Source organism: Ailuropoda melanoleuca, chromosome 14, assembly GCF_002007445.2.
Source record: "Ailuropoda melanoleuca isolate Jingjing chromosome 14, ASM200744v2, whole genome shotgun sequence".
Lineage (NCBI taxonomy): Eukaryota > Metazoa > Chordata > Mammalia > Carnivora > Ursidae > Ailuropoda > Ailuropoda melanoleuca.
In genome coordinates, this window is record NC_048231.1 from 76,084,804 (window position 1) to 76,208,966 (window position 124,163).

General features: G+C 39.2%; 1 long non-coding RNA gene and 1 other non-coding gene across 2 annotated transcripts; both read right to left on the minus strand.

Moving 5' to 3' along the window:
• Window positions 1–45,919: 45,919 nt before the first annotated feature.
• On the minus strand, window positions 45,920–46,022 carry LOC117796261. The gene has a single exon (XR_004620622.1). It is a non-coding gene; the product is annotated as a U6 spliceosomal RNA (small nuclear RNA).
• Window positions 46,023–65,969: 19,947 nt separating this feature from the next.
• Window positions 65,970–120,673, minus strand: LOC117796065. The gene is made up of 3 exons (XR_004620409.1): window positions 120,360–120,673; window positions 75,221–75,961; window positions 65,970–66,136 (listed from the first exon to the last, which is right to left on the minus strand). It is a non-coding gene; the product is annotated as an uncharacterized LOC117796065 (long non-coding RNA).
• Between the last annotated feature and the right edge of the window lie 3,490 nt (window positions 120,674–124,163).

Genomic DNA, 124,163 nt, shown 5'->3' on the forward strand with positions numbered 1-124,163 from the left:
GAAGGGTTTCTGTTTGATTTGCATAAATTTTAGGGCTTTTGGGGTAAACTGAAGAATAATCAGGTTTGAATCCAGATTTTGAAGAAAGAGGATATAGTGTTCTGGGGAGGATCCCTTCACCCACTCCAAGTGCACAGGGTAGGGAGACCTCTCTGAGGTGCTGATGGGACAGCAGGCACCGTGTTGGTAAGGGATTACCAAGGAAACCTGTCACATCTCTGTTCTGCAAATATCTGAGATTTGGATTTCAAAGCACTAGTTAAGGTTTTTATTTTATTTTTATTTTCAGTTTTCTTAATGTGGACAATTCCTGCCCTCCCCCGGCGTCGCCCCCCCCTCCCCCCGAGTACCTAGGTCTAGTAGCATGAGGCAGAAGGAGACTTTAGAAGGTTATTTCTGTTCCTTTCACCTGGAGCATGGCAACAGACATCGCCGGGTGGAAGTGGTGGCAGGTCGCAGGTAATCCTGATCGCTGGGTTGATGGACAGGGTCGCCCCGCTCCATTTTCACTTTATAGATGATATAACAGGCAGATCCAGTCAAGCTCTTTGGGACTCACAAGGAGAGAAATTCTCTTGTGGAGTCTCACCCATGAGTGGCTGGAAACTTCGTATCTCTTGACCTGGGAGTTGACTGCTCTGTCAAGTGATAGCCAGCGGTTTGCATGATCCCTCCCCGCTGTCAAACCCTGACCAGGGGTCTTTCCTTCTACATCTGTCTGTGCAGTCTACTGCTCATCCTTTTTGGTGCTCTGAGTTCCTTGGCTTGAAAGGTGGTTTATATTTGATACCACAGATAATTTTGTTTTGGGGTGTGATCTTAGCTTAACATTCTGTCATTTTGGTAGTTTATGGAGGTGAACTTTGATGCCCTTAAGTACTTACATGTAATAAATAGGTTCTGACTATTCTACACGTATTACTTCATACTCAGGTGATTTCTTCGGCACCCTTGACGCAGAAGTGGCATCCCTAACATGTGTCATGGTTGGAAGAAAAAAAAAAATGGAAGCCTGCACAACTTGAGGGTTTTTCCACAAAGCCCTCTAAAACACAGCAAAAAAGGAAGTTTAGAAAGTAATTCATGTTTTGGTGTACTACTTTGTGGTTTATGCAGTGCTTTATATTGACTATTTTTCACGGGAACTCAGTGCGGGAGGCAGGATGCGTTTACTCATAATTAATAATGGAATTGAGTTTCAGAAAAATAGCTGGTCTAAGGTCATATTGTTGGAAATTGCCCAGTTTACCCAACTTCTTATTTCACAGTCCAGCCTCTCAGTCTGTTGCATTTTCACTCCCTTCTTATGCATATGTACTGTCAACACGTGGATTAAATCAGTGTGGGGACGTAATGGAAAGGGCAGGAAGGAGCCATATGGCCTCAGTTTTCATCCTTATCGAAGGGTTGTTTCTGTGTCTTTGCCCTCTTCCAACTTCCCTGAAGGAAAAACAGAAAAAGAAGGAATCTTACTCATCAGACTTGAGATACAGAAAGAACTCAATTTCAATGCATGAATGATAGCAAATATATGAGTTACACATTAGATTTCACAGAAGAGGTGATGAAAGAGTGGACAGACCAGGGTAACTACTATGCCAGGAAGAGATCCGTGTTGGCCCCATCTGTTCTTTCCTGACACCCAATTTTTTCTCTGTAGGTAACATCCAGCTCAGTACACACTCAGTACAAACCTCCTAAGGAGGGAAAAAAACTGTTACGAGCACACTCCCGTTGTTTGAGTTCGTAACACAGTTGCCCCCAGAAGCTCTAATATCAAACCTTATGTGACCTGCAGTTCCTGGGAAAACTAAATTGTTTGACATGGGGATCTAAAAAATGCTTTACATATTCTAAGTGAAATAAGTCAGAGAAAGACAAATGCTGCCAGATTTCACTTATATGTGGAATCTACCAAAGCCAAACTCCCAGAAACCATAGACAGGTGGTTGCCAGGGGCCTGGGTTGTAGGGGAAATTAGACATGTTGGTCAAAGGGCACAAACTTAGTTATGAGATGAACAAGTTCTGGGGATCTAAAATGTAGCATGGTGACTGTAGTTAGCAATACTGTATTATGTGCCTGAAATTTGTTAAGAGTATAGATCTTAAATTTTCTCAACACACAGACACACACACATGTACACCCAAACACTAATGCACAGATATGATGGATGTATTAACCAACCTTTAACCTTTATGTGACTATTTTACAACGTGTCCGTATATCGAATCATCACATCGTGTACCTTGAACTTATACAATGTGATTTGTCAGTGCATCTCCATAAAGCTGGAAAGGCAACTAAAAAGCCCTTTACAAATTGTAGAACCATGGAATATACGTTGGATTTAAATCCAGAGTTTTTGGATTCTAGCGGTTTCTTTTTTACATTAAATGGTTTAAAAATGAAGTTAATATATGAATACATACTCATTATTAAAAGTTTCAAGATACAGATAAGTATATAGAATTAAAAAGTTAAAATCTTTTTAAAAAGAAATGGCTGTGTAATATTCCATAGTACGGATGGACCATGATCCAACCCTTGAATTGGGTATGATTTTTTCCAAGGTGACAAACCATGTGGTAATAGACACTTCCACATATGTCTTTGTGTAATGGACATGTATGTTGGATAGATTTCTAGAGGCAGAATTTCAGCATCAAATAATAAATTTGTAAGTAATTTTGATAAGTATTGCCTCCTAAAAAGTTGTATCCATTTATAATATCACTCATTTCTCCTATCCCTGCGATTACTGGATTTTGCCAGTCTTTAGAATTTCTGCCAGGGTAACACAGTTTGTTACAGCAGCTTTTCCTAAGACCTAGAGCGGTGTTTTTTGTTTAATCCTGTCAGCAGAATCTACAAAATGGGTTCATCAGTCCTACTTCAGGCAAGTTGGGAAGCTCAAAGAGGGAACAAACGCTGTGTGATTATTATACATTATTATGGCAACCCAGAGTAGGATTACATTCACAAACATTGTTTTCAACTCCTTAGAGATGAAATTCTTCTTCATCTGAGTATGTTCGCAGGGTATGGATTATAAAGCCTTCAGAAGCATGGAGACCTGACGTGCCCCCGTCTCCTTCCATATTCACTCAGTGATGGACACAGCTTCACAGAGCAGTTGCCAAGGTGGGACTGCAACACCTGTCTCACTGTGCTCCCATTGCTCTGTGTCCTGCAAATGAGCCCCCATTTTCCATATGGAGCTTGCTAAGCACCCCGCACTCAGAATTCTGAATGAGACCATCCAGTCCTCTTTAAGAAACGCTAGAATAGGCTAAAAATGCTGATGTTAGAATATGTGCCGCTTATCTGCGCGTGGTGGCATTAAGCAACCATAGTCACGAGGGCACCATAGCTTGCTCTGCAGTTCCCTGTAGAAGGCTCTGGGCTGCACAGGATCCTGGTGTTCCGACTCCTCAGAGGAGGAAGCGGGCTGGTGGTTGCTGGAGTGCAGTTGGAGGCTGCATGTGCCAGTGTCCGGGAGCTTTCGTGGAGGAAACTTTCCAGCTGTGACCCTTGGTAGCTCAGATGAGGCTGAGGCTCTAGCCCATTCTCTGCCTGGAGTGGACCCTAGCAGTGCCCTCTGTTGTTACCCCCTGAAGAGGCTATGCTGGAGACAGGAAGTTTTCATGTTAGCCCATCAGCAGTTGTTCATGGAGCATCTGACTTGGGACCAATCCTATGCTAGATGTGGGAGTTGAAGGAAAAAAGCAAACACTCCCTGCCCCAGGTTATTTAGCATGAAAGGAATGGCCAAGAATTTAGCGTTTTGCTAGAATTGGTCAGAGTTGTTTTAATCTCTCTCTGGCCTTTGGGTGGCTCCCACTCTAGTTGAAGTACTGATTTTCTTAAGTTCCTAAACTCAGTTTGCAATTTCCTTTTACTCTAAAATATGCACACTGCCCACAGCATTAGGCTCTAGCTAACTTCTGCTCAGAAGCCTTCAGAGTCCACCCAGTTATGCATGGTGTAAAATCCAGATTGTCAACATTTCTAATTCAGGGGTCAGCGTTCTCTTCTCACCGCTCTCTAGCCTTGAGCTTTTGTTGCTTTTTTACTGACATTTGTTCCTCTTCCCACATTAGATTACTTGCAGCTCTGCCAACACCTTCCATTTACTTTTTTTCCAGGAGAATCCTCACCTCAGGGCTCATTAAAAACATTGCCACCTCCATGAAGCCTTTCCTGATTACTTTCAATAGCAATTTGACCCCGTTTCTAAATTCCTACAAACATTGGTTTGCAAGTCTCATGATACCTAACATCATGTTGCCTTATGTACAAGCACTGGTAGAGGGTAAACTATCCGGAGCACAAAGGTGAAGTGGTGGTCTTCCTGGGATCTTCCCAGTGGTAGTGACTGGTTCATTCTAAAGGGAAATGTTAAATAAATCAATGGTCTTTAAAATGAAGGAATTCAGAGAAGGAGGCTATCAATATAAGCTGAGGTATTTAGGAGAGATATAAACATGAGACTGGGTTTTTCAGGGTTCCCCATGTGGTTAGCCACTCAGTGTGCGTGTTTGTTGGGTTGTGTCTGGAGGCATTTGAAGTCTTTCCTAAGTGTGCTTCAAAACAAGTGTAGCCAAAATCCTTGTCTTCTAAACTTGACATTTAATATCATAGGATCCTGGATGGGATGTGTTTGTGATTTGAGGCCACAGCACAGCTGCATAACATTTTATGGGCCCATTTTATACAGTGGGGTTTCTCATTTTCAAAGAGACTCATTAAAAATCTTATTAAGCTATTAAGTATCCTCAAGGTGATTGTGTGGCTTAATTACAAAAGCTCTCTTCATGGCAGACTTCTAGGGAGAGGACCATTCCCACCTTCACAAAGCAGGTTTTGATTTTATCTTTTCCTCTCAAATATAACAACCTAAGTTTCAACTTTGCCTTTTTCAGAAGAAAAAAAAAATTCTCATAATGTTTACTGTTTGTGAAGAGGAGAATTTATTTGTGGGAGAATTACAGCCTCCTATGCATTCCTGAAAGATTTCTCCTTTAGTGTACCAGGTTTGAGAGGGGGCAACTGTGGACTTTGCATATACTCAAGGGTAAGCATTTTCTAGAATGTTCCCAGTGCTGCCCAGAACGTTGCTCAAGTCTGCGTTGATCCAATGGCAGCCGCAGAAGGCAAGTCAGGGAACACAGCAACATCTAGCTGAGCCTCTGGCTGTACCTCCAAGCCAGAGCACTTGGAGACAGATTCCTAGCACACTTCAAGCACACTTGTTCCTCTGGGCCTTTGCATTTCCTGTTCCTTCTCTCTAGGATACTCTTCCTCTAGATGCCTGCATGGTTTACTTTCTCACTGTGTTCTTCATTCTGTGCTGATGTGACATGATCAGCCAGTGCTTTCCTGACTACATAAAAAGAGACATGCGTCCCACTCCTCACTCCGTCCTATTCCTCCAGCCCCACACTTTATCCCATTTACCCTGATTTCACAGTATTCACTGTTTGGCGTAATATGTATTTACTTATTTGTGTGTGTGTGTGTATGTATATGTATATATACATATTTTTTATGATGTTCATCTGTTAGAAGTTAAGTCCCAGAAAAGCAGGTGGCTACTTTTTGTATTCATTTTTTTGTTTTTTTTTAATTGTTGTATTCCTAGGGTTTAGAACAATACCTGGCATACATTAAGCACTTAATATATATTGAATGAAGAGAAATGTCCTCTAAGACACTAGAGAGTAATATATTATTAATGGGCAAGGAGATCTTGGAAACAATTTAGTGTCTCCTTTTCCTTTACAGAGGGGGAAACAGAAGAGCAGGGAGGTGGTGTGGACCCCCAAGGTAGCTTGGTGATCAGTCGTAAAGCTGGGGACCCTGCTGCTTGGACTCGCAGACCATGCCCTGTACCACATGACCAACTCCATATGGGGTGCTTTCTCACATTTTAAACCCTTTGACAAGTAAAGGGGGGGGAAAGCCAGGCTCCGTTTGAGGGAACAAAATCAAGAAGGGGTGTCAGGGGATTTGATGATCTGCGAGGGCAAAGAGCAGGTCCCACATTCCTGAGGACCCACGTTCCTGAGGACCCATGGATAAACATGTATCTCCTCAGTGCATTTAACATAGAGTGTTGTTGTTGTAACCAAAGCAATTGAGCAAACAGGGAACATACTGAGAAATCAATATCTCTTGCCGCTTAATAACGACATATCATTTTGTAAAATGGAATGCCACAGCATGGTGGCAGCTGATGGCATTTGTTCTTGATGGTGACATTCTGTGCAGTGTAACAACGCATCATGCATAGTTAGCAGATGTTTCTGAGTCCCTTCTAACAGGTTGGTCGAAAAGTTTACCAAGAAACATACCATTTTGAATGGCTGAGTGGGATCCACTTGAATACAAGAAGTTGTGACTGTTTCACACCATGGTTTTCAAATGGATCTCATTTTCTTTGCTCTAATGGATCTCAGGCTAAACCCAGCCCCTGCAGTCCTGATGACACCTCTGTGCATCAGGGTGACCAGGGCACTCCCTGCCTCTGCACTCTTTCCTCTGTGTGGTTCGGGGGCCCTTTCTGTGCCTGCAGTCCTCACCTTCCCTCTTCTCACCAGTTCCTGTCTTCTCTGTCTTTCACAGCCCTATTCAAACTGACACTGGACCATTTTCCTCAAACTGACTCATTATTCTTTCACTCTGCTTCTGTATCCCCTATCACACATTCCACAGCTGTTGTGATCCTCTTACTTTCCCCCTCCATGCTTGTTTGTGAATTTTCTTTTGCCTTCATGTCAAAATCTAGCATGCACAGTGGGGTAGGGTGGAAGGAAGGGATGAGACAGTGTCCTTCTTTCCAGGAGTTGCCAAGATTCGTGTGAGCGAAGTCTGTCTTTCGTGAATCCATTAAAAATGGACAATTAATAGTAAATCATGGAGCACTCACAAAATGTTTCCCTAGTATGCATGTGAAGGAAACATGGAATTTGGTGTCAAAATCTGGACTTAAACTTTTTTCCACTATTAGCTGTACTACCTTGGACAGGTGACTTAGAATCTAAGGATTCATCTTGGCTTCATCCCAAAGACCTTCACTGTATTGCACCTCTAGTTAGATCCAGGTTCCCCAAGGGCAGAAGCCCCAGGAAGTCTGCCCAATTCTTGTTAGCATTGGAGATGACAAGGGGTGATGATGAGGAAATAATTGCTGATCATTTGAAGGGCACCAGGAAATGATGCTCCCTACTTAGAAAAGTGTTTTCCAGGTGACTCCTGGAAACACACCGTGTTACTGATTCCTTTGACCTAAGCACTTTTATCTTTTTGAGGATCTTTTTAAAAGTATGTGCATGAGTTCGAGGCTCTTCTATCCATGATACAGATGGCTCTGTCCTGGCTTGAGGACTGTTTCCTACAGAGCACTGGAAGGGAGGGATGGGATTAGGGGGATCCAGAAAAGCAAAGGAAAAAAATCCCTCCTGGTTAAAACAGTTTTTCTTAATTCACAGTTTTGTTCAAAACTGTTCCTACATATAAAACTTGTTTAAAGAGCCACATGCTCTTCTTTGCCCTTATATTGGAATGAACAAGAAAAAAAATGGTTATGTGTATTTGGGGGTTGTGAACTCTTTATTACAGGAATATTTATTTAAAATTTTTCTTAGAAAAGGTTTAGTAGTTTTTTCCGTTACAGAAATGTCAGCCTTGCTCAAATAGAATTCATAATCAGCACATGACAAAATCACTCCCCGAATATTTACTGAGAGTTCGTCTCAGAAAAACAACTGGCTACTCTCAATGCAAGGTGTGCAAATGATCCAAAACAAATTGGGTTTCCTCTCTGTGAAGGTGCGGGTGTAATGCAGCATGAAGGATGATGGGGCTCAACCTAGTGTAAAACCAGCACAGGCAAAAAGGCCTGAGAATTTGTTACCAGGAGAAATCCCATCACTCCAGATGATTACATTAAAATGAGGACCCACGTTGCCACTGTGGGTGAAGTGACCTACCTGCCTGCTCCTATCTTCCTCCAAATGTGCTAGAATGTGGGATGGACTCGGAACCAGGTGTTTGGGAGAACACACACAAATGTGATTTTCTCATAGCATGGACATTTCATTGTGCATCTCACAAGAACAGGGATTGCCCCCACTGGAGCCAGAAGCCTAATTATCATTTCTAGAGAACTGGAAGAGAAGCATTTGTGTCACAGGGCTTTTCCAAACATGCCCTCTCTACGTCACCTTGTGTTTTCTTCTCTCAAAAATTTCCCATCAACATCTAACATGGTTACTGGGGTAGGAGAGTGCTTGGCTGGTTCCACAATGATCTGGAAATTTAAAAAAAAATTAGTTTCATGCTGAAATAATGCTATATGACTTAAATGCTGAATATTCTTCGCTGTACTCTCAAATGTGTTTCTGGCAGTGGCTCTGTGAATTAGCCAGGCTGGAAGGAATTGATAGAATGTGGAAGATAAAGGGGTGAATAGAGATCATCTTTCTTTCCACTCCCCCCCACCCCCCCTTTCCTCTTATTGACACAGAGAAAGGGAAGCAACCTGCCCAGAGTCATACAGACTGACTGACATCAGATCTCCCAACTCTGACTAGGCTGTTACCACCGGAAAACAATAGTAGGCAAGCAGAAAAACAGGTAACATATGTCTGTAAATATGTTTGTTAGTGGTTAATTGGGCAGGGAGAAAGGAGCTTAGTTCAGAAATACTATATGGGGTGCCTAAGTGGCTCAGTCGCTTAAGTGTCTGACTCTTGACATTGGTTCAGGTCATGGTCTCAGCCCTGCATTGGGCTCCATGCTCAGCGGGGAGTCTGTTTGAGATTCTCTCCCTCTCCATCTGCCCCTCCCCCTGCTCACATGCCTGAGCTCACTCTCTCTAAAATAAATAAACCTCTTAAAAACATACTACAGACCGAGGAGCTTAAATAAGAAATGTTTATTTCTTAGTTCCGGAGACTGGGAAGTCCAAGATCAAGGCACTGGCAGATCTTGTCCTGGCAGTGGTGAGGACCTACTTCCTGCCTTGTGGAGGGCTGTGTTCTCATTGTGTCCTCACGTGATGGAAAGCAGAGAGGAAACAAATGCTCCTGTGACTCTTACAAGGGCATTAATCCCATTCAGGGGAATACTGCCATCATGACCTCATCTAATTCGAATTACCTTCCATGGACCTAACCTCTTAATACCATCCATTCAGGGGGTGGCGTGTCAACACTGAATCAAGGTGGAGGGCACAAACATTCAGCCCATCACAGGTGATTTTGGAATCTCAAGAAAGGTGAGGAAAGCTTTTGAAAAAAAAAATCGCTGAGTGATTTTAATCCACATACCCCTCTACCATTGTAGAGAAGTTACCATTTCTTCCATCTGTATTTTAAAATGTCTATCCCAAAATGTGTAAGGAAAAATGAAGAGATGTGTGTGGTGTGGGAGGAGGGCTCACGTCAATGCCCACTGACCAGGCATCCACACAGTTGCTGGGTAATGGAGGCGTTATGTGATGCTATAATGACTCTACTTAAGGTAGGAGGAGGCTTGGCTTTTTGGCTGTCCTATGAGTTTATGGTTTAGGTGAGATAAGGCACAGTCTTTCCGGCATTCTCTTTGATTTCTCCTTTCTGATCACTTTACAGTGTTGCTTCTGGGCTATCCCCCCTGGGAGACAGCACACACCACATAGACAACTGTGAGGTCTGCAGTAACAAGAATTGGATTCTTTTACTGGCCACTTACCAGCAATATAACCCTGGGCCAGTCACTGTCCCATGGCGCCTTACTTTTTTCATCTGGAAGTTTTGGAGGGTAATACCTTCTTCACTGGCTGGCTTTGAAGAATACATATGTTTGGTATGTGTAGTAGGTGCCTATGATACTTGGCATGTTCCTGCTTCCTGGAACTTAACACCTTCACTATGAACGTGTAGTCTTACTGGTCCTTCTTCCCACAGAGGAAGCTAAGAACTCCTATGCCAGTCCTCACGGCAGCAAAAGCATGAGTTCTATCAATTATGTGCATTTGCGGGACTGATTTAGCAAGGAGCAACCGGAGGAAGGAGGTTACAGATAGATTATACTATTTTTGGCAAAGTTAATTACTGAGCCCAGCTTTGCATGTCTTTAGTGATTGTAAAATCAAGTTTCGGGTTTAAAAATGATACTGCTGTTGGTAACATTCATGGTTCCTGTTGGTGGTTTGTATTAGCTTATATACTGGTAACCCAATCTATTCTCTTTTTAAGCCTGGGTGGGGTTAATTTTTCAGTTCCCTTGGTCCCTGAAGTGTATGTAAGTATGTGTGAGTGCGTGTATGTGTTTCCTTCTTGAGACCAGGGTCCAGTCCATTTGGGTTTATATCAAAAAGAGTATGATGTTGGCTGATTACTTTGATTCTACCCGAAAGGAACCTTGAGCAACCTTGACTTAAACCTAATGTATCTGTGGACTTGTCTATTTGTGCTTTCATTTTCCCAATCACGGCAAATTAGATTTTGGTGGTCTTTTCCATTCTGGCTCTCCAGGTGTTAAGGCTTTCCTTCTAGGATGATTAGTGCTTATATTCTAATTTGGATCCATTTCACTAAAATTTCTTTACATATTTTATAGCTCTGGTGCCAAGACAGTTTGATTTTTCTGGTTCCGTCTGCACAGACTTCATTCTTATTGGGGAAAGTCATCTGTTTTTCTTGGAAGCCCCTTGATTGAGGTCTACAACAGTAGACTTCAGAGGAAATGCGCCTTTGGAGACTACTGTGATAGTCAAAACAGTTTAGATCACATTTGCGTGTGAGAGAAGTTCTTCCCCAGTCACCAGCCTGGTGCTGCTCAAGGTGGTGCAGGTAACAGAGTGCTTAATTTTAGCACCTTTTTACAGGCTAGTTGCTGGAATTACAAAACTATGATGCAGAGTTTCTTCCCTCAGAGAGAGACACACAACAAATGTGGCAGTGGTAAGTAGTCAGAGAAGTCCAGCTCCTCCCACTCTGCAAGAGTGGTAAGATGTCAGTAAAGTCTAAACGGAGGTGTAAAAAATAGACATTTGCCGAGGGAAGAAGGATGGCATGGCAAAGGTAGGCCAAGGTGGTACAGTTGGGGAGACCCAGGTGACTCAACAAGGAGGTTGATGGGACATGGTTAGCTAGGCAGCTGCAAGCAGTGCTAAGGGTTCATGCAGAAGGCAGGGAGTGGTCACATGAGTTGACCGGGAAGATGAGACGGTAGAGGAGGGAACAGTTTTCCCTGACCCTCTCAGGGCTTCTGACTGGGTCTCAAAATTAAGCTGACAAAGACAGCTTAACAGGAGAAAAGAAACAAGTTGATTTGCTATAAGGTGTATGTGACCTGATAGTCTTCTTGAGGAAATGAAGACCAAAAAGATGATTAAACCTGAGTGTGTTTCTGTTAGGTTTGATGAAGAGTAGAAACTTGTGGAAAGAGAAACTACCACAAAGAGTATGAGATAAGTGTAATAAACAGGTTGCAGGCGGGGAACTTAGCAAGGCCCATTCATTCAGATTGCTCTCTGTCTTTTTGGGGAAATAAGCATATTCCTTCCCTCTGGGTATAGGGAACAAGAATACCTCTCATGTGAGGGTTTTAGAAACTGCTTCAGCAAAGGTCAGATAGTTCTTCCTGCACATGCCCATTTCTCATATTCCTTAAGCTTGAAATACTCAGTCTGTCCAGGTGTCCTGTTTTGGGGTAGCATGTCCTGAATCCCCTCCCCTCAATACAGAGAGGGTCCTGCTCTTGATGGTGGATGCTGATGCTTTGCTATGACTGCAGCCCTGAGTAACAGGCCAGGTCAGGGTGGACAGGCCTAGGTGAGGGGCAGAGTTAAAGGGGGGCAGACGTAGTTTACTTTTTGCCCCTGAACTGGGGGGTTGGCTTTGATTGGAGTCACTTCTTTTCTGGTCCTCAGGTGCCTCTCTAGACATGCTGACTCAGTATTCCTCTCTTTCCCCAGCAGGTGTGACTTTGGTGGTCTGTACTGTGCGTTTTCTCCTCATTGAGATGAGAAACCCTTAGGAATAGGCTATACCTAAATCTGCAGCCTTTGTGGGGCTTGACCTTTTCTACGCTTGGATATTTACCTCTTGTATTCTTTTACTCAGAGGATACAAATGTTCCTGACCACTTTTGAGGGGCAGGGGCAGTTCTAACATCAGCCACTTTCCCTGTAATCAGTGCTGTGAATCCCCATCCGTGAGAGCATCTCAATGATTTTTTCATGTTCTCTTCTGACTTAAGGGTCTCCTAATAGGTTATCAAGGGATTTCTACACAATTTATGACACATTCTTGACTAGAACATTATGATCTAGGGAACCAGTTTTAATCCTTGGACTTTCAAGTCTACTAGGCTAAAAATTGACTTAGCAATTAGAAGTGTGCTTTGACACTGGAATGCGTTCTCACTGCAGGAATACCTTTGAAAAGAGATCTGGCTCACTGTGATTAATAGACTGGGTGGGGCTTCTTAGCAAGCTGCTTCCTTCAGAAGTTAATGGAAGAACACCTGTGTTCTGGGAATCACTGTTTGCTGATCATTGAAGCAATCAGGTATTGCAAATAGGTGAGCTGTGACCAGATGAACTTGTGAATGACAGCAGGGGACAGCATGTGACCTCAATATTTATACTGAGGAACCATGATCACCAAAGCTCTCTATTTTATTTTAAAGCAGAAGAAACTATCATCAGTGGATAAAACTAGATTTAATAGCAACCCACTACAAGCTCACGGTTTTCTGAATGGAGCATTTTTCTACAGATAACAAGAGGAATAAATACAGCCATATTACTTCTATAGATTTTTTTTTACTCTGATATTTTTTTTGAAAAGCAGACCTTAAAGAATAATCCTAATAAAATGGCTATTGTTACAGGGGAATATACCACTAAAAAATTTCAACTCTCCATCCTTGGTTTAAAATTTGTCAATCTTTTCTGATTGTTTTTCTTATTTGTTCCAGATTCCTCAGGTTTGAGAGCTAGAAAGATTATTCAGTAATGACATTTAAGCGGCATTTTAAATAATGGGTTCATAGTATACGTCAAGATATTATATAATGGTTGTAATTTGGAAACAGGCACAGCAAATATTAGCCCTAACTTACACAGTAGCTGGACCAAGAGAATGCTTGTGTCTAAATAGCCCTTCTTTGAAGGGGGAAGAATGGCATAGTCCCCACCCCTTTCTTTCAGGGACTATAAATGACTTTGTACAAATGTTAATAAGGCACCCAGTAGTTCAACGTTCCCTTACATTCCTTTACAATTATTCATAAATCTAGATTCCCCTTTTTAAAACCATTTTTGCATATCACCAGTAATTATTCTCGCATAGCGAAAGGATATACATAGTGAATGTTTTACAATCATGAACTCAATGAAATAAATACTAATCCCAAACACAATTATCTTTACTAGAGTAATCTCACATATGAAAAAATGGAGGCTCAGGGGTGCTGATAACTTGTGCCAGGTCAGCCATCCAGTATGTGACTGAGCTAAGGTTCACACACAGCTCTTGGACACAAAAGTCTCTGACTGTACAGAGAACACTGCTGCTCTCTACCAGTATGTTAGTCTCTGCTGTGATGAGTTTTATCTTATTTTTCTTAATTTATTTCTTCCAGTAATTACCTTTAAAATCTGCATGTTTAATAACCAGCTCTAGAATTTTGCCAGCGTTGAGCTTAAGCTCCCTGAAAGTAACTGAATATTCTTTCCATGTCTTCAATCCTGGGATTCATTCATTCTTTAATGAGGGTCCTGCACATTCTTGTTAGGACGTTGTTTTTTCTAAAGGAAAAAGCATGCTGAAGAATAGGTGTTGAGTGCTGCCGTTCTGTCTCCTACCCCTGTTCCTGATTTGGCTGCTGACATCTGGGACCCTTGCATTCCCAGGTTCCACCCGGAACAGTACTGGGATTCTCCAGTCATTCCACTAACATGTGACGTGGCCAGTGAATCTGCTCCAGTTCCTGATGAGAATGAGCATCAAGAGTAAACATGGATTTAACACGATAACCTGTATCCGACTAATGTATTTAAAAACAGACACCAAAAGCCTGAATTCCATTCCCTCTTTGAAGGAACCCTTTCTGACAAAGACTGATGCCTTTATTCTCTGAACATATACGCAGTAACATAGGAATGAATGCAATACTCGGTGGAATGCATTTTTTTTCCCCTTCCTGTTTGAAACACAAGTTGAAAAAGGCATTTGTCACAAGAGGACTTTCACTCCCAGGTCCTTGTGTGTGCATTCATCTTAGGAATGTGATGGACTCTGTGAAACCTTACAGTTTGGGGGATAAGGTCCAGTGGGAATCCACAGAGCCATTCATGCAGAAATGCTCTGGAAGACCCATTTAGACCAACCTTGAATACATACTTAGCCCTTTCATCCTTGCCAACTTCTCTTTCATGAAGCCCAGCCTTGCTGTTCTCAAAGAGCTTATTATTAAAATTGAGCGAAGCACAGCCCGGTATTCACCATCTGTTAGGAGCTGGATCACTGCTGGTGTGTTTACAAACTACCTTACACACTCTTTATCACCGGCACATATTTTAGGAATAATGTAGATACATCTTTTCCTGGTTATTTTCATTAGAACATATTGGGTGACAATATGGCATTCTCCTTGGTCAACATTTGGCATAGATGAATCAATAGGAAAAATATTTAAGTTGTGCTGCGTGGCTGATGTGTAGGTATCTTTACAATTTGTAAACAACAGCCAAACTGATTTACTCTTCTTGTACATGTCACAGCATTTCAGCAGTTGTGTCTGGCATGTGGGTTCTAGGACCGTTTGGATCCGTCCATATGATGTGTAGGCATTGAGCTTGATGAAAAGCCTACCCAACAACACTATATGTTTTGTAAATAAAATAAAAATATTATGAATAGTAAAAACTTCCATTTTTCCAGAAATATGTTTAGGAAAAACAGTATTCCAATCAAGTGAATCTTCTGATTAACCAGAAATTTCTATTTTATGTTTATATTACCAATTGCCAAAGAAATGGGGTATGGTGAAATCAGTGTCCCCTAAAATTCTCTCGAATATCATTGACAACATTTGAACAATCTGAGGCCCTCCCCAAGCTTTAGGATCACCATTCTGAACATAAATTTAATTAACCATAATCTTAGAAACAGGGGAGATGTGGATATTGGGTTGTATTTCCTTATTTTAGGATATAGGCTGGAAGTTTTTTTCCCTTTGGTGAATTCCTCAAATCAGGCTTGGGACTTGATTGTGGAAGCTAAATTTCGCAAGAACAAAATCGGTTATTTGAATTGAAAATAGCATGAGAAAAATTAAGCTTCATTTTAAGATACAGGTCATTTGGTCTATGACCAGAGCCCCCACAACAAAATGTGAGGGGCTGTCTTCTTTGATGGTCACAAGTGCTAATGAAGGATAATGAGCACAAAGTTTTCCGACAGACACCAATATGTAAACAATTGTCACTGTTATAATAGGAGATGCTTCTCCAGCTTTCTCCCATTCGACATCATACAAGCCCTTTTAATCAACATTCTCAGGAAACAGAACCCCGTCTGATGATCTGCTCAAATACATGCCTTATAATGTATTTGAAAGACTAATACGTCTTTTGGAGTGTCCATTCTTTGAATTATCATAAGCCTTTTTGTTTCTTGGAATGGTAATACTTTAGAATCCTTTTCCCATCTTTGCTCTCATTTGGTTTTCATAACCAATGTGAGGTGCTGTGAGATAGTTAGCATTCCTATGCAATAATGGAAGAAAGAGAAAAACATCTAAGTTCAAGGCAGGCAGGAAAGAAGTGTTGCAGGATTCACCAGGTGATAAAAAGGCATATTGGTCAGCTAGAGATAAATAATGGCATCATTCTCATTTTCTTAATGACCCATTTGGTCATTAAAATACATCATCCGTGTGCATTTTTAGTTAAGCTGCGTTTTTTGGTTTTCGTTACTTTTTTCAACATTTTAATGAACAGCTATTATGGGCACTATTTTCTTCACTGAAGTGGTCACCTGTGCTGCTCTGTTAGTAGGAGAGCTCTACTCATGCTCATTCCACCTGTGAATGCCAGCATGGGAACTTCTCTCCTCCATTGTGTTGAGGTGCAGGGGTCCCCTTACAAATACATTTTTTTTAAAAAAAGAGGCTTAATTCTCCCTTTTGAATAAAAGAGACTTCTTCCCATCCTTTTTCTTATTTACTTTAAGAAACTTGTAAGTTCTTTCTTTGGCTCCTTGAAATGTATGTAAATCTTTTTAGAAACTAAGAATATCAGCTTTATGACCCAGGAATGTCTGTCTTAAGGACCTGGGAGCCATCTCTTTGAAATGTAAAAATCGAAAAAGATAGTACCCCTACTTCCCAGTTGATGTGGCAGGTGGAAGCCTGACTTCAGGGAGTGTCTGGTCTCCAGGTTATAAAACTACCTCCTATCGAAAAGATGTGGGAAATTTATTTTTCCTTTGCATAAAACCAGTTAACTAACATGGATGGGTCACCCTAGTTACCAGGTAAATTTATGATTAGCTGTATGTAGTAAATGGTGCTGCTGGCTCTTCTTACTTGAGTACTAGTTATTGTTTATCTAGAGAACACATAGGTGGTGGGTTGTATCTGCCTGGCTATATAAAAGGGTAAGATTCTTTTCTGTCTTTGTAATTTCTTAGTGGATTGTCTGTGATGTGCATCACATTCTGCTTTAATGTTTATTCAATAATCAAATATTTTTCTACCACCATTCTGGAGAGGCTTTTGGAGTTGGGAGAAGAATTATTTTTGTCTTCAATAGTCTCCATGCCCAGCGTGGAGTCCAGTGCAGGGCTTGAACTCATGACGCTGAGATCAATACCTAAGCTGAAATCAAGAGTCCGATGATTGACTGAGCCACCCAGGTGCCCAGATTTTGTTTTTAATGGTATATACGCAACAACTTAACATGTAACTTGGGACTCTGCGGGGAGACGTCCTCAGCAGATGATCAAATGTGGTGGCAAGAGGTCATTCAGGTCAGAGCCGGCACTCCTGATCAAAATGCCTCTTGCGGCTGAGTAGGAGGTGAGTGAAAATGGCAGTACAGGGTAAGAAGTTCTCTTCAGCTCAGTCACTTCCCTGGACGTTTAAAAAATGTCGTTCATAATTGCTCTCTACTCCATCTACTTGTCCAGGCATTTCCCAGACTCTCTTCCAGGAAAACTTTCTTGGATTGTTTTCCAGACTTCTGGGCTTTTACATCTAAGACAAGCACCTGCTCCACCCCGTGGCCAAATTAACATTCTGCTTTCAATCCCCAAAACATTGCCGTCTTTTCTTCACAGTTGTTTTCTTTTTTCATAGAAGATGAATAGCCAGTTAAAACCCAGTCAGACTATTAGCAGCACAGGACTTTTTGAGGCTTTGCCTTGCAAAATCCAGTAGGACCGTGAAGGTGGTGAGGTAGTGGGAGTGATGGTACTGGGAACAGATAGGGTGGTTTCTACAAGTACAGATTAAATAATTAACAAAGTTAAACAACATTGAAGTGTTCATGTTTCCAAAAAGTGAGTTTTCTAAAGCTTTTCCAGCGCCCTTAGATAATTGCTTCACGTTTCCTGAATCTGTGTGGGCCTCCTTTGGAGCGAGATTTGTTTGCTTTGTAATCCACAGTCAAGAAACAGTTTTCCCTCTGAAATAGTACGTTTTGAATTCAAAGTGATCCTCAGAAATTTGAGCATCTCCTTGCCTTGATTCCCTATTACTCCTCTTTAAAATTACAGCTAAACACTAAAAGGCTATAAATTATTTAAGCAATATTTATGTCACTTGGGTAAAGTTTCATTTTATTAAAAGTTTCTCAGTGCAACTTTTTATTTCTTTCTTTGGCTCCAATGCCGATAATGCCTAACGGGCAGGAGGCTTTCCCCTGTTGGCGTCCACCTCTAGGCTGGCCTCTTCTGGATTTTGCTTTGGTGTTTTCTCAACCAAAGAATCACACCTTCTTCTTAAGGTCTTTCCATATCAGCATATAGCACTGGAGGGGATGAGTGATGGCCTTCAGTCGTGCTCTGTGGAATATTAACCTTGACTATCAGCTTGTAGGGCTTCTGTTTCTCCATGTGCTGTAACATCCACCAGTTTGCATTAACACTGTTACTATAATTGACCGTTTTCTGAGCCCTTACTATGTATAGAATATTTCATGGGCCTTTTATATACATTATTTAATTTCTAAAACCACATGGGATAGGTACTGTGTATATCTCTATTATCCAGAAAGAAAACTGAGGATTAGTAAGTTAAGGTAAGTTGCCCATGGTCACATGGTAAAGCACCTTGTCTTGACTCCAGAGCTGGGCCTTTAACTGTATTGCTGTACTGCTATGAAGTAGGTAGAGTTTGTATTTGGTTATTAATAGTAAATTGGTTCAAGATAGCAGTTAGGACACAGAAAGCTGGGTCGGTATTGCATGGTAATTAAGGCTATAGCTCCATTGTTTGAATGTCTTGTGTTGGTTATTACGATGGATAACATCGTGCTGTTATTAACAAGTAAGGAAGCTAAAGATACTCCTTAAGTTTGGTAAGGGAACATTTCCAGCCCAGGCTGTGTTTTCTCACACAGCACTCTTGGTCTAGATTATTGTAACGGAAGGGGCCGTTTGGTTCTTTGGAGGCTGTTATCCACAGAACCATCCCAACTCACCAGGTTCATCCATGAACTCAAAAATCAGTAATCAGGGTAACAAAATGAATTCAGCTTATCTTAAAAAGTGACCAAAATAATGAAATATGTTAAAAATAAGTGAAATCCAGACATTCTGTCATTTCAATTAACTCATTTGCCTACTATAAGTTTAGGTCTTCAGAACACATTCCAGAGGTAGTGTGTGGCCCTTTCAAATAATAGCTTCAAATAATATTTAAATTCCCAGATTCAAATAATATTGAGTAATAACCTTTAATGGGTTATTATCAGAATCTGACTGGAGGGATATCAGTCAAAATGAGAAGATGAAAGACAATTTGTACAGTCCATGAAAGCAAGAAATTGACTAACACTCGGGGCTTTTAAACCATCTATTAGCTCTATGAAAAATAACCCCTCTGTCTTGTCGGCCTGATAATGATGACCACCCCTTAGCAAAATGCATGCTGGATTTGAGGTACAAAATCTTTTTAATGCCTTATAGGGCTTTTGCTGCATTTCATTTATAAATTTAAAACAGCAAGCATACTGGCCTGGAGAAAAGTTCATTTTTAGCAAAGCTGCCTTTTAATTCAGGTATAACATAGTGCCCCAAGACTCTTGTAAACTTTTCCTGGTAGATATTTTCAGATCTATTTATCATGGTCACAACATGAAGTAGTTTCTGATTTATGGGGTGAGCTTCAGACTTTTGGTATTTTCTCTGTTGGCCTCAATCCATCAGGAAGCAAGTCTGCATCACATTTAACACCAGTATAGCACTGTCGATAATGTCCCAGTACCCAGCGTGCATAACAAGGAGGGTCCTGGCAGAGATGGAGGGCCCAGAATGTGAGCTGGAAGTCTAAGCAGTCTAAACTGAATGAGTTTTCAAATACATAGGAGTTTGTGTGTGTGTGTGGCGGGGGGTAGATAATGCATGCTACTGAATTAGAGAAGATATGTATAAATGGAGAATTATAGCAAAACTCCATGGATTTGGTACTTGAGCAGAAGGGTTTTGGTAGGTTTTGGTGAGAGAGGTTTCTCAGAGGTCTGGTCAACCAGACCATTGGCCTTAGTGTTATCAGATTCCTATTATCTGGCACAGAGCCTGCACATTAAAGGTGCTAATAATTATAGGTTGGATATCACTCCAAATCAAGTCATGTTAAGTTGCTTTGACTCCTAGATTCCTAACTTGCACCACACCATCATTTCACACCTGTGCTTGACTTGGATGATACCTCAAATTTGTCAGACTACCTTCCTAGTTTCTCGTTTTGGTAGAGGAGCCATTTTATGTCCAAATTCTAGTTGAAATCATCCTGGGTGACGAGAGACATGAAGCAAGTTCCATGTTTGTAACTGGATATAAATCTACTTTCTGAAGCCTAGCCAAATGCTTGTCGTGATATTGCATTGTCTCTCTGCACATGCTAGATACTAGCGATTCAGTGAATTTGCTGACTGGTTTAGATAGATGTAATGAAAAAGCAGGACTGTCACGTAGATGATAGAGAGTTGGTGACATACACTAGCCAAAAAACATTTGTTGATTCAGCAAATATTTACTGAGCACATATTACATGTCAGGCACTGGGCTATATGCTGAAATCCACTCTTGGTGCTGGGAGCTCAGGGTCCATTTTAGTAACACCTACATTAAGAAGTCATCACAGGGGCACCTGGGTGGCACAGCGGTTAAGCATCTGCCTTCGGCTCAGGGCGTGATCCCGGCATTGTGGGATCGAGCCCCACATCAGGTTCCTCTGCTATGAGCCTGCTTCTTCCTCTACCACTCCCCCTGCTTGTGTTCCTTCTCTCGCTGGCTGTCTCTATCTCTATCGAATAAATAAATAAAATCTTAAAAAAAAAAAAGAAGTCATCACAGCCCAGATTAGTGGAAGCTAAAATGTTAGAGAATACACAGCAAGCAAATAGGGTGGGGATTTGGGAAGAGATTCACAAAAGAAAACAAAACAAGACTCAAGGAATTGTTTACTTTTTATTATAAAACTTTGTTGTGGAATACAACATACTTAAAGTTGTGTAAAATAAAGATATACTGTATAATGGTTTATTACAATTTGAACGTTCACATAAAGCAGTGAACTATATGTGCTGAAAGACCCGTTTTTTTCTAACCCACCAGTTTAAGAAAGCAATTGAAATACTAAAAAAGAAAAAGATAAAAATGGATACTTTTGGAAAACCAGTAAAAATGAATTACCAGAAAAATGAAAGAAAAACAAAACAGATAAAACCCTTTATATTGCTATGCCAATTTTTAAGTTGCATTGATTGACAGCAAGGAACTGAGCATTTTCCTTTTGTTTTTTGTTTTTGTTTTTTTGAGGTATAATTGACTTATAACATTAGTTTTGGGCATGCAACAGACAGATTCAAAATGTGTGTATATTGTGAAATGATTACCACAGTAAGTCTGGTTAAGAGTTGTCACCATGCATAGTTCCAAAATTTTTTTTGTGCATGTAATGAGAACTTTTAAGATCTACTTTTAGCAACTTTCAGATAGATAATAGAGTATCAGTTATGGTCACCATGCTGTATACTACATCCCATGACTCAATAAACTGGAAGTTTGTACATTTTGACCCTGTTCAAAAGATCTAAAATTGCTTGGTCAGATAAAGTTTCTGAACGTTTACTCTATTTCTCTACTTAACTCATGTGGACTCATGTATTAACGGTGGCAGTTAGAGATCAATTACTCAAAAAAAAAAAAAAAAAAAAAAAAGAAACCATCTGGAACCCTAAATGGCAATGCTTGGAAATACACAGAGAAAGGATACAGGATCAAAGTAAGGCTGTGGATCACGGCCAAAGGCTAGCTCCCAGCAAGGTGTCCAAAGAGGTTAGGTGGAGGCTGCAATTGTCTTACAGTACACAGGGCCTTCCTGGACCTACTTTCTCTTTTGGACCATCAATGTGTGGATGGAATATTTTGGATCAGGCAGCCTCTTAAACCTGCTAGTCTTATAGGCACATTCATATGTATGAACATGACCATCTCCAATGGGTGGTGTTTCTCTATTACGGAGGAAGTAGGACGTCTTTTATTTATTGACCATTGAGGTAGAAGCTTCATCTATTCACGTTTAATGTCTGTTTTTGTTGATTTCTGTTTTTTTCTTACTGATTTATGGCAGTTATTTTTATATTTTGGATATAACTCTTCAGATATATGTGTTGCAAATATATTCTCCCATTGTGTGGATACTTTTTCACTCATTTAAATGTACTTTTTGGTGAAGATAAATTCTTAATTAAAAAGAATTTTAATTGAAGTATAGTTGACACACAATAGTAAGTTAGTTTTAGGTGTATTTTCTTTCTTTTTTTTTTTTAAGATTTTATTTACTTATTCGATAGAGATAGAGACAGCCAGCGAGAGAGGGAAAACAAGCGGGGGGAGTGGGAGAGGAAGAAGCAGGCTCCTAGCAGAAGAGCCTGACGTGGGGCTTGATCCCGTAACGCCGGGACCATGCCCTGAGCTGAAGGCAGATGCTTAACCGCTGTGCCACCCAGGCGCCCCTAGGTGTATTTTCATAACACAATTATATGTATTATGAAATGTTCACCACAGTAGGTGTATTACAATATTATTGACAATATTCCTTATGCTGAACTTTTCTTAATGTAGTACATTGTGTCGGTACTTCCTTTTATAGTTAATAGATGGTTTTCCCTATTCAAGACATCATTTGCCACCCTGAGATCATGAAGGTATTCTCTTTATAATCTTATAGAAGCCACATTGTTTTACATTTCACATACAGATATGTTGTATGATGTGAGGGTTTGGGTCAAACTTTATGTATTTTTTCATTTGGATAGTTAATTGACCCAGAACCATTTACTGAAAGACATTATTTACCATTTGCCTAGAGTAGCACCTTTGTCATAAATCAATTGTTTATTTAAGTGTGGGTCTCTTTCTGGGCTTTCTATTATACCCATTAATTTTCTACCTTTGTGCGCATATCACACTGTCTCAACTACGGTAGTTTTATGGTAACTCTTGCTAGCTGGCAAAGTCCTTCTGCTCTTGTTCTTCGGTAGTGTCTTGGCTATTCTTAACCCTTCATGTTGCTATGTAACTTTCGGAATTAGCTTGACAAATTTTATGTAAAAACCTTTTCAAAATTATGTCATAGAATATATCTCCATTTATTCAGGTTTTCATTTGTTCTACTTAATTATTTTGTACTTGCATGTACTTGCACACATTAATATATTTATTCCTATATGTGTTTGCTGTTCTGTCTGTTCTAAAATTTCTCTTAGAAACACAACATTTTTTGTATTGATCTTGTATCCATAACCCTGTTAAACTCCATTATTAACAATAATTTATCTGTATATCTTTTGGATTTTTATATCCACAGTCAACAACTAAAGTAATGACAGGTTTATTTACCTTATATATCAAAGTTTAGATCTCCCTATAAGCAGACACTGAGATAAGGATTCATTTTAAATGTTTTATTTGAGAGTTGATCCCAGGAAGCAGTGGTTATGGGAGTAAAAAAGTGAAAGAAGACAGTTGATGAAGAATTCCGTATCAAGCAAGTCACCCTGAAGGCTTAATTACACTGGGGAATGCATGAATCATTTAGAAAACTTGCCTAAGAGTTATCACATCCAAGGGGTAAGCAAAGTAAAGTACTATTTTAAGTCTTGTGCATCTCTGATTGAGGGATCCTCTCAAGAATGAGTTAATTCCTGGGGCAGATCACTTCTACCCTGCCATGAGAGCTGGTGAAGTGATTCCAACAGTGCAAGAAAGTCCTCAGCAAAGGAATGAAAGGTGCCTCATAGTTGGCTAGTGTGTATCAAAGTGGTAAAAGTGAAGTGGTCTCGACGAAGCACCAGTAGTACTCACTACATTTTCTGATCTTCGTAGAATTTTTTTCATTCTCCTGCCTTAGTTTGCTGAGCTCTAACCATATTAAAAAGAAGTGATAGTGGTCATCCTTGCATGGTTCTTGATCTCAAAGAGAAGGCTTTCACTGTTTTATCATTCACTAGGATGTTTGCTATAGAGTTATTATAAAAACCCTTCATCAAATTAAGAAAATTCTATTCATTAATTTGTTTTTAAAATAAAAAATGGATGTTTAATTATATCAAACATTTTTCTGCATCTAATGAGAAGATGGTATGATTTTTCTCATTTATTTTGTTAATGTGGTGACTTAGACTGATTAATTTTTAAATGCTTAACTAACCTCACATTCCTGGAATAAACCCACCTTGTTTGTTTTGGTTATTATTATATTACAGAATTCATTTTGCTAATATTTAGTTTAGGAGTTTTGCATTTATATTACTGTATGAGATCGGCTGGTATTCTTTTTCTTGATTTACTTATCAAAATTTCTTGTGGAGGTTATGCTTTCTTAAATGATTGGAAAACATTCTTTTTCTGTTCTCTTGAAAATTTTATATATAATTGGCATTTTTCTTTCCTTAAATGTTAGGGAGCATTTGTTGATAAAATGTATCTTGCTGGTAAAGAAAGATCCAAACTAAGATGCACAAGTTCACCCTATTTCTGAGAGTGGAGCAGACAAAATCCTATCTGTACTACACCAAAACACATAAGCTATTTCTAAACAAAAGGTCATCGTTTATGTGGTGTGTCAGGATGCCATTCTTATTTTGAGCTATTAATCTATCCTCTGTCTGTAACCTACACATGCTCCAAGACTTAGAGAATATCATGTCCTGCAAAAACAATTCTTTAAAACTCCAGCCCACTCCTATCTGCTTTGAACTTCTGTGCTGTTGATGGACAGTTTACCCAATGACTTTTTTTCTGCCAGTGTGTGGGTTNTGGGTGGGGGGGGGGGGGGGGGTGTGTGTGTGAGAGAGAGAGAGAGAGAAAATACCCCCCTTAGCTATACTATAAATTCTACAAGGGCTAAAACCATGAATTATGAATATATGAATATGTATATCTAAATATTCAAGTATGCATTTTATACGTATGAAATGGCAGTTGTATGTTTGGCTGCTACCACTACAAATTTCTACAAATTAGTTTTGGTGGCACAATTTGGTCAGGGCTAAAGTTTTACCTTAATGTCTGAAATACCCCTCAAAGTATGAAGAACTCTATTCTCTTCTGTGGGGAGGGGCTGGGTCTTAAAAATGCCCATACTAAAGAATGGGAGGTGTTCGGTGTTCACAGCACATGCATTACACCAGGGTAAGGCAGAATCATGCAATGCAGTTAAGAATATTTCAAGTGGCACAAACAACATGCTAATCCATGGCAACCAGGCAGTCTGACCACAAGCTAATGCGAGAGAGGACTCATGCCGACCCAGCTTCTGTGAAACTCCCTCGCTCTGGTGGCTCTTGGTCCAGCATATCTCCATTTCTGTGATGGACTAAATATTTGTGTCCCCTCAAAATTCACATTTTGAAGCACTAAGCCCCAGTGTGGTAGTATTTGGAGGGGGGATGGCTTCTTTGGGAAGTAATTCGGTTTAGATGCAGTCATGAGGGTGGAATTCCCATGAGGGTTTAGTTCCCTTAGAAAAATAGGCGCCAGCAGCTCTCTGCCCCTTTCCAACATGTGAAGACACAGAAGGAAGGCGGTCGGTCATCTACATCCAGGAAAAAAAGTCCTCACCAGGAACTGAATTGACTGGCACTTTGATCTTAGCGTTCCAGGCCTTTAGATTGGGAGAAACCTGCATCTGTGGTTTAATCCATGCAGTCTATGGTATGTTGTCATAGCAGCCCAAGCTAAGAGATTTCTCAGCACCAGTCCTCTGCTAGCCTCTGTCCTCACTTCAGTCTTGGTGTCCTTTTTATCCAGCAAATATGCATGTGAAGCTTTTCCTCTCACAGGAAGCCCAGAAGCTTTTTGAAGTACAGATATTTCTGGCTCTTGTTTATAGTTGATAGTAGTTGACTCATATCTAAGAGTTTGGTCTGGTGTATGAAAGATGACTTCCAGAAAGACCAAAGGAGGGATATGGAAGGCATGGGGAACACTTAGAAATGTTAATCCACCCCACGTATTTATCTGCCATCATACTTAGCGCTTCTTTATTGATGTACTTTGGATGCACTCCTGGGCTCCAGTGGTGAATGAGCATAGGCACAGATGCAAACCAATGAAGAAGTTAACAGCCTGTTTAAGGCCCTTGTCCCCTGCTCCTACTCTACATTGCCTCTAGGAAGTTTTATTTTGTTAATAAAGTTGTAATTGGATCATTTAATTCTATCCAAGAGCTTCTGGGAAAGTTTTCAGGAAAAAAAAAAAAAAGATGACATATTACCCCCCCCCCAAATTAAAATAAATGAGCTTCACTTTTGGCAGTAGTGGATTAGATAACTTCTACCAGTGCTGTTTAAGAGGACAAGTAGAACAGCTAAAGACTTTGAAAATTCGAAAACATCTTTTTGAAGGTATTGAAGAGCTAGCCAGACAGTAAAGAATTATCAAGCCAAAATGCAGAACCTTCTATATGGCACAGCTTTTCCCCTGACAGTGGCTGAAGGTTGAGTAAAGCAAAGCAAAGGCAAACAAAGTAGAAGTAAACAAATAATTAAGATAACCTAATCGATGAACGAGAACAAACTATGAAATAGTGAGGGTCAGTAGGGACAAATACGGTTCTTTGAAAAGACCAATAAATTTGATAAACCCTGGGTGACACTGATGAAGAAAAAAACGTGGGACAGAAAGAGCAAATGTGTGTGTAGAAACAGTTTTTATTAAAAAATATAATAAAAGGTTTTTATGAATTTAAGTCAGTAATTTAAACATTTTAATAAAATGAAAAAAATTTAAAGGACAACTTAACAAAACTGATGTGAGGAGAAATAAAAATATGAGCATTCATATCACTATTAAAGAAATTGAATCTGTAATTTTAAATATTTCCATAGAAAACAATTAAATGTCATAGGCTAAAATGTCCATCAATAGCACAGAAGTTAAAAGCATACAGATGTGGAAATGTTTTTGCAAGACCTCATGAGTGAGTTATACATAGATGGGAGATAGAACATTAATAGAACAAGACAGATCGGCATTTTGATGTGTACCCATTGAACAAGGACCTTTTATTCAGACATAGCTTTTGTCTTTTGGTTTACTACAGATATGACTTACACGGCTTTACTACTAGAAATAGGGTGAACTTGTGCATCCCAATTTAGGTCTTTCACCATATTCTTATTCAGAGTTATTTTGGGTCTAAAGCATGACAGATCTTGAGATTGGAGATTTGGAAAAAGCATGATGCTAGAATCACATACCTTTTGCGTAGAACATTACCAGAATAGACTACAAAGACCAAATACCTGTTGTCAGGTGAGTTGTCTTGTTGATTTCTCAGTGAGTCATTTGTACTATTGGCCACACTTCATAAATGGGGATTTTCATGAATGACTATGGCTTCAGGAGCTTAGACTTTTATCCTGGGTCAGGAAAGGCAAAACAGTGGCAAAATTAAATCCATTCCCTTCTCCCAGCTTAACTAGTCCTCTCTCTCACTCAGACTATAGACTGCCCCAGGGGTCTTTCTCACCCAAGATGATTGAGGCATTCCCTACAAATCCATTAGAGCTATCACACAAGTTTAAAACCTATTAAAAAATCTGTAATTGTGGAGGCTTCAAACAGCTAAAAGAGACTGTGTGATAATAGTAGCAAGAATATACATGTTTAGGCTTTTCACGAGCAGGGAAAACAGGGCATTAAGACCCAGGCGATTAAGTTTTTTCTTCATGAATTTAGCTCAATGCTAATAATTCAGAGTGAGGTTTGTCAAAGATATTAGTATCTAAGAGGAATTGAAAGAAGTAGAGTTTGACAAGGTCTCTCACAACAAAGGCGTCTTGAAGTCGTGGCTTTCTGACTGGCTGATTCAGCAGCTAAACCCCATCAGATCTCTCTTTCCTGTTTTCTTTTCTTTTCTTTTCTTTTCTTTTCTTTTCTTTTCTTTTCTTTTCTTTTCTTTTCTTTTCTTTCTTTTCTTTTCTTTCTTTCCAAGTTCTGTTGGCTTTCACTTCATGGTTCATGTTTGGAGAATGGTTGATCCGAGCATCATCTCTTCCTACAATAATTTTCAATACAGGTGGAAAGGGGGGAGTTAGAGAAGATTCATTTTACTTTGTATTTATCAGGGAGGAATATATTTCCAAGAGATCTTCAACAGAATTCTCTTAGATCTTTATTATTTTTCTTGAGTATAGTTCACACACAATGCTAGATTAGTTTCAAGTGTACAACACAGTGATTCAACTTCTCTATATGTTTTTTTTTAAAGATTTTATTTATTTATTTGACAGAGATAGAGACAGCCAACGAGAGAGGGAACACAAGCAGGGGGAGTGGGAGAGGAAGAAGCAGGCTCATAGCGGAGGCCTGATGTGGGGCTCGATCCCATAACACCGGGATCACGCCCTGAGCCTGAAGGCAGACGCTTAACCGCTGTGCCACCCAGGCGCCCCTCAACTTCTCTATATGTTACACTATGCTCATTACAAGTATAGCTACCATATGTCACCATATAACACCATTACAACAATATTATATTCCTATGCTGTGTCTTTTATTCCCATAACTTATTCTATAACTGGAAGCCTGTATCTCCCACTGCCCTTTACCCATGCTACCCATTACCCATCCCTTCCCTCTAGCAACCATCAGTTTGTTCTCTGTATTTGTAGGTCTGATTCTGCTTTTCGTTGATTTTTTTTTTTTTGGTTCCACGTAAGAATGAAGTCATATGGTATTTGTCTTTCTCAGTCTGACTTATTTCATTTAGAATAATACTGTCTAGGTCTACCCAAGTTGTTGTAAAAGGCACAGTCTCATTCTCTTTTACGGCTGTGTAATATCCTGTGTGTGTGTGTGTGTGTGTGTGTGGGTGTGTGTGTGTGTGTGTATGTATTACATCTCCTTTATCCAACTATAGATAGACACTTGCATTGCTTCTGTATCTTGGCTATTGCAAATACTGCTGCAATAAACATAGGGGTGTGTATATCTAAGAAATTAGTGTTTTCATTTTCTTTGGGTAAATGAAATTCCCAGAATTGGAATTATGGGATCATATGATAATTCTGTTTTTAACTTTTTGAGAAGCTTTCATATTGTTTTACACAGTGGATGTACCAATTTATATTCCTACTAACATGGCACAAAGGTTCCTTTTTCTCCACATCCTTGTCAACACTTGTTATTTCTTAACTCTTTGATTTTAGCTGTCCTGACAGGTGTAAGGTGGTATCTCATCTCATTGTGATTTTTATTTGCATTTCCTTGATGATGAGTGACATTGAGAATCTTTTCATGTGTCCGTTGACTATATGTATGTCATCTTGGGAAAAATGCCTATTCCGGTTCTGACCATTTTTTAAATTGGATTGTTGTGTTTTTGTTCTTGTTTTGGTATTCAGCTGTAAAAGTTATAAATTTTGGTTATTAACCCCTTATCAGACATATCATTTGCAGAGGTCTTCTACCATTCAGTAGATTGCTGTTTTGTTTTGCTGATGGTTTCCTTCATTGTGCAAAAGATTTTTTCTGAGGTAGTCCCAATAGTTTATTTTTTGCTGTTTCCCTTGCCTCAGGATAAATGTCTAGAAAAGTGTTGGTGTGGCTAGTCTCAAGGAAATTACTGCCTATGTTCTTTTCTGAAATTTTGATGGTTTCAGGTCTCACAGTTAGGCCTCGAATCCATTTTGAGTTTATTTTTGTGTATGGTATTATAAAGTGATCCTGTTCCTTTTTTACATGTAGCTGTCCAGTTTTATGAGCACCATTTATAATAAAGATATTTTTTCTATATTCCTGCCTCCTTTATCATAGCATGGATATAAGTGGGAATTTATTTCTTGGCTCTATATTCTACTGATCTGTGTGTCTATTTGGTGCCATTATCCTACTGTTTTGATTACCACAGAGTTATAGTATATCTTGAAATCTGTAATTGTGATACCTCTAGCTTTGTTCTTAAGTTTGGTTTGACTATTTGGGGTCTTTTATAATTCCATACGAATTTTAGTATTTGTTCTAGTTCTGTGAATAATACTGTTAGTATTTTAATAGGGATTGCCTTGACTCTGTAGGTTGCTTTGGGTAATATGGACAATTTAACAATATTCTTCCAATCCATGAGCATGGGATATCTTTCCATTTGTTTTGTGTCATCTTTAATTTCTTTCATCATTGTTTTGTAGTTTTCAGAGTGCTGGTCTTTCACCTCCTTGGTAAAGTTTATTTCTTGGTATTTTATTTTAGGTGCAATTGTCAATGGAATTGTTGTCTTCTCTTTCTGCTACTTTGTTATTAGTGTATATAAATGCTACTGATTTCTGGGTATTTTAACAACTTTAATGCATTCATTTATTAGGTACAATAGTTTTTGGTGGTGTCTTTAGAACTTTCCATGTATAGTATCATGTTATCTGCAAATAGTAACAGTTTAATTCTTTCTTACCAATATGGATGCTGCTTATTTATTTTTCTTGTTTGATTGCTATAGCTGGGATTGCCAGTCCTACGTTGAATGAAAGTGTTGAGAGTGAACATTCTCCTTTTGTTGCTGACCTGAGAGGGAAAGCTCTCAATTTTTTACAATTGAGTATGATGTTAACTGCGGGTTTTTCCATATATGGCTTTTATTATGCTTATTTGTTATGTCTCTAAACTCACTTTGTTGAGATCTTTAATCATGAACAGATGTTGAATTTGTCAATGCTTTTTCTCATCTATTGAGATGATCATATGATTTTTGTCTTTCATTTTGTTGACATGGTATATGATGTTGATTTGTGAATATTGAACCTATCCTTCCATCCCTGGAATAAATCTCACTTGTTTGTGGTGAATGATCCTTTTAATATATTGAATGTGATTTGCTAATATTTTGTTGAGAGTTTTTGCATCTATATTCATCCAAGGGTAGTAGTCTTTTGTTTTTGTGGTGTCTTTGGCTTTGGTACCTGGATAATGTTGGGCTGGTAGAATAGGTAATAACCGTCCTTAAATGTTGGGTGGAATTCACCTGCGAATCTTTCTGGTCCTGGGTTGATTGATTTCTTTTCTTTCTTTCTTTCTTTCTTTTTCTTTTTCTTTTTCTTTTCTTTCTTTCTTTTTTTTTTGTTTCTTTTCTTTCTTTCTTTTCTTTCCTTCCTTCCTTATTGATGCAGTTTTGGTACTAGTAGTTGCTCTGTTTAGATATCCTATTTTTTCCTGATTCAGTTTTGGTAGATTTTATGTTTCTAGGAATTTCTCTTTGTCTTCTAGGTTGTCCAATTAGTTGGTATATAATTTTTCATAGTATTCTCTTACAATCCTTTTTATTTCTGTGATGTTAGTTGTTACTTCTCTTTCATTTCTGATTTTATTTATTTGGGTTCTTTCTCTTTTATTTCTTGATGACTCTGGCTAAACATTTCTCAATTTTGTTTATCTTTTCAAAGAACCAGTTCTTTGCTTTACTGATTTTTTTTTCCTATGGTTTTTATAGTTTGTCCTTTATTTCTGCTCTCTTCTTTCTACTCACTTTGGGTTTTGTTTTTCTTTTTTTAGTTCCTTTAGGTGTAAGTTTAGATTTTTTGAGCTTTTGTAGTTTCTTGAGGTAGGCCTGTTTCACTATAAATTTCCTATTAGAACTACTTTTGTTCTGTCCCAAACACTTTGGACTATTGTATTTTTATTTTCATTGTCTCTATGTGTGTGTGTGTGTGTGTGCGCGCACATTGTGGGTTTTGTTTTGTTTTGTTTTGTTTTTTGATCTTTGATTTGTTCCTTGACCCACTGATTATTTAGTAGCATGTCCTTTAACCTCCACATGTGTGTGTCTTTCTTGGAGTTTTTTTCTTGGGATTGATTTCTAGTTTCATACCATCATGGTCAGAAAAGATGCATGTTATGATTTCAGTCTTAAATTTATTAAAACTTCTTTTCTGCCCTAATAAGTGACCTGTTCTGGAGAATGGTCCATGTGCACTTGAAAAGAATGTGTACTCTGTTGTTTTTGGATAGAATGTTTAGTATATATGTTATGTCCATCTGGTCTAATGGGTCATTCAGAGACACTGTTTCCTTATTGATTTTCTGCTGGGATGATTAATCCATTGGTGTAAATGAAGTATTAAAAGGCCTCTACTATTATTGTACTACCACCAATTTTGCCCTTTATGTCTGTTAATATTTGCTTTATGTGTTTAGATGCTTCAGTGTTGGGTGCATAGATATTTACAATCTTTATATGCTTTTGTTAGATTTATGTACTGTCTTTGTCTCTTGTTATAGTCTTTGTTTTAAAGCCTATTTTAAGTATCTGATAAATGTATTGCTACCCTGGGTTTGTTTGTTTTTTTTTTTCCACTTTCATTTGCATTGTAAATGTTTTTCCAGCCTTCCACTTTTAGTTTGTAAGTGCCTTTACATGAGGTGAGTCTCTTGTAGGCAGTATATAGATGGGATTGTTTTTTTTATTCCTTTCTGCCATCTTATGTCTTTTGGCATTTAGTCCATTACATTCAAAGTAATTACTAAGGTACTTACTTATTGTCATTTTGTTAAGTGTTTTCTGGTTATTTTATTTTTGTAGCTCTTCTCAGTTCCTTCTTCTCTTGCTCTTGTTGTACTTGATGAGTTTCTCTAGTGTTTGGCTTTCATGCTCTCTCTCTCTCTTGCTCTCTTTCTTTCTTTTTTTTTCTTTTTTTTTGTGTGTGTATATCTATTACAGGTTTTGGGCTTGTGGTTACCATGAGGTTCATACATAACATCCTAAGTATATAGCATTCTATATCAAGTTGGTTGTCATTGAAGTTCAAACACATTCTAAAATAATTGTTTTTTTATTCTGTCCTCCACATTTTATGCATTTGCTGTCATATTTTACTTTATTTTAATTTGGAATTTTCTTATGTTTAATTATGGCCTCTTCTTTTCCACTTAAAGTAGTCCTTTTAACATTTCTTATGAAGCTGATTTAGTGATAATGAACTCCTTTAACTATTTTGTATTGGAAACTTTTTCTGTCCTTCAATTTTGAATGATAACCTTGCCAGGTAGCATATTCTCAGTGTTTTTTGTTTTGTTTTGTTTTGTTTTTTTCCTTTCAGCACTTTGAATATATCATGCCACTGCCTTCTGGACAGTAAAGTTTCTGCTGAAAAATCCATTGGTAGCCTTATAGGGTTTTCGTTATATGCAAGTTTTTACTTCTCTCTTGCCTTTAAAATTCTCTGTCTTAACCTTTGATGTTTTAATTATGTGTCATGGTGTGAACCTTTTTGGGTTCATCTTATTTATAACTCTCTGTGCTTTAAACTGGATAACTGGATGTCTGTTTCTTTCCCTAGATCAGGGAAATTTTCAGCTACTATTTCTTCAACTAAGTTTTCTGTCCCTTCCTTCTCCAATCTTACTGGATTACATGCCCTTGCCTGACTGCCAAGCTTGGAGACTGCCTGCCAGTATATTAGTAGGTTAAGGGCATTTCCAACAAGGAAAGAAGTCAAGGGGAATTGCAACCAAAAAGTAACTGCCATATTTACCAAGATGAAGACAATATATTTTAATATTCCTCAGGGTATTATTTTAGAGGTATCCTATCACAGTCATGAAAAAGTAGAGAAAGAAAATAGTTCTAATATTAATGACAATACCAATCATAATTCTAATTGTTCCCAGTTATTAGCACCTACTGAGTATTAGTGACTATACTACTTAATATTCTTTATATGGATTATTTCCTTTAATCCTTACCTCATGAGACAGCAAATATAATTCATCTCAGCTTATACATGAGAGGACTGAGGCTCAGAAAGGTTGGAGTAATTTGTTTTCACATGGAAAGGGAAAAACTCACATTCAAACTCAGGCAGTCAGTTTTCAGATTATGAATGCTTATTGATTTACCATCCTACCTTCCTGGGAAATAATTGCATTCTTCCAAGAAATCAGTGGTTCTCTTTTCTCTGAAAGGATTGGAGCATTCAGAAAGGGTATTGGGCTCAAGAGCTTGAAGAGCTGCTATGTTTCCACAAGCTGTGTCTGAGCTTCTCTATTCCCCAGTGCAAGAAACTAGCAGAGAGATCAGAAATAATCTATGTGCAAATCAACTGCTGAGATGTGAGGATCTTTGAAAAATCTAAGTTCTTCAAGGGTATGAATTGTCTGTCTTGTTCAAAGTAGTATTATCACTGCCTAGCAGATCACCTGTTAGGCTTCTAACAGATATTTATCATTTGTTACCAGTGTTATCACTTCTGCTGACCTCTTATTGCATGCAATGAAAGATGCAAGCGTTTGATTTAAACCTTTCTGCTGTGTATTTAAAAATTGCTAACGATTCTCAAAAATATTGTCAGAAACACAGTAAGCCAGCTGTATTATGAATTAGCAAACCATAAGTGAGTCCTAACTATAGGAAACAAACTGAGGGTTGCTGGAGGGGAGGTGAAGGGATGAGGTAATTGAGTGGTGAGCATTAAGGAGAGCGCTTAATGTAATGAGCACTGGGTGTTATACGAAACTAATGAATCACTAAGTCCTACCCCTGGAACTAATAATATACTACATGTTAACTAAGTTGAATTTAAATTAAAAATCTTTAAAAAATTAGTAAATTTTGTTTTTTAGATAGTTGGGACTTGATGAGGATATTAGGTAAGGTGGTTATGGGTTGGAAGTAGAGAAATGTGAAGGTGTTCATACATTGGGTATTATGCAGCAAGACTGAATGTGGATAGAACCTAAATAGGGTGGCATGGGCACACTGAAGCCTCGGGTTAGGAGGGATAGGTGTCTTCAAGAGAAGAAGGAACAGTTATTGTCATATTATTTCTACCTGAACCATTAAAATACTAAAACTCATTAAGATGTAGTGGGAAGAATTTCAGATAAAAGTAAAAGACCCTTAATTTTAGATGTAATTTCACCAGTGATGTTGTAAGTGACTTTGGTAACTTTTTTACTGAACTGGAATTTAAATCCCTCTTTCAGCTATATAAGAAGCTTTAACTTACAGCTTTAATAGTTCATGATCCTGTGAGAGAATGATCAAGTTTGCTACTTCTCCATAAGCGGAGATGTCCAATGCGTGGCGGATAAACACCACCATTCCCAGCCCTACTTTTATGGAAGACGTTGCTAATCAAGAAGTATACTCCGTCCATTAAATCAGGGTATGGCTTCCGGAATCATCAACACAGCATACCAGCAAACTTTTACTCTTCAATTTAAACTGGCATGTAGGTTATAACACCACTGTTATACCAGTTTCATAGCTGATAAAACATATTTGAATGCCAGTATTAGCATTTAGTATTTTTAGTGCTATTTCCTATTGCTGCTGTAACAAATAGCCACAAGTGTAGTGGCTTATAACAACATGGACATATTACTTTATATTTCTGGAGGTCAGAAGTCCTAAAATCAAGGTACCAGCAGGGTTGTGTTCTTTTTGAAGGGGGGAATGATTTCATCTTCAAGCATCTAGAGGCTACCTGAACTCATTGGTAATGGCCTCTTCCTCCATGTTCAAGGCTAGCAGTATAACATTTTCAAATCCGACTTATTTTATCATCACATCTACTCTTCTGATTCTACCTCCTTATCTTAATGACCCTCATGATTATACTGGGCCCACTGACATAATCCAGGATAATCAGCTCATCTCATGATCCTTGATTGCATTGGCAAAGTCCCCTTTTTTTGTGTGAGGTAGCATAGTCTCAGGTCCTAAAGATTATAATGTGGATCTCTTTGGGACGGCATTATGGTTCCTACCACGGGTGCTTAATGTTTTGCCAAAGCACCTCCTTTATATGTTCTTTATTTCTTACCATATATTCTTTTAAATATCTTCAATAATAGAAATATAGGTCCTGTTACCAGTCAAATGTCTTTTATCAACAGGTTTGATAATCAAGCTAAGCAAAACTATTTTGGGTCAAAAATATGATTTACCTACAAAATAATGAGGCAGATTTTCTTTTGGAGCTACTAATCTGATTCTGAAAGCATTTAATAAGGAGGAGACCCAGAAATGTAGGAAAGAGCAGTGCTGTGATAAGTGTACAGTTTGCCAAACTGAATGTTCTGAGTGGTATATTGATGTAGATGTGTCTGTTACCACTCCAAGGGGGGTAATGCCTGTGTTTGGAGAAGTTGTACTGCTATTCAGTGTAGCACTTAGCATAGGGCCTGACTCATGCACACACACCAAATAATGGTGTAAACACCCAATATATGTAGAAGTGAGTTGACAGATCTAAAATTTTTACAAAAAAGGAAACTATTTTAAGGGGCCTTCCAAAGTCTTAGCGAAGGCCATGATATCAATATAGAAGCATATGAATTCTATCTGAAATACTTCCGAAGTACCTTGTCATCTTAAAAAAAGAAAACAGGGATTGCCTCACTTCTGTTGTCTGTTTTGCTGTTTTAATGAGAGTTAACAGTATGAAAAATAGAGCATCGTTTGAAAGGGGGAATAATGAGTGCCATCCTTGGTGATTTTAATCACTTCTTAGCTGCTTTCCTGAGAGCCCCATCTGCCCTTCTAGTCCATCTGCTAGTTGTTAACACTTAGTCAGTCACTTGACAAATGCAAAATCTGAACTGAGAAGGGGGTGGGGGGTGCGAGATTATGGTTTCTGATGATTAGATGTTGTGATTGACACACACACACACACACACACACACACACACACACACCCTAAGATGCTTCTGTTCAGGCTTAGCTTGAGTAGGACCTAGAGCCAATTTGGTCCAGAAAGATAATGTCAGAGTAGCTAAGGGAAAATGTACTGAGGCAGATGTTCATGGTTTTTCCAAGCATTCATTTCTTCAAGAATCAACTTTGCTTTGTCATAGAAACTGATGATCAAATTACTTAATTCTTCAATCACCAATACAATAAAAAGACAAAATCTCCAATTTCCCATTGGAGGAAAACAAGGCTGTTTATTTGTTCAAAATCTTTATTTGTTCAAAATAAGACTCCATCAACATTCAGAAGAAATTATTTAACAGATGGCTTAAATGTACTTAGAAAAGGAAAGACAGTAGAAGTGACAGACTCTAGAGTCTTGTATTCAAAAGGGGGCGCAGTAACTGTTCACATGGGTGTTTCTTATATTAGAGCCAAGAAAACCAAAATACAGCAAGGTCAATGGATTACTGAGGGGCATTTGTAATGCTTATCAAACACTGTTTACACAGTAGCTTTTGGGCTGGTAGAGAACATCCTTTCAAGTTACCTTCAAACTTTCTTGCAGTCCATGCTTCTGAGCTCTAAGAACTCAACATAGGTCTCCTCTGATACCCCTCTCCACCAGACAGATTTTCACTCCAGTTTGAGAATTTAAGTAATGAGATGCCTACCAACTTCTGTTAGAACAAAATCAGTGACAAGATAGTCTCTTGGTTAGGATGGAGAGGGGGGAGGTGTGGGTGCACAGCACATTTTGCTGGATAGTTTTAATTTTCATAAGTCATTTAGAGTAAACTTTTTAAAAAAAGAATTGGAGAGAGTGTGCATGAGAGCACGAGTAGGGGAAGGGGCAGAGGGAGAAGCAGACTGCCAGCTGAGCAGGGAACCCGATGCAGGACTCTATCCCAGGACTCTGGGGTCATGACCTGAGCTGAAGGCAGAGAGTTAACTGACTGAACCACCCAGGTGCCCTAAACTTTTTTTTTTTTTCATTTAAATCCAAACCAATACTTGTTTTTGTGTTTGTTTTTTTTTTTCAATCTGGAGTTACACAGAATACATTTCATTTCCTTTTTAAGTGGCCATCTTTGAAATATAAGGACAGGTTAAAATTCATTAGAAGAAAATTGCTACTTTCACATCCACATTTTTAACATTTCTCGAATGGGGAAAAATAATTCCAATACAACATCTTCTTCCCCTTTGAGAGTTGACTAGAAAAAGATTAGGAGACCAACAGCAACAAGTCTCCATGCAAGTTCAAGATGCAAACACAGAAGTTAAAAGTTGTTAATGTGGAAAATATTTGTAGATATTTCTTTAATTTGAGCGAAGGTTATGATGTGATGTTAAATAACAGAATTGATTACTTGTGATAAAATGTCAAGGTGAAGCAAATTAGCTGTTCCACTGAAACATGCATTGATGGGATGACATTTAGAGTACTGTGCTCTGATTGGACTGGCCACAATAAGGAGAAAAAAAATGAAAAATAGCTAAGAAGCCAAAAGAATGACTGGGGTATTTAGAAACCATGTTACATGAAGAATAATAGAATTAGAATATTTAACAATACGCCAGTTACAATGGCAAAAATAGACAAGGCAAGAAACAACAATTGTTGGAGAGGATGTGGAGAAAGGGGATCCCTTCCTACATTGTTGGTGGGAATGCAAGTTGGTACAGCCACTCTGGAAAACAGTGTGGAGGTCCCTTAAAAAGTTAAAAATTGAACTACCCTATGACCCAGCCATTGCACTACTGGGTGTTTACCCCAAAGATACAGACGTAGTAAAGAGAAGGGCCATATGCACCCCAATGTTCATAGCTGCATTGTCCACAATAGCCAAATCATGGAAGGAGCCGAGATGCCCTTCAACAGATGACTGGATTAAGAAGCTGTGGTCCATATATACAATGGAATATTACTCAGCTATCAGAAAGAACGAATTCTCAACATTTGCTGCAACATGGACGGCACTGGAGGAGATAATGCTAAGTGAAATAAGTCAAGCAGAGAAAGACAATTATCATATGATTTCTCTCATCTATGGAACATAAGAACTAGGATGATCGGTAGGGGAAGAAAGGGATAAAGAAAAGGGGGGTAATCAGAAGGGGGAATGAAACATGAGAGACTATGGACTATGAGAAACAAACTGAAGACTTCAGAGGGGAGGGGGTGGGGGAATGGGATAGACTGGTGATGGGTAGTAAGGAGGGCACGTATTGCATGGTGCACTGGGTGTTATACGCAACTAATGAAGCATCAAACTTTACATCGGAATCTGGGGATGTACTGTATGGTGATTAACACAATATAATAAAATAAAATTAAAAAAAAAAAGAAAAAGAATATTTAACAAGAAAGAAAAAATTTTCAGGGAGACATGGTAACTTCAAGTAACTGTAGTACTGTCAGAATGAATTGGACTTAGTTTGTGTCACTTCAGAAAACAAATCTAAGTCCCTCAGTTGAAAGGTGCCAGAAAGCAGAATTTGTCTTAGTATAAACAAGAAAGAACTTAAGAAGTAAATCTGCCAACAGTAGAATGTTGAAGGGCTTCTACTAAAGGCTGGAATGCCTGGCATAACAGGGCAGGTGAGAAGATGTCTTTTGAGGAAAGATGTCCTTTAAGTTTCACCTAACTTACATGCTAAAATAAGGAGCTGCCAAGGATCTACTATGTAAAATGCAGATAGATTGCACAGGTTTTCTTTTTTCTCTTTTAAAGATTTTATTTGAGAGAGAGAGAGAGTGAAAGATAAAGAGTACAAGCAGGAGAGAGGCAGAGGGAGAAGGAGAGGCAGTCTCCTGGCTGAGCAGGAAGCCTGACACAGGGCTCGATTCTAGGACCCCAAGATCATGACCTGAGTCAAAGGCAAATGCTTAACCTACTGAGCCACCCAGGCACCCTAGATTGCCTAGGTTTTCTGAAAGGTGTGTACAACAAAGTTTCTTTCCTAAAAATAATTATACCATAGTTCAGAAGTCAAAATATAAAAACACAAACATCTACTGTATTATAAGACTTTTGGAGAATGCCTGATATCCAGTTAGGAGAATGGGATAATCGTGAAGGGGAGGAAGAGTCCAAAAAATAAAAGCTCATGGGAAAGACATGAGGGGGAAAATGAATGGTAAGAGAAATGGGAACTATGAAGGCAGAAAAAGGGTGGAAGTGTGAATACACGTGCTATGATCGGAGATAAGTTTGTCCAGGATATCGTATCGTTCATGACTATAATATTGGAAAGATGATTGTGAATAGACTGCATTATTGCTTGAAAGGCATATTTTGGAGTTTGGTCTTTATTTTTACACAGTTGGGAACCATTTTGTGCCTTTGCTTGACAGAGGAATGGTATGATGAAAATGGTACTGAAAGAAAGCCTGGATGTGCTGGAATAAGGAGAATCTGCAGGTAGTGAGCACAGTGAGACAGACTGTGTACTCCGGGAGAGGAATAGACAGAGTTCTTGGGATGGGGAATATGCTATAGGTCGCTTTGACCACTTCAGGCATCAACAATTGCCTTGACACTCATTTAGCAACTTGTTTATGTCAAATAACGAGAGTTACCACTTTAGAGCCTTTAGCAACCTAGCAACCACAGAACCATAACAATGTTGTTTATCATCTCCTTGTCCAACCTAATGATGCATGTGTCTGTTGTTTCTTAGACTGAATTGGAAAAAAAATCTGCAATACACAGGAATATTAAATATTTTGACACAGACCAGGGTATTAGCCTCCTAAGTCTGAAAACTTGTTTTCATTACTAATTAGTTTTTGGAATTATCAGAGAACCCATGTCTTGTCCCCCTACTATATGTAGGGACTTGGTAAATTTTACAAGGCCAGGAATAATATATATATATATATATATACACACACACACATATACATACATACATATACATACACATACAGACATATATGCGTACATATATATATAATTTCTTTATGCTCATCATAATTTCTAAGCATAGGTAAATAAAAGAGGATTTAATTACATTTACAGTTGCTGTGGAGATACAATGTCAGAAATGGTCAGATGGTTTTCTATCTTGGTCAGATCATAACCTTAACCATAATGTAACTCTTGCTTGCTTGGAAAATGGTTTTTCACTTTTTAATTTCATGTAAAATTTCCTGTATTTTTAACTCCCTCTCATAGATTGGGTGAGGACAAACCTGAAATATGATAAATGGTAATCTTTTATATTCCTGAGCCCTATTTTCCTCTACAGGACCTGCCAGCAATATTAATGCCTGATTAACTACATTCCAGTAAGTATTCTGCATAGTCCAAATTAATTTGGTTGTAATGTTTGTTTAATTACAGCACTTAACTTAAATTTTATAGTTGGTTATTCAAAGTGCAAGCTTGTTTGATTTTAATTTAAAAAGGAGAGAGAATATTGTGCAGTTGACTTCTCTTGTAACCATTATGATTACATAGCAAAGCAACTGGTTGATGCAATTTCCCAGAAGGTCCAGTGGCCTAACCAAAAATTCCCTGCTATGTTGCCTCTTTTTTTTTTTTTTAGAGATTTTATTTATTTATTTGACAGAGACAGCCAGCAAGAGAGGGAACACAAGCAGGGAGAGTGGGAGAGGAAGAAGCAGGCTCCTAGCAGAGAAGCCTGATGTGGGGCTTGCCCAGAACACTGGGATCACGCCCTGAGCTGAAGGCAGACACTTAATGACTGCACCACCCTGGCGCCCCTGCTATGTTTCCTCTTATGACAACTGAAGTGCTGTCATTAATCATTCATGAATTTTTGCTCTTTCCATAGTAATTAAGTATTATTTTGGCCATTGTATGGGCCAAACTCTTTACTAGGAGCAAGCACAGAGGTATGAGGGTAGGAATGGAATACAATATGGATAAGATGGAGATCTTGACACTGAGTAGCTCATGTTAAATGCGACCCATAGAAATGTAAATTTCCAATTACAGTAGAAAACAGGGAGTTGCATAATAGACTTATGTGAAGAGTTAAGTGGTAGTGTAAGGGAAGAATCAGCTCACTTTGCCTGGGGGGAGATTGGAAGACTTCTCAGAAAAGGGAGGAGAGGTTTGAGAGAAGAAAATTCCCTTGCAGGACCTCATCACGTGGCAGAATCAGGTATATTCAATGAATGGCACATGGTTCTTGGTAGAGATGAAAATCAAGGTGGGGGGTGGGGGGTGGAAGCAGGGGAGTTTTGCTAAACAGATTTGATTTCAGCTTGTGGAAGCCTTGAATAACATGCTACCATGAGTTTGCTTTTCTAGCTGAAGGAGGAGAAAGATGCCTCTAGAAAGAAAGGGAGAATCACAAGAGTGGGTTTAATTGAGGAACAAAATGCCTGAAGAAGTATAATCTAGTTCTGGTTATGAAAATGGAGTAGGGGAGACAGCAAGGAAAGAGAAGAGGTAAAGCCGAATAGAGAGAAGGATGAATTTGAGGTTATAATAGGAAGAGATGATTATTTTTTGGTTTTATGTTCTTCAGTAACACTCTAGCAAAAGGCAAATCTCTTTGGATAAAACCAGAAGCTCTTTTCAACTGATGTCTTAGCAGAGATTCAGTTAGCAACAGCAGAAAGCAAGGCCCTTGAAAATGGTGGATGGGACAATTACTGTGGCTGAAAGGGTGATAGTGAACTGGTGCTGGGATAATGCAGGCAGATGAGAGAGGAACCTGGAAGGAAAACTGGGAGGGCGTGAACGATAAAATATATGTCTTAAAAACCTCTTTTTTAAAGAGCTCGTTCTGGTTTATAAGATATGTTTGCCTACCAACCACTCAGGAAATCTGCGTACTTGTGTGCTCATCTTTGTCAGCTTCTCTGAAGTGTGGTTGGTCCATTAAGCTCCACTGGATGGTAGGAAGCCCTTCAAGATGGTCAGGCCCTGAGAGAGTGCTATATGGCCACCTTGCCTTAAATGTGATTTTTATTGATATGGGGCCTTTAAAGGATTGCACTCTGGTTGGGAAGCCATTGCAAAAATATTTGGGGGTTTTGATGCAACTTGCGTTGTACAGAAATGTGAACAAACAGGACGTAAGAAATTCCAAGGGCCCTCTATACCTTAATGTGAGGAACAAGTTAGCATGAATAGGATAAGTATGGTAAATTTTCAAGAGTACTCTACATTAACACAAAGTCTGAAGTGGTATCCTACTTTTGTAATTGAGATCCTTTAAATTTTCTTTTTTTTTTTTTTTTGAAGTAGTTAGAACCAAGTAAGATAATGTATCTGGAAAAAAAGCTTTGTAAACATCAGAGTTGTACATATATGACACATTAGTAGTAGCACCATTTTTGTTTGTGAGACACTTAAATATCACGTGCCATGTCTAACACATAAGTGCTAGAAATTGTTGATCTCAGACTTAAAAACAAACAGAATTCATATTCCATATTTTAAAAAATCAAGTTTATTTTTATTATAAAAATAATGCCTGCTTATTATAGAGAGTTTACTACATAAAAAATAGACCAAAAAAGTCATGTTTCTGTCATTCACAGCCAACACATTCTGATGTGTTTTTCTGCAGAGATTTCCTGTGAAAAAAATGTGTAATTTGTTTGTTTCACATAGTTGTGATCATACTTTATAAAATGTTGAGTTGGACTTTTTCGTTTAACATTGAAACATAAGGATAGTCTCATATTATTTTAACCTTAAAGAGAGATCATTTTTAGCAATTTCATAGAATCCCAACCGTTGGATATGTCTGCTTGAGTCTTATAAAAAATGTCAGGGTCTGTGGTTTCTGCCAATATAACTTACTTTAATGTTAGCATATTTTAATTTGTTCTTATGTTAGGATATATCTGACTTAAAAGCACAAAACTCAGAATGGGGTAGATAATTATGGGAAAGGCATAAAAAATGAGGCTCAGTACAAATACTTTTGTTCTTATCTTGGTAGTATAGAAGAATTATCTAGATCAGGGTTCCACAAATTTTGGACAATGAGTAAACATTTTAGGCTTTGCAGGTCATAAAGCCTCTGTGTCAAAGCAGCCATAAGCTCCTCACAAAAACAAAAGAAAGGATAAAACCATTATGATCCTTTCAATAGGTGCAGAAAAAGCATTTGGCAAAGTCCAACATCTGTTCATGATAAAAAACACTTAAGTAAGTTTAGAGGGAACATACCACAACATAAATACATAAAAATCCACGGCTGACATTATAATCAGTATGAAAAACTGAGAGGTTTTCTCCTGAGGTCAGGGACAAGACAAGGATGTCCACTCTTGCCACTTTTATTCAACATAATACTAGAATTCCTAGACATAGCAATCATACAAGAAAAAGGAAAAAATTCAAATTTGTAAAGAAGTAAATTTGCAGATGACACAATACTATATAGAAAACCTCAAGGACTCCACCAAAAAATACTAGAACTGACAATCAGTAAGGTCACAGAATACAAAATCAATGTAAAGAGGGGCACCTGGGTGGCTCAGTCAGTTAAGCATCTGACTTCAGCTTAGGTTGTGATCTCAGGGTACTGGGATTGAGCACAGGCAGTAATTTCTCTGACATTGGCCATAACATTTTTCTAGATATGTCTCCTGAGGCAAGGGAAACAAAAGCAAAAATAAACTATTGGGACTACATCATAATAAAAAGCTTCTGAACAGCAAAGGAAACAATCAGGAAAACTAAAAGGGAATCTATAGAATGGGAGAAGATATTTGCAAATGACATGTCCTATAAAGGGTTAGTATCATATATATATATATAACTTAATATCCAGAAAACAAATAATCCAATTTAAAAATGGGCAGAAGACATGAACAGGCATTTCTCCAAAGAAGATATTGAGATGGCTAACAGACTGTGAAAAGATGCTCAACATCACTCATCATCAGGGAAATGCAAATCAAAACCACAATGAGATATCACCTCACACCTGTCAGAATGGCTAAAATCCAAAACACGAGAAACAACAAGTATTAATGAGAATGTGGAGAAAATAGAAACCTCATGCACTGTTGGTGGGAATACCAACTAGTGCAGCCACTATAGAAGACCATATGGAGTTTCTTCAAAAACTAAAAATTGAATTACCATGTTATCCAGTAATTCTGGGTATTTACACAAAGCATATAAAAACACTAATTCAAAAGAATATATGTACCCCTATGTTTGTAGCAGCGTTATTTACAATAGCCAAAATATGGAAGCAGCCCAAGTGTCCATTAACTGGTGAATGATAAAGAAGGTATGGTATATACATAAAATGTAATATTACTCAACCATAAAAAAAGGAATGAAATTTGGCCATTTACAACAACATGGGTGGATCTAGAAGGTATAATGTCAGGTGAAACAAGTCAGAGAAAGATGATTTCACTTCTGTGTGGAATTTAAGAAACAAATGAACAAAGAAAAAGACAAATAAAAAAAACAGACTTTGAACTGTAGCGAACAAACAGATGGTTACCAGTGGGGAGGTGGGTAGATGGATGGGTGAGATAGATGAAGGGGACTGAGCACACTTACCATGATGAACCCCAAGTAATGTGTAGAATTTTCAAATCACTATATTGTACACCTTACACTAATATACTTAATGTTAACTACACTGGAATTAAAAGAAAAAAAATTTTCAGCAACCGTAAACAGTATGTAAATAAATAGGCGTGACTGTGTTCCAATAAAATTTTATTTTCAAAAAGAATCAGTGTGCTGAATTTGGTCCCTGTGAAGTAGTCTGTTGGACTCATGCTCCTGATAACAGTTCCAGTTACCTATATGTAGCACGACAGCCTTGTTTGCACTTTCCCTAGATGAGTGCATATTATGGGGGTGTGTGGGGAGGCAGCCTCTCCCATATTATTCCATATAACAAATACTTAAATAGTCCTTTTTATATACCAGGTACAGATTCTAATTTCTTTAAATATATTTATTCAGTGAAACTTTAATAAAACTGTGGGGTTTTTCTAATGTCAGGTTTACTCATCTATTACATTCCTTGAAAATTCTTTCTCCCCTGTTTGAATATTTCAGTGTACTAATTTTCCCCTGGTTTTCTAAAACTAGGCTGTTGTTAAGAAGGGATAAAACAGATCATTTATATCAAATTTAGTGTTAATAATCATCAGAAAATAGTATCCCAAAACATACTTTTCCACTCAGGAGAGATTGGGAACCATCTCTTTGTCCCTAATTCTCATCTCTAAAATGGGGGACTTTGATGGTTTTTACTGCTCACTGTAAATTAGAATCACCATGGGGGCTTTTGAAAATCTCTCTACTTTTTGTATATCTTTAGGGCTGGGCTTTGGATATGTACGCTTACCAAGCTCGGGAGCTTCTCGTGAAGTGGGCCTAGTGGTCCTTAACCTTGTTGCACGCTGCAGTCCCCTGAGAAGCTTTCATAGCTATTGATATTTTCAGTCACACCACTAGAGATTTTTATTTCATTGGTCTGGGATGTGATCTGCGCATCAGTATTCTTTAAGGCTTCTCAGGTGATTCTGCTGTGCAGCCACTGAACTCTACGGTCATCCTTGTGCAGGGGCCACGCTAATCTCTGTATCATTTCGATTTGAGTATATGTGCTGCCAAAGCGAGCACTGCTGAGCTGTGCTCAAGGTAGTCCTCTGACTAGTGTGTGCAGATGGGTTTGGATGGATGTGAAGATCTTTTTTCTTAACTTTGCTAAGAATCCATGATTTCACATTTATTAGACATGCTACAGCAGAATATGGCATTTAGGTTATGGAAAACCACAGTTATCTTAGGTCATGTTCAAGTTGTTACTTCTGGGTCACGGTATTCAAACTTACCTAAATTATTTTGAGAATGCTGCTCAGGGACCTTAAACTACTCTGAAAAACATTTGCAGCCTAATAGAAGTCACGATTTAACTCACAACCTTCTCATAAAAAAAAATCAAAATGTAATTGGAGCATATTAAATAACTCTATTTTTAGACAACTGAAGTAATGCCCTAAAACCGTATTGAAGAGTCGAGTCTGCTGCTGTTTGTTTGAATGGAATTCAGTTAGGAGATTTGGGTTTATGCACTTGAGGCTTTAAGATTCAATGATCAATCTATCACAAAACTAATTTATATCCTACATTGGTGTAAGAAAGACACTGTTCTCTGCTATGGAGGATAGTAAACTGAAGAACATAAAATCCCTCTCTTTCAGTAATTTATAATCTTACTTGATGATAAAACTTAAACATGAAGCATAAGGCAGTCCACCCCAAGCTCCAGCTGCTGTGAATTCAGAATAGCAAGGCTGATCTGTGTACAAGTGGTAATTAAGAGATGGCATAAATAGAACAGAACTGTCCTGTGTGGTGCGAGCCACTTTTATAACACCTGGAATGTGTGTTAAGAATGCAGATTCCTAGGACACATCCAGTCCTACTCAATCAGTCTCTCTGGGCAAGAGCCTGGGATCTGTCCTTTAAACAGAATTTTCAAACCTTTACTATGTACACAAGGCTTGAGTACTGTTGATTCAGTAGATGCAGAGTAAGCTAGGTCTTATAAGATGGGTTGGAGTTAGGCAACAGTAATGAGTAGTTCACATGTATTGAAAGCTAGACACTTTTTTTTTTAAATTTTTTAATTTTTATTTTTTTTAAGATTTTATTTATTTGAGCGAGAGATAGCCCGAGAGGTGCAGAGAGAGAGAGAGAATGTTGAGCAGACTCTACGTTGCGCATGAGTCCCAATGAGGGGCTTGATCTCATGACCCTGAGATCATAACCTGAGCCAAAACCATGTCGAGTGCTTAACCGACTGCCCCACGCAGGTGCCCGGAGACACTGTTTCAAATGGTTTAAGTATATTACCTCCTTTAAACTCCCCCTGAACAAATAAAAATCATGAGTCAAGTTTTGTTAATATCCCCATTTGACATATGAGGAAACTGAGGCATGGGGAACTTGAGCAGCTTGCTTGAAGTCACACAGCTACTCAGTGGCAGAGGCAAGATCTGGGGACAGGCATTCTTAGTCCTGACCCTGTACTTCACATGACTTTTTCTCTAAGCCAGAAGGAAGGAAAAATACATTAATTTTAACAAACTCACAGATTCATATGAACACAGGGATGAATTACATATAAACAGAATTTATAAATGAACTGGAAAGTAGTTATTGAAGTTTGTTAAGAGCAGGTGAGAATTACAGTACAGTCTCAAGCACAAGAAACAGAGTTGAACTGATCCTGGGTTGCCACTGAGGGATGAAGGAAACATTATGAAGAGGTTGTAGTTCAAGGCCCTGATCCCATGTAAGAGTTTCCCAGGAATACAGAGATTAGCAGGATTGCTGCAAAGAATCCTGAGTCTAGGGAATACTTAATAAAACTATCAATTATTGAGAGGCTGCTGCTCCCCATATGACCAGTTTTGATACATTTTACAGTGGAGTCAAGTGGATGAACCCAGACTTTTGCACCAAGCCAGAACAATTTAATTATTAGCCACCCTTCTCTCTCTCATTTGAGGATGGAATCAGGTGAATTTATGGTGCAGAAAGTGACGTTTTCTTCAGAGAATAGAAAATCAGTATTTTGGAGGTATCTTTAACTTGCCCAAATATTCTTGTGGGTATTCTGGGCATCATTGTGGGAAACAGTGAGGGGCTGGTGCAGGCAGAGCAGGCACAGTCTTGATGCTGGTGGCAGAAGTCGTACTGGGGCTTTGACAGTGGGTGAGTCCGGCTCGCTTCCTGGCTGTGCAGCAGCCTGTAACACCAGCCACAAAAGTAATTTCTGAACAGGCAAATGCAAAAGGTGAGACAGAACCAATTAGCCTTGACAGTGTAGCAGACACATTAAAACCTTTAACTCATTGGTTTTCAGGGACCCTTCTTTCTTTGTAAATATTACCATTGACCTCTCAAATAAACCTTTCTCAACATTAAAGGAAAAAAAAGTGTGAGAAAGTCCATATGAAATATGTAGCACATCAAACAGGAATTCGATAGTTAACGTGACAGGTGGCATTGCTGCTTGCTTGAACTTGTCTGCTCCAGACTCATCAACAGGTGGTGTCTTCAGCCATATATTGCTTTAAAATGTAAGGCCTCAGATGATGAGAGGATTGCCTTTGAGAAGACAGTCTGTGACTCACAGTTTGCAAGAGGAGGGGGAACACGGCCAGCCATCCATAGGAGGAGGCCCCAGGATGGGTCAGGTGGCAGAGGGAGCCAGGGGAAGAATGGGCAAGAACCTTCATTCTGGTCTTAGAGGGAAGGAATGGGCGAGGCAAGGTAAACTGGTTTAGGATTGAGTAAATGAATGTTTTAAGCAGGTCGTAGAGCATAGAGCTTGTTCCTAGTTGCCTGATACCTTGTCCTGGGCTGTTTAGGGCAGGGGAATATTGGTTCTGCCCTGTAAGAGCTCCATAGAGGAGGGTGAGGGTGGGCTTTGGGTTGGTTAGTTTGCATATGAAAAGTGTGTTCCTAGCAAGTGTTTACAGTAGGAATTAGCTAGGCCTGGAGGAAGCTATCTCTCCATAATCAGGGCTCCAGACGTCAGAGCATCAGAGGGGGGAAAAGATTAATACTCACATGGTGGATGCTTTATTTTAGGACCTAATACCAAGAGTACAATTATTTGTTGAGAATGACTGAGTCTAATGAACATGACAGTAGAACTTGGCTTTCTGCACGGATTTGAATCAAGTTAGAGAAAAGACAGTTGTGTCCTATGAGTGACAAAGCTTAGCTGACCACCCACCATCCACATTTTTTTTCTTCACATGCAGTAGGATTGGAAGAACCTGGATAAACTCCAGATGTCTAATTTCATCCTACTGTATGCCCCAAGTTGTCACTGCTTGTGTTTCTTGATCATAAACATTTATTTCGAGTCCTAGAGCACTGATGCAGTATGATTTTTGTGCTCAAAATGCATTTTTCTAATTTTAAAGCCCATAGAGTTATCAAGGATCTGAGGGAGCCACTTACATTTTTATTGTGATAATCAATAGTATTATAAGAGGAGAATTAAATGTCTAGACGAGTTTTAAATTTCCAAATCTTCCATTGTCCTGGGACATACATTCTGAGAACATCAAGTATCTACTATCGTTAGGTTTTACTACCTAGTGACCTTAAAAATGATTTTACAAAACAGACTGCAAATACTGTAATGTGGGGTTCCCTTTTAGAAATCCTAATTTGAATTGTATTACAAAAGAAATAACTGCTGTGTGTAGAATATATTGGCAAATAAAACAAATCCCAAAGAAAATTACTTCTGAAAAATTTGAAATGTAGTTACAGATAAAAAATATTTTTAGAGAAAACTGAATCACTCCATGGATGCCTTCTATTTGTAACTTAGATATTTCATTTTGTAAGTTGTGAATATATTTTCACTTCTAAAAATAGTTACTACATGATAATGGCTAGTACCCCATTATATTTTTCCACTAAGATTTATTTAAGTAATCCCCTATTTTAGAATGTTTCAGTATTAAATATGTTGTTAATTTCCTTAGGTTAAATTATTAGAACTGGTAATGCTGATTGAAAGAGAATTCATGTTTTCAATTCTTTTAATACATAAGACAAAAATAACTCCTGGAGAAGCTGATAAAATTTATACTCTTCACAAGTATAGAAGTATCAGTTTGATAGCCAGGAGGTTATTCATTGTTTTCATTTACATTTCTTCCAATACTTATATGCTCTACCATTTTTTTTTCATGTGTCTATTGTTTGTGTTCTTTGAAATAATGCCTATTTATTTCTTTGACCTTCTGTCTTTTGGTGGGTTTATAATTTTTTAAACTTATTTCCTAGAACTTATTTCCTAGAACTCGCTGTGTTTACAGCGCACTAACTGTAGCAAATTCATCTGATGCCCCACATCACATACCCTTGACTTACCTCTGATTTCAGCCACAGCTGTGGACAGTAGTTCTCTGATATCAGATTCTCTGATATGCACTTCATATCTTTTTACCTTCTATTTTAGGGAATTCTCCAAAGGCTCACAGCCTTCTTGGATGGGAGACATTAATCCTCACCCAGTCCGGGACTGGAAGCAGCGGGGCAATGCTCCAGCCTCCTTACTCTGGATGGTTAATTCTAGACAGCATGTTGTGTGGTTTTCAGAGGTCCCAGAGGCTACCCTGGCCTTCAGCAATGACCTTGATTTTTGTTTCCTCTTCCTGTCCACTTTCACTTTTCCCTGCTCTCTCACTTCTATTCCCTCATATCACTTGATACATAAGCACTCAAGTCCTTGTCCCAGGCTCTGCGTTTAAGGGACTTGAAGTGAACACATTAACTCTCTTCATTTAGGCACTGGTATTTTAAATTTCTCTCCGGCTTGGGCCAATAGAATTGTCTTTTATTTAAATTGACCTTTCACATCTGTTATTTTTCTCTAGGTCTCTAGCTGTTTTTGTTCTGTGCTGAGCATATTGGTTTCCCCTTGTTGCTGTAACAAATTGCCACACATTTAGTGGTTTAAAACAACACAGATTTATTCTCTTATAATTCTGAAGGTCAGAAATCTAAAATGGGTCTTACTGTGTTTAAAATACAAATTGTGGCAGAGCTGTATTACTTTCTGGAGGCTCTAGGGGAAAATCCATTCCCTGCCTTTTTCATTGTAGAGAAGTCACCATCATTCCTTGACTGATGGCCCCTGACTACATGTTCAAAGCTAACAGCATAGCATTTCCCAATCGTTAACTCTGATCCCTGTGACTCCTTCTCATAGGGACCCTTGTGATTACATCAACCACACCCACATAACCCAGAATAACTTCCTATTTCAAGACCCTTAATTTAATCAACCTGCAAAAACTGTTTTGTCATGCAAGGTAACATATTCAGAGGTTCTGGGGTCAAGATGTAGAGATCTTTGGGGAGCCATTATTGTGACTATCAAAGAATGCTGAAATTTTACTTTTTGGTATAGACTTCTAGATCGCAATTAATGAGAAATTTCTGATTTGTGAATCTGCAATTGCCAACATTTATTCTATGAATGGAGTTCTTTCAAATGATAGTCTTAGAGATCCCTTGATCATTTCAACATGCTCAGCAAAGTGCCTATCACTGGTTGTGAAGGTGTTCTCTATGTGTGGAACTCCACCCTACAGCCCAGTTCTGCTCAGGCCTGCATCATTCAGTTGTCTTTTATATTCTGTGGTAGTTTTTAAAGTTCACCCTCTTGGAGGAAAAACTATCTTCATTAGGGTCCAAGTTGGAAGGATACGCTTCTTGGGTGGAATAGTGGATGCCATGAAACTTTGTGGAAAACTCCAGCATCCTTTCTGGGTGCTTCATCTCAGGGTTTTTCAGCTTTAATATTCCATATCCACATCCAGTGCACTTTAGTGGTGGGCTAGTGTGGGTATCACTTGCTGACTCAGGTTCCTGAAGAAACTCACAGTTACTGATTTCATAAGGTTAGGTCCTGTTCTATCTTAGATGGTACAATGTGCTTAGTGTATGGAAGATTCAAGTCAGTGACTAATTAAGATAGGCTGGAGTCTTAGGAAAAAGAACATCTTTGGAGTGAGAGATGAGATTGAAGTCTAACTCTTGTACCTACTGTCTGTGTGTCCTTGGGTAATGTACTTAACCTCTCTGAATCCTACTTTTGTCTAGCAATTGGATATGTACAATAAACTATTTCCTGGGGAACAAGCAACTAGGGAATACATGAAATAGGATATGCAGTATATAGTCTAGCATCTGACATACTATATGGGCTCAGCAAATATTTGCCATTTTAAAATAATTACTTAGCAATTCTTCCCTTTTTCTTCCTGCATCATAATTTTTTCTTCTCCACCCTGTCATTTATTTAAAAAAAAAGATTTTATTTATTTCAGAGAGAGAAAGAGAGTGCACAAGCATGAGTTGGGGAGGGGCAGAGGGAGAAGCAGACTCCTTGCTGAGCAGGGAGCCTGTTGCAGGGCTGGATCTCAGGACCGTGGGATTATGACTTGAGCCGAAGGCAGATGCTTCACCAACTGAGCCACCCAGGCCTGGTACACCCACTTAAAATAGCATGTAAAATCCCATTATTTCTTCCATTTAAAAAATGCTCTCACTAGAGCCCCACTTCCCTCTTAAGATACCATCCATTTCTTTTTTTCCCATTCGTGTTGACATTTTCCAAAAACTAGCCCATACACTGTCTTCACCTGCTCTCCTCTGTTTCTCCCTTATTGTGGCACAATTTATATATCAATAATTGACCCATTTTTTGTATACAACTCTATGAATTTACTGAATAAATGCTCATGGAATGATGCTTTTAAGGGGTGTATGGGACTCTTTTTGTCTGCTCAGATGTCGCTTTTAGCAGATCTGTAAGCCCACCTCCCAGCTTCACCTCCCAGGTTGCTGCTATCAGCTGGTACCTATGACCTTGGGAGAGTTACCTTTGGGTATTGGAAACACCTTGGTTCTGTGAAGCACAGAAAGTATCTGGGAATTCATGTCACCACCCCAATCCTGAAACCTGGGTCATAGCCAGTGGCTGGCTGCTATGGGAGTACTAACACCTACCTCCTTGAGCTCACAATGGGACAAACTCTGACGTGTGATTTATACTCCAGAGCTGCCCACAGGATCAGGCTGAGGCTGAGATGTGCTTGACTTTTTCCTCTTCCTTATCCTGATCCTTCCACTCCTTTACTGCTGTCTCCTGAGGACACTTGCTTAATAAATCACTTCCATTTAAACCCTTGGCTATGGGTCAGCTTCTGGGAGAACCTGACCTCGACAGGTGGCCAAATGTCAGAACTTGTCACAGCCACTGGCAAGATTTATGTCACAGGCATGGAAGGAGCAGGCATTCATTACAGCAGGCCTGGAAGCAAAGTTAGAGTCTGAATCATGATGACATCCTGAAGTGAGGGAAATTCAGGGAGAGATGGGAAGACCGGGGTCTGCAGCAGGTGGTGTGGGTAGTTCCTCTGAATAGTCACTGAAATAGATGATCACTGGCCCTGCATATCGTCCAGGTACACCTTCTTCCCGTAGACCCATCAGTTTTGTCTCCAGGGCCAGCCTTTGTTAGTGTGTGTCTAGGTCGTGATGTTAGGTATTCTCCCCTGACCTGTCCAAACACAACTTGAGTTTGTGTTTGGGTCTCTCCAAGAACCACATTTTGGCAATATGGAGGGGAGACCTTTGAGTTCTTAGATATTCTTTTTTAAAGATCTTTTCCCTTCCCCAAGGCCTATACTCCCTGACTTTGGCCTTTTGAATTACCTAGTTTCAGGTAACTTAAAAGTAATTTGTGAGATCCATAGTTCAGCCTTGTATTTCATGAGACCATACACAGAATGGAAGAGGAAGAGCACTTCTAGGAGAAGCACACCCAGGAGGTGGGGGGAGGGACTTGGGGAAAGAATATATACCCACAGAGGAGGCTGAGCCCTGCCCATCTCCATAACTCATGAGGGTGGTCCTGACTATAACTGTAAAGGTCAGGTAGGGCTAAGGTAGGTATAGTAGGTTCTGTTAAACATGGTAAGAAAGCACATGCCTTTGAAACGTTGCCAATGAAATTGGATGGGTAGATATTTAAAGTGTTAAAATTCAGTTTTCTATAACACTTATTCGTGGAGCAGAAGAAATTCTGTTACGATTTTTGCCATTTTCTGTCTGTTGAGCTGTCCCCCAAAGTATATAAACTCCCTTTAGGGGGTTTATATTTTTTATTTACTGCACTATTCTGTTTGCATTTCATAATTACTCATTATGTCCTTATTATTCTGTCTTTATAATAGTAGTATCTTGTGTTCATAAACTGCTGACCTCTAGACGTAGGGCCCTATTTGTAGAGTCTCTGGCCAGTTAATAATTATTTGTATGGATTTATCAGCACTACTTTCAAATTAATGACCAGTCCTTGTTATCTTACTTTGATACTTCCCCTACTGCGTTTTGGATAAAACCCCTGAATTATTTGGATATTTGGTGGGTAAAGGGAGTCGGATGCGGTTCTGCAATACTAATAGTGTCCTTCTGTTCAGGCCGTTCTGTTTACAGTACATAAAGCAGCCACATGGGCATGTGAGTAAGGGTGTCTTGGTTGCAGGGCATGGGGTGGGGAATGTGGGCAGGCTGGTACATGACACGGTGCTAGATTGAATCCTAGCTGTTGGTTTAATCAAGAGTCCAACCTGGTAACCACCAAGTATTGTCCTCCCTGGTATTTTCCCTGCTGTGCCTTTGGATTACTGGGAAGTAGCCACTGCAGCACTGCAGGCTGCCAGGAGACCACTGATGCTCTTCATTGTGGAGTCAGGACCTGAGATGTCTCCTTGACAGACTAGGACTTGGCAATCGTGAGCAGAGTGTCCTCTGAACTCCAAACCTCCTTTCTGTGTCACAGCATCTTTCTGGGTCCTATAGAGGGTGTTGTGAATGGGTCAGACATTTCTGACAAAGTCAGGGCCAAGGGAAGAGAGGGGATGCATCTTGGTGTTGTATAAGTAAGGAGCCCTGAGAGGCCAGTGACCTCGTTAGTGGTGCAAGATGTCAGAAGGCTCTCACCTGCTTCCTCTTGAGACTCAGCAGTACCCTCTTCCAGTGGCAGGAGTTGCAGTGGTTCCCACTTGTCTGGCATTTCCCCTTCCATGGTTTCAGTTACTTGGGATCAGCTATGGTCCAGAAGCAGATGATCCTCTTTCTGACGTACCGTCAGAAGGTCAGTGGTAGCTTAACACTACGTCAAGGGCAGGCATAACCCCATAAGATACTTAGACCACATTCACATAACTTTTATTACAGGGCATTGTTAGAATTTTTCTCTTTTATTAGTTGTGAATTCCTTGCTGTGCCTAATTTATAAATTAAACCTTAATATAAATATGTATGTATAGGGAAAAATGTAACATATATAGGGTTTTACACTGTCCAGAGTTTGAGGCATCTCCTGGGGGTCTCAGAATGCATCCCCCATGAATAAGGAGGCTCTGCCATATTTGTTTTATTGGACTCGTTGTTGGTTGTCTGTGAAAGGCTGTGCTTCTCTCTACCCCACCATAACCACTCTCTCTTTTTATGTTGTTTTTGTCCTTTCTTGGTAATCACCCCCCATGTTGTCTGAACTCTGACTGACATTAGGGAAGGAACATAGGTGAGCTAGACAGAAATAGGACTCTGTTTTTGACAGGGAAAAGTGGAGGAAGGGAGTCTATTTTTGGTACACCTACATGTTGCAAGCTCTGCCAAAATTTTACATAGGTCAACTCATCTAGTCTTCATTACAGGTAATTATTATTTACCCCAATATTATGGGGAAATTAACCATGGTAAGTATTTTGTCTGTGGCCATACAACCCCATGTCTTTTTGATTGCAAAGGCCCTACTGACCTACTCTTTTTTAGCTTCTCCTGTGTTCCTCTTTCGTCCAGTCTCGAGTAGAGAGATTCCCTGTCTGATGCTCAGGCAGCTTTTTGGGGGGATGCTTTCTGTTGTAGTAAGCAGCAGAAAGGACCTAGAGTTAGAAAATTTGGGTTGGAATTCCAGCTCCAGCATTTATTAATTATATATTACTGGGTAAGATAAACTAGTTAAATCTGAAAGCAATGGCATGTGTAAGAAAAATTAATCTGTTGCTGTGTTGTGTTGGGTAAGTGCTTTATCAACCTTAGTTTCAGTGCCATCGCTAGGACAGTGAGGCTAGTTTTATACCTGAGCAAACTGAGGCTCAGAGGTGCTTGGATGCTTAGCCTTTGGCCTTCAGCAGGACTGTGTAGGGGGAAGAATTGAATGTGGAATTTCCCACTCTCCTTCTTTGATTTTGACATGATCCTAAGGACCCAAGACTCATGTCCTCTTTCTTATGTCTTGGAAAAAATTAGTTTTGATACTTTAAGTCCCATGGGAGCTTGACTTCATCCAAGGATTATGCATTTGAGCAAGAGTCGTTATGAAGAAGTATGTTAGTCTCTAACAGCCAGTGGAAAAATGCTCTTCGGAGCAGCAGGCTCTTCTTCGTTTCTCCAAATGATTCCAGGGGATTCAGTATCATGTGTAAGACTGAATCCTAATGGTCACTATTTTGATGTCGAGCTGAGGACCACTCTGAGCTGAATAATGACAATGCCTAACCCTTCTATGGTGTCTACCATGGGCTAGACAAGGACTTTACCCAAGTAGCCCCAGTGTATGCTGTTTATACTCTACCCTTCTGTCTCAGGATAGCCCAGGCTTAGTAAATCATGGTATTGAAATTTTAAATGTGTTTTTGTCATCAACCAAGAATAGTGATAGGAATATCAAAGAAAGGGATACCTAAAGTGGGCAATTTCCCTTAAAAGTTATAATACAACATTCTCTTTGTTCATCATCCATTTCAGAGTATTAAGAATAAATACAGCTTCATAATCTCTTGTCTGTGATGCCATAATCTAAAAAATTCCCCAAACCAAAAGTTTTTATAAGTCTTGGATTTGATGAGCCTCATTGGACAGCCTCGTTGGACAGATCGGAACTTGAATGAAGTAATAGATTTTGTACTGTTCAGTGTGAACATGTGTATATTTTGTTGTTCAAAAATTAATATGCTTGACTGAGTTACAGCCCCAAGTCAAACAGTACGTTATGTTTCCACAGTATTGTCTTTCTAAAATCATCAGAATTTGAAACCTAAGTGGCCCAAGGAGTTTAAAATAAGGATGGTAGGGGCGCCTGGGTAGTGCAGTCGTTAAACGTCTGCCTTCGGCTCAGGGCATGATCCTGGCGTTCTGGGATCGAGTCCCACATCGGGCTCCTCTGCTGGGAGCCTGCTTCCTCCTCTCCCACTCCCCCTGCTGTGTTCCCTCTCTCACTGGCTGTCTCTCTGTCACATAAATAAATAAAATCTTAAAAAAAAATAAAATAAAAGACGGTAGATTTCTATAAAATAGCCTAAATAATACTGGCGAAAGGAATGCATTGCTTGCTGTGTGACGCTGAGGAGATTATAGTGTATTTTGTCCTTGCCTGCAGCAAAGTGGCCTGGCTTGGAATCACTGATCAGATTGTATTAGAGAATGATGCTTACTCTCAACCATACCACAGTTGAGAACAACCTTTATGGAGCTGCTGAAATGGCAGATGGAAAACGTTGGTAGCATCTGTAGTCAAATTGGAAAGATTCTCTGAGAGTTTCTTTTTTCTTTTTATTCAAAAACCATCTGTAAATCATTTGTTCTAGAAATTTACTAAGGGTGGATGTCCAGCTCAGGAATATGTAATTTGGACTTTTCCTTTTTAAAAATTTGTACATTTACCTCTACTTTTCTCAGTTATTTCCTTTTTTCTGCTTCCATTTGTCCTTATTCCCTCCTTGACTCTTACTCCCTTCTACTTACTCTTTCCCTTTTTCCACAGTCTAGGAGGGAGAGGAGGGAAAACCTGGAACCCAGAGGTAAGAGAGAGGCTAATTCCAGGACAGACCAGGGGCCACAGGTAAGAGATTAAGTAGCACCCAAGACGTAGAATGGCAGAGAGCATCACCTTGGCCCACATAGCATCCTGTTTTTTAAGTTAATTTCCTAATTCCTTTCTAGCGGAATGGAAACATAGATCTGGAATGACAGGGGCAGAGATTTATTAGAGATTGGGTATGAGCACAAAAGAATTTAGCAACAGGAAATCACAGACGAAGTAAGTCCAAATTTCTGCAGAGAAAAAAGGATCCTGGATGGTCAAAAGGCAGCAGATTGAGCACCATGCTTTTCTGGAATCCTTCGGAGTGGTGGTCTTGAAGGGCGTATTCAGCCCTCCTCCACTGCTCTTCTTTATACTCAACACATGCATCTCCCCAAGAAGCCTCTCACTTACTTGAGTGTGGTCTCTTCTGTATAGGTCCTGATAGACTTGCTTCCCTCAAGGCTGTGAGTTGGGTTCATCTATGTGCTTTGCTTTATGCACAGGCAAGCATGCACTCCTGTGTATATGAGTCCTGATTTTTATATCTGGCTAATAAAAGCAGAGGCTACTGTTAGATGGATAGATCTGGATTATTAGCCCAGTGACATTTGTTCTGTATAAAGTTGGGGAAATAGGGTCAACATGTTATTTTATGAGTCCTATGGATGAAATGATCTGTTGGCTGTCTGTGTGGGTCTTCATTTAGATAAGTACAGTTTTTTCTCAGGCATTGTGATCTGAAGAATGAGGGTGAGTAGTAAGCTTAGGATATGACACTTGAGTGTATTTTTTCAAATGAATGTTAATAGGCAGAGAATACCATAATTTTCTAGGAATAGACTGCAGGAATTGGGAAACTGGAGTCCCAGGCTCTTAGCTGAACCAACAATACCAGAAAGACTTTGATCTTGGCGATTTTGCAGTTCTACAGTTGTTAATAAAGTTTCTTTCCCTTTTTTAGCTGCATTTGCAAGACAGAAAGATTAAGCTATTTGAGCTCTAAAGATCTCTGTTTTGCTTATTCTAATCTTCTAATATGAAGATCTTGGAATCCAATCTGTCAGTCTTCTGGCAAAATTAAAGTTCTACCTAGCCTCTTCATCACTGTGGTGGCCATAGACCTTGATTTGCCTGGGGCAGTCCTGATGGATGTCTGCTGTGCTAGGATAATTATTAATGGAACTCCTTTTACTCTATTTAAATGATAATATACATGGTCATTGTACTAAAAGCAGACACTGTTCCTAGACACATTCTCTTTGTATCCCTCATGAATGTTCTCTAAATAAGGGCATGTTATGGAGACTTTGCTGAGTCCTATAGGCGATTTGGTTCCCTTTTCCTCCCTGCCCTGACAGGTGATAAATAAATAAAACAGATAGCCTCTCAGGAGCTGTTGTCAACTTTGCTCCTATCCAGCCCCAATTTGAGGTGTTTTTTTGTTCCTGTCCCCATCACTCAGGCCTTGAAAGCTGATAGATTTCTGATTTCTTCCTTGAAACGTGACATGATAAATAAGACTGCACGCTTTACTGCAAAGGCTGAGGGAGAAGGATAAAAAAGGACTGTCCCGCACAAGGGGACATGATTTAACAGGTTTGGCCTTTTGCAAGGGGGAGAAGTAGGGGCCTCCGTATAGTATCATGTCAGGAGTTCAGGGAAATCTTCTTCTTCATAGATCTGATGGATGGGCAGCCTGTTTAACATCTTTTGCACTAAGGACTAAACAGTTACTTCCACAGTAAGAGAATGGTTTGAATTAGAAAGAGTTCTGGGGGGTGGATTTCAGTGACATCCAAACTGAGTCTTTGCCCACAGCAGTGTAGGTCCCATAAATACAGAGTGCTCGTATCTGGGAAGGTAACATTTCCTCTGTGCTCTGAGCCAGTTAGGGACACGTCTGAAATATTGTGGCCAATTCTAGGTGTCTCCTAAGTACTAAAAATGCCCAGCACCAATGCATTACTGTTTACAGTAATGTCATCTCTTTATTACGGTGGATTTGTTTTAGTTTTTTGTTTTTTTTTTTTTTTTAGTTTTATTGCTCGGGATGCTTCTCTCTCATTACCTAGTAGATCTCAGCTAGGTGGTAGGTGAGGACCAGGGAGTTTTTGAAGAAGCTGTGTGTGTGTGTGTGTGTGTGTGTGTGTGTGTGTGTGCACGTGTTGGAGGGGTAAGGATGAGGGTTAGGATGCGCATGTTAGTTTGAGTCTTGAAACACTGGCAGAGGGTTGCTTCTGTTAAGCTCTCATGACAGTAGTGGGTGGTCTGGAGAAACAAAGCACCCAATCCAGTGTGCAGACTCTGCTCCTATCACCTTGATGAATTTTGAGTCTCTCCACTTTTCTTACCATTGCCTCAACCCTAGTAATAAATTGAGCATTTTACATGTAATATTTAATTCTCATAAAAAACCACAGAAGGGAAACAGCTCACATGTTATAGATGATAAAAGTGAAGCACGGACAGGTTAAGTAACTTGCTCAAGATCATACAGCTAATATGTGGGAAAGCCAGGAGTCAAACCCACACTTTTTTTTTCGGGCCTTCTGTTTTTTGTTTTTTGTTTTTTTATGTTAACTTTTTATTTTCACCTTGTTTTGGACTTAAAGAAAAATTGGAAGGGGAAAAAAAGTCCCATATACCCTTCACACAGATTTCCCAACTGCGAACGTGTTGGCATATTTGCTTTATGATTTTTGTTTCCTCTCTGTATTGTAGACACGTGCTCTTTTAACTCTGAAATACGGGTGTTTTGTAAAAGTAAGGAATTTGCTTACATACCCCGAGTACAGTCAATATCAGGATATTAACATTGTTACAGTAATATTATCTATAAACCTTAGTGAGAATTTACTCTTTGTCCCAATAATGTCCTTTATAGTCAAAGAAAATCCTGGATTATATATCACATTTCACTTGTTTCTTTAGTCTCCTTTAATTCAAATCAGTTCTACATCTTTTTATTTCATGACAATTAAATGTCATGAAGTAACATTTTGTATTTTGAAAAAATAATACAGAAAATTTTAAAAATACAGGTCAATTATTTTGTAGATTGCCCTCCAGTTTAGGTTTGTTTGGTGTTTTCTCATACTTAGATTCAGGTTATGCATTTTGGGCAGGAATACCGCAGAAGTGAGCTTGTTGTGTTCCTAGTGCATTCCTTTGGGAGGCATGTGATCTGAATCTGTCCCATGACTGCTAATGTTAACATTTGTTACTCAAGATGGTGTCTTCTAGGTGATTCCACTGTAAAGTTACTATTTTTTAGTTTGTAATCCATAAGTATCTTGTCAGAAGATATTTGAGGCTATAAAAGCCTGGGTACTTGTCTAATTTCACTGTAGTAGGTGAAATGTCTAGCATTCACTGAATTCTTGCCTGAAACAATTATTATTAAGGTGATTGCAAAATGTTAATTTTCTAATCCTAACATTCTTTCTACATTGATTAGCTAGTCTGTCTATGAAGAAGAAACTTATTTCTCTGTCTTTCCTTTCCCTTCTTTTCCTTTCTTTCCTTAGTAATAAGATTAGACTATGGAGTCTTGTTTAAGGAGCTGTAATCCATTTTCCCAGCCTCAGCCCTGGAATCCACCATTCTCTAAAGAGCTCTTGTTCTTCCTAGTGGACAATGCATTTAAAATCTGTACTTGGGCATTAGGTTTGTAGGGTCTCTGGACTTAAAACCACTGTGGTGATAATGTCACCAAAACATTCTTGTCTGTCTTCTGGACTCTGACAGTGCACTGATGATGTTCTTGTATCCACCTGACTTCAATTTGTCTTCCATACTGTAGCATGAGTGATTGGTTGGTTGGGATTCATTCATTCATTCATTCATTCACTTATTCATTTTAATGTTGCCATGATCTTGTAAACCATGTGCTTTAAAAAAAAACACTATTTATTTGAGAAAGAGGGGGGAGAATGGTAGAGAGAGCAAGGGAGAGTAGCAGACTCCTTGCTGAGTGCAGAGCCCAACACGGGGCTCAGTCTCAGGACCCTGGTATCATGACCTGAGTCGAAATCATAAGTAGGACACTCAACCGACAAAGCTACCCAGGCTCTCCAGCCATGTTCTTCTAAGATTTCCCTATGGTGTGCCTTTGCAATAGAAACTGAAACATCCTTCACCCACCTCTTGAAGTCTCCCTAGCCACTTCTTAATCTGCTCTCTTCCTTACTGTCTGTCCTCTAGGATCATTTGTCTTTTAGTTCCCTAAAAGTCTCTGCTCCTCCTGGTTCAGGGCTTGCTTGTGCCCACCTCTCTATCTGAAATGCTTTCAGTCCCAAGCCTCTGGCCTGTCCCTATCCTCGGATCTATGCTCAACTGTCAGTTTTGGAAACTTCATTCTAGAGCATTCTCTCATCAGGTCCTATTTCTTTATCTCTGTTTGTAATTATGCACTTAATACTGTGATACTTTGATTGAAGTCTCTCTTCACTGCGAACTCCATTCTTACCATTGCTTTCCTAAAAATCAGGACAGAGCCTGGCATCTAGTAAGAGTTCAGTATAAGTTTGGTGAATAAAGTATTTTGACGTGGAGGCATGGGTTGATTTCAATACCTTTGCATTGGTGATATTCAGGTTCAGTCTCTTTTTATTTTTTTGTAATTGTCATAAAATGATCATATAGTGGTTATGATGGGTTGTAGAAATATAAATGTAATATTTTTTAAAACTGTTTATTTGAGAGAGAGAGAGTAAGAACACGGGGTGGAGGGGGGGATGTGGCGAGATGGTGGGTAGGGGGAGAAAGAATCCAAGCAGGCTCCCTACTTAGCGCAGGGCCCATAACAGGGCTCAATCCCAGGACCCTGAGATCATGACCTGAGCCAAAATCAAGAGTTGGATGCTTGGCCAACTGAGCTACCTAGGTCCCCCCAAAATGTAATATTTATGTCAATAAATACAGTGAAATGTGATGTTGCATGTTTTGAATAATAAGCAACAGTAATTTGAGCTTAAGCAGGCTAGCTTTGGACTTGAAAGAGATTGGTATTGTAAGTGACAGATCTTTGAGGAAAGAGTGGTTCTAAAATGAAGTTTATGATGGAAATAACTTGTGTATTTTTTTTTTAAACATAGTTGAAGATACTACTTTGGCTGTCACTGATGTTTGATTCTCAGAATAATTGTTAGAAAGATCCTAGTTTTTGAATCAATAGCAGTTAATAGTGCAAATAATATAATGGTATTACATTAATATAATATATTCAATCATAGTATTGATATGATTATATTAATATAGTATATTATTAGTAATTTATTTATGTATTAAATATTGATAGTGTAATAGTTACACTATTAATAATATATTCTCAATTAATGGTATAATATTCTAAGCAACATCAGTGTCCAAAAATCATTGTGATCTCTCCAGGTGATTTTTCCCATGATAAAATATTTATCAGGCTATATTTATCCTTTAAGACTTATTTGTTCATTCTACTACCTTGTTGAGTCTGGCACCTTGCCCAGAGATTATGCCAAACAATTGTTGTCTGTTCAGTTTTACCTTAAACATGATAGAAGAGAGGGTGGGAGGTCGTTTTTTTTCCTTTTTTAAGAAGAAGTCTTATTCTGGTCCTGTCTCTTTCTAAGGATTTTTAATTTTCTTCTAGACTAATTTTTAATAGACTAGCAATCCACAGATGAGAAATAAAAACCCATATAAAAGGTGATTAAAATATAATGGAACATTATTCATTTTCACAAGTATCCTGAATTCCCATGGCAAATTACCAAATTTTACAGTTTTAAAACAGGGAAATGGAGATGCAGTGAGTAAAGAAAAATTTGCATTGGTGATAAAAGTTATACATATGCATAATACCCATAAGAAAGACAAATTATTGTAGTCTTACTCATTGGCCAGTGGGCATTTGTCTGATATGCACTTATGCTCTGTGAGAAATCTGGCTCATTAGCCAAATGGCTTCTGATGAAGACAATTGAAGGATTAGGAATGTGTTGAGGCATTTGTTGTCTGGCATTCTGACCAGGGTCTTTGTCTTTAAGGGCTTGGAATTTCTCTCCCTAAATTGGGACTTGAGCCTCCAAAGGAAGCCGGAAAGCAAAGATGGGAAGAGAATGTGGATTCTACTCAGTTCCTGTGTTAGAATTACTGTTACCTTCAGATGGTTGTTGAAAATTGTGGCATAACAGTGTGTGGTATGCATAGTAAAGTACATAAAGTACACTGCCATTATGGGTAAAACTCAATGAATTTTTACACATATACACCCAGATAATCAGAAGTTAAGGCACATTTCTAGTACCCTAGAAGACTCTCGCATGCTCTTTTCTCATGGGTAACCTTTTCACCCCAACCCATCCCTGCCCCAGATCCACTGCCCTGGCTTCTTTCATATAATTCTATCATACATTATAAATTCTTTCTTTCAACATACTGTGTAAAGAAATCACCTATATTGTTGACTATATCTGTTTTTTTTCCTATATAAAATTCCATTGTATGAAAATACTGCCATTTATATGTCCATTTTCTTGTTGACATTTGGATTACTTCCTGGTTTTGGTTATTTTAAATAAAACTATTATGAGTGTTGTGTGTGTCTTTTGGTGGCCAAATGAATTCATTTCTCTTGGGTATAAAATTAGGAGTGGAATTTCTATGTCAAAGGGTATATTAATGTTTATTAGATACTGACATAGTCTTCCAACTTAGTTATACCCTTTTACACTATTGTAGGCAATATATGAGAGTTTGTTACCTCAAACTTTGCTGACATTTAGTAGTGACAGTCATTTTCATTATAGCCATTTGTATATGTAATGGCGTTTTGGGGGTAACTTTTAGTTTGAGATTTTCACATGGTCTCTGACTCTATCATTTTCATTCTCAGATACAGAACCTTGCTTTGCTATCTTCATATCTAGTCCTGGCCACCCTCTTTGATGTCATTTTTTCCAGTGTACTCCAGTATATGTTTGTTTGGAACTGTGTGCTGCCTATTCCACCCTGGTTTTATTTTTATCCCTCTTTCTAGGCACTAAAAACTTTTAGTTACTCAGATATACCTCAAAAATAAGGTAAGACAACTAAAATGTATAATAAACATAAATATTATCACTGCTCAGTTCTTTAATTAAAAGGTCATATAGGGGCTCCTGGGTGACTCAATTAAGCATCTGCCTTTGGCTCAGGTCTTGGGATTGAGCCCCGCATCAGGTTCCTTGCTCAGCGGGGAGCCTGCTTCTCCCTCTGCCTGCCGTTAGCTCTGCTTGTGCTCGCTCGCTCTCTCTCTCTCAAATAAATAAATAAAAATCTTTTAAAAAGGCTCATATATGTTTAAAAAATACATAGAAAAAGCACATAGAGTTAAAAAAAAACTGCTACTCTATGCCAGTACCTAAACATTGCCAGTTTGAGTTAACTGGAAAGAGGTTGATATTATCTATATAGCTCTGAGTAGAATAGGAGATGGTCCTTAAGTGATGGTTAGGCTTTGTGTCACTGATCCAAAAGATCATCCCAATGAAAGGAGGTGGGACTGCTTTGGTATTTTCAGTCCTAGTAGCCAATTTAAGAAAAGAAAATAGGAATGACAGTAAAGACTCAGTTAAGCAGGACCTATAGGTGGTGGTAATATCATCAGTTACAGCTCATAAGGAATGAAGAATCTGAACCAGATTAACACATTTTTGTCAGACTTTCTTGTTGGGCATTGTCTTTGTGTCCACATTTGTTTTATGTCTCAGAAAGGAGAGCATATTGAACATGATTGACTTGGTCTCTGCAGACGAGGAATCTTAGAGCCTTGGCGACATCTTAGTGGCGATGAATTCTCAGTGTTCTGTACTAAAGATAGAGACAGAAAATGAAGAGTTCACACTGAATTCATAATGACTTGAGGATTTGCACTGGATTTTTGAAGTAAAATTGCTCCATTTGGTTTTCTTTCTGCTTCTTTCTCATAACCCACTGAATTGAAGAAAACACTGTTTGTCAGCTCTGATTATTTCAATTCCATTTACTTGAAGCTTTATCATCATCTGCTAATGAATGTACTATAGGTGGGAGACAGCTTAGAAAAACAGATAAAATCATAGAATCACATAAGAATACACAAAATCCATATTTTATCATGACTCAGTAAAGTCTACTTTATTAGGGAAAAGCAACAAGTTCTGAACTTATCCTGGCACTGAAAGAACTGGTTTGTGGGAGTTGTATGTTGGTGAAAAAATAACAAGATTTTAAATCCAAAGGCCAGAGTCCAAACTTCAGATTGCGACATTGGGTATGGCATTAAGTTCTTTGGTGAGCCAATTTCTTCAGCCTAAAAATGGAAAAAAATAATAACACTTAAAGGTCATTATGATCAAATTGGAAGATGCACATAAGAGTTGGGTGATGTGTGAAAACTTAGGACAGTGGGGGATGTAATAATTCGGGGCATTAAATGGAAAGAAACATAGGGTGCATGAGAGGGTGGGATGGGATGGGGGCAAAGTGTCCTTACGGTGCTCTTTGGACTGATCATATGCATAGAGATGAGATAATGTGTCATTCAGTAATTAGTGAGTTACTCAAAGTCTCCTTGAGCTGCTTGATGGGAAGCAGCTGGGCTTACCTTCCCATTTTCCATTTCAGTTGCTTTGGTTATAATAAACTGAAGCTCATCTGTTTAGGGGTTATATCTGATGAAAGAAACATTATCTTTAAATTATCTGATTAAGCATAATTCGAGTGAGAAAACTGTCCATCAATGACTTGTTCCAAGGGCTGGAAGAAGCCCCTCAATTATGCTTACAGCCTGAAACAGATAAAAAATGGAATATTGCAGATTTCTAGGAGAGGAGAGAAGACGACTTGGTGGATTGGAAAAGAATACTGGCCTGCAAAGCTGGATGTCTAGATTTAAGCAACAAGGAAGTAGGTGACCTTGGCAAAGTGGCTTCTCTTCTTTGGACATCACTGTTTTGTGTGAAGTGGGTGGGTGGTCCTCACATTCTTCATCCTTGTCTACTCCCCCAGTACCTACTGCCCTTAGGACGTCTTACTGTCCTCTATTAAAATTTACCAGGGAAGAATTAAGTGTTGCACACTAAAGTACAAATAGCAGATGGGGTTTCCATTATGATGGGGATGGGAGTTTTAAGCTAAAAGAATGAAGCGCCAGCTGTAGAATTCCAGGCATTAATCAAAAGGTGGGGAAGTTCTTTTGGAAGCAAAAAAGAACTTTCTGGTAGCCTACAAACATAACTTGGCAGTAGCTATGCTTTGTATGCTGTCATCTGGTACAAGTGGAAAGATAAATAAGGCAGAGGCAATGGGCCTGGGTTGTTAATCACAGTAGGTGGGCCCTGTATGGATGCCAAAAGGGGCAGATGAACTCCAGGGGAGAAGGAACCCTTTCCCTGCCCTGCTTGTCCAGTTTGTGTCCCAGCTCCCTCTGTGGGTTCCAGGGTACTTTATTAGGCTCAACAGCCCATATCCCTTATTATTATACTCTGTAATTAAACAACACTGTACAATTCTAAAAGAAAAGAGGCTTGCCTGAGTGCCTTTTGTCTCTGGACCACTTAGAAGCTTACCAGAAATGTAGAGTCTCTGACTCACCAGATCAGAATCTGCATTTTAACAAGATCCCTAGGTGATTTGTGTGCACATGAAAGTTTGAGAAGCACTGAATTCATATATCAGGACATTTATTCCCCAGTAATTAAAATCCCTGGTGAGTGTCACCAAAGGCCCTTTGCCTAATTTAAGTGGTTCTTCTTGCAATGCTGTTTTCATCCTCTGGCTACTAATACACGGTTGTCAGATCCCCTAGGCCCACTCTGAATCGCTGTGGAACTGAGCTATACATATTTAGTTCTTTTAATGTTTGCTCATAAATCAAGTCCTGCATCTCCTTAATCAATCCAGCAACTCTCCACTGAATTTGCAGCAATTTGTCAACATCTTTCTATATCTGAGAAGCTCTAGGCCTGAATGTAATTTTCTATGAGGGGACACAGGTATTATTTACAGGATTTAAAAGTCCTTTAAGATATGTGATCAAGGCTAATAATCAAACACAGTGAAGGCAGTGTATGTGCAAAGACTCAACAATCAGTTGGAAACCCATCTGATAGCATCATCATGCTGGTGGTCATTGTCATAAACTACAATTAGAAAGATAGCCCTTCAACATGATCCATGAAGCCTAAATCCCAAGGATACAAAGAGGTATAAGACAGGACTGCATTCCTTGGAGAAGTGTGAGTCCATTTGGAGAGAAAGGTTTACAATAAGTGATAGAAAGCGAGAAAGGAGTATATACCATGTATAAAATAAGTGGTTAAGACCCAGTAGAGGGAGAGGGGTGACTGTGGACCAGGGCTCTTAGGAAACATTTCAAAGGGATTTTAGGAGCATATGAAGATGTTGATTAATGTAGAAAAGCAGAAAGGATGTTCTAGGAAGAGTGAACAGATTAAAAGTATGATTCTAAACAAACAAAATTTGACTTTCTTCTTCATATACACTCTACCCACCTGTTCTGAGACTCAACATTTTTCTTTCTATGTTTTCTGTACCTGCCAGGTGTTCTTTAGTTATATGCATTACTTTAAAAAAAAATAATGGTGGCTTATAAATTAGAGGAAAAAAAATACTTAATGTTTCTTTAAATCATATCTCATACATTATAAAGAAGAAAGAACTCTGAAAAACAGTGTGTATAGAGGAAAAAACAGGGTCTCCTTAGCTTCCCTTGTCTTCCCTTTCATTTTGGCTTCAGGAAGAAAGAGGGGTAGCACAAATGGCCACCAACAATATTTTCTAGCAAAAAATTTTAAGACTGACATGACCTGAGTTCTACAGCTGGTCCTACTGTGACCAGATTGTAGGACATTGGGTGTCACTGTCTCATCTGCCTAATGGAGATTATATTGCAATCAACCTGTACTTCATAAGGGCCTTTATTGGGTGTTAAGACTTTCATTTGGGACTTCCAATATCCTGATTTAAAACTTTATATGCTGTTATCAAATAACCATATAATTTGTTCAAGTTCAGACTTTTGAGGATGAAAGGGGTCTCTGTTTATATTGACAGCAGAACAGCTGGTATCAGTTGGGACTGTCCCAGCCCATCAAGCTCTCTGGTCAATCCAAGTAGTGTAGAGCAGACCATCTCTAGAACTCTGTTTTGGGAGAAAGAGGAGGAATTCTTGGTCTAGGTAGGAACAGATTGTTTGGCTTTGTGAGACCAAGACTTTTATTCTCTGGTCAAAGCAGTTCTGTCCGGAAGCCATGTTTGTGTGAAGGACACGTGTTGTTAGTGTGCTGGGTGAGAGATGGGGATTTGCTGGATGTAACGATTTTCTTATCTCTCCCTCTCACCTCTGCTCTCACAGATTGAGTTAGAACTCCTCTCAAGGCCACAGAATAAATTGATGCATATTCTAATTCCTAATGCCTGTAGGGCAATAACTCAGGCTGATTCCTTCAGCTACAATAACAAGGTTTATTTTATTGCAGTTTGAAGGCTGTTTGGGGCCTCAATAGGAGAGCTTCTCCCTTGGCTCAAATAGGCTAAACATCTGCTAAGTTCTCCCCCAACTTTCTCCTTAACTTTGCTTTATTATTATTACACTCAGGAGGCCACTAAGCAGGAGTTGGTGGGAAGAAGAATGGAAGTGACATTTGTATCATTATTCAGCACATTTAGGCAGTTTATTATCTGGGAACTCATTCCTCCACACCCCCCAAGGAACTTAATATGAAATAATGTTAACACATTAAGCGCATAACGTGAGGCTGCATTAATTAATATAGTGTTCTGATCTCCTGCAAACTGTAGCCCAACTGTGCTGCTTTTACTGAGCTCGAACGTGGAGGTGGGTGCCAGTGAGAGAACATGGTGGTCCAGGGGGTGACTAGGCATATGAGAAGCCGAAAAACAACCTCATTCAGTGTGATGAATAGGAGAAATGTGGAAGTTATTTTCTAGAGTTGGAGAGCCTGCCACAGGAATAAGGAGTGCATTTGTATTATTGACGATCCAGAAGATACAATGGAAGCAACATAAAACATAGCTTCCTGACAAGTACACCTGAGGCCAGCAGATGCATATGTAAGGTATTTTAGAAGAGGCTGGTTATTAGAGTGGAGGAGCTTTGCACTGGGTGAGTGCAGATCTGTCAGAAACGAAATGCAGGATCTGTAAATTGTTGACCGACCCAGAGTTACCTAGTTTTCAGCTGGAAACACATTTGAACTACAGAATTTCCTTGTTCCAACTGTTAGGTTACTATTCTCTACATATGTCCTCTCTATCCTGTGGAGTAGCAGTACATCTTAAATGCTCAATAGTGATCTCTTTCAAATTTCAAGAACATTTATTTTCATTTTAACAAGCATCCATTTCCTTCTTCCTAACAAACATCTAATTTTCCTCAGGTTTCTGTCTCTTCTTTATGCAGTTGTGCTGTTCAGGAAAGGCAAAATCTACCCTCAGTTTCAAAGATGATTTCCAATTAAACTGACCATGGTGATTGATCTCTTGTCAGTCAGTCATTGGTGTGGGAATGCACAGGTGACTCAAGTCTGGCCTGTGAGACTCAAGGAGAAAATGGTTGGAGGCCTTTGCAAAGATTCTTGCTCTTATGAGAAAGGAAGAGAGTCTGTTTCTCCTCCTTTGTCAGAAAGCAAATGAAGGTTGGCTTCAGTGACTGCTGGCACCCCTATAAGGGAAAAAATCCAGCCTGAAGAGCATCCATAGTGAGAAGCGGAAAGAAGAACAGAAATAAAGCAGACATCCCCATGGGACCAAGCCAGAAGGCCACCTACCTGTGAACTTCCAGGAAGTCAATAAAACTCCTCTTTAGGATAATTTAAGTTGAATTTGCTTGCATCTAAAAGCATTCTGATGACCTAGTCCTATAGGAATTGATGACCAGGAACTGCATTCACTACCCACCTTTACTTATTCTACCTTTATTTTGGATTAATTTTAGATTGACAGAAGAGTTAACAAAAATAGAGTTCTTAAACTGCTCACCAGCTTTTCCCTAATATTAACATCTCACATAACTGTAGTCCAATTATCAAAAACAGGAAATTAACTTTGATATAATACTATTAATAAACTACAGAATTTATTTGAATTCCATCACTTTTTTTTTTACTAATATCTCTTTTTCTCTTTCAGGATCTTACCCAAAATCTGACATTGCATTTAATTATAATTTCTCCTCAGATCCTTCCAATCTGTAATAGGTCCTTAGTCCCTCTTTATCTGTTACTGTCTTCATGCTTTGGAAAGTGCTGATCAGTTATTTTTCATGATCATTGGTTACAGCCCTTTAGCTCTGGTTTTCAAACTGAAGAGTCTTTTTTGGTGTATTCACAAATATGTTATTCAGTGTTTGGGGCTTCTCTGGTGGTAGCCTCTCCTGGAAGCATTGTCCCTTAAAACAAGAGTGGCAACCAACACAATACAAGAGCTCACTTAGAATTCATTATAGTTTTTTCTTTTTTTTAAGATTTATTTATTATTTTAGAGAAAGAGAGTAGGGGGAAAGGGCAGAAGCAGAGGGAGAAGGAGAGAGAGAATCTCAAACAGATTGAGCCACCCAGGTGCCCCAGGAATACTTTCTAGTTTTACAAGCAAAAGGGATGTTGTCTTAATTATTTTTTGGTCTTCAGTGGTCTTTTGAAGTTTTCAGGATGTTGTTGGATTCTAGGCCATAAAGGTCATATTTGCAAATATATATTAAATTCTTCCTATGAGCAAGGAGTTGTAGTTCTTATGAAGGACATTTGATGATATGATAGAGACCCTGCTTTTAAGAGAAACAGAACATTGAGCTGTATCTTCAAAGGACAGTAAACAGTGGTCCATAGGTGTCTTAGTAGTTGTGGCCAAAAGGCTACAGCCTGTTATTGTAATCAGCATGTGATGTATCTGGGCCAGTTGCTTAGAGAAGAAATATGAGTCCTGGAATGGGGAAGTATGTTCTTTGCTTCATTCTAGAAAAATACATAAGAGAGAATAAGTATCTCTTATGTCAGCAGAACCAAGGGAGATTTGCCTCATGTAGAAGATTTAAGTAGGTGAAAATTTTTCCGCGTACTCTGCGAGTCTTGAAAATTTGGTGTCTGATGACTGAACTGTCAGACTTTCTTTAAGACCTCCCCAAACTGTAGAAATATATGTGAAATCAACATTATTATCGCTTTTGCAATGGCAAAGTATCATAAAATATACCTTACCATAATGTGGAACACTGTAATTAATAATAATTAAAGTGAACATGCTATTTTCCTAGAAACAATTGTCACTCTCTGAACCTCAAAAAATCTTGTGGTTACAAAAATTACAATTTGCTCTGAAATAGCTAAAATGTGTGAAGCTTAATCTGTAATGCCTTATAGCCAATGAAGCTGTATTGGGTTGCTGCCATTGATTAAATGTAGTAGCAGAGCTGGAGCATTTAATCAATCATAAAACCCACTTTAATGCATTGTATCACTCCAAAGCTGGAGCGATTAGAGCAGTTGCACTGTTGGCCAGAATGCCAAATGTAGAACAACAACAAAAAAAAAGCAAAAAGAATGACTTTCTTCTACATTCAGGTCTTCATGTCACACAATGTGCAAAATGGACCAAGTTTTGTGTGCATGATGTGGATCATTGTAGCTGCATAGATGGACGAAACAACCCTCACTTGCAGTGTGTAGAGCTATGCCCGCACATATGAGCATAAACAAGTGTAGTAGTTTGAGATGGAAAATAATAGTGGGTTTTTAAAGAATAATGAATATTTTATGATGTATCACTTCTCTTGAAAATTACTTAATTCCTGCTCAAATGAGGATTTCTGATATCGTTCATGGCCATAGCTACAGCAATGAAAAGAAGCTATTGCCAGAGTAAGAAGAAAGAGGAGGAAAGAAAGGGGTGGTAGGGGAAGGGCAGAGAAGAGAAGAGAAAGGAGGCAGAACTGAGACCTGTTACTGGTTTTCAGATTTGATAGAAGAAAATGGTCAGGCCTGTGAATCACAAAGGGACATGGAATGATCTGGGAGCAGGAGAAGTAATGATGACTTGGAATTGTATGACAAAATAGGGAGGGATCATCAGTTTGGATAGGTGGATGAAGGTTTTCCTTGGTCCATTTTGAGGGAGATTTCTAGTTAGTGCCGTAACTCTACAGCACACATCAATTATAATTACCTACATAGGCAACATATACATGTGTCTATGTGTGTCTTTAGTTAAGAATAAATGTAGGGGCACCTGGGTGGCTCAGTCAGCTAAGCGTCTGACTTCAGCTCAGGTCATGATCTCAGGGTTGTGGGATGGAGCCCCGCAGTGGCCTCCCTGCTCAGTGGTGAGTCTGCTTCTCGCTCTCCCTCTGCCTCTGCCCCCAACTCGTGATCACTTTCTCTCTCTCTCTCTCTCTCTAATAAATAAAAATCTTTAAAAAAAAAAAGTGTGGATCCTAGAACTTATGGAATAGGCAAATAATGCCCCTGCCAGTGGTCTCTTCTTGTATCATTCTGCACTGTTTACTGCCAAAATGTTAACTCATCTGCAGAACTAAACTGAAGGGGAGTCAGAGTTCTCACTGCTTACACGAAGCCTTCATGTTGCCTTCATTCTGTGCTCAGTGTTCATCTTCTGGTGCACCTTTTAGCCTTAGTGTTTTGGGATACAGTTCTTGATTATTTTTACAAATAATCAAGTTTTGGTTCTTGATTATTTTAAAAAAACACTTTGAGGTATGATTGACATACACAAAACTATACCAATTTAATGTATACAACTTGATGACTTTGGACATAAATATACTTAAAAAAAAAGTTATTTATTTGAGGCAGGAGGGGTAGAGGGGGGGAGAGTCCTAAGCATGGGGCCCAACACAGGGCTTAATCTCACGACCCTGAGATCACAACCTGAGCCAAAACCAAGAATCCAACACTTAGCCAACTGGGCCACTGAGGCGCCCTGGACGTAAATATACTTCTATAAAAGCATCACCACGCTGTGTGCCATCAACAGTCCATCACCTCCAAGAGGCTTTGTTTTTTTTTTTTTTTTGCATGGATGTTAGTTTTGATTGCACAATGATAGTCATACAATAAGCACCTTTTATATGCCTTTAAAAAGTTAATTTATCTGGTTTGAAGTTTTGAGCTGTAGTGAGCATGATAAATGGCCACGGTCCTCAAGGAATTCATAATATTGAGAAGGCATTGTTAATACACATGACGTTACATGATGCGAAAAGTTTGTGTAAAAGAGCATGCAAGTGTAAATTGTGGGATAAAACTCCTGTGAGAGCTGAGAGAAGGTCAAAGGAAAATACGGTCAGCAAGACCCAAAGTGGTCTGGGAGAACTTCAGGGAGGAGGTGGGATTAAACTTGGGCCATCATAATGGATTTGATTAATTGAAAGAAATGGAAAGTGAGAGAATCCACTGAGGCCTTGTGAGCTAAAGAAGCTACCTGAAGTTTCCTGTGAAACAGTAGAGGGAACAGTAGAGAAACATTTTCTCTCTGAAAACAGAGATTTTGGGGGATGATCAGAAACATTAGAGGAGACAACGCCCTGAGCGTAACTGCCCCAGAGGCCACTCCTTTTTTGAAAAAGTTTCAGGATAAGTATTCATGGTACAGTGTCTGTTAATGAATTTCTGTTAATGGCGCAGGGTAGCAATGCTAAGGAAAATCACAAGACAGTGGGCCAGAGGAACAGTTTGTTTTAAGAGACAAACTAAGAAGTGGCTCTGAGGGCACAGTGTTGGAGAGCAGGCTGGGGGGCGTGGGGTTGGCATGGGGAAGGATTCCGGATATTGGAAGACTAGTAACCCTTCCTCTGTACTTTACAGCAGGTTCTAGATGTCCACATGCATGGCAGCCCTGGCTGTATTTCTTCCAGTTTCTACTCTTTGTGTTTTCTTTTCAGAATTAGACCATCTACATTTTAGCTGGATTTATGGCTGCTCAAAATAAATACTAAAACTTCCAGACATGCTTGTAGTTAGGTGGAGCCATTTGTCTAAGACTTGTCCAGTGTGATGTGAGCAAATTCACGTGTTGATTTTCTCGGCAGTGCCCTTAAAAGACAGTAGGCACGACCTCAGTATCCTCTTGTTCCTCTTTTCTGTGGGCTGGAATATGGGTGTGATGAGCTATCTTGCGTCACAGGGACGAGGTAGCACCCTAGAGGGGATAGCGCCATAAGATAAAGGAGTAGGAGTCTCCACCTCTGTGGTGTCCCCATGCCAGGCCCAGACTAACTGACTGCTCTTTACAAGGGAAGTGTACTACTTTTTGACTTAAGCCACTATATTTCTGGAGTCTCTTTTACTTGCAGTTGTTGTCAAGAAGTTCATATTTTGGTGTATGCTTCCTGAAGACTTACCGATTACTTGAGTAAATTTGGGAAAGATGTTTCAGTATGCATGCAGAGCATGTGATCTAATAACATTTGCTTGTGAAGAGTTTGGTTTTGTTCTTGGCCTCAGACATAATTCACTCTGGAGGAGGGATGGCAGCTTCATGCCCCCATCTATATTTTTCCCTTATTTATTCATGTTGATGGTGGAGTAAGGTACCACAAATATACGGCTTGCTGTTTCAGACTGTGGTGTGTCACTGTTGGAGTTAACTAGAAGAATATAGTTGCTTATTTTATAGTTGCTCTTTTGAAAATGAATGCTAAAACATGGAGGCATAGAACTTCGTTATAAGGGTTACGATGTCTCTACTTTGAGCTTTCAGAAGACCAGGAGGAGTCCTCATTTGCCAGCAGCTGTCACGTGGGGTCATTCGTGTCAGCCAGCTTATCACACATGGTGGCACAGAGGCTTGTTCTCTGCTGGGTTTCATAATTCCATTTCTCTGACTTCATTAACACCAACTTATTGATGAAAGCAGCCTTCGAGAAGGTACAGGTGTGGATGTCGGAGAAGTACAGGGCTGCATGGTGTTCTTAAGGGAACACGTACTTTTCAGAAGTCACTCACTGTTCACTTCTGCTTTGTTTCCTCTGCTTCTCCCACCCTCTCATTCCGAAGTCACTTCTGACTGAGGCCAACATTAGCAACCTTGCAACAGTGTCCTTTCAGGTCTGCAGGGAAGGGTTTCGGGACGGCCCTGGACCCTGAAGGAGAGAAGTGCGGTGTCACTCAGGTTATAAAACCATAGCCTCTGAGCTAATCATGAGTGACCCAGTTCCTGGGTCATCAGACGTTATCAGAAGCAAGAGCAATGGCTCTAAAAAATAGTTTAATGTTAACAAAATCAAAATTCCCAGTTCTTTTCCGCTTCCTTTCACTGAGCTAATAAATGCACTTTTGCTTCTGTTTATTCCTTTTTTTTCTTTTTTCCTTTTCTATCTTTCATTATTTCTCCTTCCTTTTGCTGAAGAAGTAGCACTTGCGAGGTTATACAGGCCTAACAGGGTGTGACAAGTGCAGGTTTAGTAACCCCAGAACCCTGTGGGATAGAGGAGGTAGATAAGTGTGTCTGGGGAGCCACTGTGCTTTCTGCCTCAGAAGCAGCCCTGCTCAGTCTCTGTACCAGCCAGGTGCCCAGCAAAGATTCAGTGACATGAGAGTATATCAAGCAAATTTCCTAATTTATGTCTGTGGGATTTGCAAACTTCACTATAATGTATTCTGAAAATTTTGCATCCTTTCAACAAGATGTATTGAATCTCAGGCCCTGGGTTGTGATTGATCCCAATGCTGGGGTAATATGTTAGAGTGTCGCACTGATCTGACAGGCCTTTATTATGGATTTTAAAAGGCGGGCATCCTGGGTGAAAATCCTCAAAGGTCATTCCTGGGGAAAAAAAATTAGGATTTGTAGTGGGTATGAAATGGAGAGGTTTACCACATGGGTGATGTTAAATACAAGCAGTTAGTTTTCAGCTATGTGCATCAAGGTGTGGTTTGTCCGTCCAAAGGACTGCCCTTGCCCAAGGTCATGACCATCATTTCCAAGTAGGAGACACTGATTTTCTTAAACCTGTTCTATAGCTTTAGAGTGCCTGCAACTTAGCCTAGTTTATTCCAAATAAATATCCCTGGGATCAAGAGGACCCCAGAGGAGTTTGGTATGCCATAGCATCATAGGCATCCCTTTGAAAAATTGTGAAGCCAGTGAAACCTAAACTTTGCCTGTCTTTCCCCCCAATTTCCTTACTCAAGTTTCTATCTGAGTTTTCAATCTTAAGAATCTCTGCAAAGGATATTGGTAATAGCACAATTTGAGACTGCTAACAGAGGTTTAATCAATGTCTTGAGGATTAAAAGCCCCAAGCCTCAAAGGAATAAAACTGTAATGATTGAATGAAAGCCTGTTTGGTTAATGTTGGGGGAGAGAAACTAGGACACGGGACCCATAAATCAAATTGTTGACAAGCTTACGTCCAGCCTGGCTGACCCATTTCCTCCCCTGGGGTAAAGAAAACAAAACACTGATAGCAGATCAAGAGTTGCCAGCTGCATGCAAGGACATCATATGTATTAAATTATTTTAGGGCAGCTGTCCTGGGTCCTTTCACAGACTTGCTGAGTCACCGTAGAAGCAGTATTTCCTTGTTGCTTCAAAGAGGAAGTTAGGGTAAATGATTGTATTTTGTAGCTTGAAGGTGATTTGTTTAGTCTCAGGCTCCTGTGGCCCAGGGAAACCAGTGAAGGAATGAGGATGGTGGAAAATGTAGAAGCCCTGGTGAACTTTCTCTACCATCAAGCCTGTCTTTGTGAGAGAAAAAGGGGTCTTAACTCTAGCAGAGTTACAGGGAGATGTTGCCTACAACACATTGACATTCCCACTCACTGCTTCAGCAGAGCCGATTCTAGTTTTGCTATTTGGATACTGTTTTGTGGAACTACTGCAAAGTGTTATTCTTTGTAACAGATGGCTTTCCAGGTATGTGGCAAAATTACCCTATTTTATTTGGGCATCAATCAAATTTTAGGAGGGTAAAAAGAAATGATTTGGAACAAATATGATACTTCCCCCACTCTGTCAGGTGCAAACTTTTAAAAATAAAGTTTTCTGGAAAATACATGTATGTAAACTCCAAATTATATACTCCTACTTTCAGAAGTGGAGAAGTGGCAGAAAGCTAAAGCAGGGTGTCGTCATTGTTCGGTCTGGAAGGGGAGAATGTCAGGACCTAGGACTAGAGCTACCAGTTGTAGGGTGTAAAGGAAACCAGCTTCTTTCTCTCTGATGTGATTTAAGAGGTGAAGGTCAGGCCCTTCCTGGACCAAGAGAACTTATGAGTTGAAGGATGGAAAGAGTACAAGAATCAGGGACTCATGGTAGGACATAAAACACATGAAAATACCTTAGAACACTGCTGGACACATTCAATCCATTTTAACTTTCCCCATTATCATTATATTATGTCCACACTATTTCCCTGTGCGCATGCCAGGCTTTGCACTTTGCGTAATATTTTATCACTATTGACTTGTGTGCCTTTCTTATTTGGCTGAGCTTTAGTAAGCTGTGTCTTAGCATTCTGTGCATGTCTAAACTTGGATATTAGATATAAAAACATAAAGCAAGTTTTATTTTGCATGTGGAAAATTTCCTCAGCAGATGTTTTTCTATCTTCAGAGGAAAATAGCTGCCATGGGCAAACCTCTTCCAGGTTCGACTAGTAAGTAGGTTCTGTCTCAACTGTAACATGAATCAAAAGTCACCGCACAGAGGTAAACATGACTATGGCAGCTTCTGAAGATAGGTTCCCTCCACTCCATGCCGACCTTCTTGTGGCGGGCTCGTGTTTCCTGTAGTGTGATGCTTCATTTGCTGGCCTCCTGTGGAGCTCAGTTGGTTACATCTGGTTGGGCCAACTAGATGCACCTGGCTGAGACCTTAAAGGCAGATGTAAACATCAGAACATAATGATGTGCAGCTTTTGTGGAAAGTACATTTACGGAGTCCCTTCTTCTTCTTTTTTTTTCTTTTTTTCCTTTGCAGCAGCTGTATTCCAGGTTCTGGCATCTAGTCCCTCCGGTTTGAATGTTGAGCAGTGGGTGGCACTATCAGTGGGATTTCTACTGGAACACTCTGTGGTGTGGATGGACATCTCTTTTTGTTAAATTAAGAGTAGAATCTGTTGCCTGCAACTAAGAACTGACCCACAGAATAACTGGGACCAGAAGTGCTTGCACAAGTGTCAAAGAAAGGGGATTGTGGGATGGGCTCTCTGATTTGGGTGGGGAAAGAGCCAGTTACCGTTAAGGGTGGGGCACTAGTATTATTCCATATCACCCAGTGCAAACTATTACACTTATCACTTGGCGCCACTCGGACTGAAGGAGTGGTTTTGACACACTGGAAAAAAAAAAGAAACCAAAAACCTGTGGGAGAACTGTAGAAAGCTAGTTATAGGGGAAAAGACTGGCTGCTTCTAACTACATTGAAGTACTGAACAATAGCAGACTTGGGGTCCTCAGTCCTAGGCTCAGAGAACAAAGGCATTTCAGGGCCTCACCTAAAACAATCTCCTATAGCTTCAGGGCTGATGTGTGCAAAAATGGCCATGGGATCTGTCCATGTGGGGTGTGGGATTAAAACACAGGCTGAATTCATAGCTTTACCCGGCCTCTCTGGAAAAAGGTAGGACGTTGGTTGGAAAAGAAGCGGACCCTGGAAGAATGGAATTAGAACATTTAGGAGAATTTGACTAAATCCAGATTCTCTGAACATCCTAGGGCAACAGAAGCAATCCCTCTCTCCTGTTAATGAGGCTGTTCTATGATGCCTGAGGCATTGTGATAACGTCACAGAATAAGATGCCAGGTTTCCTCCTGCGTGGCTTGACCACATCTGGCATTTGGAGTTAGATCCCACTATGCTCTTGGGGATCAGTTACAAATCAAACCTAGGTTTTGACTTAAGCATTTCAATATTTTACATCAACAAAATATTTTGGGAAATACCAATGGAAATTGATCCTAAGGATGCAAGACCAGTGAGAGAGAAACCTATTTTAGATGCGTTTGAACTTGTTGATTTTGGTGCATTTACAGGAGATACTGGATTCATTGTGCTACACCAAATGAACTCAAGTAACTGGATACAGATTTAATTATTACCTGGAATTGTTGAGTAAAACTGGACTCAGTACTCACCTTTGCCAAGTGAAGTGAAAATGACAGAAATGCCTTGGGTTTAATGTAAAGCAAGGAATCTATAGAGTTTTAAGAAGACACGGGATTTGGAATGGATTTACCACGTACAACTAGCTCATTCTTCCAAAACATGCCCTGCAAGAGAACTTAGATGATACTCACTTGATCTCACATTGAAAATACACTGATGGGGGAAGCACCAGCAACTTTAAAAATTACTTCACTGGCTATTCTCTCTAGGCTTTGATAAAAGTGGGAAAAGCAACTATTTATATGGCTTCCTGATTTGAATGAAAATGTTGGGTACTCAGAGTATCAGAGGCAAATTATTAGCCATTTATGCCCGGAAGCAAGATAAACATGTTACCATTGACGGCAGCAAAGGAAAAGTGGTAATCAGAATAATTTGATCTACATAGAATTTTGGAAATGGCTAATTGAACATAGTTTCCTAGAACAGAAATGGATATCCCATTAAAAATTCTGCTTGATGTATGCCTGAAAAAAGATATATATATATATATATATATATATATATATGTATATATATATATATATAATTCAGACTTAGTGAATAGAAGCCTGACTTGAACAACACTACAGACACTTTCAGACCCTCAACCAACTTATAAACCTGACCCAGCACCATTGAAGTGAAGGAGAAGTTGGTCATGCTTAAGGAAGGATCTTGTATATAACTTTCCAAGTTATCTTGTAAATCTTCCTAGCCTTCCCCAAACAGACCTGTGGCAAATTCAAGTTTAATTATTTGCTGACCATCAGGAAATACCTAATTTTGGGGGGAAATTATTGGACTTTGTCTCTGTGAAAACATTACTCTCTGGTGACTCAGGACAGTACTGTGATCCAGAGGTCAGAACTGAGATTTATGAATGCCAGGTGATAAAGAGAATTTAGGTCTGAAATTATGTAATAATGGGTCCAGTGGGTCCACAGACCCACTATGGTCACTTGTGCATAGATGGAAAGGGTATATCCTCAGAAGCAGGCAGGATTCTTATTTAGTCTCCTGACTTGTGGAATGGTAACTATTAAAAGCCAAGTGGGAACCCTTGGAACTAAAGGAAATATATATCTAGAATAATTGCAGAGATTAGTCCATCTTCTATGGACTTGAAAGATTCAAAGATGGTTACTTTTTATTATGTCCTAGTTAATTCTTCTGTAGGGTCTGTAGTGTGACAGAAGAATCTTGGGAAATGACAATAGATTATTATGGTACATGTAATTAAATAATGGCTCCAATTGTAAGCACTGTTACAGATGTGTTTTTGATTATTAGATAATTCCAGCTATTGGCATCTATTCTTCAGCTATTTAGCTTGAAACCATTGGGCTCTTCCCCACATCCTAATAACACCAGAAAGAGTTTCTTTTCACCCGGAAGTACAGGAGTGTACCGTAACTAATTTGATCTGAGCTATGCCAATCACTACTTGATTTAATTTATTCCTCAGGAATATTTGTCACACAATTCCTCAGGACAACATGCTAGTCTACCAAAATGACATCATGCTGATAAGATGAAAGAAGCAGGAAGTAACGGGTATCCTGAATAGTTCAATGAGATTCGTGTGTGCGGGCCACCTCTATGAAGATATTGGGGATGTATCCTTGAGCATATGAGGATATATCTGCCAAAAGGAAACACAAGTTGCGGCACATTGTATCACCTCTCATTAAGAAAGAGGCACAATGTTTAATGGATCTATTTTGTTTTTGGAGACAACATAAAGCAATTTAGTCCAACTTATTTGCCTGTCATGCTTACAGCCTTGAGCAAGAGAAGGGTTTACAGGTGGTCCAGCTTGTAATACAAGCAATACTACTTCTTGGGTCTCATGATCCAGAAAATTCAATGGTGCCAAAACACCTGAAACAGAACAAGGTGCTCTATGGACCTGTCATAAACTCAGTAGGATAAATACCTGGTAGTGCAATTGCTGAATCATAAGGTAGTTCTATTTTTTAACTTTTTGAGGAAGCTCCATACTGTTTTCCAAAGTGGCTGCACCAGTTTTCATTCCCACCAATAGTGCAGAAGGGCTCCCCTTTCCCCACATCCTCGCCAACACCTGTTGTTTCTTGCGTTGTTCATTTTAGTCATTCTGACGGGTGTGAGGTGGTATCTTATTGTAGTTTTCATTTGTATTTCCCTGATTATCAGTGATATTGAGCACCTTTTCATGTGTCGGCCATTTGGATGTCTATTCATCTTTGGAAAAATGTCTATTCATGTCTTTTACCAATTTTTTAATTGGATTGTTCATCTTTTGGGTGTTGAGTTTTATAAGCCTTTTATGTATTTTGGATACTAACTAACTATTTGCCCAAAGAATACAAAAATACAAATTCAAAGGGATACCTGCACCCCAGTGAGCAGCATTATCTAAAATAGCCAAACTATGGAAGCAGCTGAAGTGTCCATTGACCAATGAATGGATAAAGAAGATGGTATATATGTATATACACAAAGGAGTATTACTCAGTCTAAAAAATGAAATCTTGCCATTTATAATGACACGGATGGAGCTAGAGAGTACCATGCTTAGTGAAATAAGTCAGAGAAAGACAAATACCATATCGCTTCACTCATATCTGGAATTTAGGAAACAAAACAAGTATGGGGGTGAGGGGCAAACCAAGAAACAGACTCAATTATAGAGAACAAACTGATGATTACCAGAAGGAGGTGGGCACGGGGGATGGATTAAATAGGTGATGGGGATTAAGGAGTGCACTTGTTGTGATGAGCACCGAGTGTTGTATGAAAGTGTTGAATCACTAAATTGTATGCCTAAAACTAGTGTTACACTGTGTTAACTAACTAGAATTTAAATAAAAATAAAAAATAAATTCAATAGGAAATCATAGTTGAGTTCTCTAGACATTTGAAGCAAAGCCAAAGCCTCCTCTTCAGAAACAAATAATTTCCTTTTGAGAAATAGTATTTAGCTTGCCAGTGGATTCTAACAGAGAAGGAATCAAGGAGCACCAGGTTACAGTCAACTTAAGCTGCTTATTTTAAACTGGGTGTAATCAAACCTACCATGTCATAAAGTCAGATGAGCCCAACCGGACTTATCAGTAGATCATACTATTGCTTAGGATCTTCGGCATAGAGAAGTCATGATGGCCCAGAAATATGCTGCTAGAAGGGAAGCCTCACATAACAGTGTGCCTGAGCTGAGATGATGAGTACCCACTGGGATGGTTCTCCAAGAAATAGCCCTCCTTCTCCTTTGGCTTTCTCTGGGATGGGAAACATACAGACTTTAAGGAGGTGGCATTAAGATTTAAGAGTACTTTGTTATGAGGCATATTCATCAGGGGAGGAGGGGAGAATAGAATCTATGGTTTTTAGAACGTGGATGATGTGCCATTTTTTCCCTATGCATTTAGACGTATGGGGAGCTGAGCGTACAAAAGGGTACGTGAATTGCCCAAGGTGATAGTCTTAGGAAATGGTGCAGCTGACATGGAAGTTCAAGGACTCTCATTCCTCCTCCGCTGTGTTGTGCTTTGCTTTGCACCATAACTTTGCTTCTGTTGTGCTTTAGCTCTCATTTCTTGAAGTGCTCTTTGAGAATACTTTGACTCCGTACTCAGAGCTGTTAGAGTAGGCCCCTAGTGTCTCCGAGGCTCTAGGGAGTTTTCATTTTTCAATGCCCAAATAACCACCCTCACCTGACATCCCACTTAGTCACCCTTCTGTCTTGCTATCATGCATGAGTAGTTGGTCTTCAGGCTGCTTTTCTCAGAATCTGCCAGGGTTATGTCATCTTTGCTATGGTCCTTTGCTCCTGTCAACATGGTATTGATCACTGTTCATTATTTAATTTATATCATAAAATTCCAAAAATTGGGAGTTGAGGAACTTGAAGGAAGATCCAAGGAAATATTTAAGTAGACAAAAGCTGACTGCAAGACTGCAAAGCTATAAAAAAATAATCATTTTTTATCTTGAGACAATAGTTCTTCAGATATTTGAAGATGGTTCTCTTTTTCCTCTTTAAGTGTTCTTTCTCCAGGCAGAAATGCCTCAATCTTTCCGAAGAGTCTCTTAAAGCCTAATGTTACTTTACTCTTACTGAACAATTAACCTTCTTGTGGGTAGGAAACCTTTTTTTTTGTTGTTTTTGTTTTTATGTGAACAGGTTTACCAATTATGCTACCATCAGCATGGGAAAACAATTTCATTCTTGTTCTTTTATTTTTTTTTGAGATTTATTTTAGAGAGAGCATGGGTGGGTGTGAATGGGGGGGACAGAGGGAGAGGGAAAGAATCTCAAGCAAACTCCCTGCATGGCTTGGTCTCATGACCCTGCAATCATAACCTGAGCTGAAATCAAGAGTCAGATACTCAACCGAGTGAGCTACCCAGGTGCTACTATTTCCCTTCTTCTAATCACTGTATTTTTACTAGGGGTGAGAAATTTTATGCTCCCTTTTTTTTTTTAATTATGTTATTCTTGGTGTCTGGTTTTATTCAGCTGAAGCTTCCAGGGCCTTCTTACTATCTGCCTTTAGTGTTCTTGAGTTGTTTCAAATTCCTGCTGCCTACTACTGTTATCAGCTACAGTCTTGCTTTACCTGAGGGTGTACTTTTTAGTACAGCTAGTAGTAAATTTTCAGTTCCAGAATCATAGTGGGACCTCTGGCTTGCAAGCCTGCATGTGGCCCAATCTGCTATCTGTACTGGTATGGTCATGCTTTGCGTTTCCTTGTACAGGCACAATATCTGTGATCTTGCTTTTATACCTATAGCCTGGTACTGACCTCTCCTTATTTTGTTTTCTCCAGAAGACATTCAGTTCCTCCCAGTTCTTTCTGAACACTACCAATGAGAATTCCTTGTCTTCTCCACCCTGTGACTCTGAGAGAGTTATTTCAACATTTTGACAGCTATTATGTTAGTAGTGTGTTTCTTTTATTTCCTCCTTTGACTTAGGTAGAACCCTATGGAGCATTGGAGACCTTTGAATCAATGGCCCAAATCTTAATTTTTCACTGAATTTGACAACTGTCTCCTATTTTTCCTTCCCTCCTCTGGCCCAGAGCTAGTCTGCTTCCCTGCTTGTGGGCACATGGGGGACCTCGCTATTCTGCAGGCTGACAGGGTGAGACACAAGTGAATCCAGGCTGGCCTGATGGGGATGTTGTCAGACACAGTCAGCTTCACCAGAAGTTCAATTGCTCAGAGCAGGCAGGGCCTGAGTAATCCTCCAGCTGTGGCCTTCTTGTTTTCCGTGGCAGTGCCCTGGGGGCCCTAGCCTGGCAGCAGGGCTCTCAGCGCAGGGCTGTCATCGTGGAGGTCTCAAAATCACGCAGAGAAACAGCCCAGCAGTCATTTAGCAGACGTTGTTATATATACAAACTTGGAAGCATTCTCAGGAAAGGTAGGTATAGGATTCAAGGCATTTCTTTAACTCTATCTGAAGGGTGGAGCCCAAGAAAAAAATACCCGCTCAAACATCTGGAGTGCAGATTAGCTTTAAAAACCATGAGTTATTGACTGCCCCCATTTCTTTTTTGTTTCTTTCTTTCTTTCTTTTTTTTTTTGGTTCCTTTCCCCCAAATGCTGACCTCTTGGTTGCCAGTTAATAGGCATTACAGAAGGTAGAAATGGGAAAGTAAACATATTTTCATTTTCAGGTACTTAAGTGTGTATCCTTTATCACAAGCATGCTATTTGGTTAGGGAAAGCAAGTCCCATAAGCAATTAACTGAAAAGAGCAGTACATACTGTCTCTGGTCCTGGGACTCTTCAGGCCAGAAACGTCTCTATATCTTTCATATTTGTAAGACTACTCATTTATTTGCCCTTTACTGATAAGTTGATGAAGTTAAAGTTCCTTTCCCCCACAAGAGAAAAGTTATCTAAGAGAAGTTATCTCTTAGATAGTTATCTAAGAGAAAAGTTATCTAAGTTATCTAAGAGAAAAGGATTCCTCATAAATATGTATATTTCCTGTAAGTTTCTAGCAAAGTATCATGTCTATAGGGAGACATGACTGTGTAGGGGAAGAGCAAAATCTTTGGCATGAGACGGATCTGAGTTTTAGCTCCAAAGTCCCTGGAAAATGATGTATTTATGAAGTAGACAGGTAGGTAGAAGGCTGTTGTCCTTCCCCTATTAAGTACATATCTATTAATTACAGATATGCAGTTTTCTTTGTGTTATAGGTAAGATTAGATTATTATTTTACAAGATTATTGTAATCTTATAAGATTATTATTTTATTAAATTAAGATTATGTGATATAGGAAGTTATGAGTAATTCAGAAAGTTCTGGCAGAAGTAAAAAACATAACCAAGGACAGGAAGTAAGAGGCAAGACCAGCAGTCCTTTAGAATGAGTGAGACGCTGTGTAATATTACATCACAGACAAGAATCCCAAGAAGAGAATAGACTGCAGAAATAATCTCTTGAATGTCCTGAAGTATCATCCTCTCTTGCCCTTACTCCTTATATGTAAGTCCATTCTTGAAATGCATTCCACATCTGTCTGCTTTTATCCATTTCCTTACCCACCATTGCATAGGAAGCCCCTGCTCTCCCCCACAGGGACTGTTATGTAGTCTTCTTCTCCCTGTTTCTGTTCATTTCCCCTTAGAACCCACTCTCTACAGAGGAGCCAGAGTGACTCTTTAAAAATAAAAATAAAATCATGGCAATATACTGCTAAAATGCCTAATGGCTTCCCTTCGAAATACAATATTTTAATGCGATGTACCAATTTGCTTTTACTAAAAGAAAGTACCGCATCTGGCTGCTTAGCAGATTATATTCTAGTAGAACAAGATAGGATGCCAGTGATTTGAGACATGTGCAGGGGGCTAGTGGGTGGCTAGTAAATACTGTCATTTGTATTAGACAAGAAGTGACATTTAATAGGGAGGAAATTTCTGTTTCAGCAAAAGCCCTATGGAGATAATGACCAAACGAGAATGGCAAAATTAATTCTGCAAACACCCCTTTAGCCTGGCTTTCCTGTCTCAAGTGCTTCCCATTCTGTCCCAATGAAACCTTCATTTGGAGGCTGTAAAGAAGGCAGCTGGGTTTGTGTTTGTTTCTAAAAGGCAAGAACGAAAAGGTAATATAGTAAACTGAGACTCCCAGGTGAATGTGTGTTTTTATTTGGGTTATACAAAGCTTCCTGTTAATTTAATAGAATAGTGAAATTCTGTAAAAGCTGAGACCTTTTGATGTTCAGAGCAAATGAAATGTCTACATTTAGGCTTAAATGATTCTCAGTAACACATTTGTAGCACCAGTTGGGGTTGAGTACACGCTTGTGCCCTGCTCCCATTTGGCAAACACCAAAAATCCTTCCTCACTGGAAATTCAGAATGCTTGGGGTCTCAGCTACCTGGCTGTCCTACCAGATTACTTTCTAGTCCTTAATGTCACTCACATTTAAAAGTGGTTTCTCTTCTAGCCAGGAACTGCAACTTGGAATGTCAACACTTAATATTTTATGGATGCTTATTATAATAAACAATGAAGGGAAAAATACAAGCACAGAGCTACCCTCAAAGGACCACCAAGTATAAATTAGCAACTTGGCTTAGGAGAGAAAAATAGAAGTGCCATGTTAGAATATGAAAAGAAGGGGGTGCCTAGGTGGCTCAGTCATTAAGCATCTGCCTTTGGCTCAGGGCCTGATCCTGGGGTCCTGGGATCAAGCCCCATATCAGGCTCCCTCCTCCACTGGGAGCCTGCTTCTTCCTCTCCTATTCCCCCTGCTTATGTTCCCTCTCTTGCTAGCTGTCTCTCTCTCTGTCAAATAAATAAATAAAATCTTAAAAAAAGAAAAGAATATGAAAAGAGAAGAGGATTTCTTAATGAAATGTGATCATGAGACCGGAATCACCAACTATATATTACTGATTGAATCCAACATTTCCTAACAGTGTATATCTTTTTAAAGCAGTATAATTAAGAAATGAAGCATTAAAATGTTGAGCTGTCACTGTTGGAAATAGTGGAAAGGAAAAACTTCCTTTTTTTATTTACAGAATGCTTTTGCAGAATTTTTTTTGTAAAGTTGACTAAATCATGCTGAAGAAAGGCATATCAATAAATATTTTGAATTCTTACTATGTTTCCTGTTCTTCGATATACTGTGCAGTAAAAGAAGAATAAAACTGCCTTTGCTTTCCAGAAGTTTGCTGCCTTACAGGGGAAATAAATCTATAAAACAAGACAGGATAGCATCAAATGCTAGAGTTTTCAGAAAAGCCTTCAAATGCTCTAGCATTTTACATTTGTTGGGAGTCATAGCTGTCTCAAGAGCAGGTGAATACCATTCAGAGTATGGGGAAAATATCAAGGTAGAAAAGATTATTGTCTATGGGTTGCATCCAAATATCCCTGTCCACCTCTCTTCAAGGAGTGGTACAGTATGACCCCTACAGCTATGGGCTCAGGCTCCTGGAAGTATTACATAGTTCTTTTCTACCATTTGCATTTAAAAGTATCCTTCCTAAAATATGCCAGTATAAAAGATGGAAACCATCATCAGATAGAAAAAATAGGTGTTTTTCATTCTCAGTGGCTTTTTAAAAAAGACTATTAACTGAAAATTATTTCCAGCTTGTCTCCAGTAATTTTGTCTACTATGTTTAACTCTGATGGGTACCCAAGATAGGTGTGAATAAAAACTTGACCTAGTTATCTTTCTTGTCTTTATGTTCCTTGTTCAAAAAAAAAAAAAAAAGGAACAGATTTGTACTAGATAAGATCTAAGTTCCTGTCCTAATCAAAATATCTTTTAAATATCTCATATTTGGGGAATTCTCCAAATGTCTTAATGTTTTTTCATGTTTTTCTTTTACCTATTAATGTATTTTATGATTATGTGTATTCTCATCAGCTCTGCTAGTTAGATAGAAAATTCTGAAAGATCCAGAAGACACCAAATGTGGTAATAAACTAACCATTCAGAGTTCAAAACAATACTAGACATAAGTCCAAATTCAAATCTATCCAGTTTTATCTATTGTATATATGTCTATGTGTATATGTGTATATATACCTATATCTCTCTATCTATATATAGATACAAATTATGACTCCTTATTGCCTATATAAGGAAATTAACATAGTAAAAACACCGAAGCAATTTGTTATTAAATGCATGGCTCTCATCCCCAATGTCCTAGCCATCTGTTTTCCTAACATCCGTTTTTGTTTTTGTTTTTGTTTTTAAACACCTCTACTCATTACCTTAATGTTTTCTTTCACTTAATAACATTGTGATCTACCTTCTGGTTCAAGCTAGAAGCATTCTGATTTTTGTCTTTGTCATCAGTCAGATCTATTAATAATTAGATGTCACTGCTAAGTAGTGCTAGATCTTGACAAATTGTTTAACTTCTCAGTGCTTTGATTTGTTCACCTCTAAAATGGGGATGATTGCAGTGTCTTTTCCATTGGATTGTGACGAGGAGTGGATGAAGCAGTGTAATAATATGTTTTGAAATATCCCTGACCCATATTAAGGTGAATGCTAACTATGATGTTGTCATCATTTTGCTGGACTACCTGAAGTATCTTCCTTTATCTCCTTGACATCAGTGTTTGAATTCTGCTGGTCTTCCTGAGGAAAACCAGTATTATCTTTGTAAAATCAGGTTCTAATCATGCTGCTATGATTTAAAAGCATTCAATGGTTCCTTGTATGTGTAGGATAAAGTCTAGATCCCTTACTAAGGTGTACAGACAAATGAAAACTGATTAGAACTATTGTTTCAGCCTTATCTCCAGGTACTAGTCAACTTTGCATCAAAACTGGGTTTCTCAGGGCCCTGTCTCCCGTGCTGTGGCTGCACTGAGTCCTGATATACTTGCTTACCTCTCTGTTTTTGCTCAGTGTTCCTCCTGCTTTGAACAACCATTTGCCTCTTTTCTCAGTGGAGTCAATGTGAACTCATCCTTCCAAGACTTATTCAGGTGCTCTCTGCATTTTGAAGCCTCTTCTATGATACAGTGTATATACTTGTTTGCTCATTAGTGTTCCCACAGAACTTTATGTTTCAATTGTAGAACTTAAAAACACAAATGTTCTTGGTTGTTTACATATGTACTCCTTCCCCCCACCCCCCACCCCCAGCATTATAAACTCACTGGAAACCATCAGCTGGGCTGGGAGCATGGTGGGGGATTGAAAGGGGGGTGGATCTAGGCTAAGAACTATTCCAAGTATTTTTCTTAACGCTGTCCCATTTAATCCTCCCAATGAGGCCATAAGGATTAATAAACCCCAAATAACTGGGAGGTTAAATTACTTGTAACAGTTAAAGTATAAAAATGAAAGCTAACTTTCAACTAGGGATATAGTGTTCTTTCAAAATCACTGAATACATTGCAAAGGTAACTTTTCTCAATACCAACATTTATTTTTTTCCCAGCTTCACTGAGATGTAATTGACATGCCATCTATAGATTTTTACAATCTCTGTAAAAATTTCAATGTCATTTTTCATAGAAATAGGAAAAACAAAACTAGTATGAAACCACAAAAGACCCCAGATAGCCAGAGCAGTCGTGAGAAAGAACAAAGCTGCAGGCATTACATGTCCTAATTTTAAACTGGATTACAAGGCTGCCATAATCAAAACAGTGCGATATTGGCATAAAAGTTAGGGTTTGAAGTTGAGGTCCAAGAAAGAATTCTTGAGATGTCTTTGGAGCAAAAAGGTGGTTTTATTAAAGCACCAGGACAGGACCAGTGGGCAGAAGGAGCTGCACTGGGGTCATGAGGAGTGGTTTAGGGATAGGGGCAGGGGGTTAGGATAGCATAAATCTCTAAGAAATTTTGGCAGCAAAGTTTCCAAGGACCTTGAGGTGGCTAGCCATTGTTGGGAAAAGGTCATTTATTAATAACTGTCTAATAAAGCCTTAGACATGAGACCCTTCAGATGGATATCGGTAGGCCATATGCTTGGGGGATGATTGCCAACATGTATTTTTGGGGGTTTAGAGATGAAGTTTCCAAAGGAATTTTTATACGTTAAAGTAGACTTACAGGATCCTGGGGGTTGGGCTAATACTGCCTTTCGCCCTTAGCAAAGTATTAATATCCAGGCAGCTGAGGTCCTAGAGGAATGTCACTCTGCCTCTTTCAAGGACTTGTCAGTGGGCTATAAGTAGTAGGAAATTTCATTTTTCTTTTGCTTTTGTTTCCCACATTAAAAGCAGATACACAAATCAGTGGAACAGAATTGAGAGCCCAGAAATAAACCCTCACATATACAGTCAACTAATAATTGACAAGGGAGCCAAGAATACTCCATCTGAAAATGATACCTCTTAATAAATGGTGCTGGGAAAGCTGGATAGGAAGGTCTTTTGGATAATTCACATAGCTATTTGTCTCCAGCAAGAACTGGCCCTTTTGTCTTGATGATGGAGACTTAGGTTTAGAGTAACCCCTCTACACAGGGCAGCGTTTTTCAGTCATTCTCAGAGGTCCAGCATACATCTGCCTTGGAGCTGTTTTGAGGGAAGGAGGGAGTTACAGCCCTTTTGTCCTTAACCCCGTCTAACCAGTGATGCTATAGTCTTTTGTTTGTATTTTGGATGGAGCTTCCTTGGGGTTTTGTTTAAAAAAATGCAGCTTAAAATGTTGGAAGTTTTCTGATCCACAGCCTCTTTAAATCTTACACCTCATTATGTATTCACCAAATAACATTCCACCCAAAACCACCCATAAATAAGCAGTAGTCCCAGTTTTTAATTTAAAGCTTAAGTTAGGGCAGTCTGCTGTGCAACGGGTTGCGGGATGAAGAACTTTTCTGAATTTCCCTTTAACCGTAGACAGTTGGTCTTGGAGCTCTGAAAACATATCCGCAGGGTTGAGAGGAAGTGCATTCTCCCAGACTCCAGGTGTGATATGGGGAGAAATCTCATCGCAAACCTAGTGTCTCACCCCCAGGTGGGGTCACAACAAATCCAGCAGCCCTTGGGGCTTTCACAGTGGAGAGGACCCACTTTCTGGGTCTGTTTTCGTGGTTTCTGACCCCCGAGCCATGGAGAGTCTTTCTTCTTAATCAGAAGGGGAATGCAATTTCCCAGCCCCCATCGGAGTGGGCTCATAGGCTGGGCTCAGGAAGGAATGTATTCCTGTCCATGTGGCAGAGCCGCCCTGCAGACAGTGTCAGTAGGAAAGGTCACTGGCTGATACGCTGCCAAGTGGCTAGTTCTTCAGGCCAAAATGTGTTCAGCCCCTCCCTCCTCAGGGGCAGAGGCATTAAAGTTAAATGTTACAGATGTGAGGGGATGGAAGCAAGCATATTGGGCTTACAAAAGAGCTCAGGCTGGGGATAAAAATGCTGCATACGGTGACAGAATGTATTTTCTGAGCAAAAGGAGTCTTTAAGGACAAAAAGAAAAGGAAATTAGAGTTGAAACTCCCAGACCTCTAATAATCCAACACTATCCAATTTGCCCAACTGTATTTTTCCTAACGTGCATACGCATCTCTGGTCTCTGCCCTGAGAGTCTGCACACATTTGATTCCTGTTTGAAGTCCCCCTCCCCTCTGTCCTTTCTATCCATAAGCTACAGACGAAGTGGATATTCATGTCCTAGTTTTGTTTTGTTTTTGTTTTTATGTTCAAAGGCAAGGCTATCGATCTGATTTTAAACTTGGACCTTTTATATACAGGTCTTTCCTTTATTAATATTATGTTTTCATGTGCATATTTATGAAGTTATATAGACTAGGGGAGATAGAGCTACCCAGGCAGTGAGATTCATGTTTTAGGACCATTAAGTCCCCCGAGTTGCAAATATAGCTGATAATGTGCAGTCGGTTGGTTGTCCCAGAGAACTGGCAGTTCATAGAATCTCCCCGTTAGAGCTGAAAGCCACACTTGAAAGTATCTTTTCCAACTGTCTGGGGTGATTAATGAGCATATCTCATATATGAGGAAAGAATATCTGCCATTTATTAATGGGGTGCATATTTGAGCTGATTTTCTATTAATAGAGATGGTTAGAGGTCTATTAAGGAAGCCTCAGTCTCTCACTCAGTTCTTTTTTGCATTTGGTACCTTAAATTTGTAAACTGAGTGGTTGGCATTTGCCAAAATGAGGCAAAAGTACAGAGTGGTGTAGTAATGTATGTGGACCAAGCTTGGTCAAGAGTCCCAACAGTGGACATTCAGAGAAAGTCTCCATAGATAAATGGTGAGTATCAGGGGCTTTGAGGGGCATGTAGCATGGACTTAGCCAGAATGTTTGGTGTTGCCGACATGACTCCTATTCTTGGCAGAAGGCTAGGGCCAGTTCCAAAGAACCACGAGGGTATTGAGGGTTCACAGTAAGTGCAAATGCCCAGGATAATGAGAAGGGGACACCATCTCTAGGACTGAAGTATAGGAAAAATAGTCAGCACATTAGGAGTTCCCACACACGTCTTCATAGGCTGGCGTGGTACTGTCCTGGAGAACACACTATATAGTGGCAGGTCCAATCCCACAGAAGAGACAAAGCTAATTATTCTGCTTTGGTTAATCCAGTATTTCCAAAACTCCTCTATAACTATAGATGGGGTGTGTGTGAGAGAGAGAGAGAGAGACAGGCAGACAGACAGCACCTGAGTTGGCCTAAGACAGGAGCATGGGCATTCTGTTCAGGGCTTCTTCGCGGTCCAGGACATGTGTGCAGATGTAGGCAGGCATGTGAATTTCATGGTGGACATGTGCAGAAGTTCTTTCCTGATTGCTCCATCTCCTACACCCCACCACTAGTGAAATAAGGTCATTAGCTGAGTTAGAATGTGGAAAAGCTGTTGGTGAGAGATGAGAAGAAAGAAAATTATGCTAAATGGTTATTTAGGAAAGGAGTCAATTCCCAACTTTATCAGACTCCTCCCTTGCTTATGTTTTTTTTTAAAGGCATCTCAGCATAGCTTGCTGGTCCAGGAAAAGAATCCTCTTTTTTGTCTTTGGCTACTGTGTTCTAAGTAGTAACTTTCTCTTACATAAGTCTGTACCAGGGCTAGATGGAAAGATACAGATATCCTTGTTAGCCTAGTAATTTGGTGTCTTTTCAAAATGATTTTATTGAAGTAGTGAAGGTGAGGAGGAACTTGTTTTAATTTACTGTATAAATTGGCTCTGAAGCAGCTGCCAGGCTGATTCAGTCTTTAACTGAGCTCTGGCTCGAATGACCACTCATAGTGAGAGGGGGTTGAGGTGGCATATGGGGGCATGGGAGGTGGAAGGGGCAGTGGGCCAGGAATCCAGAGATGGGCATACTGGCCTGGGCCGTGTCAGCGCCCACCTGCAACTTGTGAGCAAGTTACTTGTTCTTCGCGAGCAATTGTGTCTTGCCTAGAGCTGGATTAATCTTTAGTATAACTCTAAATTCTAAAATAGGACGGTAATTCCATTATTAATGACATGCGTATCACCTAAAAAGATGTACCTACAGGAGGAGGAAAATAACACATTGCAGAACAATGTTGAGCATCCTTTCTATCTGAAACAAGCGCTGAAATCATCTTACCAGCTGCTGCCTGCCCACAGCACCGCTGACACATTAGCTCATTTAGCGAATCCAGAACCTTTAGGTAACCTTTCGGTGTCAATTGCCAGTACCCTCCAAGATCTATCCAGCAGGAATGGGAGAGAAAAATCTTACCTGTCCCTGGATTATTCTTGCCTGGAAGGTCAGTTTTCATACTCATTTCTCTGTTTTTGCCAGACGCGGCTTTCTGGGTTTTCTGACTGTCCATGGAACTATGTGTGAACACACATATACCCCTGATTCGTGGACGTCTGCCTGTGTCCCTTCAGTGTACTGCTGACTGCTCCAGAGAGCCACGAAGTGGCCAAAGAAGGCTTGCATCCCAGCCCTGGCCATGGTGGTAGGAACATTGGTTATAATTTCTCCGTGACTCAGATGTGGCATGAACTGTCCTTGGTAAGCTCCTAAGCACAACTCTATTTTAGCTTTGTCACATACAGAAGTTACATAATACATGCTCCATAAACATGTTATGTTGAATTCAATTGGACTGAATTTGTTAGAATTCATAATGTCACTCATGGCCAGGGGTGTTCTGACTCAGAAGCAATAGTAACATAGAGGACTTTGCCAGACCCTAACACAAGTAAACGTCAACTAATGTGTGCAAATTGACCTGATAACTTGAGTTCTTGTACCTGATTTTATGTCTTAATTGGCTCAAAATAAATGTTCTATCTCATAGTCCAGGTAAAGACTGTGTTAATGTTCCCTTTTCCTTATGCGCTGTCCTGCCCAAATGCACCTGATTCTTGAACAGTGCATTTTAGAGAGTAAGGGAGCCGACCATCTTGACTTGTTTTGGCATTCATGTGAATGTTGGTGGGGGTGGGGGCCAAGGCTAATTCCTTGGTGATTATTCTGCAAATGAGCATTGGCTAAGTTACAACAGAATTAATGTAAAATTAAATATTACAGTAAGGCTATTACCGAAAGAGGTCACAGTGATGAATGGCCTATTTAAATGAGATCACCAGAAGGAATTAGAGCTGGAACCTATTAATCCCAGTCAGTTTTCGAGACTCCGTTTTTATGCAGATTAAACTATATTTCAGGTTGATAAATCAGCATGACGTACTCTGTGACAGAGCCAAATTTCTTTTCCATTCTTTATTTTATTTCTGTGAGGTTAGGGCCTCAGCGAGGTAGAGAGAGCATCCAGTAACGAGCAGTAGTGATTAAGGCTGGAGTGGCAGTTGATCGTTTGGTTCATATTGCTGGACCTCAGGCCTGACTTCCTTTTCTTTTAGGATGACAGCCAGTGAATTTAGGCCTGCCAATAATTGTAGAATTATTTATGTGTTGATTGTGTTGGCCTCTCGTGTTGTTCTTGTTCCTGCTGCTTTTTCTTAGGAATCCAGTTGTATTTCTGAGATATTGTTTGTCTCTCTTTGGGAAAGTCCTGATGTCACTAATATATTTTTTTCCTCTCCCTAAATTAAGAGAAATCCAGTGAAATATTTCTGGAAAAACCCATGTCCTTTATATAGAACGTCAGATGAAACAGTTGTGAACCTAAAGCAGATAAATTCCATGTTATTTGCCCGATTGAAAATGGTTGGCTCCCGAATATGGGATGAAAGAGAATGATGGATAACAAAGCTGGGAGCGAGGGCAGCTAGTTTAGCCCTACACTAACCAGCTCTCTGACCTTGGACAAATCACTGAAATTAAAACATATAACACAGCACATTGTGCATGATAGGCTCTCAATGAATATTTAGTATTCAGTGGAGTGAACTTAACTTCTCTGATCCCAGACTTCCTTCCAAATTAGGCAGCATATCTTGCATGGATGGAAAAGTGTGACAACTGCAATTGACCCACTTGCCTTAGAAAATAGGCCTGCCAGCTCTCAGTGGTCTCAACAAATGTTCTGGATGAACAACTTCCTGGCTTAATTCAACATTGTTTAGTGTTTTAAAGTTTTTGAAAATGCTTTCATTTCTCTGATAGGTGTTCCTTCCAGACTAGGAAGAGTAGGCATCCTTCTTCGCCCGATCAGGAAGCACAGGGGCAGAGATTAGGGGCTTCTCCAAAGTGACACAGCTGATTAGCCCTCCCACAGGGCTAGAACTCAGGTCCGCAGTGCTCAGGATCCTGTTCTATTCTGTATTGCTACTAACTTGCCCAATAACATAGAGGTGATACTATTTTATGAAAAAAAAAAAGTGGCCAAAGAGAATTACCTTTCAGATCTGAAGGACATGGACACCTGAAGGGAGGGTTGAAATCAGGATTTGCCGTGGTACCCCCTTAGCGTCACTGTTGCTTGACTACACTCCTTGTCATTTGCTATACCACGAACTGACCCAGTGAGTGGTGAATGGGTTGGGGAGGGAAGGAAATTGGCTTGGTCCCCAGAAGTGTCACATTGTGTTTGAGGTGTGACCCAGTTATGTCATGAGCAGCAAGTCTCACAGAGGGTAATAGTCTGGAGCCTGGCCAGGGCAGTAGAGAAGCCACATGGCCGGTGAGGACTGGATGCTCTCACTACAGCAGGAAGCAGCCTCCTAGCTGTGTGCCATCTTGGGAGCTTGTGATCATGCCAAAGCTAAGGGCAGGGACTGCTTGTATGTAGAGGAGGTGACTCTCTGAGGACTATTCTAACTCTCCCCACTAAATCTGTATGAGATCCGTTTGATATGGTACCTGGGATTCCTTTATTGAGGAGCAAAGACTTGATTCTATAGCTGGGGTAACCTCTCACTTAAAGTGTAAGACCCCTGGTCAGAGAACATGAGTTTATACTTAATTGCATCAGGCAATTTACATGACTGATTGCACATCAGAAAGAAGGTGGGATTGGGGTCCCCATGCACCCTCAACCCCCACTCAAACACACAGATAAATACGTCTACATATTCTCTTAATATTTCTTATGTTAATTGCATTTGCCTAGAATCTTACCATGGCTAATTTCTAGTCATTTCTCAAGATGGGGATCAAAGCTTAGCCACCTTGTAAAGCTTTCTCTGATCCCCTGTCATGTTACCTGGGTTGTGTTTATTCTCCTACTTTGGGTTCCTAGAATATTCCACACATGCTTCTGTGATACATGTTACACTATATTTCCATACACTATTCTTCTAAAGCATGCTCATAAGCTACACCATTATGGGGAAACATTCTATTTTTAGGTTTTAAACATTTGTTTTTGATATATTAAATTTACAAATGCAGAAGCCTAGTTCTGAGAATAACCTTTTTATGGTTAGTGATAAAGGGACACACAACATCTATATGTTAATTGATAGCATTTCTTTTGTTCTACCTTTACTTCAAAATGTCATTTTTATAACATTGTTCTGGGTGTTGATGAACTATAGGTCCAAAGTGCCATCATGCTACTCTGAGCTATTTTGTTATAAAGGAAAATGTCTCACACAAAAGGAACTCAAGGAGACTTGCCAGTGGGAGAGAGAACTCTCTAAACTGAGAGCAAGTTTTCCTTCTTCCCCTGGGTCAGAGGTTGCCTAGCTCCCTTCAGAGGTTTATCCAGACTTCCAGATGGCCTGGCGGAGTAAGACTTATATTAGAAATATTCAGAATATAGCTACTGCACTGATTTTTGTGAGGAAGAGGCAGCCATTGAGATGCCTATGGGTGGGGGATACATTCACTAAAAGGGGAAGGAAAAGGAGTGATCATAGGAGGGGAGGGGAGATAAGCCATTATCCCATCCCTTAGATTTTTTTTTTAATGATCAAGGATTTTTGTTTTTATTCCTTACATTTGAGTATTATTACAGAAAATGTTATAGTACAGAGCTGTTTAACATTATTTTTTCTTTGCTCTTGATTTCCACATGAATGATGTTAACCCTAGTACCTGTACAGGATCAGTGTTTGATTTTTTTGTTTTTTCTTTACAGCTTTACATATATTGGTTAAAAAGGCTGTCAGCACTTAAGGAAGCATGCACCCCCACTCCATTTTGTGTGGGATAGGGAGTTGAACCTATGATACCCATTATCTTAGTGGCCATCTTCTCCCTAAACCAGCCCGATCTATGTCCTACAGGGGCATGGATATGCCTGTTTTATGTCCGGGTACAAGTCCATCCCAAATTGCGGTTCTGAAATTTTTAGGAGTCCAAGGCCTAAACCTTACTACATCAGCAATGCTAAAGTGCTCGTCATAATTGATTTTCCTAGACCTCTGAATTCACCAAACCCAGCTATTCCACTAGCCAACCCATCACACCCTCCTCTGTATAGTTAAGCACACTTACCCATATTCCATGCATTGAAATGCTTCTAGAATGGATGTGTTAAAGGAGCCCCTGGGCTCAAACGTAGTAACCAAGAAAACTCCCATTCTCTAGGTACTCAAGTCACTTGACTGTCTACATGCATAGACTGTTGGAAGCTCAAATCTTACCTGACTTGAGTTTTATCTCAACTCCTGAACTGAGCTTTTGGTCTGTGCCTTAGCCCACCTTTCTGGACACTGAAGGGAAGGAAAAATTGTTCCTTTACCCATCAAGGTCTTCTAGCTGGACTACAAATTAAATTTACATGAGACAGATTAACAGGAGAAAAAAACCCAAAGATTTATTACATGACCACAGACACCTAATGACACTGAGACCTAAAGAAATGACCAAAACAGTCAGTTTTTATACTTCTTATACAAAAAGACAATAAATTGGTAAGGAATTGACAGGACAGGGAAAAATTTGGGAGCTTAAATTAGTAAGGATATTTATTTATTTACTTATTTATTTATTTTTGAGAGTGTGTGTGCACATGTGCATGCGAGCTGGGGGAGTGGCGGGGGCAGAGGAAGAGGGAGAGAGAATCCTAAGTGGGCTCCATGCCCAGTGCAGAGTCTCACATGGGGCTTGATCTCACAACCCTGAGATCATGACCGGAACCAAATTCAGGATTTGGACACTTAACCAACTGAGCCACCCAGGAGCCCCAAAGTAGTAGGGAATTTTAAACAGAATTTGGTAAGGTGTTAAGTTAGTAAAATAACAAGGTTTGTTTTCTACAATCTTCTTGTCTCTAAATTTCCTCTCTCTGGTGTTAGAGATATCTCTTTACCTCCTAGTGCAGAAAAGGGTACTTTGCCCATAGGAGATGTATTTCTTGCTTTCAGGGGGAGAAAGGAGGGTCTGAGTGTCCTTGTACAGGTCGTCTCTTCGGTAACTTTTATTTGTTTGTTTATTTATTTATTTAGATTTCTTTCTTTAGTTTGGAGACAGTGAGCATAAGCCAGGGGAGGGGCAAAGGGAAAAAGAGAAGGAGAGAAGCAGATTCCCTGCTGAACATGGGGCTTGATCCCATGACCCTGAGCTCACGACCTGAGCCAAAATCAAGAGTCAGATGCTCAACCAACTGAGCCACCCAGGCACCCCTCAGTAACTTTTTTTTTTTAAAGATTTTATTTATTTATTCATTCGACAGAGATAGAGACAGCCAGCGAGAGAGGGAACACAAGCAGGGGGAGCGGGAGAGGAAGAAGCAGGCTCCCAGCGGAGGAGCCTGATGTGGGGCTCGATCCCACAACGCCGGGATCACGCCCTGAGCCGAAGGCAGACGCTTAACCGCTGTGCCACCCAGGCGCCCCACCCCTCAGTAACTTTTATTTAAAATAATATGCAAAGTGGCACATTTTGGAGTGGCCTGCGCTTGGCTTCTACAGCATCACATCTGGTTTATCAACATAGAGAATTTTTTTCTTAGAAACCAATCTAAGTTCCATAACAACCAGTGAAGGAGAGAGAAACAATTGGTGTGAAGGGTAGATCACAGTATGGGAACAAGAATAGAGCATTGGTATTTCCTTGGTTCTGAAAAATACACTTGTTTGCTATGTTTTTTGTTTTTTGTTTTGTTTTTGTNACAGTATGGGAACAAGAATAGAGCATTGGTATTTCCTTGGTTCTGAAAAATACACTTGTTTGCTATGTTTTTGTTTTTTGTTTTGNTATTTATTTGAGAGATAGAGACAGCCAGCGAGAGAGGGAACACAAGCAGGGGGAGTGGGAGAGGAAGAAGCAGGCTCATAGCGGAGGAGCCTGATGTGGGGCTCGATCCCAGATCATGCTCTGAGCAGAAGGCAGACGCTTNCACAAGCAGGGGGAGTGGGAGAGGAAGAAGCAGGCTCCTAGCAGAGGAGCCTTATGTGGGGCTCGATCCCAGATCATGCTCTGAGCAGAAGGCAGACGCTCAAGGACTGCGCCACCCAGGCACCCCGACGTTTTTTGTTTCTGAAATCACTGTATCTTATTAACTAATGATTATATTGAATGCCTAGAAAGTTTCTTTTTTTTTTTTTTTCTCCTGAAAACTTCCCTTGAATCAGCGTTGGGTTCTAAGAATGAAGAAGTACGACACATCAGTAGTAGTTTGGTTACATGATTCCCTAGCTTAAGAACACTCAAGTGTGTTGTACAGCTGGGAAAACTGACATGAGGAGAAACTAAGAAAGTCTGGGGTCAGGGAGCTTGGGGCCTGATTTTCCTTTTGTCCCTCAATTCTTGGATTACTATTTCCTCTGAGCATGTGAGTCTCCTTGCTGGTGGGAAATCTTGCGTGCCCAAGGTGGCTGGCTTTGTGAGGTTGAAGTTAGTGGAGGCTGTGTCTGAATTCGCTATCCTGCTTTCTTAGGATGAGCTGAGCCTTTCCAAGCCCAGGTAACCGACTAACAGCTATTCTGTTACTTGCTTCCCCCCCTCGCCCCATATTTCTTATATGCCAGCGCAAGCACCTCATACACGTTTTATCATCTAATTCTCATACCAAACCTATGTAGTTTTGACTGTGATTTTTCTCAATGTTATAGCTAGAGCAGTAGGCCTAGAGATCTAGAGATGCTCAGTAAATTACCTGTTTTTGCATAAGAGCTTTGTAAGGAATTTAACTCTGTCAGTCTGTGAAGTCCATCTTATTAAACAGCCATTATCCTGAATCACAATAGATTTTTACACTACGGTAATTGGATGTTGTTTAGATGGATATATTCTCTATCACTCTTGTGGATGCATACTATGTATATTATTTATCCGGGACTTGGTTGAGAACAGGTTGAGATCTGGAAACATCAGGAGTCCCCAGGGGGGATGGGGAGCGAATGTTAGAAAAAAGGGAGGGGTGAGTTTCAGTGCTGGGTCAGAAGTAGTTGTGTGTACAGAGAGAAGGAAGCCCCTGCAGTCCCTACAACCGAGATCAAGGAGGGCAGAGGGTCACATCATGCAATACTTTTCCAGTCTTCAGACAGCTCCACTTGTAAGCTATCCTGAAAGCATTTATGAGGAATTTGAAATGAAAATGTAGCTGCTTGGTCTTTAATAGAATACAAACATAATGCAGGAGCCTGTGGGTTGAATCTGAGCAAGGTACCTTTTTTAAATGCATCACACCAGGGGGTGATCACATATTTGAAGGGGCTTAGAATCCACACAAAGGCTCTGTATTTTGACCTTGACTAATGCCAGAGAATGCAAATCCCCGCAGCAAGAAACCCACACCCAAGTATATAAATAAAGAAAAAGGAAAATGAGAAATAAATGAGCTACATTTGGATATATTTGTAACTGATCCCTCAGATGGATGAGCAAATAACCCCACTTTCACCCTGGAACGCTGAGATCCATAGGTGTGTACAAAATGCAAAAGGTATTCTTCCTAACTCTTCCTTTTAGGCTGCTTGTCCATGGGGTGACATGAAAGAAAATGTGGTTAGGGAGGAAAAAAAAAAAGCATCACCCTAGGATCTTAGCTCTGCAACTCTTTAATTCCTTCTCACAGTGACAAACAGAGACCGAAGCTGATGCTTTTGAGCATAAGTTTAATATAAGAAAAGATTTGTAAGCTTTTAAGAAGACCTCTGGGTGGAAAAGCTGTATCAGGATTTTTTTTTTTTTTAATCTTCTGAACTTCACTGCACAAAGCATTTGGAGACAAGGGAAGTGGAGGGCATTATTAACTGGAGGAAAAATGATGACTTTCCTTTTTTGTCCATTCTTAATAAATTATGTGCTTTCAACTAAAATAAATGGCCCTCGGTGTTCATAACCATTTCACACTTCATGTTAACTCTTTTTGGTTGATCCTTAGCTCCACGTGGCCTAGGTTCTTTAGGAAAGTTAATTTTTATTTTTCCATGAGATAATCTAGAGCTCTAGATAATGAAGATTATCCTCTTAAACTAGGGATGAGAAAATGGATATAGGTGACCTGTTTTTTCCTCTGATGCTCTGAGTATAATCACAGTTGACACTAGTCCGGATTGCAAATTTTGGGGGGAGATTTTGCCCATTTGTGTGTTGGTAAATGTGTGCGTATTTCCATGATGTGAATACTCTTACCAACACTGATTTCAGTCTACCACTACTTTAACGACTGGCCTGAAAGTTCCTGAAATTTTACCATTTGGCGGCTGGATGGGCTGGCTTTGACACCACACGGACTTTATCTCTCTTAATTATCCTGTCCTCTGGAAACCCTGTCCTTCAAAATTGGGATAGATATTCTAATAAGCAGTGGCTACCATCATCACCACCACCACAAAAATATGTTAAGTCAGGACTAACTATTGAGCCCTGCAATACCTCACAAGAGACTATACCCCAGCTTTTCCTGGTTATGTTCACTTGTGGGCCACAGAAAAGAGAGGGTATTAAAAACATAAGCCAATTCTCACTCTTGGATATCTATGAATAGTATTCAATTTATTCTCTTCCCTTTCATGCATTTGTGGAAAAAAAAATGACCAACTAAATAAAAGTGATTCCCTTTAACCAAAAGTCTACGTAGTTTGGCAGGAAAATTGAATGTGTCCATCATTGTACCGTTCCAGCCCCTGAGTGTCAGCTTACATTTCATGAAATCCTCTGTCATACTTTCTGCCTGTCACCGATGTTTCTCTTTCCTGGTCAACAGCCAAAAAAGAATACAAGTTTCATACTCAGCTAGTGAGACAACCTGTAGATTTGGCTTTGACCTTTCAGACCTCAGTCTTTTTTTCTTTCTTTTTTTTTTTTTTTTTGGAAATTAAAATTGCATATGTCAGTGAAGGGTAATGAACCTGAGGCAAAACTTCATCGACTCTAGTCCTAATAACAGACAACACCCCATTATCTCTTAGCCTTGGAACGGGGATTATTTCTCTGGTAACACAGCCAAAATATCCCAGGCATAAATATGTAGAGTGTATACATATATACCACCCTGATAGGGTGACAAACTCATCCTGGGTTTTCTGGGATTTTCTGTTTTAGTACTGAAGATACTGTGTCCTGGAAGCCTCCTCAGTCCCAGACAAACTGACCCTTGGTCACCCTGTAGCCTGGGCATCAAAAAGATTGTAGGTTTGTGTGGGTGTATGAACTTACTGAAGTAGGTCTTCCAAACTGCTACCTATACATTAACATTTTGTCATTTACAAATGTTTAACCAGATCTTCACCATCTGGTTGTGCTATTATTAAGCCTAGAAATTTTCACCTTGTCCACAAAGAAGTCATGAGGGGCTGGCTTTCCTGAAATCAACACATAATAGGCCAGTATGTTGATTTGAGCATTTTAATGGGCACATCAAAAATGACATAAAATGTCGTGAAATGATTGTTTTGGAATTTTGACAGAAACTGATGATTCACTATTCAATAAAGTATGTAATTGACCTCCTCATTTTTCATTCATCGTGTTTTCATTTGCCTATTACTTGGGTGATTTTTATTTTTTAATTTTTTAAGATTTATTTGAGTGAGAGACAGTGAGAACATGTGCCACCTACAAGCCAGGGGGAGGGGCTGAGAGAGAGGGAGAGAGAGAAACCAACAGACTCCCTGCTGAGCACCGAGCCTGACACGGGGCTGGATCCCAAGACCTGGTGATCATGACTGAGCTGAAATCAAAAGTTGGATGCTCAGCCAGCTGAGACACCCAGGCTCCCCCTCGCTTTGGTCATTTTTAAAAGAATATGTGACTGTGATTCAGATAGATCTGGTCTTGAATTTTGCATTCTTTATTCGCCCAAATCAATGATCCCTTCAGTTCCTGTTTGCTCTGTAAAAACATCCTTGGCAGAGGGCTTAGAATATTTTCAGTGAGATAATATACATGAAGAATCTGATCCATAGTAGATCAATAAATATTCACTTACCTGCATTTCTATTTTTTAGAACATTACTTTGTGTCCAATTTTCCAGCCCCCCTCTCACACTGTGTTCATAATGATAGTGGTTCTGTAACCATTTGGGTCAGCAACTGCTGTGGGAGATACTCATAACAAAAGACAGCAGTTCATACATCAAAGCTTCTGTTCCGACAGTCTGCAACAGGATGTGCTAATAAACAAATATATCTGGTTACTTCTTAATAGGAGGCTAAAGATTGGTGCTCAGTGCCCAATGTAAGTAAAAATATACCTACTTAAGGTATAACAAAGCTTTGATGAGGATAATGAATCTATCATGTTCATCCTAAGCTATTTTTGAATATTTTTAGATACCTGTGCACCTTAACAAAGTGACTTTAATCATAGTAACTGAAATCAAGCTGCCAATCCTGACTGATGAGTCATTTGGCTGATGTGGCTAAAGTTAACCGAAATTAACTCTCAACATGTATGTAGAGTCAGTAATGGAAATTAGTGTGGAATTCTAAATATAAAGAGGATTTCAAAGATATTTTTAAGCTCATACAGATTTTCTATTTTGCAGATGAAAAAAATAAGTATCAAAAGTGGTGTTCTCAAAATCAAACAGAATTTGCAGGCTTTAGGACAAAGACTAAAACTGTTGACATCGTAGTGGAGACTCTACTGTGTTGCCTAGGAGCAAGATTCAGGGAGGGACTTGAAAGTGATGTCTTTTCTCCAACATTCAGAATACATTGTTGTTTTGTTTGTTTTTAGAGAAAAGACATTTTATTAGGTGTCTGCTTATTTTTAGTAATTATTACATATAGGGACACTCATTAACCAGGTAGTGGGAGAGCTTTCACATCCCATAGGAAAGTTAGGTTACTCTGCTAATTGTTTTTTAGGGGCTATTGCCCAGTTGATTGGGTGCTCACTCCCTTGTAGATGGCACTGTTGTGTGATGGAAATCTCTTATCTCTTGGCCTGTTACCTTAATTGCCTGCTGTTGATAACTCTTTATGTAAACACATCCAGAGAAATAAAAGAAATGCCTGTTGGGGACTATCAGGATAAGAGCCCTTTCCTAAGGAGAACCAAGAAGATCACAGATCAAGTGACATCTGTCATTATCTCAAAAGTGATTGTTTTGAATATTGCTCTTGGATTTCTTATCAATAGCCATGAAATGGGATGGGGGTGACTATTTTATATTTTAAGTTTTCATGTGATATGGAAGTATTTTCCTCCTTAATTATGCTCTGAAAATTTTGTATTCTGCAGACACTTGACAACATACTGTGGGGCGGGAATTCTCAAGGTCTGTCTCTGCTAATCTGTTTTCCCCCAGAAGACACTGAGATGATTAGAACATGTGTGGTCTCATGGCTCCCTTCAGGGGGTTGAGTTGTTTTGGAATTGATAGCAGGAAGATGTCACAGATGTCTTTATTTGCTAACCTAAAGGCAGGGTTGACTATGAGAGAAGAGTGTATGGTTAATTTTGTGAGGTGATATAGGATGTTTTTCGTATTCAAAACTCTTGTTTATCATTTGCCTGTCACCAGTGCAATGTCCAATAAGTTCTCTGTAGAGATGGAACTGGCAAATCATGACCAATGGGCTGTATGACCAAATGCTTGGTTATACCCATTCATTCCCTTACTGTCTGTGGTGATTTCTATACTACAGCAGCAGAGCTGAGTACTTTTGACAGAAACTAGACAGCCTACATAGCCAAAATTATTTATTATCTAGCCATTTATAGACAGAGTTTGGTGACCTCTGTGTTAGAGACACATCCCTTTGGGCTAAAGTTTATTATCCAATTGAAACATAAATATAGGTGAAGGATTTTGATTACTCATGGGTGGGGAAAACTCTAGGGAGGGAAGGATGAGGCACAAAAGGCTTTCTCTTATTTTTAATATGATTTGATTTTTCCCTTGCTTTTACATGAGATATTCCCTATCTTTCCCTTCTTGTTTCCCATTATTTCTTGATACCACCATTATTATTCAAGTGATTAAACAGATTGAGGGCTCACAGAATAAATTATTTTCACATGGAGGTGGTAAAAGGCAGAGTGAAAGAGCTGAGCTTGTTTAGAATTTCAGCTATGCTCCTTGATAGTGATAAAAATTTGTGCAAATTACTTTATTCCTCTGAGGGCCAATTTCCTTATATTATTGTTGTAAATTTCATATTGCTGTAGAAATTGTTCTGAGTATTAAATATAATAGCATAAGTAAAGATGTAACTTCACAAAGAATAAAAAAATACTTAACAATATTGGGAAGAAAGAATATTCAAATATATAGAAATGAAAATTAACTATAAAACTTAGAGATGAAAAATACAATCACTAAAATTAAAAAATCCTTACGTGAATATTATACTAACATTAAAAAAAGAATTAGACTGTAATTCATCAGATGTATAAACATACACAAATTTTAAAAAGTATAATAGTAGAAAGTTGTTGAATGATATTTAAACTATGTCTTTTTTTTGAAGTTTGTAAAGTTTGAAGCAAAACAATATTATATATTTTTATAGATTCATACATATGGTATTTTTTTAAGTTTTTATTTTAATTACAGTTAACGCACAGTGTTTATCAGTTTCGGATGTACAATACAGTGATTCAGCATTTTTGTACATCACCTGGTGCTCATCCCCAGTGCACTCTTTAATCCCCATTACCTATTTCACCCATCCCCCCACTGCTCTCCCCCTGGGAACCATCAGTTTGTTCTCTACAGTTAAGAATCTGTTTCTTGGTTTGCCTCTTTTTTACTTTCCATTTACTCACTTGTTTTCTTAAATTCCACATATGAGTGAAATCATATGGTATTTGTCTTTATACTTAGTCGTGGGTTTATTTCTGAGTTTTCCTTAAATCTTCCTTCCTTCCTTCCTTCCTTCCTTTCCCTCCCTCCCTCCTTCTTGTCTTTATACTTAGTCGTGGGTTTATTTCTGAGTTTTCCTTAAATCTTCCTTCCTTCCTTCCTTCCTTCCTTCCTTCCTTCTTTTCCCTCCCTCCCTCCTTCTTTTCTTTTTTCTTTCTTTCTTTCTTTTTCTTTCTTTCTTTCTTTCTTTCTTTCTTTCTTTCTTTCTTTCTTTCTTTTTCTTTCTTTCTTTCTTCTCTTTCTCTCTTTCTCTCTTTCCCAGGTTTTCTATTCTGCTCCATCGATCTATGTATCTACTTTTGTGCCAGTACCATACTGTTGTGGTTACTATAGCTTTGTAATATCCCTTGAAGTCTGGAATTGATGTCTTCAACTTTGCTTCTCTTTTTCAAGATTGCTTCAGCTATTCCTGGTCTTTTTTAGTTCCTAGAATTGTTTGTTTCAGCTCTGTGAGAAATGCTGTTGGTATTTTGAGAGGGACTGCATTAAATGTGTAGATTGCTTGGGGTAGTATAGACATTTTAATAATATTTGTTTTTCCAAACCATGAGTTTCTTTCCATTTCTTTGTGTCATCTTCAATTTCTTTTATTAGTGTTTTGTAGTTTTCAGAGTACAGGTCTTTTACCTCTGTGGATAGATTCCTAAGCATATTATTTTTGGTGTGATTGTAAATGGGATTATTTTCTTAATTTCTCTTTCTTCTGCTTCATTATTAGTGTATAGAAATGCAACGGATTTGTGTATTGATTTTGTATCCTGTGACTTTACTGAATTTATCAGTTCTAGCAGTTTCTTGATGACTCTTTTGATAGGTTTCCTATATATAGTATCATATCATCTGTAAATAGTCGAAGTTTTACTTCTTCCTTATCAATTTGGACATCTGTTATTTCCTTTTGTGGTCTGATTTCTGTGGCTAGGACTTCCAGTACTATATTAAATAGTCATGGTGAGAGTGGACATCCCTTTCTTGTTCCTGATAGTAGAGGAAAAGCTCTCAGTTTTTCCCCATCGAGGATGATACTAGCTGTGGGTCTTTCATATATGGCCTTTATGATGTTGAGGTATGTTCCCTCTAAACCTACTTTGTTGAGGGTTTTTATCATGAATAGATGTTGTACTGTGTCAAATGCTTTTTTGTGCATCTATTGAAATGTTCATTCTTATGCTTTCTCTTATTGATGTGATGTATCACATTGATTGATTTACAAATATTGACACCCTTGCAACCCAGGAATAAATCCCACTTGATCATGGTGAATGATTTATTTTAATGTATTGTTAGATTCTGTTTGCTGGTATTTTGTTGAGGATTTTGCATCCATGGTCATCAGAGATATTGGACTATAGTTCTCTTTGTCTGGTTTTGGGATCAGGTAACACTGGACCCAGTATTAATTCGGAAGTTTTCCTTCCTTTTCTATTTTATGGAATTTTGAGAAGAATAGGTATTAACTCTCCTTTACATGCTCAATAAAATTTGTGTAGCCATTTGGTCCTGGACTTTGGTTTGCTGTGAGTTTTTTGATTACTGACTGATTTGGTTTCTTTCCTGATTATTGGTCTGTACAATTTTTAATTTCTTCCTGTTGCAGTTTTGGTAGTTTATATGTTTCTAGCAATTTATTCATTTCTTCTAGGTTATCCCATTTGTTGACATATGGTTTTTAAAAATATTCTCTTATAATTGTATTTCTGTGGTATTGGTTATTCTTTTCCTCTTGAATTTGTGATTTTATGTAGTTGAGTGCTTTCTCTTTTTTTCTTGATAAATCTGGCTAGAGGTTTATAAATTTTAATTCATTTTTTCAAAGAAATAGCTCCTGGTTTCACTGATGTCTTCTATTATTTTTCTAGTTTCTATATCATTTATTTCTGCTCTAATCTTTATCATTGCCTTCCTTATGTTGTTTTAAGTTTTCTTATTCTTTTTCTAGCTCCTTTAGGTGTAAGGTTAGATGGTTTATTTGAGATTCTTCTTGCTTCTTGAGGTAGGCCTGTATTCCATATATGTCCCTCTTAGAATTGCTTTTGCTGCATCCCAGGGGTTTTGGACCTCTGTGTTTTCATTTTCATTTGTTTTCTATGTATTTTTAATTTCTTCTTTGATTTATTGGTTGACTCATTCATTGTTAAGTAGTATGTTATTTAACCTCCATGTATTTGTAGTCTTTCCAGATTTTTTCTTGTGATTGACTTCTAGCTTCATAGCGTTGTGGTCAGTAAATATGCATGGTATGACTTCGATCTTTTTTTAGTTTGTCGAGGCTTATTTTGTGGGCTAACATGTGATCTGTTCTGACGAATGTTCCGTGTGCACTTGAAAAGAATGTGTATTCTGTTTTAGGATGGAATGTTCTCAATATATCTGGTCCAGTGTGTCATTCAAAGCCATTGTTTCCTTGTTGATTTTCTGTTCCAATGATCTCTCCATTGATGTAAGTGGGGTGGTAAAGTCCCCTACTATTATTATATTATTATTGATTAGTTCCTTTATGTTTGTTATTAGCTGTTTTTTTGTATTTGGGTGCCGCAGTGTTGGGTGCATAAATATTTACAATTATTAGATCTTCTTGTTGGATTGTCCCCTTTATTATTATATAGTACCCTTCTGTGTATCTTGTTATAGTCTTTGTTTTAAAGTCTACTTTGTCCAATATAAGTTTTAATACCCCAGGTTTATTTTGACATCTGTTTACATGATTGATGTTTCTCCATCTGCCCACTTTCAATATGGTCTGAAATGAGTCTGTGGTGGGAAGCATATAGATGGGTCTTGCTTTTTCATTCATTCTGTCACCCTACGTCTTTTGATTTGAGTGTTTAGTCCACTTACATTCTGAGTAATTACTGATAGATATGAATTGTCATTTCTGATCCTTTCTTGTATTTATTTTGTGGTTTGCTGGTTTTCTTTAGTAATATTTTAGATTTCTTTTTCCTCTTTGCATATTTATTTGTGGTTCTGGATATATGGTTACCATTAGGTTTGTATATGACCTCTTCTGTATATAGCAGCCCACATTAAGTTGATGGTCATTTAAGTTTGAACCCATTCTTTACTCCTTTCCTCCCCATGTTTTAGGTGTATGGTGTCATATTTTGTATCCTTGTATTTTGTGAGTGCCTTGACTGATTTTTTTTATTATTATGTTCAATTAGCCAACATATTTTTTACAGGCATATTCATTTTATTGCTTTGCTTTTGAGTTTCCCATCTTTATACTGTCAATTTTGGTCTCTCCTTTCTCACCCAAGAATCCTCTTTAATATTTCTTGCTGGGCTGGTTTAGTGGTCATGAATTTCTTTGTGTGGTAAACTCTTTATTTCTTCTTCTATTCTGAATGATAGCCTTGCTAGATAGAATATCCTTGGCTGCAGATTTTTCCCACTGAGCACTTTGAATACAGCGTGCCACTCTCTTCTGGCTTGGAAAGCTTTTGCTGAAAAATCTCTTGCTAGACTTATGGGTTTTCCCTTGTAAGTTACTGTCTTCTTTTGTCTTGCTGCTATAAAATTTTTGTCTTGGGGCACCTGGGTGGCTCAGTTGGTTAAGCATATGCCTTTGGTCATAAGCATATGGTCTAGGGTCATAAGCATATGGTCTAGGGTTCTCCCTCTCCCTCTGCTCCTCCCCCCACCTGTGTGCATGCTCTCTCAAATAAAATCTTAAACTTTTTTTCTTTATCATTATATTTTGCCAATTTAATTACAATATGACTTTGTGTAGGTCTGATTTTGTTAATTTTGATGAGAGTTTTCTTTGCCTCCTAGGTCTGGATATTTGTTTCCTTCTGCACTTTAAAGAAGTTTTCAGCTGTTATCTCTTCAAATAAATTCTCTGCCCCCTTTCTCCCTTTTCTTCTTCTGGGACTCCTATAATATGAATACTACTACATTTGATGGAGTCACTGAGTCACTGAGTTCCCTAAGTCTGTTCTTGTTTTGCATCATTCTTTTTACTCTCTTTTATTCAGCTTAATTACTTTCCATTACTTTATCTTCTAGGTCTTAAATTCATTCCTCTGCTTCCAGCCTGCTGTTCATCCCATCAAGCATGTTTTTCATTTCATGTATTGTGCCTTTTATCTGCTGTTATTCCTTTTCTCTGTGTTAAGGGTCTCACTATCTTCCATTCTATTCTCAAGTACATTGAGTATCCATGAGTGTTGTTTTAAATTCTCCATCAGGCATGTTACTTACATCTGTTTTGCTTAGACCTCTGGCTGTCACTTTGTCCTGTTCTTTTATTTGGGATACATTTCTCTGTCTTGTCATTTTGTGTAAGTTTCTGTGCCTGTTTCTGTGCATGTATCCATCTCTGTCTTGTTCTTGACAGCACTGGCCTTATGAAGAGGTTCTGTAGGGTCCTGCTGTGTAGTGCTTGCTTTTTCTCAGAGCCTGGTGCTTACAGGGATATCTCCAACGTGTACTGTGTGTGCTCTGATGTTTTGTCATAGCTGCTTTATCCTTCTGGCCAGTTGTCTGCAGAAAGCTCTGTTTGCCTGTTGTGGGTAGTGTTTTGTTCCTGGCCTGAATATGGTGAGTGTTCACTAGGTGGACTCTGATCTATTTATGAAATGAGACCTGTTGCCTCTGCCACCAGAACTGAGACTCCACAAAAGCCTCTGGTTGGGGGATATGCTGTGAGCAGGGATTTGGGCCAGTCTTCTAGGGAAGGGGGCTGCAGCGCTAGATCTGTGGCAAGTGTGACTGAGGGTCAGTTGCGTTGGAGTGTGATTGTTGGGGGGGGGGGCGCGAGGCAGAGCTTGGTGTAAGCAAGTTAGGTAGCCAGTATTGGTGCTGTGCTGGTTCTTGCAGGTGGCCTGCAGGTGGCCCTGTGCTTATGCTGAGGGGCACGGGAGGAAAGTGGCACCCACCAGTTCCTTTGTTCCTGAGGAGGTCTTTCTCTAATCGCTGTCTCTCTGGAAAGTGCATGGAGATGAGCAAATAACCTTCCCACTGGGTGCCCCAGGCACTCTATAGAACATTGTCTCATGCTGTATATTTCTGCACTGTTTGCCTTGCCTTCTCTCCAGGAGCAGCCCCAATACCCTCTAAGGTGTCCCAGAGCCAAGTATACCGACCTTTAAAACTCTAGGCTTTAAGCCCTGCTGGTTACAAGAACTCATGAAACTCATCCGCTCTGACTTTCCAAGCCAACTGGTATGGGGATTTATTTTTCCTGTGTGCTCCCCTGTGTGCTAGTCTGTCTTTCATTCTGTGCCACACAGCTCCCTTTCCACTGCAGTGGCCAGGATCCATTTCTTTCCCAAATCGTGTCTCTGCACTTGCTACCTTCTTCGATGTGGCCTCTTCTTTACCTTCAGTTGTGGAGTATGTGCTGCTGGTCTTCAGGTCAATTTCTAGGATGTTTAGGATGATTTGATAGTTACCTATTATATTTGTGGGATGAGGTAATCCTACGCCACTGCCTCCCACTCCACTGCCATTTTCCTGTCTCAACCTAAGATATTGTCTTAAAAGTAAAAGATCTTAATCAGTGGCAAAAAGCTATAATTTTAAAACATTTTCCTCATTTTGTTGAGTTGGTTAGTGTTAGAGGAATGGATTGTATGTGAATTGGAAAGACCATTACACTGAATATGCAGAGACCTGAAGATTTGTGTCTATTCTCTCACCAGTGACATGTTTGATAGTAGATGCTAGTAATTAAGATTCTCAAATGCTTTACTATTTATAAAGAAGTCCATAGATTATCTCATTTAATCCTTCTAGATGAGGTAGATATAATTAGCACTTTCATTGGTAGTAAAGCTGAAGCTCAGCTCTATTTTGTATCTAGGGTCTAGGGTTGCCAGATTTAGCAACTATAAATACAGGATGCTCAGTTAAATATGAAACCAGACAACAACAAAAAATATTTTTTAGGATGAATATGTCCCATGCATTGTTTCATCTGGCAGGCCTGTATCACACATTTGCAAACAACACAAGTAGTCCCGTCATATTAATGCTTAATTTTAGGCCAAAAGTTCTCTCTACTTTATCAGAGCTATGTTTTCAGTCATACATTTAATTTATTCTTTAGTACAACAAATGTTTAGTGAGCACATGATTTTTTGTTTTGTTTTGTTTGCTTTTCCTCTGTAATTTAATACTGAGTTCATCTCTCCAAGAAGATAACTAGAAATACAGCACTTGTGGGACATTTAAATACAGTAATAAAAACATGTAGCAAAGACTATTTGAGCACTGGCTCTGCTTAAGTCATATAGTAGGCCCTGCAAGGTAAAAAAGAGTAAATTAAGCCTGATCAGTTATGAGGCTTTATCCAAAGGATGGTGAATATTAATAGCTAATCCACAAGCTGATGTTTGGTAACAAAGATACCAGCATTAAGATATTCCAAAGACTATTGTGCCTTTTTTTTAAATACTAAATTTTCATTTTTATTCTAGTGTAGTTAAAATATACTATAGTAATAGTTTCAGGTATACAAAATGATGATCCAACAAGTCTATATATTACCCATTGCTCATAATGACAAGTACGACTCCTTAATCCCCATCACCTATTGCACCCAACCCTCCACTGCCCTCCGCTCTGGTAATCATCAGTTTGTTCTCTATAATAAAATAACTATTTCTTGATTTGTCTTCCTGTTTTTCTCCCCCCTGCCCTGGCTTCTTTGTTTTGTTACCTGAATTCCACATATGAGTGAAATCATATGGTATTTGTCTTTCTCTGACTGATTTATTTTGCTTAGCATTGTACTCTCTAGCTCCATCCATGTCATTGGAAATTGCAAGAGTTCATTCTTTTTATGGCTGAATAAAATTCCATTGTGTGTGTGTGTGGGTGTGTGTGTGTGTGTGTGGTGTGTGTATGTGTGTGTCACATCTTCTTTACCCATTCATCTGTCAATGGACATGGGCTACTTTGATAATTTGGCTGATATAAGTAATGCTGCGATAAACACAAGGGTTCATGTATCCCTTTGAATTAGTAGGGTTTTGAAATTTTAAAGTTTTTTATTCATTTATTTAAGTAATCTCTCTACCCATTATGGGGGTCAGACTCACTACCCCATGATCAAGAGTCACATGTTCCTTTGACTGAGCCATCCAGAAACCCCTGAATTATTGTTTTTGTATTTTTTTGGTAAATACCCAGTAGTATGATTACTGGATCATATGGTGATTCTGTTTTTAACTCTTTGAGGAAACTTCATACTGTTTTCCTCGGTGGTTGTACGAGTTTGCATTCCTACCAACAGAGTGGGCACATGGTTTTAAGTAGGGGAGTAGCATGATCTTACTCAGTTTCTAGAAAGTCACTCAGGTGATGAAATGAAGAATGGATCAGAGGAGAACAAGATGAAAGTTGAAAGACCAATGTGAAGGTTGATGTTAGGTGAATTTGGTGCAAGTCACTGGTAAATGAAACCCAAGAGGCAGAGCAGGTTCTTCGGGGGATTGGGCATAGGTTTTAAAAGTTTTGAATTCATAGCACATGAAATACTGAGGTACAGAAGTCCTGTAGATAGTATGAGTTATGCATGTGAAGATTAAGGTAGATACTTCATTTGGAGTGATAGGTTCAGGAGTCATTTACATTTGGCTAGTGTCCTGTTCCTGACATGTGACAGATCTTGAATATTACAATTGCCTTATCTTAGCCCTCAAGGCACTTCTAGTCCAGTGAGGGAGGCAGACAAATAAAAAGTCCATTGAAATACAGAGTGACTTGGATAATATTGAAAGACTAGTTATAGTTCTCAGCGATTCAGAGAAAGAAATAACCTCAACCTTGAGACTAAAAGGAGCATGGGAATATACTCAAGGGAGAGTGGTGGGAGGGCAGTGCAGGAGGAAGGTCCAGTGCTGGTCAAGACATGGAAGTCAGAAAGAGAACTCAGTACTTTGAAGAAGCTCATTATGGATGGAACATAGAAAGTAAAAGGTGAGTAAAATGATATGAACTGAAGAAATGACCAGGGGTTCATTGTGAAGCGTTGTTAGCCTTATAAAGGACTTTGGACTTATTTTTGTAATGGATGTTAAGTGATTTTTATCAGGGAAGTGACATGGTCAGATTGGGGACTCAGGCTGTGTGAGAAATGGATTGGAGGGAAAACAGCCAAAATGGGAGAGACTAGACAAGAGTCTTTACAATCATCTAGGCAAGAGATGATGATCTGAAATAAACACTTCAGAGTTTTTGAGAACATGTAATTAGTAGAATAGGTGCATGAATGAATGTGGAAGCAAGGAAGAAGCATAATTCAGATCTGAAGCATTGAAGTGTAATTCAAATCTGAAAATATGATGGCTTGGGCAACCAAAGCATGATGGAGTCATCTCTGAGATAGTAATAACAAATAGAGGAAGAGGAATCAGATTTGGGGACAAGAAAGAGAATGTGGTTTTGAATGCATGGAGGTCGAGAAATTTGTGAGAGTCACACGGAGCCAACTGGATACATGAGTCTGGAACTTAGAAGAGGGGCATAGGATGATGTAAAGACAGGAATTATTACTAAGTTTAGATGCTTTTGTCTAAAGTTTCAAAAGTAGATGAGATCTACCTGAATGTTAAGTGAGGAAAGAAGAGGTCCTCAGGCAAAACTCTGAGAAACCACAGTATTGTAGGTACAGGAGCAGGGAAATAACCTGGAATGGAGGGGAATCAGAGAAATAGGAAGAAAACGAGAAGTCCTGGCAGTAGCCTGGATAGGAAGAGAATGTGGACAGTTGAATCTTTCCTAGGTTGGAATAATACTAGGTAGATGTATGAAGGAAAATGTCACAAGATTTAGAAAATTACAGTAAGATGCTGTAAATGACCAGAAAAGGAGAGTAGATAGCTGAAGAAAGATGGGGGAAGGACACAGAAAAATAATAAACATAATAATAGCTCTTACTGTGGTCAAAATATAGCTAAGAGAAGTAACTCTGTGAGTGCTAAAAGTAAGAAAGATTGTGGTCAGGGTGGAGTTTTTTTCATATTTATACACTTAAAAATTGCACAAATAATATATAAATGCGTTCTTACTGAAAGTAATTCAGGGCACAGCAAATTACAGAGGGTAAAACACTGAAGTGCCTTCTAGGTCTTCCCCATCATCAATCTCTTTCTCAAAGTAACCACACTCAGCAGTTTGGTGTTTATCTTTTTGGAAAATTTTCTGTGCATTTACATATATACACACATAGCTGCACATAATTTATTTTCACCAAAATATATCATAATACTCACTTTTTCAAGTATTTTTTATGTATTTTAGTGAACTTCCATTTATATCTAGTGTGTTTGTATTATACAATTACAATAATTTAACCATTTTCCTATGACTGGGCCATTGAGTTACTTGAAGTTTCAGATCAAATGTGTTAGAGGTGGAACAGTATTGGGCAGTGACGAAATCCTGGGTGAGGGCAGAGGAGTGGATGGCAGAATAGAGCTGGGGACACCTTGGTGATAAAAATGGAGGGGTGGTACTGGTTGTAAGATGGCTGAAAACCAGGGGTACTAAGGGCACCCAAGGAGAAGGCAGAATTGGGGTTGGGTTAAAGGATGGCAAGCTCTGACTTCAAGGAAGGATTCAGTGAATATGGACGGATGACCAGGAGCATGTAGATACCAATGATGAAGGAGGTATTGAAAAATCTATCACTAGGTGCAAAGAGCCATAAGAGTTTTTCTTTCGTGTTTTTGTTTTTTGTTTTTTAAGGTTCAAGCAGAGATGTTCTGAAAGGAGCCCTAGAGACCTACTGACAGGACTGACAGAGAATGAGAAATTTCTATTTAAGATGCATTTATTACACAGTGTCCTCCAAGCCCTGTGTGGTGTCTGCCAAAGCCTGAGAGGGGTAGGTAGGGCAATTGAACTCATGACGGAGTCAAGGATGGTGAGGTTTCCAGTGAAAGAGGGGATCTGGTGGTCTCAGAGGAAATGGATGTGGTGGGGATGCTTGGAGTGTGTAGTGGTAGGTTTGGATGCCCTTATGATTTCCGCAATGAGTAGTTCTGCCACGGCCCACGCAGGTACTGCGAGTGAGAGAGTTTGGGGCCTCTCAGGAGTTTGTGACCTGGTATGAGGGTGCTCGGGAGACAATTCTGGTCACGCAGAGAGGATGACCACAGAAATCAGTCCCTGGAACTGTCACCATGTACTGGAAAGAGCCCTTCTCTCCAGTGGGCATTGGTGGTGTGAGAAGCACTGTCTCCACACTACAATCATCCCTCAAGTGAGAGGTATTCCCCTGTCTGGGCTCAGTTTCCTCATCTTCAAAGTGAGTCGTTACTGTCATTTGTCTCCAGTGTCAGAATGTATAATTCCAGGTATTATATCTCTCTTTCATAAAATGTTCTTTTCCTTCTGGGAGAATTATACAATTGTCAAGACTGGCATCAGAAAGTAGTTTTCAGTGTTGATGGTTCTGGGTTTCTTTACATGAAGTGTGACATTTATTTAAATGGATTTGTTTCTTTGCTGTTCTTATTCCATGCTGGCTAGACAGCTGTCCTTGGGGTCTCTTGTCTTTTTCTGTGAAATTCCATTTATCATTCACAGAATCATTAATTTGCCTGTGTAGTGTTACCTCCTGAGGTTTCCTTTTTCTGTGTCAGTAGACCTGAAAACTAATGTACATTCCATGTATATTGCTGGGAGTGGGATTGAGGCAGGAGTTGGAAAGACATTTCCCTTTCGCTCAAGGATGTACCATAATTCATTTGTTTTATGTGAGGCTTGAAGAAGGGAACTCCCAGATTAAGTGAATGACCACTAAAAACATACTTAGGCATGTTAAGTCAGGCAGAGCTGTGTTCTGGTCACTTCAAATTATAAACAGTTATTGAACATCTGCTTTGTTCCAGGCCCTATGCTGGGCTGTCCAGGAGAAAAGAAGAAACATGAAACATGGTTTTGTACTCAGTTTATAATTGGGGAGACCAAAGTGAGCATACAAATGAGTAAGGATAAAAATGTGTAATATTTCTCGATAATTAAAGGGAAGGTGTTACAAAGTGGAACTTAATTAATGGACAAATGAACTATATGGACAGGAATCATCATAGATGAAAGGAAATGAGATACTTCAGACTGATAGACAAGGAAAACTTTGAGGGAAAAGGCTTGTTTGGTCTTAGATCTTGGTGTTTTACATATAGGTCTGAAAGTGTATGTAGGATTTGAGTACGTGGACAAAATTCATAAGGCCATGTGAGGGGACCGAGAGTGGTCTAAACAAACACGTGGAGGTAGCAAAATGCCTGGCATGTCTGTAATAAAATTACGCACAAGTGAATGGAAATGTGGGGACTCTGAGCCAGATGATGGGGGTCATCATAGAAGCTAAGCTTGAGGAGTTTGGCCTACTCCAGGGGCGATCTCCGCTCAGGACAGGGGGACATAGTTAGAACTCTCGTTTATGAAGACTTCCTGAGTGGCAGTAAAGAAAAAGGAAATCATGAAAGCAAGGAGACCATGCATGTGATGAGAAGGCAGCAAAGCCCAAGCAAGAGCATCTCAACAGATGCGGTGCAGTGGGAATAGGTGCGAGGACCCCGCTGGGAGAAGAGAATTGGCTGCCCCGCAAGTGCCTGGCGTCTTCTGCTTACTGCACACATTCTTCCCAGGATCCCCGCGCCGCTGATCCCTCCGCCTGACATGCTGTCCTCCCATAATATCACAGAGCTGTCCCTTCCTTGTCTTTCACGCTCTCAAAAAGCTCTTTCTGTACATACACCATGACCTTTCTATCACATTACCTTACTCTTGATAGTAAACTTTTTTACTGTCCACAACTATCTTACTCATAATTCGTTCACTCATTGATTTATTTGCTTAAAATCCTACCCACTTGATAAAACGGCAGCTCTGCAAGGAGAGGCCGTGGCTACAGTGATTCATGGCTGTAGTCCGTGGCACCCAGAATAATGACCACATAGTAGATACTCAATAAATGCTTGTTGATTAAAGAATGACAGAGAAGGGATGCTATGGCATAAGCATAATTTCTGGAGTCTGTTGCTAACATTATTTTCATGTATAAGGCATGATAATGAGTTTATGCTTTAGGGATTCCAAACTGAAGTCTTGGTGCCAGTGACGAGCAGAAAAATGTTACCCCCAGGAAATTAAATGTTGTGTCAAAAAACAGATGTGAGAATCTTTGTTCCCTTTTCCTGAGCACCCATAGGACTGATTGAGAATTCCTTTAATTCCATTGGCAGCATTTGCTACAGGTTCTAATATACCAGCAATATCTCGAAGGCCCTTTTCCTTCCAATGCTAACACTCTATGATTTTAAGTTACTGAATTCATAATCAAAATCAATATTCTTTTCATATAAGTGCTCAGCGAGGGTAGCCACATGCTTATTTCACTGAAACTTCCAATATCTAAAATATTTATAAATGTTACCACAGGGGCCAATATTCATAGCTTGTTTCAAGAACCACATAATTAAATACATCTCATAACTTGGTACACTTCAGTTTTTGTTTAAAGTTTTATGATAGAAACCACTTTTTAAAAAGGAACATTGAGATGCTTGCTAAGGTGGCATCTGATTTCTTCTACATAATCAGATTTTGTACAGTGAGAAGTCAGAAGTGAAAACTGAACTTATGTTAAAGTATTCATCTGTGACTAACCAAGTATTGACTGAGTCAAGATAAAAGTCTGAGATTTATTTATATCTCTTGAGCAGGGTTAAAATAATATCTTGACTAGAAGGCATCAGAAGCATATCAGCAAACTTGTATTTCAATCCAATGAACAGCCTCCAACAGACCTGTATATGTAGGAATTAGGGTTCATGGGCTTCCATATCTCCCCAGGGGAGTGAAGAGCTTACCTTATGCATCTCAGCAGCAGGTGGAATGAATTCCTTCCATGAGGGCGAGAGAGGGGCAGCAGCGTGAGCAAATAAGGTGACTAGTAATAAAAACTTCTACTTTAACTAAGCAGTACTCATTTAGGCTTGGACAGAAAAGCCAGAAACCTAATTCTCATTGTAAGAGAGTAGAGTTTCCTGCTCCAAGAAGACTGTTCCTATTCACTCACTGTTATCAGGAATCTGTTCAGCAGTGGTCTAAGCTTGTCATGGTGATGTAAAAAGTAAGGTTTAAACAGTCCTATTAAAGTCATACAAAGCCATAAATGAGTGGTCTGTGAGTCTCCCCCAGGGAGCAGTCTTTGAGGAGGAAGGAAGAAATGAGAAAGGAAGAAGTAGCCTGACAGGAAGAGAATTCATGAAAAGCAAACTGGGGCTTTCAAAAAGGGCTGTGCGTGTGTTTTGTTTCTAAATCTTGCTCAGAAGTCATTTTCTTCTGTAAAGGAGCTCTGGAAACCAGGGAAAATAACTCTAGCAGTGGTTCTCTTCTATGAAGTCCTGCAGTCCAGCTTGAGAAAATTCTCTTCATCTAGAAACACGGTAGATAAAAATCCCATAGGGTAAAGTTTTAATGACACAATTGTGGGGTTTCTCTCCAGAAAGGACCAGTCAAGAAAATGTCCTATAGTAGCACAATCAGCCCATCCACCGGGGGCCCCATCGAGACTTGACTCTGTGGACGCAACTAAGCCCACTATTATAATTACTATCAGGGGAAGAATTAGTGTTCTTTAGAAAATGAGAGCTCCTTGGTTTTTTTAAGCATAGACATGAAAAGAGATACAATGCTAAAGATATTTGTGGCTTAACATTAGTATATAATCTTCTGAGGTATTTATAAATGATAAGTTTTTTTTCTCATGATGAAGCTAGGATTTTTCTCTTTTACGTGACATCAAAGGAGCTTAACTCTGATATTCTCTTTGGAGCTTTGGTTTGGAGTCTCTGGAACATGTTGATAACATCTTGGAGACTTATTCAAGGAGTATCCCTTCGTGACTCTTTATTCTAATGGTATTGCAAGAGGAATACCATCCCACCCAGTAAATTATGAAAAAATGGTGCTCAGGAATTGCTGGTTGTTGATGATGGTGATGATGATGGCCTTATTTCATTCAAAAAGAAATACATATATTTCAGATCCTATTCAGCTTTGAACAAGGCTCTTTCCTTGAAAATGAAGACATCAGATTTTTTTCCACTCTATACCAAAAAATACTTTCGGTTTCCCATTTTCTATATAATAATTCTAGAACAAGATTATATCACCAACACTTACATTTAGTTTTAATTAGCAACTGCTTCTGAGCTGCACAATGAAATGCTTCAGTGGAAGAAATGGAAAAATTTATTAGTCTGTCAGTGTTGGTGCAGAAATAATTTTTTTTCCAAACTGCATATATTAGAGAAGTTTGCTAAAATACAGATTTTTTTTTAACTTCTTATCCAAACTATAAGTCACCTCTCTATCTCTAGGATTCTTCAACTTTAGCATGTGCTGGATTACTCCTGAGCGCTCACAATCACTCTTGTACTTCAAGCTCCCCAAGTCTCAAATGAGATGACTTTCGTGTGTGGTTGGGAAATCTCCTTTTATTGGCTGGAATCGTGCAGACTAGAAATAACTCTTTTCAGAGCAGTCTGGAAATGATTCTTAAACTGGAACCATCAAGTTGCATAGTAGGGTGTTTGGGCATAATGGTCAAACGAAGGGGGGGTGCACAGACATATTGTATCCTAGGAAAATAATGCCAAGTGAATTTAGTGGAACTACGTTGAGTGTTCAAATATATCTTAAATATAAAACTTGATGCTTCATAGTTAGAGTAGAAGATTAGGACACTATAATTTTCATCTCTTTCCAATCCAGCTGCATAACAGGCAGAACTATCAGCAGTTCATTCAATCATTCCGCAACTATTCTTGGGGCATTAACTATGTGTCAGGCCCTGTGATAAGATCTGCTATTTCAAGGCTGAATCAAACACTGTCCTTATCTGCAAGGAGCTTGCAGCTTGAGGCAGAGGACGTATAGAAATATTCACTGAGGGTAGTGAGATAAATGAAGGGGAGTGGTTTGTAAAGAAGTACAAAGAATAAAAGCACCCATCTTTAAGGTGGGGCACAGAGGAGATGATAACTGAATTGAGGGATGAGTAGGAGTTTATCAAGCAAGGTAGGAAGGCCATTGCAGAGCATGATATTGCATGGGCATAGACAGCGGGCAGCAGGGATGATTCAAGAGGTTGTGTGAAGTCGGGTGTGATTCCAATAGGTATCCTTTTGAGGAGAAGTGATTGGTTTTAAGGTTAGGATGGTAAGTAGGCAACAAATCATGGAAGACATTCCTTGTAAGGCATATGGATTTGAACACGAGTTAGTTCTCAACTATATCAAATGTGAGAATGCTGCTTAACATCACAATTTTTTTTTGCAGACTCACGCATGATGAAATAGGGATTAAATGAGAAAATACATGACACAAAGCTATAATTCATTCAGCAATGAATTATAAGAATTCATATTTTATTAATCAGTATCAAAGTACTTGTTGAACATTTACACTGTGCCATTTGCTGTGCTGGGAATAGGAGATGCACAGGATCCAAGAGATCATTCCTGATCTTAAGTTGCTTAGTGTCTAGTGGGGGAAACAATAGTTAGCAATCAGAACAACACATTGTGATCATTCCTGTAATGGAGGCCTCTCTAAGTTTTAGAGAAAAAGATAAGAGGATCCTATTGGGAAGACAGATATTGTTAAAATGTCTGTACTACCCAAAGCAATCTACAGATTTAATGCAACCTCTATCAGAATACCAACAGCATTTTTCATAGAACTAGAACAAATTGTCCTAATATTTGTATGGAACCCTAAAAGACTCAGAATTGCCAAAGAAATCTTGAAAAAGAAGAACAAAACTGGAGGTATCACAGTCTCAGATTTCAAGATATACTACAAAGCTGTAGTAATCAGAATAGTACGGTACTGGTACAAAAACAGGCACACCTCATTGGAAAAGAATAGAGAGCCCTGAAATAAATGCATGCTTTTATGGTTAATTTAGTCTATGACAAAGCAGTGAGGATAAACAATGGGAAAAAGTCTCTTTAGCAAATGGTGTTGGGAAAACTGGACAGCTATATACAAAAGAATGAAGCTGGATGACTTTCTCACACCACACACNACACACACACACACACACACAAACTCAAAACGGATAAAGACCTAAATGTGAAACCTGAAAACTTAGAATTTTTGAAAGAAAACATAGGCAGTAAACTCTTTGATATCAACCATAGAAACATTTTTCTAGATCTGTCTCCTCTGGTGAGGGAAACAAAAGCAAAATTAAACTATTTGAGACTACACCAAAATAAAAAGATTTTGCACAGTGAAGGAAACCATCAACAAAATAAAAAGACAACCTACTGAATGGGAAAAGATACTTGCAAATGATGTATCTGATAAGGAGTTAATATGCAAAATATGTAAGGAACTTGAACCACTTACCACCAAAGAAATCAAATACTCCAATTTAAAAAAGGGCAAAGGACATGAATAGACATTTTTCCAAAGAAGACCTCCAGATGGCCAACAGACACATGAAAAAATGCTCAACATCACTCATCGTAAGAGCAATGCAAATCAAAACCACAATGAGATATCATCTCACACCTGTCAGAATGGTTAAAATCAAAAACATGTTTTTCTACAAGTGTTGTTGAGGATGTGGAGAAAAAGGAAGCCTCATGCACTGTTAG